A 144,179-nucleotide genomic window follows, 5' to 3' on the forward strand; every position below is an offset into this window, starting at 1 on the left:
TTCTCTTTGCGTTTTAAATATTTTCCAATTTCTAAGTGCCAAATCTCTGTTTCATATAATAGTGTAAGAATTCATCAAAGTGCAATTTTTTCACATAAAATGAAAAAACCTAAATCACTATAATATTTTAAAACCAAAATTATTTTCTCTATTTTGTCCAATGGCAGAAACAATTTTAACTTGTATCTAAATAGACTCATTGAAATCACAACTTTGTTATTAGAAGGTAAACCAAAGAGAATGATTTTTATAACTTCTATTTTATTTCACTTTTTATGCATTTCTACTATGTTAAATGAAATATGTGTGCTAAAAGAAAATAAAAGAATTACCTTTAACCAAACCATGTTAACAATTACCTCTGAAAAAAACCTGGAAATCATATTAGAAGGTACTATAACAGGGTTCCTGAGTGGCTCAGTTGGTTGAGCACCTGACTTTGGCTCAGGTCATGATCTCACTGTTGGTGAGCTCAAGCCCCACCTCAGGCTGTGCTCACTGCTGTCTGCACAGAGCCCGCTTTGGATCCTCTGTCTCCCTCTCTCTCGGTCCCTTTCCCTCTTGTGCTCTCTCAAAAGTAAAATCAAACAAACAAACAAACATTGAAAAAACGAAGGTCCTATAACAACTCAAGAAAATTATCAGCCAGATTCCATTTTGCTCAGTATCCGTGTGTTTCCCTGTTAACAGAAAACCACACAACCCACATATGTTGATCTATATGAAACTGACAATACCTTATCGTGTTTCATCTGCAAAAATGGCAATTTATTATGATCTCATTAAACATTAAGCCAGTTATGTAACAGCAGATAGTCAAGTTAATATTATGGATGTTATAATCATTCTCTGAAGCAGCCTATTCTATCAGTTAGTAATTCAAAAATTGGGTGGGGGGAAATGGGTAGTCAAGCTTTTAGGTTTTAGAGATGATCCAGATATTTTCATTCTTTAAACTTCCTTACTAGTGAAACTGTTTCACTGCGTGAATCATCTTAAAGCAGAATATCTGCCTACATAACATTTCCACGTAAAGGTAGATTTTATTTCACAAATTAAGCCCTAAAGCATGTCAAAATACATGTCTGAATAAGAATAAAAAAATTATAGCCCTTTTCATTCTCTTGCTTCCCACTTTCTTTCTTCCTTCTGTTCTTCAGCTTTTACAAAGTTGATGTTCCCTGGGACACACACTATTATTTCTGTCATTTAATGTTGGTAGCCTGTGGGGGTGAGGGAGAGGGAGATCTTACTGAAGTAAGCCTTATATTTTTCAATTTATCAATCAATAACAAATGTTATTTTAGTAAGTAAGTTTCACTGGCAGCAAGACTAAATTTATGATAGTGACCCGGCCACATAGCCTTAAAACAAAGTGTCTTCACTCGCAAACTACAGAAAAGAAAACAACAACAACAACAACAACAACAACAATCCTTTTTCTCAACTGATACGATCAAGCATCTGTGTTTAGACCCAAGTGTAGAGATGCACCGGGAAACTCTTCAGGTCCGTGGCTTGCTTCCATAGAAGGGATGCTTTGGAAGAAATCCCCTAACTTTTTAAGAGATGATGCTTCTCATTCTGCTCTGTTGTTCATCTTTGTGCTTCACGCTTTAACCAGGGATGCTGCATCAGATGAAACTAAAAGTAACCCCATGCAATACAAATTTTAAGTGATGTCTTCCATTACTAAACATGCATCCTCCCATTTTAGGAAGACTTTCTTAAAGTTTATTTATTTTGAGAAAGAGGGAGAGCATGAGCGATGGAGGGGCAGAGAGAGAGGGAGACAGAGAATCAGCACAGAGCCTGACGCGGGGCTAGATCTCATGGACCATGAGGTTATGACCTGAGCCAAAATCAAGAGTCGGACAGTTAACCAACTGAGCCACCCAGGTGTCCTTAGAAAGATTTCTGGTCATTTAGTTGCCTGAAAATGGATTGTGCCAGAGATACTTGTGATCACCAGAAAGTGTGCTTCGATGACTATTAACCCTAAATAGCATATTTTTTAATCGCAAGATTTAGCAAACTATATTCTTGTTCTATTTTGTGTTGAGAAAGAAATTTTCACTGTTACTTTTTCTTTCTACGTATTTTGATTTTAAATAAATTATAAAAATAGTTCAAAGTTTTGCAAAAATTAAAAAATATGTTAAGGTCTTACGAAATGCAGTGCCCTCCTAGTGATAATACACTGTGGTTATGGTTTAGAGCTGAAGAGTTTCTATTTAATGTAACTCAGTGTTGCTTTTCTAAATGTAGGAAATATTTACCCTTATTATTTTTTTGGTTTATCTAGACACCAATCACAGAGAAGTTGGATTTCAAGTCAAAGTTGTTCTCTCACAGTGATTCCAGTCAAAGTCTTGTTATATTTCTTGCTTGTGTCAAAAATGTTGTATCTAAACTTAAATGGAAGTCACATATGCAGCCTTATGAGATCCCGAGTACCCTTTAAATGTTCCATGGGCCTCAGCCAAATGAATAATTGTCCATCAGCTTATGGTTCATTAGGGACCACAAATCAGTTGAGTGGGAGGTGTTTCATAGGAAACTATTCAAACCTACATTTTGCTAGATTCCTGATGAATAGAACTGCCTAGGATAAGAAACTTTCATCTAGGAGCTCCAAGGTAGTTAGGCTGCTGATAGCTGAGGCCTATAAAGCTAATTGGGCAGATAAGAAAGGGGTAGCATTCTGTTCTGGACATAGAGAGGAGACATTCCTTGGTGTTTATTGGCAAGTAGAAAACTTCGCTAGAATGGTCATCTATAAATGAAATTCACTAAAGAATTAAACTTTCGGAAGCATTCTCCACAGTGAAATACATGGCAATAAGCCTTGCAATTTTGATTTTTGTTTCATTTTAATGGGGAGATTATTTTTAGTGTATATTAATTTTTAATTATTTTATTTTTAGTATATGTTAATTTTGAATTCTTTTAATTTCATTAGCATTAACTTACATCGTAATTGATATTTACTTTTGTAATCTTTTTATAGTTCAGTTTGACTGAATTTATTTTTAAGTAGTATGTTCAATTAGGCTACTATTTTAAAGGAAAGAAAACTGTAGCATGTCTCTAAATAGATGATTCCTCTACTTCTCCACCATTTTTACCCTATGCACATATGCTGAGAATTATTTTATGGCGAGTTTTCTCTTTAGTCCCATGGAAATAGAAATACATATTGCAAGTTTCAGAAATTCATGAAGGAAACAAGGTGCCTCTGTTAAGGTTACAAGATATTAAGAAAAGCTTTGAAAGTACTGAATCTTACTCAAACCAAAGGAAACAAACAAAGCAAAAATAACTTCCTGCAGCAGTCCAGGGAAGATTAGGGAAATAGTCTGCAAAGGTTTTCAGCTCCTAGTGATTTTGCTACTTGAAAAATGAAAAGCAACCTAAGCCCTAATTCAAATGGTAAGCTAGCCTTTCAGAATCTTATGCACATACTATATTGTTAATTAAGACATGCTTTGATTGAGTAGATTAATCAGGTAACTGTAAAGCAAACCATCTAGCCTTGCTTCCTACGTATTAGAGAATTCCATTAACCCAGAGAAATATAATGTCCTCCATTTCCTTTGGAAGAACTCTAAAAGGCACATGTTACCTAGGAAGAAAAAGAGAGCTCTGGGAAATCTGTTAAAACACAGGCTACCTAATGAAAGAAGCTAATTATAATTTTAGAATGTGAAAGGAACAGGTGTCCCTGATGGCAAGAGAAACGGGACAGAACATTTCATGTGTGAAGGATGGGACGGATGGGCCCTTCAACATGCCTTCCCAGTGGCTAGTCTGGGCAGGCAATATCTAGGAACTGGCTGCAAAGACAATGCAGATATTTCACAATTTTCTCTCATGTATCTTCAATTCTAAGTGAAACATACATTATATATTTATATAACTAGGAGTTTTATTTATTACATAAGTTTGGAATTGTTAAATATCTGTGTTTAGCAAATTGATTCATATCTACGTGGTATCTGAACCCAATTTTGTATACATAAGATTGGCATTAGAATTGGAGGCCCCTCATTTATAAGTCATAAAAGCCTGACTGACTTTTAATCCACTGACACTCCATCTCTTATTTTACACATTAATGTACTCCTATGTAAGGGTAATAATAGAGAATTTCGTGCTATATGGAAGCTCAATACATGATTGAGTGCTCTTTCTCTTAAGAAGTGCTACCATTCAACTTTGAAAAAAAATTTCATTGAATCACATGGCGAAATTTTGAGTTATTATTGAGAGTAATTGTTCACCTTGCCATCTTTGGCATCAAAATGCGTAGATCTCAGAATTTCTCCAAGAATTCACACATCTAGGAGGAAAAAAAAAGCAAACTACACAGAACAGTTCTTCCACTGTGAAAAATAGCAAAATTCCACACCTACAACAAATTGCAAATTTTCACATATTTGCTCCAGGCAAACATTTGCAATTTTCACAGCAAATAAGGCTTTGGGCTCCAATACACATTTTTTTGTCTTCTCCCCCCTTGGAAAAAAATCACTCTCCCTATTTTCAGAAAACCAGACAAACACATGAGGCAAAATTTCTGATAATATCATACTTATTCTAGGTATTTAATTTTGATATCTACCCACTTAGATGAAAAATATTCATTCAACATGACTGTACTTGCTTCCAAGAATCCATGAGTTTATACAGGGACCCTGAAAATGGCACTAAACTCTTATTGTGGCCTGTTAATGTTAATGGGATTCCCAATTCCATTCTGATCAGAGGGATTGTTCCTAAAATGATGTTGTCTAGTACTTTAAGGAAATAACATTTTTCCCAGTAGTCAAATAAAAACAGAAGTTGAGTTTCCCTTAAAAGACTTTTTTTTCATTTTAGTACTGTAAGGCAATGATCCGCAGGCAAGGGACATCGGTGTTTCCCAATCAGCTATGAAGTGCAGAGAATATCTTTTTTAATAATATTGACACAAGCATTTGTTTACATTAACAACAAAAACAACACAACATTCTAATATAGTCTATGGAATGGGAATGACAGTTGTACCATTATGACAATAAGTGCATTGAAAAATTGTGCATAACCCACTCAGGAGAGAATCTTTCTTAGGACACCAGTCACAGCCTTTTGCCCTATGGTCAAAACAAAACAAAACAAAAACAAAAACAAAAACACAAAGAAAGGTTGAGCATTGCCTTCATGTTATAGAGAGAAAGCAGGTCATTTAACCATGCTGGTTTGAGTTTTCAAACTTACAAATCCTCTTCTATGTTATTCAGTTGATTTACTGTGAAACACTTTATTTTATCCAGTAATGTAGGTATGTGTTGTGGGGTGTGTGCATGTGTGTGTGCGTGTGTGTGTGTGTGTTTTATGATGGAGAACTTTCCATTGCACATCCATCTGCTTGAATCCTGGCTTCTATACAGGATCTGTAAGCTATTTTGAGGAAAGTCATCTTAAAGTACAGAACAGATTAGGTCCTGTTTTTCTTCAAAAAAAAAAAAAAAACTTTTCTTCAAAAGTCCAATCTCTTTTGCTTGTTTTTTTTTGTTTGTTTGTTTGGGGTTTTTTTTGTTTTGTTTTCAAGATTCTTAATGTTTTTATTTTGGTGTCAGAAGTTGAAAATATCAAACAGAAAGCACTAAACTGCAGCAACCTGTCTGATTTATAGTTACCTTCTTACCTAATGTAGGAATGTCTCACATTTTACAACTTGTTATTCAGTTATGTGTGGATCAATATTTCAGATGTCAAACCCTAAACATACCAAAAGGCTTTCTATGTAAAAAAAAAGTCAATTTTTAAGTAAGAAATCTTCTGTTAATGCAACTTACCATTCCTCTAAGTATTTGGTTGGAACTAAGAATGCCTTACTTGATAGATCAGAGAGAGTTTTTGCCTGTATTGTCTCATTTGGTAGTAGTAGCAGCCAATACTTACTGCACTACTCACCATGTTCCATGCACTGTCCTGAGTGCTTTACTTAGATAATATTATTTAATCCTCATAACACTTCGGTGAAGCGGCTACTGCTATTGCTCCCACTTTGCAAATAAGAGAGGAAAGTCTGCCCAAGTTAGTTAAGCATGAAGCCAGGATTTGAAGCAGTCTGTTTCTAAAAGCTATGCTCCTTTAACATTTGTCTAGAATCTTTAAATTGCTCTACAAAGTGGGCAGAGCAGTAAGTCTTTAGGGAGTAACTGATTACTTTAGGGAGTAATCCAAATACACCCAGCGGGCAAGAATACTAAACCCAGGTGTTCTGATTCAGCTTTTAAATTCAGTATCCTTTCAACTGCATTTTGATCTCTGACTACATTACCAAGTCCATTTTCATATCTCTCTTCCATCTGTTTTTTAGGGTACCAACACCTGAACATTACGACATGTGTAATCCCACATAGGTGTCTTTGCATGTGCTAGTCTGACACGTCCTCTCCTCATGCAGTTTCCCTGCTGGATTCCTCCCCAGTCAAGGCAGCTTATATGCCCCTTCTTCCCTAAAACTTTCACAGTGTCCTTATTTGGAACTCTTTCCTATCTTTGTACCTCTACCCCAAAGACAACTACTTTCCTCAATATCTCATAATCATTTAAAATTTGTCAAATTTCATTGAGTATCTATTATTGCCAACATCTGATAAATAAAAAGGTTATTAAACATAGTTCTTGATTTTTAAGAGTTCACCACGTGGAACATTGTCCCAGTCCAGGTATATAAGCAACTTACAGGGCAGAATATTTCTTTATCATTTCCAAGTGCTTTAAAATGGCAAATCCTTACGATATTTTTTCAGTGAATTGCAATGTGTCACTATGGGAGGAATACACACAGGCAATTTGTTTCAAATTTGACTTATGGAAAAGTGAGGGCATAAAGAACCCAGATTATGAGAATTATTCATACCGATGTAGTTTTTAAAAGCACAATTATCTGCTTCCCAACTGAAAGTACAGTGAATTTACAGAGTAAAAACCTTGCTGGTGTGTTTGGGGAACTTCTCCCTCACCTTGTCAGTGCTTCAGCAATAGTTTCCTATCCCGACTTACTTTGTCGTTTACAGAGGAGATGAAAGGATTTGACCACTTATTTATACATTTTCTACTCCTATTGATTCACAGCACATCTTAAATGTACTGTATAAAGTTTAAATATCTTTTTAAACTCTATTCTTTTTCTTTTTCAAATTTTTACTTAAATTCTAGTTAGTTAACATACAGTGTAACATTGTTTCAGGAGTAAGATTTAGTGATTCATCACTTACATAAAACACCCTGTGCTCATCCCAAGGGCCTCCTCAGTACCCATCATCCATTTAACCCTTCCCCCACCCACCTCCCTCCATCAGCCCTGTTTGTTCTCTATAGTTAAGAGTCTCTCATGGTTTGCTTTCCTCTCTTGTTTTCTTCCCTCCCCCGTTCATCTGTTTTGTTTCTTAAATTCCACATATACACATGAAGTCATAGATATTTATCTTTCTCTGGCTGACTTCTTTTGCTCAGCATTATACTCTCTAGCTCTATCTACATAGCTGCAAATAGCACGATTTCATTCTTTTTTGATTGCTGAATAATATTCCTATGTACATATACCACATCTTCTTCATTCTTCTCTATCCTTTCATCAGTAGATGGACATTTGGCCTCTTCCCTTAATTTGACTATTGTTGATAACGCTGCTATAAATATTTGGGTGCATGTGCCCTTTCGAATCAACCTCTACTTTCTGCACCTCTTAAATCTTAGGCTAATTGCAATAAACATAGTTGTACCAAAGCTTTCAGATGCTAACATACCAATCAATCTCGTGGAGAAAGCAAAAAAATCAAAGTTGATCTTTTTTTTTTTCTTTTTGTCTAGCTATGGGCTAATTGTGTACTTACTTTTATTAAAAAAGAAGCACTTTAATTATATAAGTATGTTATATGATTACCACATATCTAATATTATATCTATATTATGCATTATGTAACATGCATTGAAATCCGATTGTTTGCCTGACCCAAATGCCAGACATTTCTCTCCATCCTTGCACTAATTTAGGCCTTCATCTCTCATATGAACTTGTGGCGTCATCTCCTAAGTGAACTCTTTTGGTTTAAAGACAATATCAATAATAATAGCATTTACTGAGTGCTTACTATGGGATGCTTTAGTATATCAGCTTATTAACTCTTTGCGGGATCCCAGTTAGAGATAGATAATATTAACTATTACTTAGAGTTTCCAAATAATAGAACTAATGCCCCTAGGGATTAACTAAATTGCTTTTCAAATTTCCTGGCTAGAAAGAGTGGGAGTCAGAGTTTGAACTCAGGTGACCAACACAGAAACCACACTTACAGTCATGACAGCCCAATTCTTCACTATAAGCTCTATTCATGTGTGTTCCTCACCAGCTTCTTCAAGGATCTAACCACCACTAGTACCAACAGATTATGCTCTTACTTGCAGAGGACAAAAGGTAAGCTCATAGGGCCTCCGTAGCTTAGTACACTTCCTCTTTTGCATACTTATTTTTGGCTAGTGTCCATTTCTCATTTGTTTTCACATAATAAAGGATTGCTTGTAGATTCACTTACACTCTGTACTTAGCCACACTTCTCTGCCTGTGCTCTTATGCACCTGCTGCCTGGAAAATACTTCCTACTAATCTCCATCATAACTCTATTAGTCAACAATTCAACACAGTTGTCATTTTTAGGAAACTCCTCTAATCATAAGATAAGTGAAATGCGACCCTTCCCTGCTCTACACATCTAACACACTGTGCATCAAACTATTTTTGCCCTTATTTTATTTTGATTAACTTCTCATGTGCCCCTCTTCTACTAGACTATATGCATCCGAAGGAAAACACTGCTTATTATTATTATTATTATTATGCTTGGCATATAAAATGCATTCAACAACTGAATGTGTTGAACTGGGATGAATTTTTGGGTGTAGGAGGAGATAGAGATGGACAAGAGGCCTATAATCTCATTCAATTTTACTTCTGTACTTTGCCATAACAAATATAATATGAGAGATTTTTAATATCTAACAATTCTGAAAGTAACTGCTAAAGATGCACTTTCATCAGACATTTGAGTGGCTCTTTTTGTTTTGCCTGTTCTACACATTATTTCATTTGATCCTCACAATGAAAGTGGGAGGTAGACATTACTATTATCCCCAGATTAGAGAAGAGAAAATTCAGAGTTAGAGAACTTGGATGACTTCCCTAAGATCACACTGCCAGATGGAAGCCAGAGAACTGAAACGAGGCCATCAAACTCTAAAACCCTTTGTCTAATATTAAACATTAAGGTTATTAAAAAATAGCAAAAGAAAAAAAATGCATTCACTGAATCCTCCTGCAGCATCAGTGACACTCCGCTGGTGGTAATTGAGGTATTTCATTGGGGAGGGGACAGTCACAATATGTGTTTGTCCCTTGTGTGAGAGAGGAAAGCCCTAATTTTGGAATTAATATACAGTAGTCCCCCTTATCCACAGTTTTGTTCTCTGTGATTTCGGTTACCCACAGTCAATGTGGTCCAGAAGCAGATGACCCTCCTTCTGACATATGGTCAGAAGGTCAGTAAAGCCTAAGGCTACATCACAGTGCCTGCATCATTCACCTCACTCTATTTCCTCATGTGGGCATTTTATTATCTTGCATCATCTCAAGAAGAACTATGAGTACAGTACAATAAGACACTTAGAGACAGAGAGAGAGAGAGAGAGAGAGAGAGAGAGAGAGAGAGAGATACCACAGTCACATAACTTTTTGTATCATTTATTGTTAAACTGTTCTATTTGTTTATTATTATTGTTTATATAAAACTATACAAATATCAAAATATATACATTTATAAATTAAATTTTATCATAGATATGTATGTATAGGAAAAACATAATACATACAGGGTTTGGTACTATCTGCAGTTTCAGGAATCCACCAGGGTTCTTGGAACATATCACCCACAGTTAAGGGGAGACTACTGCATCTATGAAATTATTTTCTAACAAGATATATATGTTCAATAAAAGGTACTTAATAATTATTCACTAATTTCACTTCTACCATTTAATCAATGGAACATATATTGATATATAGCATATGGAAAATTCAATGGACATCTTCAATGTAACTATAATATTGGGTTTTCTATATACTTTCAGGTATAAATTTTTTAGCAAAAATATATTACTTAAAGCTCAAAATTATATGTTTTCATTCTTATGTTTTCACTTGAATTTTGATGGTTCTGCAATTGAAAAAGGTTGAGGTCATATTTGAAGAAGTTGTGAATTTTGGAAAAGAAGTTCAGAAGTTATTTTGTAGATGGAATAAAGTCAGAAAATGAAATTGGTACTTCTGACTTGTTAAATATTTTTGATATTATTATGAGATTAAGAAAGGTTAATAGTATAAAACTCCCCAATAGGAGGTTATTTTACATATATATATATATGCATATATGTATGATAAAATATATATGTATATAAAATATATTTGTGTATATGCGTGTGTGTGTGTGTGTGTGTGTGTGTGTACATACACAAAAAGGAAAGAAAGCCTTGAAAAGAAATGACTGATGACAGAGACACAGCCATAGTAAAACTGCCATTTGGTCACTCACTCGCTAGATATGGTGAAAATAAACCAGGAAGCTGTACAGAAATATTTAAAAGTTGTCAACTGAAAATATGTTATCTCATCAATACATGCACACCTACATCCACTCACCCATACGTGAAAAATTTCCTGCCCCTGCCCAAGGGTTTATTGTTCCTCTAATGCATACTTCTTATTTCACGAAAAATATCCCACTAGACTTATATCAAAAAGCCCTGATTTTGCTCCATGATAATTACTGTTTCTTACACATGGACTGCTGAAAATACGTGACCTGAATGAAATGTGCATGTCTTTGTAGGATGAAAGATGTAGAAACACTTTAAAAAATAAAATTTTATAATGACAATGCTAAATTAAAAAAAAATTAAGTGCAGAGTTTAAAATAAACACCTAAAAATTCACACTCAAGTACCCAAATTACGATGTGTCTGTGAATAATAGTAATCCATTACACTTGTTTACCATTTTTATTCCCAAAACTCTTTCAACTCTAATTTTTTGAAGGACATGAACTTAATACATATGAAAAGGGTGCTTAGGTTTTACTTAAGCAAAATCTCTAGGTGTCATGGGAAGTTCAAATGCCAGCATACAATTTTGGTGACATTCTGACTTGCATTTCCCCAGACAGGAACTGAAAAATCAATGCAGCATTCCGTTTTAATTATCTTCCTCCGGACACTGATTATAGTACTACTTCATCACCTGTTGGGAAAGTGTTTACTGAGCATTTCCTATGGGCAAAGCACTCAGGTAGGTGTTGATGGCCATATAAAATGAGTATTCTGGCTCCAACATCCCAGAATCACTCTTTTCTCAAATAAACTTAATACTATACTTGCCTGCTACATTCCATATCATTACAATTTCCAGCTTTTTAATGTATTTGTGTTATGTTCACTTTGTTATGAATTAGCTGTTTTTAACAATTTTAAAAACCTTGATGAAGCCACTGTGCTTTAGTATGCTGAGTAACAAAAGCTTTTATGATCTGCTGCTTTGTAAATTTTACAATGATCCAATTCTCCTGAGACGGGTTGAGGCCATATTCGTTACATGGTGGTCAATAAGCAAGTGCTCAAAATCCTTTGAAAATGGTATTAATGTCACCTAATGACAGTTAATCCTGTGAAATAATGCTTCGTAGCCAAGTTTTTGAAGCCATTGAAATAAAGAGCTAAGAAGCCTTGAGATTTTATAAAATCAGTCTTTACGTTGTATCTCTCTAATATTCTTTTTCTCATCAAGGTTTTTGAAAGGACTTGGATATCAAACAATTTGGAGGTCATGCCTTTTAGAATGTAATGGTTTCAAGTTTTCCTACACTGTTAAAAAGGAAAGAGATATATGACGTTAGAGAAACTGGTAATTGAGTGCCTATTCTTTTGTACATTCTGGGAAAGATGATTTTTGTGTACTTGGTCCTCTACCTTTACACTTCAAAGAGATCAGTGAGAATGGTTAGTAGAACATAAAATGGAGGGAACTGTTCAGTGGTGACAAAATAGAAAGGATAATAGTCTCATACCTTCAAGTTCAAAGGACTTTAAATAATTAATGAGGAAATTACTAATTGAGTAAGAATGTCAGTTCCATCCAGACTCTTCGCTCAATAGCTTCATGGTTTAGGAGGAAATATTAAAAATCCCTATCCCTCATTTTCTCATATACAAAATCAGAAGGGATTATATTTACATCTACCTCACAGACTTGTGAGATTGAAATGACAAAGAAATGATCAGCCTGGTCCTTCGTCTATGGTAAGCTATCAAAAAGTGTTACTTAGCAAACTCATCTGCCCCACCTTCCTCACCCTCATTACACATCAGGGAATCGAGGTCAGATTCTGACCCTCTCCCACCAACAAAGTTTTCCCAAAAGAGCAATGCGGCCAGGATCTGAGTGGAGAAAATGCTGAGAGAACTCCGTTCACAGTCTCAGTGAGGGAAAAGGACAGGATGTGGTCTCAATGAACATTTTAGAAACCCAATATGGCAGGATTTCTTCCTTCTCTAGCAGCCAGAACAAACAGAAAGTTTCTAACTGAGTATCAGAGAAAAAATACTACCAGTTCTATAAAAAGACGCATTATGTCAAAACAAGAGGACATTCCTGAATACTTAGAGGAATCGATTCAACGAAATAGATATACTGTAAAAACACAACAAAGCAATCTAAAAACCACACAATAGAATGTTTTAAAAAGCACTATATTAGGAGCTTTCTGATTTATGACCTCATTAAGATTTGAGAGAATATTTTATTTATTTACATGGAGGAGGGAAATGTGAAAGAAACAATTTAAAATAAAAAAACATTGCATGAGAAAGAGAAATATGATAGCTTAATTGAAACTATAATGGGTTTCAAAAGATATGACAGAAAACTGATGTATAGAAGTCAAATTCAAGGAATTTGACCAAGACTCAGAGGAAAACCAAAACAGAAAGAGAAAAAAAATAGAAAAATCAAATACCGATAGAGGTAATAAAATATAAAACAAAAGCCCAAATATGAACAAAAATCAGGAGCAATGACCAAATTATTTTTTAAGAACAAACTTTATTGGAATGATAAAAAATTCAGGGTTACAGACTGATACATCTCAACAAATATTAAGATCAAGAAAATCAAAGAAACTCTGTTTTGAAGAAATGTTTAATCCTAATGGTAAAAAAAATGTATAAGCAGCCAGCAGTAGTTTAGTTATAGCAAATTAAACAAATGCTGGAAATAATAATGTAATAATTGTCACATGGATCAAAAACAGATTTTATCATCAAATATTGGCATCATTTGAGCCAAGAGATGTGGGGGTGGAAATTTATGGTGAATTTCTCTTGTTACTCAAGATGGTTGCATTATTTTTTCATTCAGCCATTATAGGTTGAATGTTGAACATAAATGGCAAGCATTGTGTACTGAGATGGATTTATTAGTAATTTGCTTCTTACAAATTTTACAATATTTCCCAAACCTTCACATAAAAATTTTACAAGAAGAAAATAAAAGTGAAAAGAAAATGCCGAAGAAAGTAAAGGGAGAGAAGGAGAGACAAGACAAGGGCAATTTAAGAACTTCGCTCATATTCCTATGAGTTAAGCTCCTCTCTTCGTGGAGCTAGATCATATGAATTCCAAAGGCAAGACTTTCTCATCTTCACCAGCCATCTCGCAAGGGCATGGAGACCAGGGGAAAGGGCTCACAGCAATGATACCATTCAAAACCTTTGAAACCTCCTCACATAGTCTCTTCCCGCTCTGTACCACTTTTTCACACCACCACCATTCTGAAGAGCGCATGGGTACTCATCAGCTCTTACTTCCTCTCAGAAAAGTCTGCTGTGGTTGTTTACTCTGTATCCTTGGGCAAACCATTTCCTTCCTCTGGGCTCCAATTTTCTCCCCTGAGCAATAGTTGGAACTGGAGAAGGTGTGATAATATTCTCTGTATTTCTTTTTTTTTAATATGAATTTTATTGTCATATTGGTTTCCATACAACACCCAGTGCTCATCCCAACAGCTGCCCTTCTCAATACCCATCACCCACCCTCCCCTCCCTCCCACCCCCCTTCAACCTTCAGTTTGTTCTCAGTTTTTAAGAGTCTCTTATGGTTTGGCTCCCTCCCTCTCTAACTTTTTTTTTCCCCTTACCCTCCCCCATGGTTCTCTGTTAAGTTTCTCAGGATCCACATAAGAGTGAAAACATATGGTATCTGTCTTTCTCTGTATGGCTTATTTCACTTAGCATCACACTCTCCAGTTCCATCCACATTGTTACAGAAGGTCGTATTTCATTCTTTCTCATTGCCACATAGTATTCTCTGTATTTCTAACTTGCAGGTGGTTTATGTAATATAGCAGTGACTCTCAACCTCGACTAATACTGGAGTAATGCGGCAAATTTTAGTTTCGTTGTGTTTTGTTTCGCCCTACTGTGTTTTAACACCAAGGCCTGTTTCTTATCCCCAGATTCTAATATAAATGGTTTTAAAATAAGGCCTGGCCATCAAAATTTTAGAAGCTGCAAGGTAGAGAACCATGGGATGAAATTAATTTATTGGACATAAAGAAAGTATATTTATGTAAAAACATTGTGTATTGGTGCAAAGTTGAATTACAGTAAAACACAAACCTAGTTCATTTGCTATCGGGGCCGGGAGGGGGGAAACATCTGTCAATAAAAAATAGAAGCCTGAAACATTAAGATATTTTACAAAATAGTCTGGTCCTTCAAATGAGTCTTTTGTGTCGAAGAAGACAGCTGTCTTGAGATAATTCCTTCTGTTCATACCAATGACAGGGCCCAACATCTTTTCATACAGTAGATAAGAAAAGATGCTTCATGTGAAGGATGGAGCATTTATTTACTCTGGGAGAAGGGGACAAGAAGAACAGGTGGGATTCTGAAACTAGCAAGCTTTGCAGGAAACTGAAAATTCTGCCGCAACAGGACAAGACCCTTGGCCTTGAGTTCTCTTTGAGATGACCCTTATGTCTTTTTCACTGTTTTTCATCTCTACTAAAAGTATCTCTTACCAGAGAGGCACTCCCTGATCATTTTATCTATATACTTCATCCCTTCTGTCCACTCCCCTGTACTTTGTGTTCTTTTATTTTTCTTCACAGGACCACTTGACTCATTACTCATGTAATTGTGTGTGTGTGTGTGTGCACTGATGTAGCTCCATTCTACGACAGTTTCTGGTTTATAGAATGCAGTCAATTAACACTCATTGACAGTGTTACAAAGCTGGAGTTCTCACAAAGAATAAATTTAAATCTACTCCAAGAACTGATCTACTTTTCCATTGAAAAGCTACTTCTTAGTCTATAGAAAATCTTCATAGCATTTAACCTAAATGTTATTAATAGAGAAGGTGTTAATAAATGATTAGACCATCAGTAATGTTATGAGATGAATGTAATTAACCAAATCTAACAACAACAAAAAATTTAACCACCAATTAGATAGATATAAACTTTTGACAAGCAAGGGCCTAATATTATTATTTTTCATATTTTAGAGTTCTCTCTTCTATTTCTTCTCTCTTCCCTCCCAGCTAGAGTTGTCAGGTTTAGTAAATGCAGGATACTGAGTTAAATGTGAATTTCAGATAGATAATGAATAGTTTTTAGGATAAGTATGTCCTAGGCATTTCAAACCCTCACTAGAGTTTGCTAAACTGGGGGGGGCAGTGGAGGGGTTAAGCACACAAAACAAAAAAGTTTCTTTTTTGAGAGAGAGCGAGCACACTTGTGCTAGTGGGGGAAGGGCAGAGACAGAATGTGAGCAGGGGAGAGGCAAAGAGAGAGGGAGATACAGAATCCAAAACAGGCTTCACACGAGTGGGGGAGGGGCATAGAGAGAGGGGACAGAGGATCAGAAGCGATTCCATGACGACAGCAGAGCCCAATACCGGGCTCAAACCCATGAACCATGAGATCATGACCTGAACCCAAGTCAGACGCTTAACTGACTGAGCCACCCAGGTGCCACGGTAATGTTTCTAAAGAACATTTCCATTTATTTATTACTTTTAAATGTTTTATATCTTTTTGCAAGAGAGAGTGCAAACGGGGAGGGGCAGAGAGAGGGAGACAGAGGATCCAAAGCATCCTCCACGCTGACAGCAGTGAGCCCCATGAGGTGCTCGAACTCAGGAACCATTAGATCATGACCTGAGCCAAAGTCATACACTCAACAGAATGAGCCACCCAGGTGCCCCAAAGAACATTTTCATTTAATGCTTCATCATCTTCTCCTAATAGACTTTCATCTGCTAATAGACTTCCACCCAAACCTCCGGTTGACTTAACTATATTCATAAGAATCTTCGTGGTTAATTTTGTAGCTAATATTTATTAAATATTTAACAATGAACAAATTGGATGAAATAATTTTGTCTCGATCAAATATCTGTTGAAAATTATCTGTCGCCATACAAAACACACTCTGAAGGACAAAGAATGTTATTGCTGGGTTTTGTAATAAGCTCTGCTTCTTTTTATTGGTTAGTAGTTATCAGAACCATTATCTCAAAACTACTCAAAGTTCTTGATAATCAAATGATATGATCATTTATTGATTTTCTTTTGAAGTGAGAGCAAAGTTTACTAAAAGTATAGACAGAGTGCAGGTACAGACAGAATATCTGGGAGACTCAGAAAGAAGAGTGAGTCATTTTTGCTAGGGGTCTGAGATTTTAACTGACCATTGTGTGTGGTGCCGTCACCCTCTCAAGCATGGGGGAACTGGTCAGAACAAGGACAGGGTTCAGGTGTCCTGCACAAGTCACTTATTCCCTGAAGCCAGATGGTCTTGGCATCAAGACGTCTAGCACCAGTGGTAGATCAGGTTTCTGAGCCAATTTAATGTCCTATGGTTCCAGTTATACTGATAAATACACAGTCAAATGTATGTGCCATAGCTTGTGCTGCTAAAGTTGGTTCCTACCCTCCTAAGGAGTCTAAGTAAATCTCTGACTACGGTAAGCTGCAAGTGTCCATTTTATGTAAATGTCATAGAATCATATTCAATAGGAAAACCTCAAATTTACTAGTTTCTTCTGTAAAATATTGAACCCAGAGACCCAAATCTATAACTTATTAAGAACAAATAATGGTTTACACTTCATTGTAATAAAAAAGACTGCAAAGTGATGGGAAATCTTGAGACAGTAAAAAAAAATCTAAAAAAAAAATTGTATAAGCTCTGCTTTGAATCCATACAGAGGGAGCCATCTCTGAGGAAATAGTGTAAGTTAATTTGGCAAAGAATGGGGCTCACCATGAGAAAAAATCTTTAATTTGATCAGTGTATCATATTTACCCATATTTTACATGATATGGATCAAAAAATAGGAAATTTTTTATCAAAGAAAACTGCCAAGTATGTGGATCTTCAGAATTAAGGAAAAATTTCCTAATTATAGAGTTATTGTCAAAAGATATATCCTTATCTACTCAGTCATCTACCACCTTCCCTAAAATTACTGCTATAATAATAATAAGGAGAAGAAGAAGAAGGAGAAGAAGGAGGAGGAGGAAAAGTTGGGGAAGAGGAGGAGGAGGAGGAGGAGAAGGTGGTGGAAGACGAGAGATTTAGTGTTAGAATCAAAATTTGTGGTAGTTTTAAACGATGTCCACAACTTGTTTGACCTCCCATTGAGAGGGAGGTTTTATGCCCCCTTCTCTTTAATAAGGATCCACCTTAGTGACTTACTTGTGGCAAATAAAACACAACAGATGAGATCCTATGTGACTCTGTCTTGAGATGTTTGATCGGGGAAGGCCAGCCTTTATATAAGAAACCTGACCACTCTATCACTGCCATGCTAAAGAAGCCCCATATAAGTGCTCCAAATTATACCTCAGCTGAGCTCCCAGCCGATGTCAGCACCAAATGCCAGCCACATGAGTGAGCCATCTTAGATGTTCCACCCAGCTGAGCCTTCAAATAACTGCATTCCCAATAATTATACAAGTGACCCATGCAAGAACTGTCCCGTGAGTACATCTGAATTGTCTGACCACCATCTATGAAATTATGACCAAAAGTAAAATCATTTTTTAAGCAACTAAGAATTGACATCATTAATTTCACAGGTATATTAACTAGTACAGATTAGAAGCCATATCTCTATATGATCAAAACTATCTGATCAAAAACTATACCATGAACAATTCATTTCCTAAATTGTCTTTTTATTTTTTTTTAATTTTTTTTTCAACGTTTTTTATTTATTTTTGGGACAGAGAGAGACAGAGCATGAACGGGGGAGGGGCAGAGAGAGAGGGAGACACAGAATCGGAAACAGGCTCCAGGCTCCGAGCCATCAGCCCAGAGCCCAACGCAGGGCTCGAACTCACGGACCGCAAGATAGTGACCTGGCTGAAGTCGGACGCTTAACCCACTGTGCCACCCAGGCGCCCCCTAAATTGTCTTTTTATACCCACCAGCAAATATTTGTTGTTCTCAGAGGAACATTTTAACCTGACTTTTTTTTTTAATTTTTAAGCTGCTTGTAATTGCCTTAAAGTTAGGTAAATTCTCATTTTCAGATAAGCTCTTTGATATTCTACTTTATAGGTCAAATATCTGTCATTTTTGCTTTCCCTTCCCCTGTCTTTTTGATAATCTTTGGTACTTGTGGTATCCCAGGGAAAATCTCCCTCAGATTTTATTTAACTAATAATGATTAAATTTATGTCACTAACAAAATTTTCCCATGGGTTTGTCCCTTAAACCACCATCTATGGGTGTTAAATACTGTTATTAAATCTGGTCAACTGGTTTTCTTCATGGATTTAGTCAAATATCCTTGGAAGACTGGAAAAAATACCTTGTCCGTAGTTAAATATATAATTATTATTATACAGTCACAAATAGTTATTCAGGGTGCGGATAGAGTTTTGACAAAGGCATCACCAATTCTTTCCATTAGACATTCAGAACAATTTATGCCAGATATTTGCTGTGTAAATACATGAGGAACAAAAAGCTGGTCAAATTGAATCCAAACATTAAAAAATACAATGTGTATTTATTTTAGCAGCAAACATATAGCAGTATATAGCATACTGAAAGTGGGGGCCTAGGTAGTTCAGTCAATCAAGAACCTGATTCTTGATTTCGGCTGAGGTCATGATCTCATGGGTTTTGTGAATTCAACCCCCACATTAGTTAGTACAGAGCCTACTTGGGATTCTCTCTCCCTCTCTTTCTGCCCCTTCCCCTGCTTATGCTCTCTCTCTCTCAAAAAAAATAAATAAACTTTAAAAAAAAGACATACTAAATACATCTAATTAGAATATGAATTAAGTAGGCATCACACATTCCAGAAAATGTTTGATAGAGTCTTAAGGGTTGGACTCTGGAGTCAGGCTGTCTGGGTTCAAACCTAGCCTCAGCACCCATTGCAGAGAGTGCAAACCACTCACCAAGCACCATGTGCTTTTTTGTTTTTTATCTTGAGCATATTTCTCAGTGTCCTTTGCTATTAGGATGACCACATACCTGAGTTCTTGACATCTACATCTACCCGATACAGGTTTATCCTTTCATTGTCTGGATGTCATCTTTTAAAATCATCATGGAAAACATGTTTAAGTTTAGCAGAACTTTGATCAGCCTCATTTCGTGAAGACAGTTCTCCCATCCTCAACTCACCACTGACCTGGAACTGCGGTGAGATATTTCAAAATTTAAAATACATGTCTTGTATAGAAAGCCTTTCAAAATGTTGCGTTTGTATATTACTGTAGCTACTGAACCCTAATATAAGCACGTACTAGCTATCTGACCTTGAGAAAAACTAAACATTCAGTGCCTCAGCAACCTCGTGTGTAAAATGGCCATATTAACACCTCCTTATGGAGTTGTTGAAAAGATGAAATGCTTATGTTTATGATATGTGGCTAAGAACTGCAGACATAACATTGATTATGGCAGATGCCTTTACAACCCTCACAGAGCATATTGTTTAATGGAGAAAACAAATTATTCCACAATTTCAATACATGGGTTAAGTCTCATATTCGAGGTAGAAAACGATGTAATAGAAGCAAGTAAATGAGGGATCTAACAAAATCTAAAGAAATCTAGATTTTACCTGGGGCTTACCTAATTGAAGGAATGAATTTGGGGATTGGACAGAGAGAAGAGAGTTCCTACCAAAGGAAAAGCATGTGCCAAAGCTAGGAAGTAAGAAAAAGCATGGTAGAATTTTCTCCTTTTCCCACTCCTCCTCGTCCTCCTCCATCTCCTCCCCCTCCTCCTCCCTCTTCTCCTCCTCCTCCTTTCCCTCCTCATCCCTTCTTCTCCTTCTCCCTCCTTCTCCCTGCTTTTCCTTCCTTCTCCTTCCCTTTCTTCTTTTTCTTCTTTTCCTTCTCTTTCTTCTTTTCTTCTTCTTCTTCTGCAGTTTTTTTTTTAAGTTTCATTCAAGTATATTTGACATACTATGTTATATTAGTTCTCCATACATTAGGAATCAATGTGAGCCCAAGAAGGAACAAAGGGGTATGAAGAAGGATAAGCTGAGAGAGAGGAGTGGAAAAAGGTCACAAAGCAACTTTGATGCTGTGCTAAGACCTTTGGGTTTATCTTAAAGACTGTGGGTTTGATGTGGTGGGAGGATGACGTGACAAGATTAGAGTTTTAGAAACGTGACTCTGTCTGCAATGGGAAAATGGATTGACAGAAACAAGTCTCTTCACCCTGAGTGCTGAGAGAACGATTACAAGGCTGGGGACAGATGGTGGTGGCCAGAGCTAGGACAGCCGTAGAAATGATGGGGAGCAGCGAATGTATGAAAGACCTAGTAGGTGGTAAACCTACAGGACTGAGAGATTGTCATTTGTGAGGATAAAGAGGAGGAGTCACAAATAATATTCCAGTTTATAGTTAGGCTACTGAATTGCTGGCAGCTTTTGGAGGGACTCCTAAAGAGAGTTTGGTCGATTTTAACTTTGCAGCATGTAGTGGATTTCAAAATGTGGCTGATGAGTAGACACTTGAGTACTAATGTTCAGAAGTCGAGTCTGCATTTATTATCCACCAATATGCGTGGAAGAATGGTGTAAAAAGGAAAAAGGAGCCTGTTCTTGGTCTAACTCAATAGTCTTGAGTTGACCTGAGGCAAATTTAAAGTCAAGAAATATGACTAATGTAATGTTTATATGTTTATCTAGCTGACAGAGTGATGTGAAGTAACTGAGACTTGAATGAATATTTACTGGGATGATTTAATAAAAGAAATATTCCTGCATTCTAAAATGCATTTTAGTGATAATTCTATATTGGAAAATCTCTCCTTACCTCTCATTTTCACCGCATAGAAATAGGAAGCTCCAAGAGGACTCCTTAATGAAACCCTGCTTTAAAAGAAAGAAAATCAATGTAACTGATCTGAAGATAGATTGAAAAGAGATCCTAGTTACCTTGAAATGGCTTTTGATCACTACTTTATTGAATGAGTCCTTCAACTTTTTTTTATTTAGAAAATATGATAAATTAAAATTTTGTCCTTATTATGCAAGGAATTTTTGATAAAATTTTAAAATAAGGAAAATTTAATAGAAAAAAAATCCCAAATACATAAATGAAGCCATTGTTAGTATATTTTTGTATTTCCTTATAACATTTTTAATACAGATACATATATTTTCTACAAAATTAGCAATACAACTCTGTCCTTGTATCTTGTCCTTATTTATTTGTTATTTTAAAGTACACCCCTAAGTCATTAAATATTCTTTGAAAATTCAAAGTATTAGAGCTGATAATACTTTAAACATTAAAGTATTTAAATGGACATAATATGTGTTCTAAGTTTTTTTCATTACATATAACTCAGATGATCTTTACACAAGATATAGGAATCATGTGTTCTTAGTAGTGGAATTACTTGATTAAAAAGCATGCCTAAGGGATGTTTAAGATCACTTGGTTATTTATTAGGGTCACTATGGGAAATCACATTCCAGAACCTAAGCAAAATGGAACATTTCTACTACCTCCCTCTCTCGTAGTGTCATTTTCTGTTTATTAAGTGTGCCTTATAACCAATGATTGTTTAAGATAGATATAATGGGTTTTTTTTATGTTGGTTAAATGATACATTTCCCCTAAAGTTTGCATTGAGTGCAGTTGTAAAGCATGTTTGTAATTTTCTAAAATGGCACTATTTATTCCTACCCAATGCTCAGATCAACATGGAAACCTTAAAGCCATAGCTTTCTCCATAGCTTTAATGTGCTTTTCTGCATGACATTGAAAGGCAGTGTCAATTATGACGAATTGTGAAGCTCACAACTAATGATACATTTAAAGCCAATTCATTTGTCTCTTTGATCATGTAAATGCACTGGCGTTCACCAAGCCTGCCATGATAGGACATTATAGCTACTTTGGAGTCATTTCATTGTACACTTATATATCACTGCAGCTGCCACTAATGTTTACAAGTCCATGTGCTACACATATCCTCATGGTATTTTTGCAGAGGTTAATGCTCCTGCACAGTAGATATATTTATTACGCAGGCAATAACAGACCCACAGGAGCCATTACAGCTCTTAAGAGATTAGTGTCTATGATCACTCCCATTTTATTCTCTCTTCTTCTTACTTTATTTAGCGGGTGAGCTTGTTTTATTTTTTTTAATTCTCTGCTCATACTGAAACTATTTTGGTAGATTATAATGGTAACATAAGTATTGTACCTGTAGACTTTAGAATATTTTATTGGCATATAAATCAAAACTATTTCTAGAACTGCAAGTGCTTGTTCTTTGACTTTGAAGTTGTGTTCCTATCCTGCCAATCCACCCTTGATAATAATCTAGATAATAGTCTACTATTACATAGGAAATGTTTCACATCTTGCAAAGGTTTTGGTTGTTCTGCAATAGTGATAGCAAGGCATAAAATGTTATTCCCTAGATCCAACACCCTGCAGCATAACTTACAGAAGCTTTCTCTTCAAGAAAAATTCTCACTTGCAATTCATGTTTAGTCTGTTTTTCCTATCTTATCCCTAACAGCTGGGATGTATCTGCTTCCAGGGAAATGTGTTATGTATGTTTAATACCAATAGCTAAAAAGAACTTTGCAAACTGAAAATAGCCTTACATTTAGGTTTAAAGCAATCTGCCAAATAATTTTTAAATTGATCACCAAAGTGGTGATCATGATTTTAATTATTAACAAAGATTATTAATGACTAAGGCCCAGGCTATAGAAATACAGAAAAGATGACCAAAGATAATCATTTTTATTTCAATCATAACTTAACCCATAGCATTCTTTTCTTTGTATCAATAAGAATCTGGCCCAGCACCAACTGGCTATAAGTAGAAATTATATTTAAGGGTGCCTGGGTGGCTCAGTCTCTTAAGCATCTGACTCCTGATTTTGGCTCAGGTCGTGATCTCATGGTTCTTGAGCTCGAGCCCCAAGTTGGGCTCTGAGCTGATGGCACTGAGTCTGCTTGGGATTCTCTTTCTCTCCATCTATCTGCCCCTTCCCCACTGAAGCTGGCATATGCTCGTTCTCTCTCAAAAATAAATAGATAAATCTTAAAAAAAAAAGAAAAAAGAAATTGTATTTAATTCATGGTTTCTGAGGCCAGTGTGTGAGGTCATTCTTCTTATGACGTTGTCAGTTTCAGTCTGCTGGAAGGGCTTTGGATCCCTTCCAGAGGCTGCCAGATCACGTGCTCTGAATTCACATGCTTAGTCAGGAAGGCTGTCGTGATATTAAACCAGTCTCTTTCCCCAGAAGCCACACCATTTTTGCTCAAATTGGGAGGACTATTGGCCAATGGGGACATTACTCACAGATACTTGTCAGGCCAGATGTATTGATGTTCACCCTCTACCTATGAGGCAATGTCTCTGGATACTGAGTCACCGGGAGGAGTAAACGACTCAAGGAATTACAGACCTGCAGATGTTAGCAAGAGAGGTCTCATTCACTCAAAATCATCATAGAGTGTTTTGTTCCGAGGCTGAATATCAATAAGAATAAAAGGATGGGTGAGTCCTGCCTTGTGTAAGTGTATTGAAAGATGGTGTACATAACTATTGCCCTATGCAGTGACCTCAATACTGAGTCAAAGTGTTAATGTGAAAATGGTTTTGTCACCTTGCTTCAGTGTTAACTAACAATGGTGAATGAACAACATTTCCTAACTCCCCCTATTTAAAGAATAATAAAGGTCTTGATGGATTGTTTGGTTTTCCAGGCCAACAGAGAACATTCAGTGATGGCACAGTCTAGCAAAACCCCAGAACTAACTTCATGCTACTTGTTTATATAAAAGATATTTAAAAGGCCATTGTATTAAATGCTTATTTGATCTTTTGCAGTTAAGGATACCTAGACTGAATTCAATCATTAAAACACAAACAAAAAAAAAACTAATAGATTTTTTTAGAGAAGAATCTGCATATAAATAATATCAGTGATTTCTAAGAATTATCCTTATTTATCTCATACTAATTTTGTACTAAAATATGATGGGCCTATCCTTGCGATATATCCAAACCCCACTGTTAATTTAAAACCAACTAAAGTATAAAACACCCTATAAATTCGATTATATTATGCACAAATAATGCACCTATAATTATAAAACTATTTTATCCATAATGAGAATAGTTTCATTTCTAAAGGCCAGCCTGTACTTTCTCTTAGCTCAAAGGAATATTATACAGGTAGCAGCGCACTGAAAGATCAATGGCCCTTTCACATCCTGAGAATTTGGTGCGATATGCCTTCTTTCTGTGAGGGGACATTTTCATAATGCACTGATAGTAATAGAAAGCACTGATTTTAGTTCAGAGTATAGAAAACCTACAAGATAATGATAGGAAGATTTTTAAATAATAGAGTGATCATACACACAAGTTCATTGAGTGACAAAGGTACATTTTTCTCTGAGAAAGTAGTGGGCAGGTCCTCTGCTATTACTAATCTAATTCCTGATGAGACAAGTAAATTAGTCATTTGAAAACTCATGTCATTGCTATTTTTTAAGACATGGCGAAAGGCTGAATTTATGATGCTTGATGCCAGAAATGGTATTTGTTTTCATATAGCATCTACAGTACAGGTGACTAAGGCATAATAACTACCCCCAAAAGAATTCCATTTGAAAAATTGCTTTATTTTTTTTCTTGGTCAGTATGAAGAGGATGAGAGGCAAACAAATTATATTTGTAGCATGAGAATAAACTATTTTATCTCATTTTTAAAAATATACAACTTTCAAACAGCTTCCAAATTGGGATCCTGCATCATTAAGCATTTGACATTTGTCCAGTTAAAACTATTGACTCATGCTTTCATTGCTTCCCCCTCAAATTACTACAGTGCCACAGCTGATCTGACTATATTTTCCATTTCTTATAAATAGCCACAAGAAAAGTATTAATTATCCTTGTACGATTTAATGCACCAACTGCCTTAACCTTTCAGGTTTTCTTAAACGCCAGCATAACAAGGCATATCCATGGCAGCAAATGTGATTTATGACAGGAATCTTTAATTTCTGTTTTTAAATATGTTACCCACCGATCTGCATACATTTAAATTCGCCTGCAACACTTTTCTCTGTCTTGAGGCTGTTGTTTAATATTCAAGGATGATTTTTGTCCACATACATTTTGGTCTATGTCACCTCAGATTAAATTATTACTGTTTGCAGCCTTTTCGGAGCAGGCCTCAGGCCCTTATTTACAAGAATCAATGAAACAGTAATGAAAATCCATTTTTCATACTATCAGCTCTGGCCTGCTTTTATTTAGTTAGCTGTGTCTAAGCAAGCAATTCATTTTGTGCAAATGTCATGTAGAGAAAAAAGGATGAGCCGTGAAAGGGTTAATCATGAAATAAGACCTAAGCTTTCCCCCATATAAAAAGCATCCGTAATGTTAAAATTAAAAAAAAAAAAGCCTTTCTTAATGTATGCAAAGTAATGTATATTGACACATAAGCAAGGCTTTTCATGATGAATATTGAAATATATATGCAAAGCACAGGAAATGTGTAACATGTTATAGATCTTTCAGTGTACATTTAGAGGAAATGAACCATTTATATTCTACAATTTAGTGAATACCTACTGTTTATTGGTACAGAGCACATAGGAGTATATTTGTCTTAGTAATTTATTTAGGTAAATATATTTATTCTTCTAGGGGTTCTTGTGCTTTTCTTGGTTCTATAGTACTAGACATAAATATTTAACAATGCATTGTCTCAAATGTTATTCATGTAATTTATCAGAGAAAACAGTGGAGTTGTAATAACTTTTAAGCCTGCACCTTCTCTTAAACCTGAGATTGATTTACAATGCAGGAGACTGAGCTGGATTTTCTTCATACTGCTGAGGAGAATTATTTACTAGTTCTAATTGAGATAAGCTAAACTAGTCCAGCTACCAAAAGGGGTTCATTTACCCCTTTTTTGAATCAGCTTTCTTAAGCAAATACTTCAGCTGTAAAAGAAAATGGTTAGTGAGAGAAGAGAGCATTTAATTATTATGAATATATTTCCCTGTATTTGCTGACCTACCCATTTTCCTTTATACATATATGTATACACAGAAATATACATATATATTACGTCTTGTGAGTATTCCTCTTGGGAATTTCTTCTAAATTTTAATGCACTTGCCTATAAGGATGTCAGTTCAAATTATAGCTAAAGTCTTGTAAAAGTGACTGTCCACTTTTTAATATTATGAAATAAATGAATAGAGAGTGAGAGCATTTGGAGTCTTCTTCATCTTTGCTATGGACTTTCTTGTATATACATAGTAAATATTAATTCTGGACTTTTCTATCTGTACATTTTTTATATTACAGTTGGTTTTTAAAGATCCGTGTCCTATGTTTGGGGATAGAATTTCTAACACTGGATAATGGGCATATCTGAGAACTAGCTAATTTGATAGTTCTATTATCTTTTAAAAGCTGAGAGTAATTTTCCATAGAGTCAAGATGTCATAGTCCTGAAGCTGCATCTGAATAGTGGATTCAGTACTGCCATTGCTCATACAGATCAAGACAAGGACTGGTAATTGAACAGGCTACTGTAACCGAATCAGACGTGAAACCAAAACATTTGGTCAACCTCAGTTACCCGAGTTGTACTTAACCTTCTCAAATGTTGTATCTGTGACAGTGTTCACACAGAGTAGTTTTCGTTCTGATATCAAAGCCTTACATGTTGAGATATCAAAGTATAGAAAGAGCACAACCATCTGAATTATCAGAGTCTGAATCATCCTGGAAAAATAATCATTAAAAATTTTTATTGTTGAATGAACATCGTTAGCTCCAGTCTGATAAGAAAGAAAATTAATTGGTTGGTAAGTGCTAGGAAATAAGTTGTTCTTTTCTCATATCTTTCCTTGTACGATCCACCCACCATTGGTTTGCCTTCCCACTGGCAATTATAAAAGATGCCGAGGACTAAAAGGTTTTCTGCCAGACATATAAATTTTAAAAAATACAGGTATTGTGCTTTCAAAACAAAACAACAACAAAACCTGCTCTTAGATCTCAAAATGTTCAAGAGGGAAAAAACTCACAAAGCTTAAACTTTTCAAGTTCGAAAGAAATCCAATTGAGTTTCAGTTATTCAAGCCATTTACACTGCCTGTCAGTAACCCCACCACAACTGAGTAAATTTTGTTTAGCTTGAGACATAAACTTTGTCACTTACACATTTTTATACATATAATTGCATTACAAATCCAACTTATGTTCCGTTTGCAAGCTACTCCCTCCATTACCAATTCCTGTGTACAAATGACCAATAGATGTCGGCTTGAGCTCCATGCTCTCCTCTCAGAGTATATGAGGAGTGATGACCCATTCATTCTACATTTTATATTATAGCAACAAAATATGGTCGAGGCTTGGGAAAATACCAATGTTATATGTTATGTTTTAAAAAGAAAGAAATTTGTTATTAACTTCTCAGTTGTGTATCTATTGACTGAATATAGGAGATGAGTGTTGAAAAAATGTACACGAAATTTTTATTTGATTTCTGTTATATAGGATTCAAGATGACTTTTTAAAAAATCGTTTGATGTTTTTTATTTTCTAAATTTCGTGCGATGACTAGATGCTAGATTACATTTCCATAACAAAAAATATTTTTTAAGAGAAATGAGAGAATTCGAGTGAGAAGGAGGAGGGCAGCCAACTGAGTTCAGAACAAATAACACCTCACTCACCCAAAGAGGATGCTGTCTTTTCCTTCACTTTTCTTTTCAGTGGAAATTATTCCCATGAGATATTTATCTAAATTTAGAAATGGTATTTTTTTTAATTCCTCGGAGAAGATTTAGAAGAGACCATGATTATCAAATATGAATATTGCTTCCTTACTAAGTCTTAGCTTAGATCAGTTGTGTGAACAAATAGGAAGTATGATGGTGGGGGGCAAGCACTATGATGGGTAGATCTGGATGTGGGGCCACACTGGGATGGGGTTTGGCATGAAATAGATGTGCTTGGGAGCAGACACTGTCACTTTCTCATCATGCGAAAAATAGTTAAATCCCACTCTACTTGCATATTCTCATCTGTAAAATGGTGGTAAGTTCAGTACCCACCTCACAGAGTTGTGATTACAATGAAATAATACAATATCCATAAAGCATTTTTAACTCTTCTTGGCAAATAGTAAGAGCTTTAAAAATGTTAGCTATGGAAAGTATATTTAAGTGTTTAGGAATAAGTAGATAGGGTTATTTTAAATCAGAGATAGATGCAGAAAGGGAGGTGTAAAGGTATAGTTTTTTAAATTAAATATTCCAGAAAAAGAATCAAGACAGCTTTGAATCCAAGAAAGAAGGGAGGAAGGGGGAGGAATTATCTTCATTATCCTCCTCATTCTCCTCTTCCCTGAAATAGCAGGACCCCTGCTGTCAAGAACTAAGGTTGGTATGATTAGCATTGATTAAATAACATGATTTATACGTGGGCTAGCCTGGGAACCTAACAACTATATTCTATAGAAAAACATGTAGCTAGTGACAAACAGCCAATCTACAAGTGAACATGTGGAATATACTCATTTACAAATTGACTTTCATATTTTATTATATCTTATTTTATATATATTACCTTCATATTTTATATCTTATTTAATTACATCCTTTTGTATTTACTTAACAAATGAATTTTAAAATAGCATTGATATATATTGATCTATAGGCTAGAGAATCAGTAAGAAGTAAGAAAACAGGAACCAGAGAATGTGCTATAACCATAATTTCTCAGATAGATTAATTATTGGTTAACGAATGTTCTCAATGAGCAATGGCCAGAAAAAAGTTTATGTTTTTTGGGGGGAGAGAGACAGCCCTAGCTTAGAATTTAGAAAATTAACTAAATTTATGAATATGTTCTATTGCATTGTTCACATCTCCTATAAACTTGAAGCTGGGAAAATACAGTAAAATGGAATAACCAATAGCTATCTATTAGATACCTGAAACTAAATCAATGTCTCACTAATGTACTTAGGCAAAACACTGGACAAAACATTAGAGTGGACGTATTTAGTAACTAAATAGAGGAGGCAAAATAAAAGAAAAACATTTACATTTTTATTTTTCACGTATACTCTGTCATAGCACAGAATGTTACAATATGGACAAGAAAAGGAGCTATGCGTGTAAGAGAACCAGAGGAGGAATCCGTTTATCTCAAGTATATTCAGATTTCATCAAAGAATTATGACCATTTATGAAGAGAAAGGAAATATCAATTTCTAAATTTATATTTAATATTTACAAATATGTAAATGAGGCTGTCTCAGAAATGTCTCAGAAATGTAGCAGATGTCCCTATCTTCTTGGTGCTGATGGACTGCCTAGGTATTACTTGAAAATGATAGATTGGCAATGAGAATATTATTTTCTACTCTATTTCATCGTATTCATTTGGAAGCATTAGTTCTTTTAAAGAAGATTATACATGCAATCCAATCTTGACAGCCTGGCTCTATGTAATGGGATGTTCTATTTAAATGTGAGGACATATTGATCTCACTCTGAAGTATCTATCTAGTATCTATCAAGAGGATAAAGTTTGAACATTTTCCATAGTGGGTCCTGTTCCAAAATTTTTGAAATTGAATATGCTATAAAGAAAAAAAAATAGTCACTTTTCCCTTCTTGATTTGGAGACTTTTTAAGCAAAGAAAAGAACATTGAAGGAAGTTGTGATATTTCTTTACACAGGATCTTTTAGCAGGAGGATAGAACACTTATCTCAAGGGAAAAGTAAGCCAAAAGGCCTGATTCTCCTCTATTTTGAAAAGTGGATCATTTTGCTCAGGAGCTCTGGGCCACAAACTGTCACAGTCTTCACAACATTCCCATTTATGGCAGTGTCCCTTCACATACACTATTTCTGAGCGATTTGAACTAAATAGCGATTTGAACGAAATAAATCAGTTTACTTTAAGATCTTGCATTTGCCTTGCTTATTTCAGATTTGGGCTGTGGAATTGTTCTCGCTAAATTAGTTTTATTTTTCACATCCATGTGTAGGAGAATGGAAAACATTTCTTCTAACAATATCCATTCAAAGGAGAGTACATTTAATTTGGAAAGAGAGTAGAATATTTTAACAAAATAAAAATTGACCATAGCTAATGGCTACAAGCAAGAACTATCATTTTGGGGTGTGTGTGTGTAATATATTATATATTCGAAGTCAAAAACTAAGAAAAATTTAGACTGCTGCATAAAACATAAATAATACTGAATAATAAATGTTGTTTATTTAAATGTTCTACATCAAAGTGATTTAACTCAGATTAGTTCTCCCAGTAAAGTTTTGATTACATTTTACATATGAATAACCAGTGCAATAATTAGTAATCATACAGTATTATATTTGACTAATTGAAAATATCTTTATTTTAAAACAAAAACTAATATACACACATCTCTCTGTGGCTTAATGTAAGTACATTCAAATAAAATTTTGAGCTTTGAAGATATTTGTAAACTAATATCAAAAAACTATTTAAGAAAATTCCTTAGCAATTTTCTGTTTGAACAGTATGAATGACTATATGAAAGAGTTATGTTTATTCTTAAAATTGTAGTACAATTATATTAGCATGTAGATCCTGTGTTAGTGAAGACTCCTTGATATCTGAGACAAAATCCCATACATTAGAGGACCTATAATATGAATCTGGGACTTTTAATTGCTAATACAATGGATTTGAAAGTGTAAGTATATAGTGTGTGCGTGTGTGCATATGCGTTTGTATAAGATGTTTTCTTAAAGGTACCACTAAAACAGCCAATATAAACAGTTATGATTAAAGCATAAGACCTAGAAATTATCCTATATACCTATGATATAGGGAGAATATATAGCTAATTTTGACTAATAGTAGTAAAAACTTTGAATTAGAATGCAATTACACAGACTACTAGGGCTGCAATGAAATTTAGTGTCAGCATGCACAAAAAAAAGGAAAAGGAAACACTGTCTTAGAAATAAATGTATATCCATTTAATATTCACAGGAAGTCAAAAGATTTTTGTAAAAGATGCTTCCACTCATTTTTATATTATGCCCCATTATATATGAAATAAATTACCTCTTCCTGACAAACTCGTGACTTTCTGTGCATGATATATTTTTCTCAAGAGGTATTTGCTATACTTTTCTTCCAAGAAAAAAGAGTCCGTCTTTTTATTAATTGCTATCTAACTGGAACCAAACAAGTCAGAGGGATGTAATTACTAAATATCAGAAATTAGAAATGGGATGAATTTTCCCTTACCTGGCTTAAAAATGGCAAACAGTTCAAAACATATACCCACACAATAATCATTTCTATTTGTATTTGTAATGCATTATTAAAATCGATTTGTATCACATAGCTAATGGCTGAAGGAGTTGGCCCAAATCCATTCTAAATGATAGTGGGAAATCAGCCTGGGAGTCAATTTGCAGAATATTCCCTCTGATTCAAGTGAATGTTTTTGTAGAAATGTTGAAAGCTGCAAAATGTTCTTGGTGAATGTTTCTTAAGTAATCAAAAGGTCAAAATAAATTTGGAACTTCTTCCTCAAGGATTCATACAAGGCAATCTGGAAATAAGTAAAAGGGGCTATTTTTACTAGCTAGTGATTATAGATACTTTCAAAAGATTTTGTTATAATAAAATATTCATAAAGATTATCCTAAGAGTCATCTTTTCTGTATGTTTTGAAAAAACATGCTGAAGAGGATAGTCTCACCTCCACTTCTGAGTCCACTTATCCTGCACTGCTTCCAACGTTGGCTATTCCTACCTACCATGCCTTAGTCTTAAGTCATCATTGACTTCATGGAAGGTCATCCTCTGGAATTTCAGGATTCATAGTATATTTTGGTTCATGGTTTGCCTGAGCAGAAGCTTCTCATGGTTAGGCCATCCCTTTCATACAGAATTCTTCTTTCAATTTTGGCCAAAGTACTGGACTGGAAATATACTTTAATGAAAAATTAGGAGAAAATAGAGGAAATGACAACATTGAAAACTTGCTGGTAGATTCAAACACTCTTTCTCTGTCTGTCTCACACACACAGAACATACACTCACAAACACAAACACACACACACTCACACTCAAACACAGGCGGTTGCTCTGCTGCATATGTTCTGCCCTCCCAGGTTTTTCTAGGTTTTTGTTGTTCCCTTAGACTCACCCACTACTTAAAAATAACTGTTTTGTTAAACCTGCATCAATTATAAACCAGAAACCTGACTGAGTAGTCTCTTCATTAGCAGATCCTTGTTCCTGACCTTGTTTTCCTTCTGGAGCCTTACCTTCTTTCAATATCTCCTAAAAAGCACCTTTTTCAATTTTCTTTAGGTAAATACAACTCTGTTCTCAAGGATAGTGTACCAAAAGAAACTTGTTCCCTCCTATGCCAGGGTGACATGTAGTACATGGCATTTCTCAGCAATATTTTTTTGAGTGACCGATTTATTTAGTCCAGAGTATGCTCCCTCTTTGTATTTGCTAACTTCTAGACTCTCATGGGTAATTTTTTGAACAGAACACACACATTTCCCAAGGGCAAACAATGATTCTCCCAGATAATAAGATAAAAATCTCTATAACAGATCAACAATTTCCTGAAGGCAAGATATTGACAAGGCTACTTGTCTTTCATAGATATGGCTCTATACTCTTTCCCAGAATGCTGTTAATTTTCCTTTTCTGATCTTCCAGTTTCCAGACTGGGCCCAAGGGCCTTCCACACATAAAACGGGGTTCATAATAATGCTTTCTTAAATAACATAATACCCACCCTTGATTAAATTATTTTTATTTCCTTGAGCAAAAGTAGATTAGAGCAACTGGACATCCATGTGTAAAAAATGAATCTAGACACAGACATTACAACCTTCACAGAATTGCTCAAAAAAAATGCAAAACTATACAACTCCTGGAAGATAATGTAGGAGAAAATCTATATGAACTTGGGTATGAGGATAACTTTTTAGACACAACACCAAAGCACTATCCATGAAAGAAATGATTGATAAGCTGTACTTTACTAAAATTAAAAACACATGCTCTGCAACAGACCTTGGCAAGAGAATGAAAAGAAAAGCCACAGACTGATAGAAAATATTTGCAAAAGATGCATCTGATAAAGGACTATTGTCCAAAATATACAAAGAATTCTTAAAATTCAACAATAAGAAAACAAACAGCCTGATTAAAAGTGAACAAAAGAACCTGGGCAGACGCCCCACCAAAGAGGACAAACAGATGGCAAGTAAGCATATGAAAAAATGCTCAACATCATACGTCATTAGGGAATTGCAGATTAAAATAACAATGAACTACACTACACACCTATTAGACTGCTCCAAATCCAAATCACTGATAACACCAAATGCTGAGAAAAATATGGAACAACAGAAACACATTAATGGCTGGTGGGAACACAAAATGATACAGTCACTTCAGAAGCCTGTTTGGCTGTTTCTTGCGAAGCAGCATACTCTCACTTTGCAATCCAGCAAGTGCTCTCCGTGGTATTTACTCAAATGAGCTGAAAACTTCTACTGACTTAAATACCTGCATACAGATGTTTTATACCTGCTCTACTTATAATTGTCAAAAATTGGAAGCAGCCAAGATGTCGTCCAGTAGGTAAATGGATAATCTGTGGTCCATCCAAACGATGGAATATTATTCAGTGCTAAGAAGTAATGAGCTATTGAACCCTGGAAAGATATGGAAAAGGCTTAAATGCATATTTAAAGGAAAGAAGCCAATCTGAAAAAGCTACATACTGTATGATTCCTACTATATAACATACTACAAAAGGTGAAACTATGAAGACAGTACAAAGATCAGTGATTGCCATGGCTTAGAGGGAAGGGAGGGGTGACTAGGTGGAGTACAAAATCTTTTTAGAGCAGTGGAACTATTTTTATGACACTGCATTTCTGGATACAGATCATTATACAGTTGTCAAAAGCAATAGAATATACAACATAGAATGTGAACCCTAATGTAAATTGTGTATTTGGGGTAATAATGATGTGTCAATGTGGAGTCATTGTGACAAATTTAATTTATCATTGTAAAAAATGATATTGATAGTAGGGGAGGCTATGCATGTGTGTGTGTGTGTGGGCTAGAGGTGTACATATATATATATGTGTGTGTGTGTGTGTGTATATATATGTACACATATATATATGTATATGTGTATATAAATACATACACACACACACACACACACACACACACACATATATATATATACACACACACACACATTCTGGTCAGTTTTGCTCTGAACCTAAAATTGCCATGAAAGGTAAAGTCTATGTAAACAACAAAAATAAGGTATATTTGTAGTCAATATTTTTGGTTCTGTTTGCACCCTTATCCACACCTAAATATAACAAATACATGGAGACACTATAGAGAAAGTATCTTCTGTTTTGCACAGTGAAACCCTGCCCCCCACCACATCACTCCCTTATTCAAGAGTTGAACATCATGGGTTTGTTATTTCTATTAATAATGTAACATAATTAACATTTCATCCAGTAATTCATTAGGCCATAGTCTATAGGAACTTGAAAAATAATTTTACCATTGTTTTACTGTTAAAGAAGCTATGGCAACAAAAAGAAAAAAGAAATTAAGCCTGTAAAGACTAAAGTGGAAAATTAGAGCTGGAAAAAAAAATGAGTCCTTGAAATTCTACCTCTTCCCAAAAATGTGGGAAAAAAAACCTGTTTCACAGAACCAACTCATCCTTCTTTTAATTTTATTAAATGACATGGATGCTGTTTACCGTCCAGTGATACCATCTTTCAAACTATTAAGTTGAGTAATTGGATCAATGTTTGTCTCTTTAGATATGTCTACCATGACTTTCTTCACTGAAAGTGTTTTACTATTTACAAAATATTTTTGTATATAATTTTATTCTGTCTTCACCCTGGTCACGAAGAAACAGCCGTTGATGTTTTCTTATCACCTAGACCTAGTCAGCATGATCAGCTGATTTTTCCTGAGAAGTGAGTCCCAAACATTTTCCTTCTTGTACCCTTTTCTTAATCACTTTTCCTGTCCCTGTCACCTCCTCCACCCTGATACCAAATTTACCTCTGGAATTATAAGCCTGTTGTGTGTGTGTGTGTGTGTGTGTGTGTGTGTGTGTGTATGTGGCGGTGGGCGGGGGGAGGGTGTGTGTATATGTGTGTGGGTGTGTGTGTGGGTGTGATTTCCATGTTGAAAATAGACCAAGAAAAAGCTAGTAACCCATTTTCCACAAGAAAAAAAATCCATTTCCTCAGCATGATTTTCCAGAATCTTCAAAATTTAGTTTTCACTGTCTTTCCAGTCACATTTGCCACTACTACCCCATTCCTTAATCCATAAACTTTATTTTCCAGACCCCAGTCTTAAAAAACCATGTGTTTCATGCTTCCATGTCTTAAATACACTCTTTCTTCTTGCTAAAACATCCCTTCTTCCTCCTGGCTAAAGTATATTCATGATCTAAATTCTAGCTACTATTATTTGATCTGTGAAATGCTATCAACTTTGCCATCCCTGGAGAGCACTAGTAGCTGCAGCTTTCCTAGGCCTTTACACATATCTACCAAATTTAAGTCAGTCTATTTCACCAGACTGAAATTTTCTAGAGGAATTGTTCATTTATGCAAAGCATAGAGTAGTTACATGATAAATCTGGAAGAATGAAGGAACAAATGAATGGTTCTCCATCTTTCACACTGAAGCTTAGAGACTAAATAACATAGTAGAAAATGAATGATGAAGATGGCTGGGAGTTGCAGGATTCCACTATTTTTCTCCTACAGAGATTACCTGGGAAACTTCCAAATTATAGATGCCATTTATTAGACCAGATCCAATGTGTCAAAGTCTCTGGGTTCGGACACCAGGATGTACAGATTTCTAAGGCTGTGCAGGTGAATAGCATCTGCAGGGAAAATTGAGAACGACTCTTAATTGCGCCACATCACACCCACACCCATGTGCAAAGGTAGGGTTGCTGGCTGGCACCACAGACACTAGAAGTCTTGTGCCAATATTCCTACAATTCCAGACTCTGGTTCAGGAAGAGAAGGGCTACTCTGAAACCATGCTTCCTGGGGGAGGCAGTGTGTGGTCACTCACCCTTTGCAGGTAAGTTAGGGATACTGTGAATAGGGCTATTGCAAAGTTGCTAATGTAAGGTATAGAATCACCAAGTCAGGTACAAATTTGCCCGGAAATTACAGAAAAGAGTGGCTATCACTTATTCAAGCTGAGGTAACTTCTCCTACTCTCCTAATTCATCACTGTTTTTGAAAGGGCACACAATGTGAATGGACCAGAGATATAAAATCATCTAAAACTCATCTTTGTTTTGTTTTACCTTTTGCCACACATTCCTTGAAAATGACTTTTTGTGCATTTGGAATTGTGGGAGAATCAGATTTAAAAATAAAGGGGGGGCACTGATCTGTAGTTGGAAATTATATCTCCAAATATACACTTACTTTTCACTGTATGCATTAGCTGGTTTATTTTATTTTAATTTATTTTATTGCTTGTGTGTGTGTGTGTGTGTGTGTGTGTGGTTTTTGTTTATTTGTGTGTTTTAAGCCACCAAAGACTTAATAATAAGACATTCAATAATTTCTTTGTGAATCAACCCAAATCCCCAAATCACTGTTTATTGATCCTTCTTCTGCTGTTATTGATTATATATGAATTCCCTAGTATCCTAAGCCATATACAATTTTATTTTCTTTTTTTTTATTTTCTACCTACGTACTGTTCCCTTTGCCCTGAGCTACAAGGTGCCACATTCTGTGTGGTGTTACCTGCGTGTCATTTATGCAGAGGGGCGGTGCTTTGTCTCCTGCTGGTCTGCAAAAACAATCATCTCTGTGATTTTCTTATTTTGCTCTGGTGCCCAGTTTTCTTTACCCTGGAGGCAACTGATGGTGGTGAGCTAAGACCCCAAAATAGATTCAATAGCAGTGCTGCATGATCTTTTCATTATCTCAGGGTTGTCTTTTCAGATGCTCTGTTTCATTTCTATGTTGTTGAGAAGTTTGAAAGCTCCCAAGTCTAATGAGCATTAAAATCCTCAGGAGTAACTCTTCTCTTCCCATCATCTGTTTCTGTGTGTGTGTGTGTGTGTGTGTGTGCATGCATGCGTGCACGCGCGCATGTGTGTGTGTGTGTTTTGCAGAGTTCACTTCCTCTTTAATCTTGGGGCCTCATTAGTTCCTTTTATACTGGGATAAAGAGTTGAATTTTATAGAATGGAAGCTCACACTCTGAAAACACTGACATTTCCTCTGTCATCATGACTGCATATGGTGGTTGCTGTTACTGACATTTGTCCAAAGATTTAGTATCAAAGATAAACTTATTTTTTTGTAGGTGCACCACGCAAATCTCTTTTGTTCCATAAATATTCATGTTAAAGATTCAAGAGTCAGGAAGAATTTTGGATACTCATATTAGTTCTTATGGGAATAATTAATGGAGGACAGTAAATATGTGTTTCCATGTATGTTTTATACACACACACACACACACACACATACGGTGAAAGAAAGAGAGATAGAGACAGTGACAGAGAGACAAAGAAGGGGAAAGAATGAAGGTCTAGGTTAAGGCAACTCTCAAAGTCTATTTCATTTATCCACTAAAGAAACAGTGCATTAGAATTTCAGCGATATATACAGAGCCTAATGTGAGACCTTTGGGAAGGATGCTTTAGAGGCACTAAAAGATTATCTCTGACATTGAAAATGCCTGGTCTCTTGTCCTTGCCTTTTAGACCCTCTGTCTTCAAAGGCGTCGCCTCTAGAAGGACTGACTGCAGTGATATGCTTATAGCTCCATTTGCAGACTTTCTTATAGGTTCATAAATGGAGACTAGAAGGAGGAGGGAAAGGAATAAAATTTAATAACTGAATAAAAATGTAAATAAAGATTTGCCTAAAATTACTTGTCCAAGAAATAATTCTCCCTCCCCCTTAAGCTAATACTTTGATAAGCTCAGTACAGTGATCCTGATTTGGAGCGTGACCTTTGAAAATGCTCTCCAGCTTGATTAAAGATGTATTAAATTTGTTTAAATAAACCTCGTTGTAATGGCACATCATTTGTAAGAAGCTATTAGGGGGCTGGAAAACTGTGCTGCTGTATTTGCATGAAAATGTGCCCTGCTCGAATTGAGGATCTCTCCTGAATTAACTGCAAAGGGAAAGTGACACTTTCATAATTTTTCCTGACAAAAAAAAAAAAAAAGAAAGAAGGAAGGAAGGAAAGAAGGAAGGAAAGAAGGAAGGAAGGAAGGAAGGAAGGAAGGGAGGAAGGGAGGAAGGGAGGAAGGGAGGAAGGGAGGAAGGGAGGAAGGGAGGGAGAAATAACTTGATGCAGAACTCTGCAAAGCAGGGGAGAACAGCAACATCCACAGAGCCAGGCGTGCAATGCAATCGGTGCTCTCAGTCTGACCAGCACTCTCCATGTTCTCAAGGTACTTGGTGAAATGCAATCAATAATATTTATCTGCCAATTACTTTGCTTCCAGAATGGCTTCATCTTTGAGCCTGTGTGTGTGTGCACATGAATTATTTGAGAGTAACCAGATCCACGAAGATGTTCAAAAGAAAGCTGTATTGTCATATGCCTTGAAATGCCATGACCAGAATCCCCTCCCTGGCTTCAATTTTGGTGCAGTGTCTGCAAAGGTAATGCTCCCTGGGTTTGTGAAGCTTAAGTGCCCGAATGCCCTCACCCACCACTCCCAAATGAAGTATATAGTTGCCAGATGTACTGTAATTCCTGCCAATGGGTCCCAAATGAGCTGCCACTCTGATAAAAAAAAAAGTGGCTGTGGGGAGTCTCTCCTTTAAATCAAATGTTAAATTAAAACCTTTCTCACTCTCCTGTAGGAGTCCTGGTTCCGGGCCGTCTGCCAATCTGCAAGAACTCCGGCCTCTTTGGAGTTACCATTTTCCCATCCAATCAGGTACAAAGCTGCCCATTTTTAACCTGGCTTCTCTCTGATCAGTCCTTCTATTTCACTGTTGAACATTGCAGCTTTATCTGTTTACTGAAAATCGTCACCATCTCTCCAGTGTCTGGAGTCTTTCCACTGAGATGCATGCGACCAGTTCTCTATGCTGCATATGAAGGAGATAAGGAAACACGATGCAGCTCCTTGCCACGCTCCATCAGCCACTGGGTTCCAGCATTATGCTAAGAGTTTTTACTAGTTCCTTTGGAATCTTAAAATAGCCACATGATTAGATAATATTCCCATAATTATAAGTTGACAAACCGAGACTCAGTAACTGGCCTGAAATCACATAATTAGCAAGCAGTGAAGCTATGTTTTCAGCTTAAGTGTGTCTGACTCTAATGCTCATGCCATTTTATTATACTAACTTTAACTGGAATTTACCATCTGGAGATAAATTAAAGGACCCAGCTACGGGAAACTGGGGATATTGATTAACAGTCCCAGGTTCAGAGACACGTGTGTGCATGTCTTCAACAAACTAAAATATTCATGCAGCAGGACAATTCTTTCCTGGCCAGTAATGTTTCAGGAGGAAGAACTGTTTGTCACAAATCATTTAGAGCCTCTCTTTCTCTCTCTCTTTCTCCCCCCCAGCCCTCTTCCTCCACCCTCTTCCTCTTTCCCTTCCCCCTCCACTTCTCTTTCACTCTCTCACACTCTCTCTCTCCCTCCCTTCTTTGTCTCCTCCTCCTCCCCCCTCTCTCCCTCTCTCCCTCTCTTCCTCTCTTTCTCCCCCCTCTTTCTCTCTCTTAATTTTAAGCCTGGGTACTTTCTGTTAAATAGTTTTAGCCCATTTTCAACATTGAAACTTAACTTTTTATTTTTCTAAAAGAACCTAATGTAATTCGAGATTAAATATGACCAAATTGAGTTGTATTTTTGAAACTGACTTGTCACTTCTAAGTAATATTGCTTTTTTCTGCTGTCCAAATTTGCATGAAGGCAATTTAAAAAAGTTTAGAGAAATGGAAACATTGTTCTAATGTTAATAACAGATCTTAGATTTGATGTCTCCCAATCTAAGAAAGTCTTCAGAGAAAAGTGACGTGAACCTTGTAATTTTTTTTTATTCTTTTGGTTTTCATCCAAAATCTACTTTTAAGTTTTTCCTTCAGATTTGACATAGATAAAAAGCGACCAAATTGGGAATACACAGAAAACTCCGGAAGTTAGGGAAGCTATCATTTCTGGACAGGGTTCTAGCTAAATTTCTGTTATCTTTGGTTCAAATGAGCTGGTTGCTCCTGTTAACAATTTCCATCAGCTTGAAGCTCTAAAACGGCATCTCTACATTACTTTTTAAAACTATTTTCCATAAGTGGTACTGTATATTAAGATAGTGGATAAAGGCACTTCTTTATTACTTGTCTAAGTGGGGTCCATATACCATCTGTGCTCTCCTGATGTTGGTGGAGGACCACACAGGGGTACCTGCTCTTGGCCAGAGATCTCTGTATGTGTTTATTTGCTTTGCTAGAGACAAAGCATAAGGGATGTCTCTCTGAGACTTTTGCATAGGGGCCCAGAATTTAACCTACTACTCCTGTCTCCCAGTGCCTTTTCCTCTTCATTTCCTTTTAGTTTTTAATTTACCATTCCCAGCTGAGATACTTGAGCAGATAGAAGCAACCCAGCTCCAGGCTAATTGGTTCATCATGCACTTTATGATAATTTTCATTCTGGATTTTGATTAGGTCAGTATGGTGACTGCTTTGGTCAAAGCTTGTAATGATCTGCCTATTAACTCTGAAATAGGGTCTTTGACTGTACTTATCTTATTAGATATCTCAGCTGCCCTTAACTCTGGTAACCATGAAAGATTACTGAACTATCTTAATGTCTTATGCTGGACTCTAATATTTCCCATGTTAGTTTCAGCCCTCTTCAACTCAATGTGTTACTTTCATTGGAAATTCTAAATGTTGCAGATTGGAAGACGACATACTGTTACTCCTTAAGAATCTTTCTTAGGATCAGCTTTTCACGTGTGTCTAGTGTAGTGAAGTGTGTCGTTGCTGTTGCTCCTGTGAGTCAGCCAGACGTGGTGGCATTGGCTGCTCTGCCACCTACTAAGTTCTCTAACTGGTGACTAAATCACTTGCTCTCTTTTTTGCCTCTGTTTCTCCACTGTGGTCCTGAAAATAGCCAATATGGTACAACTACAATGTTTACCACAGTGTTCTGCACGTAGGAAGAGTTGGATTAATGCTGCTCCCATTGTTTTAGGATTATCGAAGCAGATGTAAAACATGGTCCCTTGAAATGTAGATTCAGACAGAATGTGCCATAAAGGATATTCCGGGTGCAAACTAGAATAATTTGGCTTCAGTTTTCTTGAGTTTTAGACAGCGATATTTGGGGAAGTGGAAATATTTACAGTTGATTCTATTCTCACTTTCATTTTGTGCGTCCAACATTCTATTAGGGTTTGGTTAATTCTATCCTGGCCTTGACTGGTATCGATCTCTATAAAACAACATCACAAAGAGGTGACACTTTTTTTGTTCACATTTTGTTGACTTCAATTCCTTTACAATTTATCGGTTAGCAATTTTGAGTTCATTTTGGATGGTAAATTTTGTACCGTGTCCAACCTCTGCTTCCACTTTAAGTTCTTATTTTCCTTCTCCTTAATATTCAAATAGTTTAACCATTTGGAAACTGGTATTTAATTTTGGTTGTAATGCAATTCGTTATCTTTGATAACGGATCTATGATTTAAGCTTTCAACACGAGTCCATTTTATTCTCAAAAGGCTAAGAACTGCCAACAGACGTACTTTTACACAACCAATGAGAAAATCTGAAATGCCATTTTCTAAAACTAGATGTTCTCAAGGAAAAAAAAATCTACTTATCCAAAATTATCTAATAAATAATATATTTAGAGAAAAAGGCACTGTTTTTCCTATATACAGACAATTCTACCTTAACTCACCTTTCTATAGTATTCTATTATATTGTATTTGTAACTAATTAACCTTTAATTATGTGTGTGTATGCATTTCTGATGCTTCTGCATTGATTCTTTATCTGCGAAAAAGGGATAAAGATTTTCATATTATTTACACAAGTGAAGATTCCTTGTTTTTAACATGTATTTATTGTTTTTTCAATTAAAAGTAAAGTCTCAAGCTCTTGGGTTGGTTCAGTGGATTGAGCATCCGACTCTTGATTACGGCTCAGTCATGATCCCAGAGTTGTGGGACCGAGCCCTGCGTCAGGTTCCATGCTCAGTCTCTCTCGTCTTAAGATTCTCTTCTCTCTTCCTCTGCAGTTCTCCCCCGTTTGTGCTCTCTCTTTTTCTCTCTAAAATGAAATTAGTTAATTAAATCTTCAATCACATTTATTGAGATTTATCAGCTATTTAATGAGCCACAGTTCATAGCTCTTAGGTACTATTTATATAAGAGTTAAGTAGAAAATAATCTGAAAGTGGCTGTTAATCTACAACAGGTTCTGAACCACAAATTGTCAAATTGGGTATTCTTCTTTTCTTCCCAAAGCCATTTTCTTGAGAAAATTTGGCCTTGACTAATTTTGGTAATTCAAAAGAATCACTGTCTACAAATTATGTATCTTTTCTTTCCACATACAGAGAACAATTCTTTTCTGAATTGTGGAGAGTTGTGTTTTAGACTCTTTTTAAGAGGATTTTCTAAAAAATATATTTTTGGTGTTTTATTTAGAAATGACTCAGTTACAAAAGACATTTTTAATTATCTGATTGTAAGAGAAAAAAAGAAAATGGGAAATAGTATAAAAGTGCTGCTGTCTGAGGGCAGCTTAGAATCTTACTTGCTCGACCCTTCTGTGGGTACACTTTGAGGAAGACATTAGGGAGCTATCCAATAACTAGTGCCTCAGTTTGGGGTAAATTCTTAGAGGTAGGATCAACGTGCTTGGTGTGCCAGGCTTAGAAATGATGTAATTCACTTTATTGGGCTGGTTAACTAACCTTATCTAACTAGTATGTAAATCGGTCCCCAAATTTATTCATTTACCACATGAACTAGTTCCCTTCCTGGGGCTAGAACACTGTTGTTTACTTCCAGGAACAGTCCCTTTATGAGCGTAATCACGAAACCAAATTAATTACCAGTAAGTTATTCTTGAGCATGGAAAAAGCAGCATCAGAAGGGCAGGAATCTTGAACTTGGAAGACGTGTCCCAGATCCAAAAACATTCTCTTTTGTGGGACTGAATAAAAGGGACCCACCGAAACTTAGTTTTTATATTCTTATCTCTCTTTATATATGTTTTTAAATTAAACATTAAATGTAGCCTACCACATTAATTTTTTCAAGATTACCAAATCTAACCTATCAATTCTATTTTTTTTCAATATATGAAGTTTATTGTCACATTGGTTTCCATAAAACACCCACTGCTCATCCTAAAAGGTGCCCTCCTCAATACCCATCACCCACCCTCCCCTCCCTCCCACCCCCCATCAACCCTCAGTTTGTTCTCAGTTTTTAAGAGTCTCTTATGCTTTGGCTCTCTTCCACTCTAACCTCTTTTTTTTTTTTTCCTTCCCCTCCCCCATGGGTTTCTGTTAAGTTTCTCAGGATCCACATAAGAGTGAAACCATATGGTATCTGTCTTTCTCTGTATGGCTTATTTCGCTTAGCATCACACTCTCCAGTTCCATCCACGTTGCTACAAAAGGCCATATTTCATTCTTTCTCATTGCCACGTAGTACTCCATTGTGGATATAAACCACAATTTCTTTATCCATTCATCAGTTGATGGACATTTAGGCTCTTTCCATAATTTGGCTATTGTTGAGAGTGCTGCTATAAACATTGGGGTACAAGTGCCCCTATGCATCAGTACTCCTGTATCCCTTGGGTCAATTCCTAGCAGTGCTATTGCTGGGTCATAGGGTAGGTCTATTTTTAATGTTTTGAGGAACCTCCACACTGTTTTCCAGAGTGGCTGCACCAATTTGCATTCCCACCAACAGTGCAAGAGTGTTCCTGTTTCTCCACATCCTCTCCAGCATCTATAGTCTCCTGATTTGTTCATTTTGGCCACTCTGACTGGCGTGAGGTGATATCTGAGTGTGGTTTTGATTTGTATTTCCCTGATGAGGAGCGACGTTGAGCATCTTTTCATGTGCCTGTTGGCCGTCCGGATGTCTTCTTTAGAGAAGTGTCTATTCATGTTTTCTGCCCATTTCTCCACTGGGTTATTTGTTTCTCGGGTGTGGAGTTTGGTGAGCTCTTTATAGATTTTGGATACTAGCCCTTTGTCCGATATGTCATTTGCAGATATCTTTTCCCATTCCGTTTAACCTATCAATTCTAAATAACACCATGACTGTAACCTAGCATTAATTGTAAAAATCTCAATTTCAGACATTCAGAAAATTTGAAGTTATTCTTAGAATTAATAAAATACAGATAATAATATTGATTACTGTCTTCACCCCTTTGGGCTGCTATAGCAGGGTACCATGGCTAATAAACAACAGATATTTCTTTCTAGAGGCTAAGGAACACAAGATAAGGGCTACAGTAGACTGGGTATCTGCTGATAACCAATTCTGTGGCTCACAGACAGCTTCTGGCCGTGTATGCACGTGGTGGAAGGGGAGGGCAAGAAGTTATCTGGGGCCTCTTTTATAAGGACACTAATCCCATTCAGAGGGCTTCACTCTTGAGACCTAATCACATCCCAAAGTCTCCACCTGTAAATACCAACACAGTAGGGATTAGGTTTTAAGATATACATTTTAGGGAAATATAAACATTCAGTCTATAGCAATTAGGTAGCAATATATTTTTTTCATTGTTGATCCCTGAATACACATGGAAGCTTACTTTATTGCTTTTAACTTGAGTGAACAACTTGTCTTTTAATATGTCCTTGGTAAGTATCTGAACTCAGTCATTATATATTAACTTAAAGAGGTTTCTCCACTAGGCTACCACCAGGCTAAAATTTTCTTCCATTATTGCCTTTCATGTTTCTCTTGGTGAAAGCAATATAAAGTAGAAGTTAAACTATTGTTCCTATTTGAACAGTATACTAGTGATTTAGTTCTTTGATAAGCATATCAGAGAACTAGAGGAATAGTCATACAGGATCTAGAGTTTGATTTTTGCTTTTACCATGAGCTATGTTAAATTATTCACTTTCTTTTTCAATACAGATCATAGAGGTACCAGTGAATGTTTTTGTGTAGGCTTAACAAGATCGTACACATACGGTGGCTAGTAAAATACCCGACACATAGCAGGTTATCTACAACTGTTATATCCCTTTTCCAGATCCACTCAAACGTCACCAGATCCACCTCACCTTCTCTTGTGCACTCTCCCTCCCAAACATGCTTTGAAGACAATGCAAGGCAGGATAAATCTGTTTTGAAGATTGCTGTTAAAATCAGGGGTTCCCATTCAAGGTCCAATCTTTGTTGTCTCATGAATGTTATTGAAATCCCCCTCTCTTTCTCCTCTGTAACAAATGTTTGCTGTCTCCTGTTTATAAGAGTACCGTGTGTTCTTCTCTCCATGTTCCTCTTCTTCGTGCTGCCCATTAGCCCTCGAAACAATTCACTTAACAAACTAAGCCACCCAGGGGCCTGTACCTCTAAATAATTCAGATGTCAAAAGTCATAATCAATAAACCTCTATTTTCATTCACAGTTAAGCTTTGTAACAGCAGTTTCTTGTATTCCTCCACTATTTCCCTGTCCTTTCTTTTTAAAATTTTTTCAAAGTTTTGGGGCGCCTGGGTAGCTCAGTCGGTTGAGCGACCGACTTCGACTCAAGTCATGATCTCATGGTTTGTGAGTTCAAGCCCCACGTCAGGTTCTGTGCTGACAGCTCAGAGCCTGGAGCCTACTTCTGATTCTGTGTCTCCCTCTCTCTCTCTGCCCCTCCCGGACTCATGCTCTGTCTCTCTCTGTCTCCAAAATAAATAAACATTAAAAAAACTTTTTTAAATAAAAATGTTTTTAATGTTTTTATTTTTATTTTTGAGAGAGAAAGATGGAAGGCAAGCAGGGAGGCTGCAGAGAGAGAGGGAGACACAGAATCCGAAGCAGGCTCCAGGCTCAGAGCTGTCAGCACAGAGGCTGATGTGGGGCTCGAACTCATGAGATCATGACCTGAGCCAAAGTCAGATGCTCAACCGACTGAGCCACCCAGGCTCCCCTTTCCCTGTCCTTTCTTTCCTCAATCCACTGTCTTATGATTCCATACAAACCACTCCACTACAGTAGGCATCATCAAAGCCAATGTCAAAAAATTCCTTTCTTTATCTTCCTGGACTTTTTGAATACATCAGCCACTGCTGTTATGAAAACACTCACTCTTCATGTTAACATCTCCATTCTCTCCTAAAATACTTTTTTGGCTCCTTTCGTTCTTTGCTCCGACCTCGATTGTCCTTTGTGTTCCACCTGCAGGTCTTTTTCTTTCTATTCTTCACACTCTGTTTAGACAATCTATTCGCATAGTTGCCTTGTATAACTCCAGGGGAAACTTTTCAACTGATCTCAGGAATATGCCCATCTCCCATCTCCTCTTGGAAATCTTAGGAACTGCTCCACCCTCTAGGTATCTAAAGCTGACCCCATCATTTTCCCTTCAAACTCACTACTTCTTTATTTCCTATCTGAAACTGTACTATTACTGAAAAGAGAAATCTGAAGGTCTTGGAGGACTTTCCTTACAATATTAGAAACTATCTGCATTGATTATAATACATTAGATTTACTTAATATTTCTTAAATCTCTCCCCTCACCTCCCCCTTATCAACTTTGCTCTTTCTGTCATAATTGCTTATCAGTCTGTAACCAATGCAATCGGTGGGCAATAATTGCTTGCCTCCCCTGTAGTCCTGTTCCCTTTTGCTAACAGCTGTCCTTTACTTTTATTTAAGGATTTACCACTTCCCACCCTAGTCAGTGTTGCCTGCCTAGTGTTCCAACTGGGTTTCAGAAATGAAGCTAGAAATTTGGTTCTGAGCCAATAGACATATCTTCACTAAGAGAGTCTAATAAGAGAAATGTCTGGACTCATACAGAAACAACCCAAAATGAGTTTTCCTCTTCTTACTGGACTTAGATCTAAGAGGATGATGTAGGACTGGAAGATAGAGGCCACTGTGCCACTAAGAACCTAAGTACAAGACCAACATAGAGAAGGAAAGACTAAAAGAAGAAACTGTGTCTTGATAACTTTAAATTCTTCAGTTAAAAGGACCAATACATTTACATTTTTGATTAGGTACTCTTGGATTATTTATTATGAATTATCATTAGTAGTACTACTGGTACTAAAATGTACTTAATTGAAATATTTCTTAACTACTTCTACTCTTATCAGCTCATGTCTACATTCACAAAGCCTAAGGCAGAAATGTATATGAGGGCTCACAGTGTCTAAATCTTTAAAAGATTTAAGTCAAGCTAAAAGTTGCTAAATAAAATTTGTCTCCATCTTTGTCAAACATGCATTCATCAAGACGAAATTAAAATATTATAAAGTTCTATTTTTTTAATGACTGAAAATAAGTAAAAGATCAAAGATAAAATTTAATTATTGAATTTCTGGTTGTTTCGTGATAGACTGGTAAACTTTATATGGTTAATAAAAGAAAGACATATGAATTAATAAAGTATTCATTCAACATTATTTATTTTTATTTCTTAATTTCAGCTAAATTACTAAGTTATTATAGTCATGATTTTTATATAATTTTAATTCTAATGGCAACATTGATGTAAAAGATAAGAAATAAAATGCCATCAATTCACTGTATACTGAATTTGTATATCATTTTACAAAATTCTTAAAAAGGAAATGCAAAAATAAATAGTTAGATTTCTATTTTTTCAAAAATACTTTTATTCTATTTTTGAAAATGTCGGTTTATTTATTTTGAGAGAGAGAGCACAAGTGGAGCGGGGAAGAGGCAGAGAGAGAGGGAGACAGAGAATCCCAAGCAGTCTGTCAGAGCTGTCAGAGCAAAAGCCCGACATGGGGTTCGAACCCACAAACTGTGAGATCGTGACCTGAGCCAAGATCAAGAGCTGTCCGTTCAACCAACTGAACCACTCAGACATCCCAAGAATATTTTTATTCTTAAACAGTCAAAGTCCTCTATTAAAATTAAAAGTCAAATATAGGTTGTAATTACTAAATATAAGCTCACTTATTTAAATAAAGCAAAAATGGTTTATTTCAATTTTGAAAGTTTAATTACAAAAATTTATAAAAATTAAACTATCACAGTTCTTCCATTCTGTGCTTACCTAACCCCAACCTAAAGAAGTGGTACCATACATCACCATATTACCTCCGGACCTACATATAAAAACGTGAACTTTCATTTGTTTAACATCAAAAAACATTCCTCAGCTATAGAGCTAACTGTCTCAAATACTGTGGTAATTCATGAATCTCTCCAGAACTTCAAATTAAAACATGAAGAAACACACAAAAATGGACATGACATCCCTGGGAAACAATACTTTGTACAAAAAAATTATCACATATATGCTCTCTGAGAGGAAGAATTTGACAAGTTAATTAGTTTGTCTTTCCTCTCTCCAAGTGTCCATTGTTCATGCTTTCTACTCTCTGAAGCACCATCCTCTGGTATCAGCAGGAGTAACCTCCTTGCATTTTTAGGAAATTTAGTTGCAATTGGCTTTGATTTCAAGGACATAAGGCCAAATTATGGAAGAGACCAGAACAGTTGAGCTACACAGTGGACCTTCAGGATATGGGTCTTACTGTGCTACTGCTGAGGATCAGAAGCATTCATCTATAATTTGATGCATCTATTTGTTCTCTGTTTTTGATATATGAGGTCATCTAAAGTGTGGACCTCTTATGTTCAGGTCTAACGATATCACCTGCTCTCGTCTTTATGTACTCCATCCCCCTCAAAAAACCTCTCTCATTGTTGGCTCCCCACTGTCTTCTGAAAAAAAATATTTGGCTAACTTCAAATTGAAGGCCATGACCCAAATATTGCCTAGTTCTCTGGGGCCATTTATTACGACTCCTAGATCCTGCATTAATTTCCCTTGATAATTTTCATCTCTCTATAATGCTCTCTTTTTCTATAAGTGGCGACATCAGAACTTGTACCTGAGGTCTAAATTCAGGTCCTATGTTCCTAACCACTACCTACCATCACCCAGTTGTCCATTCTGCTATTATGCATGTATTGCTTTACTTCCCAAGAGCATTTAGTAATTCCTGCCACCTAAGGAGAAATGTTTATACACAATTCTATGGCACCACCTACTGAACTCTATCTTAAGTGCTTACTAAAGTGAATTTTTTTCCTCTCTTTCCACGATATAGCATATTTATACCTAAATAGATTGCTCAGTCTTCGAAGGCAGAAATTATACCATATACTTCTTGATGTATCACATCTTGCTAAAGACAATGACTATGATACGTAATAGTTACAATCTTGATAAATCCATTTTTATTTGAAATTCTACCTATACTTAAGAGATGCTTTGTGTATAATGACTCATAGTGTTATTTGCTTTCCCTCTCCTGTTAATTTGGGGAAATTTCTAGCTAGAACACCATGTCTCTGTAATTTATCATAGGGCCATTCCTCTTCTCCACTGGGGACACCTTCTCCTTGTTCTACATCTGTGTGTGCTTGGGGTGGACACCTGGTGGAAGGTCTGTTCACAGACATGCAGATGGGCTCTGGGAGCACACCGCCCCCTCGCGAAAACTGGCTTGCTACTGAGAGAAATACCTTATGTCCTCTAATCCAAAGCCATTCTGCGTGTTTTCCTTACCAGAATTTAAAGAACAAACTCTGTTCCCATCCAAATGTGAAAAGTTTAATTTCAAAATAAAATGTGTCACAATAGCAAAGAAACAAAAGGGGAAAGATTTCTTATGTCATCACCAATAGACATGTCTTACTTTTACTGGTTCTATGCACAGTACAAACCCTTCAAAGCTACTCTTAATAAAAAGATCAACACAATTTTTATTCTTGTGAATCTGAATCACTTAGGGAGAATGTCTAAGAAACATTTCACTCACATTGTCCAGTCTAGACATGATAGCTTAAGAACTACTTATCTTTATCTCCCAAACATGTGTAAATTCTCTTTCCTTCCGCCATGAAAATGTTCTTATTATAAACCAACACTGAAGACCCTGTGGATGGGACAGGTACATAACCAGTTATTATGAATCTAAGGGTCTTACAATTTTGTTGCAATTATCTTTATCTGCTAGAGTGCATTGACTAATTCATTAAAAAGCAGACAAACAAACAAAATTGTGTCCTAGCTATGCACTAGGCATTTTGTCCAGTGGTATACAAACAAGCATCAGACTTACCATCCAGCAGAATTGATAGTCCCTGTTAAAATGCAAATGTTATCTAAATAAGCTAACACATCAAACCACTTAACCACAAATGGTTTGTCAAATTACTAGTCAGTCACCCAGAGGACTCTGATTTGATGGAATAAAACTTGATGTAGGTAAGTGCGTGTGAAAAACAACAGGGATCAAGACATCGGCAGGTAGGATGGTGCCTACATGAAAATTTCCGGAGACCATTTGATATATCATGCAAGTTTGTCAAAGAGGTTAAGTCAGTAGAGAAGTAAGTTCAGAAGTTTTAAAGACACAGTTGTTTCAATCTCATGGCTAACCTAGGATAACGAAGACATTTAAATACTTATAGGTGTAATAATTTCCTCCCACTAAGGTAGATTTGGTCTGGAAGATATTTTTTGTAATAAAAAAGTACAATTTTCAAACCCCTTTCACAGCATAAACAAAACAAAACAAAATGGAAAATGGTATCTGTGTGGCAGATTAGGGTAAAAGCGAAGGCTGCCTGCGGCTCAAGACATCTGGCCCTACCCAAGTCCCACACACCTTCCCTAGGGGATGGGGCCCAAACGTCCATATCCCTGCATTCCATTTATGTCACCTGAGTATCTGTAGACACATTCATTAAGAAGTTTTAATAGAAGTTGAAACATTCTTTACAAAGTAACTCAGTATTATTCAATTATGATTATAATTACTTATATTCTTCATCAAAAAAAATAGTGACAATGATCAGCATTTGTAGAATAAGTTCAGCAAAGTCATCTCTACTTTGACAAATAAAGACCTTGCTTCTTCCAGAATCTCTGAATTCACTTTATTTTGAAACAATTATACAATATGGATTTTTTGTTTGTTTTGCTCTACATTCTAAGCAACAAAATATTCAAATTAATACATTGAATAATATTTAGGAAAAGAAAAACCTTCCTCCTGAATTTACAGTAAAAAAAGAATCACCCATGTAAGTTTTATATTATTGGATCACTTTGTGACATTATACATATATTTTTATATATAAATATATTTGGTCTAAGTTCAAGTTTAAAAGAAACAACAAAGTATGCATTATATATATAATAAGACATCAATTCACAGCTTTATAGTCTAGGAAAGGGAAAATAGGTAAGCTTTGAGAAGAAAGTACATGCTATTTTCTATTCCAGAAATTGTTATTTTGATGAGGAAAAAATGCTGACCATTGGGAAGCAGAAGTGTTTTGATGTAGAAATCACATATTTTTTTTAAAAGAGAAGAGATTTAATAATAAAAACCATATTCAAAATTAATAAAAATTAACAAACAGAAGTGAATGTAATTTTCCCCGTCTAGTACTTTTCTTGACTTTCAATATTTGAACACAACTACTTTTACTACCAGACATTACTGTGATTAGAAGATGAGTGAATAATGTATAGTTGGGTGGAATCTGGTCAAGCCTCTCCGGTTTCCCCTGGCAGTGTGCTACTGTGTTCAGGGAACCTGGAATGTGCCATCTGACTGCCCCATGTGATTACAATACTGTGGCAGATCCTTTAAATATAAATTCAATGCATATTTAGAAGCTAAGCACTCTTAATTGAAAGTTGTCTATTTAATGAGCTGTTAACTAAATTGGAAAATATCAGCGGACTGTCCATCCTTTACTTTCAAGCCTTTAAATAACTTGGAGAAAGAGAAGCGGAAGTGGGACTCCAGAAAGAGTTGAGCAATACGAGAGCGGTGCATCATACCTCCTTGCTCAGCAAAGCTTTTCCTGTCATTTCAGTTAGCATTTCTTCTCATATGCTGGATGCCTGTTCTGGTGAGAACAGCATCATTATCCAAGTGTGCCCCCACCTTCTCATTTAGCATGACTTTGTTCAAGAATTTAGTTTCCAGCTCTTTTCTGTTTGTGTTCTAATTTTGTTTTCCTTTTGTTTGTAAAAATTTATAATATTGACTTTATTGATTTTATGATAGGATGCTTTGAGATGGTTCTGGGGTTGTAATTATAAAGCTTTTGTTAGCAAACGTACATGATCATTTTTAAGGATAATATAGGCTCTATTTGCTGCATTATTTTTTTCAACTCCTGTTACCATAAAGAGCTGAGTCTACTTTAAATAATGAATGATTGGTACTTAATTCCTACAAATTATCCTGAACGTTGAAGTCTATCATTATTTTGAAAGTTAAAATCATATGAATAAAATAGTTACATGCAAATTGTCTCTCATATTCTGAAGAGAGCTCAGGCTTTTGCTAACTTTTTCATCAATGCCATAAGTTGATGTGTTATTATTTTCTTAAATTGATAGTAGCTGGAGAAAAAAATCTGAAAAGAGATCATTTCCAACCAAAAACCCAGGAATTATCTGATATATGAGTTTGATATTTGGTTACAAATCGAGAATAAGGCAAGGAGGTATAAGAATGACATTGATTTAATATTTTTCAATATTTAAAAATATATAAGAATGTCATTGGCTGGATATATTTTAAGACATATGAACATCATGAAAATAAACCCTAGACTTAGAGATGGTGGTTAGGAGAAGAGTGATTAGTAAGTAGAGCAAGTAGTAATACCTTTTAATTCAATAAAGGACATATTGCCCCTAGACAGAAGGAAATGGATTTTCCTCTCCACCAGCCTCCTCTCTTCCATGTTAATTCTTAAAATGAAGTTGTAGTCAGTTTGGTTCATATAAGATGGTGTCTTTGTTGGCTCAAGCTATGATAATAAAATACCATAGACTGAGTGGCTTAAACAATAGAAGTTTATTTCTCACGGTTTTGGGAGCAGGGAAGCCCAAGATCAAAGTGCCAGCAAGGTAGGTTTCATTTTGAGGTCTCTTCGCCTGGTTTGTGGGTAGCCACCATCTCCCCGTGTGCTAATTTGGCCTCTTCTCTATGGGCATATGGGGACAGAGAGCAAGCTCTTTGGTATGTCTTCTTAGAAGGACACAAATCCCCTTAAGAGGGCCCACTCTGATGATCTTATCTAGCCCTAATCCTAAAGGACCTATCTTTCAATGCCATGACCTTGGAGGTTAGAGCTTCAGTATATTAATTGGGGGGGGGGGGGAGGAGGACATAAACATTCAATCTATACTAGACAGTAAGATATCTTTTTAAAAAAAACAAAAGTTTTTAAATCTCAAATCTTATAGGAGCAAAGGAGAGCTATGTCCTAAGATTATGCCTATGACTTTTAGTAAGTTCCTTTTTATGTAATGAAGATAACACTGGCCTGAGTGCCAGTGCGAATTGAGTTTAAGTTCTGGTTGTATAATTTCCTAATTGTGCGTGACTTTGAATGTTTAGTCTCTCGAAGGCTAAACATTCAGGTGCAATAATTTTGACCTCTTTGTTGTATTATGAAGTACAATGGAGTATAATAAAGTACATGAATATACTTAAAAATAATAAATGCTCAATAAAATATTTCCAAAATGCTTTTTAATGAACCTGATTCTGTGTATTATTTCACAAAAGAAATAAACCATACAATTAAGAGACCATTAAAAAATAACTACAACTGGCCACAGTTACCGCAGTCAATATACAAGGAAAGGTATATCCTATTTTTTGATCTTCCCATTATTCCATCAAATTCGAAAGCCACTATATTATTTTATGACCAAAAACTTGGCCCAGTAAAAAGTTATCAAAAGGTATTATCATGAATTTAGGTCACATATTAGGTAGTTTTACAACCACTAAGAAGGAACTTTTCCAAAGAAAATTGTCTGCAAATATGACGGGTAGAATCGTGGCACAATCATCTAAAAGAAACCATTTTTCTTGAGATTTCTAGTATGGGTATTTTTGTTTTTGCTGCTGCTATTGATTCATTTCAAGGTCTTGATCCTCCTGAGTCAGAACATTGGTATTTATCTCTCCTTCTGGTGCAAAATTCCTTCCTATTAAATGGGGGAATTAAAAAAAAAAAACATTAAAATACCGGGATACAGAACACGTCCTCATTCTCAGCAAACCTATCATTTGAGCAGACGTGATTCTATGTGTTCATGTCTAGACCTTTGTTCAATATAAAGATAATAACTCTAGCTAATAACATATTTTGCCACATTTATCTTGACTCATTAAAGTAAATTCCCAGAAGAAACCTGCATGAGTGGCTATTGATGAGTCATTTCCAGTCAGTCCATTGACTAGAGTAACCAAGATAAGATTTTGGAAATGAGTACAACCTATAAGGAAGGTACGACAGAAAAACAGTTTTGGTCAAAACTTGAGTCATTTTAGTTGTATCTATGAACTTACCAAATACAACTTAAGAAAGAGTGAATGTTTTAAACTTTAAATGACCTTTCAGAGCCCAAGTGCATAGTGTGATTTTCTGTCTTCTATTTCTCTGCCTCATGTTCACCATACTTTTCTATATTGCTTTCACTAAGTAGTTTCTTCAGGAAAACAAGGCTGTGGAGTCTCAATAAGCTGCGAAGGATGGGGATGACAGATGTGTGTGAGGGTGTTGTATAAACAGAGAAATGGGTACGTCAACCCCGATCATCATGTAGCTGAGAATCTGTGGAGAAATAAGCTAATTAGCCAATTGACAAAAGAGGTTTCGGGCTTTCACACAAGGTCCAGTGACATGTAGGCAATGTGACTTGCCCTGTGCTGTTTTACATTTCCTATTAACATAGGAATCAAAACAGGAAAACTCTTCAAGTGACCAGATACATCATCTTCTACCATGTGTTCCCAAAGAATGGAAATAGCTGCTGGTCAATTTGAATTCGTGTAATTGCTGCCAGACAGTTACAAATAGCAGCAGTAGTATATTCAAATGGTCCTTAGTTATAAACTCAGTAGGACAGAGAGACAGAATCAAAGTTTGCTCTGGCAAAGAAAATTCTGGATTAAGCATTTGAGCAGAGGTCTACCTCGCAGTTGACGCAATGAGATTTAGTGGATTAGGTGGTATCCACAGGCCTGGTGCCTCAATTCATGCCAAATAATTCTGGAAGATTACAAAAGACAAAGAGTCAAGGTGATCATTCTGTCTCTCTACTGTGGGAATAATGTGACTCACAAGTGTACTAGAACCTAAAATTACTGATTTGTTTCACATTTTTTAAACTTTCTCTTATTGAGGGGGTTTTGAAATGAATCCATTTCTCACATAGCGTATCTGTGATGTACCAGCGATCGTACAGTTGAACTAGTGTTTTCAGAAGAGATCAACACAGATAACAAATGACAATTTGAGGACCACAACACTGCACAATTCCAGAGGACTCTATTTACATTGTATTCTTTATTGTAAACATGAAATACATTTATACTGTATTTTATCTAAAAAATAAAACTAACAACTGACTGGTCTAAATTTTTGCAATGTATGCAAACAGTCTATTGTGTAATCATGCCCCGCTGGAGGTTTTTAAACATAGATTGATCACATATTTCTCTTTAGGATGGCTTATTTCAAGCAGGTCCCACTCAAAGTCATAATGTCTTTATAGAGGGAATGGGGCAAATGAAAATTGTCAAGGGAAAGAAAGACAAAAGATATTTTGTAAGCCATCTTATTAGCTATCTTATTTAAATATTTAATCTTTCTTTCCCTAGGACAGAGAAGCCTTTTTCTCTTTCTTTTTTTTTTTTTACTTTTACTTTTTTTTTTTCTTTTACTATTGCTTACAGAACTGGCCACTACACTTTCAATTAAGTATGATGTTGTTATACTCTTCTCTCTCTCTTTTTTTTTTTCTTTTCCTCTTTGTGTTAAGAGTCATAGCAACCTGAGACCTGTGATGAGACTATCACCTCTGAGCTATGCTGTGTAAAAGGAGACTTTCAGAATAGGGGCATGAAGGCTATAATGGGGCTGTGGCCACCTTTTACCAGTGCCTGCACAGACTCCTTGGCAGGAGAAAATCAAGGGGAAACAAAAACAAAAACAAAAATAGCTGGCGAACTACAGATGTTCAATCTTTCAGATTTTTTGTCATAGGTGACTCCGAAGCAGATCTGTGAAACCACTGTATTCCCCACAACCTTGGAGTGAGCCGGCAAAGTTGGGCTCAATATTTCTTGTTATCATTCCAATAATACTATCTTGGGAAGAGAATATTTCCAAGAAAGTATGTTCAATTCTGGAAATGCTAATGGGTTGGCAATGTTCCCCCAAGTCTTTCTAGCTGCAGGGAAGGAATGAGGGCAGAGTGCAGCCAGTTACTGGGAGTACTTGCATTGCCTAAGTCCTCCAAATTGCTTACCTACTAATCCCCAGAGTTTTGCTTTCCTGTGAAACAGGACCCATTCCTGGGAATTTGAAATTGCCTTAATGGATAAAGTGGTGCCGGGGACATGCTATTACCTGTATGTGTACATAAAACTCCTATACATGCTTGCCCCGAATCAAACATTTGTTTTCCAACCAGAAAAGAGGAAGTAGATTCAGATTCAAGTTTCTTTAGGGACGAGATCATGCTGAGAGGCAAATGAATGGCCACTGTGGGGAATTTATTTCTCCTGCTGAAAAAGCAAAGGCTAATAATAATTGAGGTTGATTTGCAAAATGCACAGCTTTACAATAATCATATGATACCTAGTAATTTTGAAATTGAGGTAAAAAAAAAAAGGAAGCACTTCAGAAGCCGGAATTATGAAAATCAAGAAGTTGCTTAAAATATTTGAGAGTGTGCTTAGAGAATCAAATGCCATATGCTTTATTTGCTTCTGAAGAGAAATCGTGTTTTCTGTTGGAACAAATTGCACACAGGTGTTTGATACAGAGTGTATAAGCTATCAAGAGGAGCCAGAATGTTTGGAGTTGGGGTAGGAGGTGTTAATTTGGGAAAGGTGGTATGAGGGGTGGATGGAGAGAACAGAACAAGTAAAGAAAAAAAAAAAAGAAGTAAGCTTCTTAGCCATATTTGCAAACTGGGTGGAGTTGTTAGAATTGGAATTTACCACCTGAGGGTAAACCCACATTAATTTATGCAGTCAAATTAGGATTCTACTTTTCAACTAGTTTGCTTACGAGTTGCCGGTGGAAGAGAAAGAGGATACATAACAGAATTAATATATATAGTTGCTTGTTCTCTCTGCCTATTATATGGGAACTATACATAAAACGAGGTTAATTTCCCTTCCACTCATAGGTCTCAATGGAATTAAGATCACCCATTTTATTGATGAGGAGACTGAGACTGATTTTAGTTCACTGCAGTAGGTGTAGAGTGTGTTAACAAAGAATGCTTCTCATACTGCCAGACCTGGGTATGTAAGGTCATTGATGCCTGACATATAAGCCATCAATATAATAATCTCCCTGGGGAAATATACAATACTGTTTTTGAAATGGAGTCTATAATGAAATATCACTGATGCAAATTGACCCAGGTTCACAAAATAGCGTAGACAATTTGACATTTCATAGTCATGTCCAGGATATCAAAAAACAAAAACAAAAAACAATAACAAAAACAAAACCTGTTAACTAGAGAGAATGAAGCCCACTCCACTCATTTTAAGATACTACATTGACTTTTCTTACTAATATGTAAACTGTCATGATTTGTTTGATCTACAGTGGATGGAAGGAGTAAATTTAGCTGTATTCAATATATACCTTACCTGAGTAGGTTGTTTAAATCATCAAAATGACTTGATGATTTAAGTCAAGACTTTGGAGAAAGACTTTGGAGAAAGTCTCTCATAACTGGCCTGCATATAATAGTGTGTGTCTCCCTTTTATCTCCCTTCAGCCTCTCTTTCCAGTAAGGAAGACTTCAGGAACAAAAAGTATTTAGAAGAAAAAGGATACCTCTTAAAAACTCTGAAAGCATATTTTTAAAAACACAATTAAAAAGGTTGAATATCATAGTCAAGGAATTATCTACAACAGAAAATTAATCATTTTAATTCTCAGAATTACTTTAACTATGATAAATTTCCTTAATTCTAAAACAAATTTATTATCTCTGAACATAGAATTTTTAAATATTATTTCTCTCTAGATAAATATTAAATTATTAAGTTTATTTTTGTTGTGCTTTATTTTTTTTTATTTTTTTTTTTAACGTTTATTTATTTTTGGGACAGAGAGAGACAGAGCATGAACGGGGGAGGGGCAGAGAGAGAGGGAGACACAGAATCGGAAACAGGCTCCAGGCTCTGAGCCATCAGCCCAGAGCCCGACGCGGGGCTCGAACTCACGGACCGCGAGATCGTGGCCTGGCTGAAGTCGGACGCTTAACCGACTGCGCCACCCAGGCGCCCCTGTTGTGCTTTATTTTTGGAAACTAAGTACAAAAACTCAGGTCTTGGGTTTTATTAAAGATAAATTTTTAAAATTTAAGAAACAAACAATCAATCAAGCATTGGGAATTTTTTTGAGTTCCTTGCTGAAATTAAAATAGGGTGTTAAAAGCCTGAGACAATCACTTTTGCTGGTTAATAACTTGCACCAAAGTCAATGTCATAGAAGATCAATATGAAAATATGTCTTCCTTCCCAGTTTAGTAAATAATAAGCTTATTGGTGGTTTTTTAGAAGAAACCCTCATAACTGGCTTGAGTATTCTGAAATTTCCATTTGGCTAACTTAATTTGATTTACATTCTATCCTGTCTTGATAGAACATTGTAATTATAGGAATCAGAAAAATTGAAAAGCATTAAGGGGTATAATATGCTACTTTGGGCCTGGGTTATTAGTGATATTTCAATCTTGAACAAATTCAAAACTCTATTATGTTTGTTTTTTGTTCTGATTGTAACTACTTGCAAATATGTGTGGAGGTAGAGCAAGGGGGTTGAACTGTAGTGATTTGTCACTGGTAAATTCCCAAACTAGATGACTCAGTAGCATATAACCAGCCCAATCTGTACCAATTTTACAAACATAAGGGCTGCTGCTAATTATGGCATATATAACTCGATAATGAAAAGAGATATTTTTAAACAATAATTTTATTTTCCTTGTGTGACTTTTTTATCTTTATTTTGTCCCAAAGTTTTATTTACTCTAGTGCAAATGGATAGAATCTCTTTACCTTTATGCGGATTTGCGACTTTATTTACAGGATCTTAAAACATAGTTAAAAACACAAGGGGAAAATTGCTTAATCTGGATAAGTTGGCAATGTTGTAAAGTAACAAAATAAGCATTTAAAAGATGTGAAAATGTGGGTTTTTTTCTTATAACTAATCTTCTACTTGAGAATAATTGACCTAACATTATAATGGATTACTACTTTGTTCGTGTTATTTTTTACCAAGGATAAGGTCTGAAAGGGACAGAGGTAGGGTGGGGAGTTGGGAAAGATTTTCTCTTTTCAAAATAGTTCTCTCAGATAACCAATAAGTAAGCAGAAATTTCTTCATGAGTATTGGATTGCTAATTTTCATTTTAATTATTACAAATGGAAGTCTTAAATATGCACCTTTAAGGTACCGAATAACTTCTTTTAATTTTAATGTGTGCTATGTACGTTTTAATTTTAATACTGAGTGGGATTATCTCCTGATTTTTGTTAACTTATTACGTGATTTTTAGGAAAATAATTTAGTAAGCCTCAAAGCTAAAGAGTTTGACCATCTTGCTCGAGTTCATGAGATCTTTATTTGCTACTTAAAACTAAGTTCCAAACCTAAGGAATATCATTATAGATGTACTTCAAAGAGGCAAATAGATATCATGAAAAAAATTTTTAAAAACTAAAACACAGCATAAGAATTCAAATTTGGGGTTTTCTTCAACAGCTATGTTCTAGCAAAAACAAATATGTGTGTATAGTTAGAAATTATAACACATTCAATAATTGTATTAATCTTGGTGGGCTCTTTCCTCTAGTTATCTTCAGTGAAGTTTGTGAAATATTCATTGTACATATCCCCACAATCTGGAATGAATTAGTTGGGTTTTTTTTCTTTTATTGGTTAAAATAGCTTGCAAATTAAGAATGATTAATGTCTTTATTTTCTACTTCTGCCTTTAGGGCAATTATATTCTGGCCACAGATTAACTATGGAGAAAAGTATACATATAGATTACTTACTGAAAAAGTTATAACTGAATACTAGCAACGGTATTTGCTTTAAAAAGATAAAATCTACAATGTTCTATTTGAGATCAAGTCATATAATTTTCAGTCAATATCTAGGTAACATTCTCAGAGAGTAACTAAGTAATTAAGAGAAGTATAGCTGAAGACATTAATTATTCAAAAAGACATTTCAAACTGGTATTAGGCCAGAAAAATAGACACCAGACCAATATGGGGCCACAGTCGGCTGACTCAGTATAACAACACTGAGATGTGATGGTGTTGGCATAATGACATCACCACTCTCTTGGGACCGATCATTTGTAATGCAGGTTGCAGAGCCAGACTGATCTCATCAGAACATAGCTGATCCCTACAAACCAACTTTTCAGTGTTCACACTGCATTTCTGTCCATCCACATTACTGGAGTAAAGGATCGATGCAACTGGCATTACAGGGTTAAGTTTAATGTGTTATAGGTAATCTAAGACCAAATCTCCCCGTTGACAATGAAAGCTCTATACAGGTATTAATTAAAACTAGGACAAAGTCTTGTGGAAAAGCCCAATAATCAATATATAGGGATTACCACTATTTTTCTGGCACTTATTCAATAAAACAGTTTCAATCCTTCCTTCCTTCCTTCTCTCCTTCCTTCACCCCTTCCTTCCTACCTTCCTTCCTTCCTATGGACTGTGTAGTCTCAATGTTTAATGATATAAACTGGTAAGATGTGGAAAGAGTTCTGTATATTGAATAATTTTCCATCCACATGACTTCTTTGGGGTAGATATATTAGGATTATAAAGATATGGATGTATGATTTAACTTTAAAAATTCTAAATTTTTGATACTTTTTTTCATGTCTATCCAAAAATAAAAACACAAAAGTTAAAAAAATTTATCTTTTAGACTTCATCTGAGCTTTTGGTTCAGAGCAGTTTGGATGGTGTCAGATTAAAATATGTGACATAAGAGTCATTAAAGATCCAAACCAAATGCCAACCTGATTCAAGCACCCCCAACTGACAGTGTTTTATCCTTTCTAGATATCTGATTCCTTGATGTTTCTGCATTTGCATGTTTCTAAATTCATTAAGACAGAAAACCTTGAAATCTAAAAGGAAGAATAAATTACATAACTGATTAATACTAATTGTTGTTTGTTTAGTAATTATCCCTAAGTTTTCAAAGAAATGTTGCTAGTATTCACACACCCTGACAACACAGATGGACAAGGCTTTGCTGCAACAACATCTATGTTCAGAGGAACTTTATTTTATGAAGTAGAGAGCCAAACATTTTATGGAAAGGGCAATAATCTGTTTACTGAAAGATGTAGATTTTCTTTAGGAAATTGGTTTGTTCTGAGTTGGGTAAGTCATCAAAGGCAGAAAAAAAAGTTGACAATCTATTTGCAGCCATCATTTAAAATTCATACCGTTTCCTTCTCCCTCATTACAAAAAAAACCACTCTGTGCAAGGTTCTACAAGTAAAAGTTCTTCCATTTGGATGGCCTTAAGAGAGCCTTGCAATGACAGATGGTTTGGTTAATTACAAAATTAAACTTTATGCTATTGAGACATAATTTCAGTGAATAATATTTTCCAGACAGAGTTTAATAAGCAGTTTGTGGTTGAGTAGCCTTTTGCCCAAAAAAGGGAACCAGGTCTCTGTGACTACCTTCTACATTCAGAGAGCATGAGGGTAGAGGATGTTAACTTGACTACCCTAGGAACTGAGTTCCAGTAACCTTATCAGAGCCTAACGGAGTGACCCCACCCTAGATGTTGTGAAAGAAGCACTGTTGAAATAGCACCTGGCATTTCACCCTGAACTCCTATAACACTTGCTGATTCACTGACCACAGTCAGGGGAAAGTACACTGGATGTTCAGCTGGCCTTCCTGGGTGAGTCCTTCTGGTAAACATGGACTCATCTGAGAAATCACAGGTTTTAACATTCACATACAGGAACTTTGATTTTTTTTTTTGAAATGTGGTAAAGCGAATCAATTTTTCAATAGTTGAAATTTACAAAGGTTAAAACTTGAAATCTAAATCTTTGTAAAAGGAACACCCTTTACAATCATGCATACGTTTATTGTTGTTTATGTATTTCTTACTGAAAAGCAGTTGGGACTATTAGCATCTGGTATGATCAGAAGTTTGATTTTGGGTGAACACATTTTCTCCAGGTAATTTGGGAAAACGATCTTTGACTTTACTTGACTAACTTGAATGGATTAAAGAGAAGAGATTTTATGCTGAGGCCACTAGTGGTAACATTCCAGTTCTAAAAACTAGTATCTGATATGAGTAGAACCAAACAAGACCTACTTTGATCTGTAAGAAATCAGAAAATTGGTAATATATGCGATGATCTATGTGATTTCAGTTTTACTTTTTTATGTGCATGTTTGGGAAAATAGATATAGATAAACACATAAATACTAAATTTATGATGAGACCAACCTATACTCTATTGTGTTGCTTGTTCTTCATGAAACAAACAAACAAAAAGAGATTAACCTAATTTTTCCCTCCAAAGAATTGTTGACTGTTTTTACTAAGTGAAAAGCATAGAAACATTCAGAAGTAACTGGATGATAAATGAACTGCTACCCAGAAAACATTCAAATAATTATCCTACCATAAAAACTATCCTGTTTGATTCCTTTCATCATATCTTCAGTTGCTTTTTGGAAATGTTAGTTATATGATGGTGTACCCATGTCTTTTTCAACCTTTCACTACAGGAAACTTTACCAGAGGTATAGCAAATATTTAACGGCAAATATTAAAATCAGTAAATGACTAAATTCAAACGTCTTAGAATATGGCTATCAAAATTTGAATCAATTCAACAAATCCTTGCTACCTAGATAAATATTGGTTGGCTGATAGAATCTACTGATTATAAGAATGCTTTCTGAAGTTAAAAAAAAAACATGCTGTTTTTAATGGTGAGAGCAAAGACTGGGGTCTAATGGCCTGATAAATGACTTATAAATCTATTAGACTTATAAATCTATTAGAAAATCATCACAAGAGTATAGAAGCCACAAGTTCCATGGTTAGAATATTTCTATAAGTTAGTGGGGGAGTGAATGAAAAAAGTGAGTCAACATTTATTGGGTTCCCCTTATATGTGTTGTGCATCACTGTATTTCATCTGAATGTAATTGGTAAGATCTTATGACACTTAAGGTCCAGAGCAATTGTTAAATTGTTCAGAACAGACAGAATGATACCAAGTCTCATCAATCTCTAAAGACTTTCTTCATATCAGTGTGTTTAATTTTTAAAATCAACTACATTGAGGTATAATATACATAAAAGAAAAGGAACCCTTTTTAAGCATTGAAAAAATGTGCGCATGTGTAACAACCATTACCACAATAGAGAATATTTTCATCAATTCAGAAAGTTTCTTTGGGTCCCAAGTTAATCAATTCCATTTACCCAGTTCAACCCCAGGAAACAACTGATTTGCTTTCTGTCACCAAAATACTTTGCTTCATCTAAATTTTTGCATCTGTAGTATCATTCAGGATATATTCTTTAGTGTCTGGCTAAATGATTTTGAGATTCATCCATGTTGCATTAAGTATCAGTAGTTGCCCTTTCTTGTGCCTGAGCTGCAATAAATTCCATTGTCTTCCATTGTATGAGTTACCACCGTTTGTTTATCCATTTATCTGCTAATAGACGTCTGGGCTGTGCCCAGTTTTTATTATTATGAACACAGTCTCTTTGCATATTCATTTTCAAGTTTATTTGTGTTGACATATGTTTTGATTTAGGTGAGGTAAATACCCAGAAGTGTAATTGCTAGGTCATATGAAAACTGTTGGTCTAATTTTATAAGAACTTGACAAACTGGTCTCCAAAATGGGTGAACTTCCATCAGAAATGTATGAGATTTCCAGTTCCTCCACATCTTCTCTATTACTTGATTTTAGGATTTAATTTTTTGTTTTATTTGTTTATTTGTCTTCGGTGTTCTTTTGAGTGCATAGACATTTTTCATTTGGTTTTAATTTGTAATTCCTTGGTGACTAATGATGTTGATCATATTTCCACATGCTTATTTGCTGTTTGTATTTCTTCTTTGGTGAAGTGTTATTTCTCATACTTTGCCCTTTTAAAGATTCTTTGTCTTTTTTACATATTCTGGGTATAAAATTTTGTCAGATATATGTACTGTGAATATTTTTCCCTAGGCAATGGCTTTTCTTTTTATTTTCTGAGTAATTTTTTTTGAAGAACAGAATATTTTAAATTTGCTAAGTCCAATTTACCTTTTTTTCTTTAATGATTAATGACTTTTCTTATCAAATACATTTTTACTCACCCTAAGGTTATAAAGACATTTTTTTTCTCTCATGTTTTTTCCAGAGTTTTATGATTTAAGCTTTTGCTTTTAGTTCTATGATCCACTTTGGGTTAATTTCTGTGTATGGATAAAAACAAAAGTTAAGATTTACCTTATTTCCAGTTCAATATCCAGGTTTTCCAGGCCCATTTTTTGAAAACACTCTTTTCTCCATTGAATTACCTCGGCACCATCATCAGAGATCAATTGATCCTAGAGATATTCTGTTAGATTGATGAATATCCATTATCAACATCACACTGTCATAATTAACTTGGCTTTTTAGAAAGTTGCTAAATCAGGTTGTATCTGTCCCCCAAAATTGTTCTTCTTTTCAACTTTCCTTTGGCTATTCTGTATCCTTTACTTTTAGAACCAGCTTTTCAACGTTTTTTTTTTTTATTATTTATTTTTGGGACAGAGAGAGACAGAGCATGAGTGGGGGAGGGGCAGAGAGAGAGGGAGACACAGAATCAGAAACAGCCTCCAAGCTCTGAGCCATCAGCCCAGAGCCCGACGCGGGGCCCGAACCCACGGACTGCGAGATCGTGACCTGGCTGAAGTCGGACGCTTAACCGACTGCGCCACCCAGGCGCCCCTAGAACCAGCTTTTCAATTTACACACACACACACACACACACACACACACACACACATAATACCTGTTGGGATTTTTATGTAGTTTGCATTAAATCAACAGAATAATTTAGAGAATTGGCATTTTAAGATTTATTCTTCCAATACATGGAACATTTATTTGCTTGATAGTTTCGGGATACAAGTTATTCACGTATTTTGTTAAATTTATCCCTAATCATTTCCTTTTGATATTTTAATTATTTTAAAAAATTATTTTCTGATTATTCATTGCTAAATTATAGAAATGCAATTAAGTTTTTTGTACATTGACCTTACAACCCATCATTTTGATATATTATTAGTTCCAGTGGTATGTTGTAGGATTTTGTATAGACAAGATTATGCCTTCTCCAAGTGAATACAGTATTATTTCCTCTGGTCCAGTATAGGTCTTTTATTTCTTTTTCTTGTGTTAATACACAAGCTAAGACTTCCAGTAGAGTAATTAATACAAGTAATAAGATGAGTCATTCTTGGGGCGCCTGGGTGGCGCAGTCGGTTAAGCGTCCGACTTCAGCCAGGTCACGATCTCGCCGTCCGTGGGTTCGAGCCCCACGGTCGGGCTCTGGGCTGATGGCTCAGAGCCTGGAGCCTGTTTCCGATTCTGTGTCTCCCTTTCTCTCTGCTCCTGCCCCGTTCATGCTCTGTCTCTCTCTGTCCCAAAAATAAATAAACGTTGAAAAAAAATTTTTTAAAAAAAAAGATGAGTCATTCTTACCTTCTTTCAGTCTTAGAGGAAAGCATGTAGTCTCTATATTCTTACTCTGTATAACATAAATTCTTTAAATTTATTGTTATGGTCCACCATATAGATTATATTGGTGAATGCTCCGTGTGCACCTGAAAAGAATATGAATTTTGGTTTTAGAGGGTAAAATTGATGGTGTTCTATAAATGTTAATTAAATCAAGTTGGTTTGTTTTTTAAAAGTTTATTTACTACTGGGGCGCCTGGGTGGCTCAGTGGGTTGAGCGTCGGACTTCGGCTCAGGTCATGATCTCACGGTCTGTGAGTTCGAGCCCCGCATCAGGCCCTGTGCTGACAGTTCAGATCCTGGAGCCTGCTTCGGATTCTGTGACTCCCTCTCTCTCTGACCTTTCCCCATTCATGTCTCTCTCTGTCTCAAAAATAAACATTGAAAAAAAATTGTTTTAAGTTTATTTATTATTTATTTATTGGGGCTCCTGGGTGGCTCAGTTGGTTAAGCATCTGACTTCAGCTTGGGTCATGATCTCGTGGTTCTTGAGTTCAAGCCCTGCATCGGGCTCTATGCTGACAGCTGGGAGCCTGGAGCCTGCTTCAGATTCTGTCTCTTCTCTCTGCCCCTCCCCCCGCCTCTCTCTCTCTCTCCCTGTCTCTCCCTCTCTCTCTTTCTCTCTCTCCCAAAAATAAATAAACTTTAAAAAGAAACAGTTTATTTATTTATTTTGAGAGAGAGACTGAGCCTGAGCCAGGGAGAAGGAGAGAGAGAATCCCAAGCAGTCAGCATGGAACCTGAAGCAGGGCTTGATGTGAGATCCTGACCTGAGCCGAAATCAAGAGTCAGATGCTTGACCTACTGAGCTATGTAGGTGCCCCAAGTCAAGTTGATTTTTAATATTATTCACATCTTCTTTATTCTTACTGATTTTTTTTTATCTATTAAAACCAACAATTTCCTTTTTTTTAAGATTTTATTTTTAAGTAATCTCTACACCCAATGTAGGGCTTGAACTCACAATCCTGAGATCAAGAGTTGCATGCTGCACCAACTGAGACAGCCAGGCACCCCAAAACTAGTAATTTCTGAAACAAAAGTGTCAATATCTCCAAATATAATGGTTTCCATTTTTTAAAAAATCATTTCAGGGGCACCTGGGTGGCTGTCGGTTAAGTGTCCAACTTCGGCTCAGGTCATGATCTCACGATCCATGAGTTCGAGCCCCGTGTCGGGCTCTGTGCTGACAGCTCAGAGCCTGGAGCCCGTCTCAGATTCCAGTGTCTCCCTCTCTCTCTGCCCCTCCCCTGTTAATCCTCTGTCTCTCTCTATCTCAAAAATAAATAAACGTTTAAAAAAATATAAAAAATAAAAATCATTTCAGTCATTGCATCATTTATTTTGAAGCTCTGTTAACAGACCCATACAGACATTTATCATTATAATCAATCTTTTTATCTCAGGTACTAGTCCTTGTCCTGCAGTCTTACTGCATGGTATTAATACAGTCACTTCACCTTTCATATAGTCAGGAGATGAACACTAAATCTATTTTTATTCTTTTTTCATTTAATCTACCTGTATTTTATGATTAAAATGCATGTATTATAAAAAAGCATATAATTGGTTCTTCATTTTTCCAGCATTATAATCTCGAACGCGATGCTTAGATCATTACATTGAATGCAATTTTTGGTAAGCTTAGGTTCAAATCTATGCTACTACTATTTGTTTTCTAGTTTACTTGTCTTTACTTTGTTCTTATTTTTTTCAGTTTTCCTTACTTTGAATTGAGTGGGTATTTTGTATGATTTCATTTTATTTACTCTGTTGGGTTACTAGCTTTACTTCTTTGTTTTAGTTTGCTAGTAATTGCTGTAGAGGTATAAAACACATCTTAAACTCCCCATGGTCTGTCTATGTACAATATTATAATGCTCCATGTAGCATAGAATAATATTTTAAGGGTAAATGTCTAACCTTTCCTTGTTGTCTTCTTGTTCTTATACATCTCCTATATATTTCATAAACCTCACAATCTATTTTTATTATTTTTGCTTTAAATATTTTATTATCTTTAATGCGTCTTCAATTTTCAAAAATTCTCTGTGGATTGATGAGGATGTGTCTTTGGTGTAATGTTTGACATGTGATCAATCCATTAAGAGTGGAATGATGTTAAAATTCTTACTGCTTTTTATTGTCTTTTGGATATATCAGAGTGATGTGTATGACAGTGATGTATTTAAATCTTCTAATATGATAGCAAAATTGTTTTTATTTTTCCTTGTAGTTTAGTCCATTTCTGAAGTTTGGTTTTGGGTATGTACCTGTTTAGAATTGTCTTTACTTCCTGATGAATTTAATCTGACACTAATAAAGAAATGACAATTTTCTTATAGTTAATATTGCACAAGTATATCCTTTGCTTTATTTTTACCTTGAGTCTTTTTGTGCTTTTACTTTAACACAAACTGCTTGTAGATTTTTTAAAAAAGAAATCCACCTGATAAAGCTTGTCTTCTAAAATTGATGTAGATGGATTTATATTTTATTTAGCACTGCCTACAATTTTAAATTTTGCCAGGTTTATTGATTTTTTAATCCCTTTTTGGATTAATTGATATTCCTCTCATCATTCTCTCATTATTTTTTCTATTATTTTGTATTCTATTATTCTATTTTTTCTATTATATTTTTTCTATTATTTTGTAAAGTACACTTTTCTTTTTATAGAATTTCTCAACAACATTTGAATTCAACTAAACAAATTTAGAGCTAATATTTTTACCCTCCTCCCAAATAATATAGGTACTTTAAAAGTATTCTTTAATTTAAAAACACCCTTAGTGGCTTCTGTATTATTGTGATCCAACATTTTATCTTTTTGTTGTTGTTGGAAGTAAACAACATTGTTTTGGGTTTTTTTTATGTTTCTTTATTTTTGACAGAGAGAGACAGAGCATGAGCGGGAGAGGGGCAGAGAGAGAGGAAGACAGAATCTGAAACAGGCTCCAGGCTCTGAGCTGTCAGCACAGAGCCCAACGCGGGGCTCAAACCCACAGAACCGCGAGATCACGACCTGAGCCGAAGTCAGACACTCAACTGACTGAGCCACCCAGGAGCCCCAACATTGGTGTTTTTTATATACTCAATGTTTTTCAGAGACATAAAATTTACCAAATTCTTGGCTAATGCCCTACTACTTCTCTCACATTCCTTCAAAAGTAATTTTCTTTCTTGTTTTTTAGGTGTCTGTACACAAATCCCTAAAATGTAATTTATCTTGGTATATTAGTATGCCAAGGTTGCTATAGCAAAGTACCACAAACTTGGTGACTTAAAACAGACGTTGATTGTTTCACAGTTTGGTGTCTAAATATCCGAAAGTGTCAGAAGGGCCATGTTTGCTCTATACCCTATCAAACACAATGTGAGCTGGCTTCTTCCTAGGTTCTGGTGGTTTACCTGAAATTCTTGGCACTCCCTAGCTTGCAGCTATGGGACTTAAGTCTACCTCCACTAGCACATGGCATTCTCTCTGGTGTGTCTTTGTCTCTCTTTTCTAAAGACACCAGTCATATTGAAATAAGGGCCCACTTAACTCCAGTATGACCTCATTTTAACTTAAATACTTACATCTGCAATGACCCTATTTTCAAATAAGATCACATTCTGAAGTACTAGATTTTAAGACTTCAAGATATCTTTTAGGGGACAAAATTCAACCCACAACACTAAGCATAAAATTCTGATAAACAGTTGTGTGTATTTGCCACTTTATCACTTTGAATACAAAATCAGTTGTCTTCCTTCCATTTTTACCCTTAAAAACTCAACTCTTGTTCTTGTCACTTACTTTTTGTCTTCATTTTTTCTTCTGGCTGCATTAATTTTTTATTTCTTTATTGCTATTTTTCAGTTTTCCAATGATTTGTGCAGATACAGATTTCTCCATGTTTTTTCAACTCATGGTTGAATTGGCTTCCTGAGCCCAAGAATGGCTAAGTTGTATTAATTCAAGAAAATTCTCACCAGGTATTGTTTTGAATAGTGCCTCTCTTTGGTTGTCTCAAGTCTTCTGGAGCTTTAGATATATCTTAAAATTTCTCAGTCTCTTTCCATTATTATTTAAACCTATGATCCAGTATTCTTTTGCCCCAAGCCACTAGGAAATATAGTATATTCTCATGGCAAACTGTGGCATCAGTATTTATTTTTGTTAATGGTATGCACATTCTCCATTATTTTGGACTTTTAACAAATAACCTTAATTTTCTACCTATATAAACACACACACACACAAAATTTCTTTTTTTATCTACTGTTTTTAGTGGGACTATATGGAAGGGGCTTTTATAGATATTTCATCTGCCATAGTATAAAATAAGACTCAAAAGCATGTGTTTAATGTTGAGGTCAGTTTAATACAAAAAAATCCATATTTTTTACAACATGGACTAGAATATATCTGTAATCTAAGTGATGATAAAATATAAATTATTTTTCAACAAGGTCTAAAAATGTGATATACAAAATACAATTGACAAGAATGGATTAGATCTATTTTTTCATCAAAATGACAGAACTTTGATATAAGAAATCATCACATATAAAACTTTGAAAAATTCAGAAAATAGACCCGTATTGAAATATTTATTCAAGTTAAACATAAAATTACCAGGTTTACATTCTACTCAATATCTGATATAATAAAATAATTATTTTGTTTTATTTTCTAAAACTAGTCTCCGACTAAGTCATGATATCATTTGCTCCTTTTCCTCTTTGCGAGTATTCTCTTTTTTTTCTTTTTGCAAAATTGTTGGAAACTATATATAGATAGCAAATATGCATCAAATTTACAAATAGAAGAATATTTTATAACTTTGAATGAAATACTGTTAAGTGTAATTGCATTTGGAATCATCTTCTTTGGCTTCTAGGCCAGCAGTTTTCCTGTTCCTTTCCGTTCTGACTTAAAAATAAATTCTATTAAGTGTGGGAAAATGGGACAGCTTTTTCCACAGCATACTTTAAGTGGCAGTGGTACAGGATCCAGATAGTTCTTTCATTTTTCATTGTCAGAAAGATTAGATAAGAAAGACTCTATGAATTGATCAATTGATTGTGTTATAAAATTATTAACTTGTTTTTTATAGTTCAGTATTATCTAGGCTCTGAGGTTTCTAACTGTTAGGGCACAAAATATTTACTGTATTTTTCTTACAAATTGGAATTGTTCTGTGATTCGTTTTAAAGCTATACATTACGAGAAATACATTGCAAAATCCAGAATACATTTTTTAAATAGTAAAAGCCACTTTGAAGATTGTAAGCTGGTGTCAGAAAAAACAAAATATAAATTCTTAAAGTTTGAATTATCCATTTCAGTAGTTATTTATCATGTCAGTTATGGTATAATCTAAAAGTACTTCTGTATTAATTTATTACTGGTCGAGTTTCTTCTACAGAAGTTACAAAGTTCAGAAAAAGCTTAAAAACACATATATCACAATTATTAATAACATAAAAATGGTATTTTTATCTTTACGTTGCATTGCTAACACCAGCATTTGGAAGAATAAGAAACACAATATTTTTCTTAGTGCTTCTAATATATATTCTGATAATTTCAAAGCTAAAAATAATTTATTGGTATTATTGAACATGTTCATTGAACTATATAGATTTAGGGCGGTGTAATCAATTTACTTGAATTGAATAATTCGGCTGCATTCTGGGAACTTTTGAACTGAATTTTTATTGCTGATATCTATAATTTGACTTTTGCGGAAATGGTTTGCTATCATTTTGTTAATATCAGTTGGAGTTGAGTATGAAAGATTAAAATGTCTTCTAAAATTGTTTTTAGAATACAAATAATTGGTGAACGTGGGCTCTATATACACAGAGAATCTGAGGTATTTTCACTTTCTTTATTGGTTGTATCAGGCATAAACAAAGCATGCAAGTCATTTTTTGATGGTTTTCATTTTTCTGTTTGAAAGTAATTTGAGACATTTTGTTTCATTTAACAAATAACTTTGTATTATTACAGAAGTCATAAATATGTATTGTACAAATTCATGGTATTTAGACAAGCAAAAATAAAGCATGAGAAAATATTACATTCTCACTACCCACAAATTATGTCTGCTGATATTTTAGTGTATATTTTTGTATGCATTTACATGTCAACCACACAGATACATGACAAACATATGTAACTCCAATAGTTTTTTGATATGCTTTTATTTTATAATAGTTTTAGGTTACAAAAAAGTTGCAAGGATATAGTGTTCATTTTGTAATCTTTATTTTTCAGTCATTGATCTCAATCTTTTCATTTCAGTAAGTTATCATTTCATCTAATATATAGACAATATTAACATTTCCTGAAGTCGGTACACAGTCCCAGACCAGACACTGCTTCTAATTGTTATTCCCCTAAATAGCATGTAATCTAATAAAGCTCCCTTCTCATGAGGAGCCTAAGCCAGCTTTCCCACAGAATGTTCTACCTTCTGGATCTGTGTGCTTGCTTGTTTTGATTTCTTTTGTTTGATTCCTGTTGATTCATTTTTCTTTCACATTCCATAGTGCAGCATGAATAAGACAACTGTTCTGGAGTCAGAAAAACTGGATATTTCTTCTGAGTTTCTTGATAACAATGTGACATTTAGACAGTCACTTAGTCTTTCTGAACCCCAATCTTTTCACCTGTTTTAAAATAAAAATATCTTATTCGATTTGAGGGTCATTTCCAATTTTTCTGACTTTGAAATTGCATTGCTATATAGAAACAGCTCAACCTGTGCATACATTATGATCAGTTTTAGAGTTACTCAGTCAAGAAAAACACTTTTATCTGGGGCTATTAAATAAAACTGACATTTTGGATACAATAAAAATGGGTGTTGATCTCTATAATTGAATTAATCAGTTAAAAATTTATGATTATTAAAATTATTAACACTACATTATTTCTGGTGACATATTTACATGAATTTATCTTTGCTACTTATTTATTAAAACTTTCTTTAAGTAATTTTTAATTATTTTAAACAAAAATGAAAAAATAACCTACCCAATTAATAAGGGTTTTTTATTAGTGCCAATTTAGAGTAAATTTCAATTGGGATAGTGACACAAGCGACATTTTATATTTTAAAGTTCTCAAATAAGGGTGCCTGGGGGGCTCAATAGGTTAAGTGTCCAGATCTTGGTTTCAGCTCAGGTCATGATCTCATGGTTCATGGGTTCGAGCCCCACATCGGGCCCCTCACTGACAATATATGGTCAGATTTTCTCTCTCCCTCTCTCTCCACCCCTCCTCTGCTCACTTTCTCTGTCTCTCTCTCTCTCAAAATAAATAAACTTAAAAAAATTTTTTTTCATCTTAAATGAAGAAATTGCTTTTAGGTAAATTTACTCCTCAAAGTATAATCTTTCATATTCTTTTATGAAATTCTGTTTGTATGAAACTATATAAACTATAGTTGACATCCTAATAATATTCAGGACAAATTTGCATGCCAGGCTGTTACATAAACAGAACAAGAACATACTGACCAGAGGGGCCTTGTTAAGGACATGGTACAATTAAAAAAAATTTTTTTTAGAAATTGTTACTGAAATAATTTTAAATGTAAAGGAGAGTTGTCAAAATAGTACAGAGAATTGTGATATCTTCCATTCAGTCTTATCTAGTATTAACATGTAACATAAGCAGGGTGCATTTATCAAAACATTGACACTAACATTGGTTTAATACTATTAACTAATCTACAGGCTCCACTCAGATTACTATAGTCTTTCCACAGTGAACTTTTCTGTTCTAATATCCAACCCAAGACACTACGTTGCATTTAGTCATCATGTCTCTTTAGTATTCTCCATTCTGCGAAAGGTTGGTTTTTCTTTGTCCCTCACAATCTTGCCATTTTAAAGAGCAGTGGTCGGGTACTTTGTAGAATATCCGTCTATGTGGGCTTGTCTGATATTTTCTCTTTTAAACCATTGGTTTAATTTTTTTAAGTTAATTTATTTATTTTCTGAGACAGAAACCACAAGCACAGGAGAGAGGCAGAGAGAGAAGGAGAGAGAGAATCCCAAGCAGGCTCTGCACTGCCAGCACAAAGCCCAACGTGGGGCTCAAACACATGAGCCATGATATCATGACCTGAACCAAAACCAAGAGTTGGATTCTTAACCAACCTTAACTTCTGGTTTTTAAAATATGTTCAGCTTTGTTTTATGGTACAGAATATGGCCTTAATAAATGTTTGGTCTTCATTTGAAAACATTTTTCCTCTGTGGTAGGGTAAAATTTGTAGTGAATATCAGTTTACACTGTTTGATGGTGTTATTCTGCTCTACTATACCTTTAGTGAATTTTTTGTACCATAATTTACTACTTGTTATATCAACTGTTGGTAAGAAGTGTTGAGTGCCCAACTAGAATTATATAAATTTGTCTATTTTTCTCCTCAGTTCCATTAGTTTTTGTGTTATATATTTTGAAGCTCTGTTGTTAGGAACATCAAGGTTTAGCTTAGTATGTCTAGAGAATTTTACCTTTTCTCATTATATAATGTTCCTCCTTATACCTGATAACCCCCCTTGTTCTGAAGTTATCTTTGCCTGAAATTAAAATAGTTACCTAAGTGCCTTTTGGTTAATATTTTCAATCTATTTTTTTAATTTTATTTTTAATCTATCTAATATGTATTTCCATTTAAAGCAGTTTTCTTACAGACAGCATATAGTTGGGTCTTGCTTTTTCTCCAAATTAACACCTTCCTTCTGTTAACTTACGTGCTTAAATCATTCATATTTAATGAGATTGTTGATATGGTTGAATTTAAGTATACTACCTTGCTAACTGTTTTCAATTTGTCCACGTGTTCATTGTGTCTTTACTTCATTTTCCACCTTCTTTTCTGTTAAGATGTGTGATTTCATTTAATCTCTTTCATTGACTTACTATTTATGCACTTGTTTTGCATTTTTTCTAGTGGTTTCCCTAAAGGTGTATAGTATACATATTTAATTAATCAAAGTCTACTTTCAAATGATAGTATCCACTGTAGTGTAAAGTTCTCAAAATCACATATTCCTCCTCTCCTGCCTCATCCTTTGTACTATTTTTGTTACACTTTATATATTACTTATATTATACACACCATTACCACTTTTTTTCCTTTACACAGTCAGTTAAGCTTTAGAGAAACTAAAATGAAAAAAAGGAAATGTAATTTGAGCTATCTTTATTCTGTTTTCAGTGCTGTTCGTTTTCTTGTGTAGATCCATGTCATCAGCCTCATAATTTTCCTGTCGAAGGAATATCCTTTAAGAGTTCTTATAGAATAATTTTTCTAACAATGAACTGCTTTGGATTGTTTGCCTGTGAAAGTCTTTATTGTTTCTTCATTTTTGAAAGATAACTTTTCTGAGTGTAGAATTCTGGGTTCATCATTTCTATATCTCTTTAAATTTGTCAATCTATTATCTTCTGGTTTCCATATTTTCCAAAGAGAAGACTATTATTTTTTGCTATTTGGTTTTATTTTGTTTCGTTTTGTTGTATGTATTCCTCCCTCCTCTACTGGCACACCTTCAATATTTTCTCCTTCTCATTTGGATTCAGCAATTTAATTGTGTCATGTTGAAGGCTGGTTATGTTTTGGAATTTATCCAGTTAGGTATTCTCTGGGATTCTTTGATCTGTGGTTTTGTGTCTGTCATTTAATTTGTAAAATTCTAGGCCACTATTTCTTCAAGTATTTCTTTCTATCTTTCTTTCTTTTTTAAGCAGTTTGTGTATTTATTTATTTATTTGTTTGTTTTTACTAAGTGGCCTTTTCTTGTTTTGTTTTGTTTTGTTTTGTTTTAGAGAGAGAGAGAGAGAGAGAGCATGAGTGGGGGAAGGACAGAGGGAGAGGAGAAAAAGAGAATCCCAAGCAGGCTCCATGCCCAGCACAAAGCCTGACATGGTGGGGCTCAATCTCATGACCATGAGATCATGACCTGAGCCCAAATCAAGAGCCATATAATGGACTGAGCCACCCAGGAGCCTGTCTTCAAGTATTTCCTATCTTCTGTTTCCTCTTTCTTCTCCTTCTGGGATCCAATTGTCCATATGTTAAAATATTTTATAAAGCCTCACAAACCATGAATGTTCTATTCTGATGTTCTTGTTGTTTTTCTCCCTTTCTCTTCTTCTTTTCTTTAAACTATTTTTATCTTTATTTTCAGTTTGAATAATTTATACTGACCCATCATCAAATTCATTGATTCTTAATCACAACACCTTTATGATTATATTTACTGCTTACTGAAGACATTCTACATCTGTTACTATGCTCTTCATTTATAGAATTTCTATTAAATTTTCTCTTACAGTTTTTATGCCTTCTGATTTTGCATTTGTCCAAATTTCTCTCAGATTCTTTAACATCTTAATCATAGTTTATTCTAAATAAACTTGACAATACCTTATGATTGATATAATTTGGGGACACAAGTACACTATGATTCACAAACATAATATGTAAATGTTAAAAATTAAATGTATAAATCTGCCTAAGTAAAGCAGTATCCATTGCTATTTAACCTAATTTAAGAACCAATAATGTTCCCCCAAATATCACAATCAATAAAAAGAGATAAAAATGCATAGAATATAATAAGTTATATAACAGAATGGTGTTCCAAAAACAAAAGATGAACATATATTTGTACTCTAATTTAGCTGGCTGAGCAGTAAATTTAATTATAGTATTAACCCTGACTATATCACTAATTCCTTATAGCTTTCTATTGCTTTGAAATGTAAACTAAATTCCAAAGCTATGTGAGGCAAATTGGGCACAACATACTATATATTAAACCTGTCTAATACTTCATGGAGAGGTTCCAGACACTGGCAATCTTAAAATTAATTTCCTTATCTCCTACTATTCCTCAAATACACATTCTGTTTCTCTCCCTATCACTAATTTATTGAAAGGGTAGGCTACATTTCATCCTTCATTCCTATGAAACTTAAGTTCTCTTAATATCTGTTTAGCACATAAAACACACACACACACACACACACACACACACACTTTCTATACGTGGTTGTAGGCACTATATTGATAAGACAAAACACAATCAAGTTGTGTCATCATGTTGTTTATGGTCTGGAAATGGACTAAAACATATCAACAGAATTTAGGGTACTACGGATAAGGGCCACAGTAGATGTAGCTAAGCTGTATACCTCTTCCCTTATTATCTAGCTTTGGCCCAACCACTCTGGAAAGACTGTTTTAGTAGGTCATCAATAATTTCTTTCTTAAAATCCCATTTATTACCCTGAATTCACTATTGAACTAAAAATGTTGAATGATTTTCATCATATTTTCTTTCTTTTGAACTGCTTCTGTAACATCCAAAATTGTATTGGTCTCTGACTAAAATACCTGTAGAACATATAATAAAATTATTCACACAGTATTGTAAGGTATTGATTTGCATGTTGTACACATATATATGCTTTTTATTTGCACAGTTGTACAACTCAGCCACTATACATTTATTGTTCTTTTTTCTCATTTTTTTTCTTTTTGCTGTTACATTAATTAATTTTGCTATCATGTTAATATTGGCAATAAAGGAAGTTCAGAAGGTATAACTCTCTTCCACAACTGCTGTAGTGCTAAGAAATGCCTTCAGGGACATAGCGTGTGGAGTGGCCTTTAAAAACCTTCCTAACCTACAACTACATGGTCAATTAATCTTTGACAGAGCAGGAAAGACTATCCAATGGGGAAAAGACTTTCTCTTCAGAAATTCTGTTTGGAAAACTGGACAGTAACATGCAAAAGAATGAAACTGGACCACTTTCTTACACCAAGCACAAAAATAAATTCAAAATGGATTGAAGACCTAAATGTGAGACCAGAAACCATAAAAATCCTAGAGGAAAACATAGGCAGCAAACTCTTTGACATTGGCTATAGTAACTTCTTTCTATATATGTCTCCTGAGGCAAGGGAAACAAAAGCAAAATAAACTATTAGAATGTCATCAAAATAAAATGAAGGAAAAAAATTAACAAAACTAAAAACCAATCTATGGAATGGGAGAAGTTATTTGTAAATGATTTATCTGATGAAGGGTTAACATCCACAATATATAAAGAACTTGTAAAACTCAACACCCAAAAAAGAATAACCCAATTAAAAAGTGGGCAGAAGGCATGAGTAGATATTTTTCCAAAGAAGATATACAGATAGCTAACTGACACATGAAAAGAGGTTAAACATCACTCATCATTAGAAGATGCAAATCATGGGGCGCCTGGGTGGCGCAGTCGGTTAAGCGTCCGACTTCAGCCAGGTCACGATCTCGCGGTCCGTGAGTTCGAGCCCCGCGTCAGGCTCTGGGCTGATGGCTTGGAGCCTGGAGCCTGTTTCCGATTCTGTGTCTCCCTCTCTCTCTCTGCCCCTCCCCTGTTCATGCTCTGTCTCTCTCTGTCCCAAAAATAAATAAACGTTGGGAAAAAAATTTAAAAAAAAAGAAGATGCAAATCAAAACTACAATGAGATATCACCTCATACCTGTCAGAGTGGCAAAATTCAGTAACACATGCAACAACAGGTGTTGGTAAGGATGTGGAGAAAGGGGAACTTTCTTGAACTGTTGGTGGCATTGCAAGCTGGTATAGCCACTCTGGAAAGCAGTATGGAAGTTTCTCATAAAGTTAAAAATAGAACTATCCTAGGACCCAGAAGTTGCATTAATAATTATTTACCAAAGGAATACAAAAACACTGATTCAAAGTGATACATGCACCCTCTTATAGCAGCATTATCTACAATAGCCAAATCATGGAAACAGCCTAAGTGTCCATCAACTGATAAATGAACAAAGAAGATGTGGGATATATCTATCTATATCTATATCTATATCTATATCTATATCTATATCTATACATATATATTAAGTGGTTGGTACATTTACTTTTTACTAAGTGACTTTTTTTTTTTTTGAGAAAGGGAGAGAGAGAATGAGTAGGGGAGGGGCATAAGAAGAAGGAGAAAGACAGAATCCTAAGCAGGCTCCTTGCCCAGCACAGAGCCTGATGTGGTGGGGCTCAATCTCATGTCCATGGGATCATGACCCGAGCCAAAATTGAAAGTCAGATGGTTAATGGAGTGAGCCACCTAGGTTCCAGTCTTCAAGTATTTCTTATCCCTATTTCTTCTTTTTTCTCTTATCACTGATTCCCTCTTTCTTTTCATCTGAATACAGTGCATTTGGGAAAATTTATTTTTATACATACATACATACATATACACATACATGTATATACATGTATATATATATATATATATACATACACACGTATGTAATGGAATATTACTCCACCATAAAAAAGAATGAAATTTTCCATTTGCAACAACATGGATGGAGCTACATATTATGCTAAGCAAAATAAGTCTGTCAGAGAACAGATACCATATGATTTCACTCACCTGTGGAATTTAAGAAACAAAATGAGCAAATGGAAAAAGAGAGAGAGAGCAACCCAAAAAGCCAACTCTTAACTGTAGAAAACAAACTGATTATTACCAGAAGGGAGGTGGGTGGGTAGAGGGGTTAAATAGGTGATGGGGATCAAGGAGGGCACTTGTGGTGAGCATGATGAGCACACGGTCTTGCATGGAAGTGTTGAATCACTATATTGTAACTTGAAACTAATATCACACTGTATGTTAACTAATTTGAACTTAAATAAAAACAAAATTATTTTTAAATAAAAAAGTAAAAAGACAACCATGAGAAAAAAACTTTATATGCAGGACACTGTATATGTCTATAGTTTAAACACTGCCCATTATGCTTCCTTAGTACTATGTATTAGATCCTTTCATCTCCAAATGTTTAGTATATTTCAGTCTTTAAATGTTTCCTTTGCAAAAAAGTTTGTGCAAGTAAGTTCATGGCTTTGTTGAATATTATTTGATGTTCAATGTATAAGTTTGTCAATTATAATTGTAGATTCATGAAAATAACTTGGAAGATGGATCACAGAACCATCATTTGTCATCACACTGGGAGGAAGAAAGCTTTGACTTGTGTGTAACAGTGTTTCTCAAAGTTTTGTTGTTTTATTTGTTTGTTTGTATTTGTATTACATTTCCCCTGAAGAATCTTCCAAAATATTTTTTTTCCTAATCTCACATCCCATAAAATTGTAACATCATGTTACATAAATTTGTAGCCTTTGGGAGAGCTACACAATAGTGCAATATCTACACGTTTTATACACCAAGACCCATTTTTGCCTCCTTAGGGGTGATATTGCCTCTATCTAAAAAGCATGGTCTATAATATCATCTCATCAAGGTGGCTTTACTATATCTTTTTTTCTATTTCATTTCAATTAAGAAACTTTTATATGGGGGGGGGCACTGGGTGGGGGGGGCTCAGTAGGTTAAGCGTCCAACTTCGGCTCAGGTCATGATCTCATAGTTCGTGAGTTCAAGCCCCACGTAGGGCTCTGTGCTGACAGCTCAGAGCCTGGAGCCTGCTTCGTATTCTGTGTCTCTCAGTCCCTCCCCCACTCATGTTCTGTCTCTGTCTCCTCAAAATAAATAAACATTTAATTTTTTTTTAAACAAACCTTCATATAACAAAGACGTATTTTAAATTCTAAATATCTGTATGCTAAATGTAGTTATCATTCTCTTTATATTTTCACAATGATTCTCTGTGATAAACGTTTTTCTAATTACATAGACTCATGTCATAAATTTGTGGCACTAGAATATAAAGAGAATACAAATGAAATATATATAGTTCACTTCTTCCCTTACAAAGTAGCTTGCGGTTATGTCCATAAATTGTGAAAAAATCAGTTAGTTGACATTCAGGCAGATTATGCAAAGAAGGTAAGCTGCACAGGAATGAAGGTAGAGGGGGGTATTCAGTAAGTTCTAAATGGCACAAAGAAACAAGGCGACAAGGTAACTTCAAGAATAGTTCTGACATTGGCACTCGCTATAAACTCATTTTGCTGAAATGAATACAGTGCATTTGGGAAAAGGTATATTCTTGATGTAATCTTAAGATTGTAATCATATGATCAGTACATCTGGAAAATAACAGTCAAAATTAAACTGAACTTCGTCTGGATACTGCAATTTTTACATGGCTTTGTCAAATGTCAGGCTTCCCTCTCCCTCACCAATTTCAAAAATGTTTCACCATGATTTCAAACAGTGAATCATCCCATCCTGTGCCAACCATCTGTTTTGTCTGCCCCCTCATCGACTCAAATTAGATGATGGAGGGCAGGGCAGGTTCTCAAGAGCAGCCATTAACACCAGAGGAAGGAAGGTTCTGGCAGCAGACTTTCCATTGGAAATTGTGGACCATTAAAACTGGCAAGAAGAAACTTACAGAAAGAACTGAAAAGTAAAATAAAACTATGAATAAGAAAAGTGTGGAAAAATATTAAAAGATAAAAAGGTTAGCTAATCAATAAAAAGAGAAGTTATAAAACAAAGTTTAGGAATTGTCAGATAACAAGAGAAAAAAGGGGGTGAAAACTGTGTCTGAAAAAGTAGCAACATTGGAAACCTATGTGTGACAGAAAATTATATGTATTTACAAAAAATATTGCTATCTTACATATTTAAATGTGTTCTGTTGACTAGGCTTCATATTTATGAAAAGAGGAGTAATAAAAATGATTTATTATCAATCCTTTTTATTGTATTGTGAACATGTTTGAAAAAAGGGAAAACAACCCCTTGAATTTATAGTCATGAGATAATGGACGTAGTTTGGGAAAATTCTTGTAGACACCATGAAAAGAAAATACTTAGCGGATTGTGGTAACACCAATTCATTTTCCTGGTAAGAAATCCACATCCATTTTGTCTGAAGAAATGAATGTCCTTAAATCCAAACAAACAGTGTGAAGCAAGTATAAAAATATAGTGTCCTTTGCTTTTTTTTGCATACAATAATTGTTAATTTAGTTTATTAAAGGTTTCTCAAATGTAGACAAATACAAATAATTTTAGCCATGTATTTTCCAAATAACATAAAATATCTGTTTCAAAAGTAAAACGTTATAATAAAAAATAACATACCTCACTGTATACACAGAATTTTACCATGAAAAAATCAATTAAAGCTTAACAGAATGTTGCGTTCTTTAAGAGGTTTTCATAGATGATTTGTAAAATCACTTTATATTTATTTAATGTGTTAGTACTTTGTTAATTTTTTTAAAAAATAAAAACATACCAGAATTTCAACTTTGCTACATTTTAGTACCCATAAGTTACCCTGGTAAAGATAATTGGAGGCTCTATAATCAATCTCTTATCGTTTCCTTCTAAAAATGAATCCTGAATATGACCACTTCTTAACAATTGCCACGATCATCCAAATCCCCATCACTCCTCTGGCCTGTGGAACGTCCCCTTACCTGGTCCTTCTTGCCTCCTCTCTTAGTCCTCACAAGGTATCCTTTACACAGATGTCAGAGTTATTTTTTAAAATTATAAATTAATTTGTGGGTCTCCAGGAATCACAACTCTCCGAAGATGACCCATCAAACTTAAAGGAAAATCGAAAGCCTTTCCTGTGTCCTGTGAGGTCTACTCGAACTGTCCCTCTTTACTCCTACTTGCAATTCTTAACTTTGCTCTAACACACTGGCCTTTTTGCCTTTCTTACATCAGAACTTTTGCTTTGCTTTTTCCTTCTGCTTAGAAATCTTTTCTCTCAGACCTTTGCAGAGCAACTCTATCACTTTTGTTAGACCCTGTCCAGATGTCCATTTCTCTTAAGATAGATAGAGAGATAGAGAGATAAAAGTTTTCCTTGCATGTCAAAAATAAGTCCATTCTTTTCCAATTAATTTCTTTCATAAAATTCATTAAAACTGGAAGTTGCATTATATGCTTATTTTGCTGGTTTAATTTTAGTTTCCCTTGACAGAATGCAAGTGACTTAAAGATAGGGACATTCACCGTTCTGTTTGTTACTGTATTTCCACATTTCTAATACAGTAATTATAAAAAAAATACTTGTGGAATAAGTGAATGAACAAATAAATGACTAAATATATTTTGGCTATTAGCCTAAATTCTCTAAGTTCATTTTCTCCAAACACAAATTCTCAAAATGTTAACCTAAAGTACCTTCATCTATCATTTCGTCTTTTCATTTTTTAAACATTTTAATAATTTTTGCTTATGACACCGTAATTTTATTCTCTATGACTAACATTTTCTCTTGAGCTTGCTAAATAATACATTTATTTAACAAATTGCACTTATTAAGTTCATGGCACTGTTTTGAGTGCCTTGATAAGAGAGGAGAGGGGACAAATAATGCTGTAAAAAATACTGTCCTTGAGAACCTTATTGTAATCAAGTAGAACGACATATTATATAATTGTAAAAATATAACCACTTCTTAAAACAAGTATGGGACTTTAAAGAAGTGAAGGTCTTTTTCAAATGCGATAATCCAGGGAATTTTCATTAAAAAGTCGCAGTTGATAGTGGCTTTGAAGAATTTTTTGGCTCAGGTTAGGGGAAAGAAAACTGGGGTATTTAAAAAAAAAACACTGTGGGCAAAGGCATCAAGACTCAGGATGTTATTAGTGAATGGTTGCACTTTAATATGGATGGGGCAAACATTCATAAAAAAAAAACGATAAAGCTTGAGAGGTAGTAAAGAGCTATGTTTTGAAAGATGCCTTAAACTATGATAAGGAACATGAATTCCTCAATGATTAAAGATTGAAGTAGGAACACAATATCAACACATTACATTTGATTTTTTATTCCTTAGATCACTATGCAAAATAGATTAGAAACAGATGAGGCTAGAATCAAGGGGAGTTTCAGGAGACTTTTTTTTTTTTAATTTAATGCAAGATAGTATAATGATAACCCTGGTGGTGATAGCAGGAAAGATATGTAAGCCAGAGATGTGATGTTTTGTTTTCAAGGCTGATCCTGGACTCTGCCATTTCTACAGCTCCTTCTTCAAAACCATCCAAACAACAGCTCACTGTTAAGGAAGCAGCCGTAAGTGTCCGTGTGATGTAGAGTTAACCTCACTCTCTCTGACGGGAGCTGATTGGACCAAATAGGCATGTGATGCAACAGCAGACACTCTCTAGGTGTGGCAGTGATCGTGTGAGGGTGTGAGGAGGCTTGACATGAAGGATCAAATGCAGGTGATGGTCATTAATTGTACTAATCAGATTTTCTCTCAGGGAGATGTGTATCTAAGTTACATGTGAAAAGAACATGAAAGGATACAGTCAGAGGCCACAAGAGATCATGAACATTTAGGAAGCCAAAGCTATAAGTAAACAGACATAATAGGTAAGCAGAAGCTAGGGTAGTAAGAAAAAGAAATAACACATAATTGGTGGTGGTAGAAACAGAAGCGGAGGAGACACACTGGTGATTTTTTTTAATTTTTTTTTCAACATTTATTTATTTTTGGGACAGAGAGAGACAGAGCATGAACAGGGGAGGGGCAGAGAGAGAGGGAGACACAGAATCGGAAACAGGCTCCAGGCTCTGAGCCATCAGCCCAGAGCCCGACGCGGGGCTCGAACTCACGGACCGCGAGATCGTGACCTGGCTGAAGTTGGATGCTTAACCGACTGCACCACCCAGGCGCCCCTAATTTTTTTTTTTCAACGTTCATTTTTGGGCCAGAGAGAGACAGAGCATGAACAGGGGAGGGGCAGAGAGAGAGGGAGACACAGAATCGGAACCAGGCTCCAGGCTCTGAGCCATCAGCCCAGAGCCTGACGCGGGGCTCGAACTCACGGACCGCCAGATCGTGACCTGGCTGAAGTCGGACGCTTAACCGACTGCGCCACCCAGGCTCCCCGACACATTGGTGACTTAAATTAATGTCAGAGAATCCAGATGCTCGGGGGGAATGAACTAACACAATTCACGTCCAAACCAACTTCTAGAAAACTGTAAAAACAGTTCTGTAAATTTTATTTGTCTCATCAGATCTCTTCTGCATATTTTTTCAGGTTCTCTTGAGAATTGACTATATGGGTGAGATTCCTGTGTCTTTCTCTTCCTCCCTCCCACTCTTTTTTTCCTACCTTCCTCCCTTTTTGCCTTTATTTCCTTCCCTTCAATTCCTTTTTCTCTTTTGTTCTCCTCTTTCTTTATTTCTTATGTAGCTATTTAAAATAAATTATTTTTTATTGTGTAGTAACATAAAAGAACTTAAAGTGATGGATGCATTAAAGTTTAAGGTAATACATTTAAATATATACATATACATATACATATACATATACATATGCATATACATATGTATACATATGCATATACATATGTATATATATGCACATACATATACACACACATTTAGAAAGCATATAAATAACAAATAAATACATAAAAATAATACACTTTAAATATTGAACTACTATAATTGTGCTATTAAGTGTTTTCATGTATGAGTTTATACCTTACAGTTTACAAAGTGATATTTCCTCAATAAACATTTGTTAAACATTTATTTAGTGATCCTAATGAGCTCTGGGTAACTTGGAAAATATCTCCTCAAAGTGACAGAATGGATGGCATTTTTGGTTTTGTTCCAGTTATCTGTGCTGTGTAATAAGCCTAGTGATGAAAGGAACAATTCTCATTTATTATTCATATTTCTTACATTATTAGAGGTTGGCTATGCCTAGCTAGGCCGCTCTTGCTGAAGGTTTGCATGTTTTCAGTCAGTGGTGACTGGGGCCAAAATCATCCTAGAGTGTTTGAGTGTCGGACATTCATGTGTCTAGAACCTGAGCTGGGGAAGCTGACTCAAAGATTTTGAAATGGAATAGATGTGCCTCTGAAATCCCGCTATTTATACATGGTCTCTGCAGCACAGAAGCTTCAGGAGAGCCAGAATTTTTGCATGGTGTCTCGGGATTCCAATAGCGTATGTCCTACAAGAGAAAGCTGAGTAAAAGTGACATGTATTACCTCTTCTTTTCTAACCTCAGAAGTTATGTAGGAAGGCACTAAAGCCAGCCCACATTCAAGAGAAAGGAACTTAGACTCTGACTCTTGATAGAAGAAGTATCAAGGCATATTAGGCATCAAGCTGGACAAGAGTGACTAACCAGCGCAGGGTGCGTGTACCTCAGCACTTTTCTGGAATGAAGGACTTTCAGTGCTAAAACTGGTAAACTCCCAGATTAACTCAGAAGAGTTCATCCTCCACAACTGTTTTACAACACAGAAGGTGGGAAAGTGAGATACAGAACCATCAAGTAAAATCTTCACTGTGCAAGTCCATGGAGGTACTGAAGTATGTCTCATAGAAAACTACAAAGAAAAAAAAAAAGTTTTATGCAAGAGTGATTCCCAGTCAAATAATATTGACCATCTTTAATAACATTGTCCCCTGCTTAGAAACTTAGATAATTTATCCCAGCATCACGCAAATATTTTTGATCACTGAATACTCCTTTTTCACATAACATTTGTTAGATGGATTGCATTTGAAAACTGATGAAATAACGCACGCCAACCATTCCATATAAAACGTCTATTCTGCATCGATACAAAGATATTACTATGGAGACACCTCCAAGGATCAGAAAGTGTTGGGGTTAAGGAGCACAGTAATGTTCATTGAAAATGCATGCTTTGTGTGCATCCTCCCTTACTAACTTGGTCTTAGGTATATGAAAATTACATTAGTCCAGGTAAAGATTGAAGTATAGTTAAGTCATGGATTTCCAGAAAGACAGCCAATTTTGTTTTAAATAAAATAAAGTAGCAGACACCAAGCTGAAATTATCTGGCTAAATGTCTGTGTGGGGAAGTTCACACATCCTCCACACTTTCTGCTTTACTCTAATCAGAACCATTAGTTTCCTCATTCTTGTGAATATCAAATTCACCTGCAGTGGAAAAACACAAGGACATTCAAGTTTCTATTGTAAAACACAAAATATAGTTGGAAAATCATACTATGGCTATCCTCAAAGTCATTTTATTCATCAAATAAAAACAAAGTCAGGTTTAATAATTTTCCAGACACATTGCCTTTGAAATTAATAAAATTCACAAACTACTCTTAATCAAAATATGATACTAAGTTTTGAGAGGAAGTACCTAAACAAATCTTGTGATTTTCCTTTGTTTTTTAATGGGGTAGAGGGTGGCCTTAGAGTTTTTAAATGAACCAAAATGTAAGAGGAGTTAGCCATTCTGAAATTGGAATGCCATACGTTATCCTAAAAAGCATCTGACGGTGGAGAGTTAGAAACCTGATTCTTGGGTTGCAGTATGAGATAACATGACTCTTAGAACCTCAGATTTCTTACCTAAAAGATAAAGGATGATTCCTTTCATGCAACTCTTAAAGTCGTCATACGGATAAAGTGAGATGGTATGCGTGAAACAATATTTGAAAACTAAAGTCTGATTTATGTTAGTACTATGATCAGAGATCTATTTGTATTAAGAGAGCATATCATTCTTTCTAATGATAACTGTTACCAGTTATGAAGTACTTTGTCATTGAGAGGTATTCCTTTATTTAATTCTAACAGCAATCCCTTGAGAAGGATATTATTTTCATTCTACACATGAGGAAATTGGGGATCAGAGTAGAAAGTCATTTTCCAGGATTATGCATCTAAGTTAGGAAGCAGCAAATGTGTCTGTTCTCTTTCCAGTATGTTACATAGTGCCCCAGGCATGATGGTGATCCTATTTTGCTCTTGATCTTAAAAAGTTCTTGAGGATCTAGTGTAACAGGCCTAAAAAATATCCTTGTACAAAAACTGGTAGCTATTTATATTAGATGAAGTGATATTTATTAAGAAAGGCTTTAAGGCCTTTAATTCAGCAGGCCTCATGTTGAGCACTTCAAACACCATTGCACTGATTTCACTCAACAATTCAACCAAAGAGAAAATGCCCCTTTTTAACACATGAGAAGACAGAGATTCAGACTGGTTAAAAAATTGCCTAGGGGTGCCTGAGTCACTTAGTTGGTTGAGTGTCCAACTTTGGCTCAGGTCATGATCTCACAGTTTGTGAATTCGAGTCCCACGTCGGGCTCTGTGCTGACAGTCAGAGCCTGGAGCCTGCTTTGGATTCTGTGTCTCCCTCTCTCTCTGCCCCTCCGCTGCTTATGTTCTCTCTTTCTCTCTCTCAAATAAATAAACATTATTTTTTTTAAATGGCCTAAAGAGGAGGCAGCAATTTCATGACAGAACTAGATAAATTTAGGACTGTCCACCTTCCAAATTCATGTTCTTAATTGTAAGATACACCACCTTCCACTTTCTACACAACGTTTAAAGTACATATTTCAAATGTATTCTTGGAATTCTAGATAAAACTTCTTTAAGTGCACTAAGCTAAAAATAGAAATCATTGAGCAAATACTGTCAGTATAAAACCTTGGAAAGCTACACATTCCTTTAGTGCTTTCTTAGCAATTCATAATATGCTCATCAGATGCTATCAATCAATAAAGGCCCAATAAAATCAAAAGTGAAAAAAAAAAAGAGTGCATCTCCATCCAAGAGAGCTATTTCAAATTTTTGCCCCTAAAGTTAATGCTAAGATTCATTTTGTCTAATGATTACTATGTTGCAACGTCTTTTTTGTCTTCTACCAATGTAAGTTCTTACTAGGAGCAAAAGGTCCCCTTAATAAAATGGGTGAGATAATAAGTTTTATCCTGCCGTATTTCAGATTTTCCATTTTATTGGCTTTTACGTTTTACTGGCCTTCACTTTTCCTCATTCACATTGTTCTTTTGGTATAGCTTGCCAGACTGATACATTTGATACAAAAACATGAATGAAATGAACTGAAAGGATATTGACATCCGTTTTCACACATTTGTGGGGAGAAGTATAGCTTTGGTTAATATTAAGGTGAGTCAAAAATGGGAAAGATGTTTTCCAAAAGAAAAGAAAGAAGAAAAAAAAGAAAGATAAAAACTTGCCCTTGAGTAACTCAATTCTGATGACTTTAATGATGTCCATTGTAATCATGTGACACCACTAGCCAGTGTGCCTACTATCACATTTTATTCCAGAAGGAAACTATATGACTTGCTTTGGGTAACCAGGGTAGAGCCCTTACAAATAGAACCCATGGAAAATTGGAAAGAAAGATCCACTGAATAGAAATATTGGGGTAGGAGGTAGCAAGGAATTGAAGGTTCCCTTTTTCTAGTTCATGGTTTTATTTTATTATTTTCTTTTACTTTATTTTGTTTTATTTTATTTCTACTATAGATAACATACAATGTTATATTAGCTTCAAGCATACAATATAGTGATTCAAAATTCCATACTCAGTGTTCATCAGGGCATGTGGGCTCCTTAATTCCCATCACCTATCTCACCCACCCACCCCCACTCCCAGCTGATAATCATCAAATTGTTCTCTATGGTTAAGAGTCTATTTCTTGGCTTCTCTCTCTCTCTCTCTCTCTCTCTCCCTCCTCATTTGTTTTGTTTCTTAAATTCCACATGTGAGTGAAATCATATAGTATTTGTCTTTGTCTGACTAGTTCACGTATTTTTGTTCCATTTTTTTTCCCTTCTACTCTACAATAATGGTAAAAGAGATAAGAAAGAATACTACAGTCCAATGAAAGCCTACTGTATTCCAGGGGCTTTTCTTTCTCAGTTAAATTGTTATAACAACTCTGTACGTTGGACATTATTATTTAATCATGCCAATTTTACTAAAGAAAATCTAAAGTTCAGAACAATCAAGGAAGCTACCAATGTCCTACAGCTCATGATATTAATTCTGAGGCTTGAAATTTTATCTGGCATTGATTTTTTCACTAAACGTTTCAAAAGGGAGCCAAACATTGTAAATTAAATTAACAACTGCTCCTAGAATGCCCTAACTGCATATATACATGTGAATAGGAAATGTGTCTCTCTGTGTGTGTATTTCCTATTATTTTTGAATACATTAATAAGAAAAAGTATCTTATGCTCTTCTTCCATGGCCTCATGGTTTCCCAGAAGTGTGGGAGTATGTGCTGCACTTCACGGGCTAGCTTTTGGGAGCTTTGTGGATATGAAAATGGGCCCTAACTGAGGGTAATAAGCTCCCTGCTAATTGATTGTATTCATTAGAATTTCCTACAATTTGAGCATATCAATAAAATGATTCAAAAGATGGGGGGGCCTGGGTCACTCAGTTGGTTGAGTGTCCCACTTCGGCTCAGGTCATGATCTCACAGCTCGTGAGTTCAAGCCCCACATCCGGCTCTGTGCTGACAGCTCGGAGCCTGGAGCCTGCTTCGGATTCTGTGTCTCCCTCTCTCTCTGCCCCTCCCCTGCTCTGTCACTCTCCCAAAAATAGATAAACATTTAAAAAATGTTTTAAAAATAAATAAAATACTTTTTTTAAATGATTCAAAAGATCAAATTTCTATTACAAACTCGTTTACAGAGATAGCTATATTTGTTCCTTGCTCAAAAGAAATTCAATACAATGGTAAATTTCTGGAAATAATTGTCATAGAGTACTAAAATAGAATTCATCCTAGATCAGTTGCAGTTGAGACACTGTGTTGATATAGAACAGAGTCCAGTGTCTCTCTGTATATCAGTTCTTGAAACTTCCTTGATACCAACCCCCACCGCCATCACCAAATGTAGTCAACAAGTGTAAAAAGTGTAATTTCTGATGCAATCAAACCACAGCTTTTATTTATTTATTTTCATCTCCCATTAGTCCTTTAAATATATACTCTGCCATCTTGCCCTTTCTTTTGGTGTAAACCATATAAAGTACAATGTCATCTGCAGATAGTGACAGTTTGACTTCTTCCTTGCCAATTTGGATGACTTTAATTTCTTTTTGTTATCTGATTCCTGAGGCTAGGACTTTCATTGCTATGTAAAATAACAGTGGTGAGAGTGGTTATCCCTGTCTTTTTCCTGACCATAGAGAAAAAGGTCTCAGTTTTTTCCCATTGAGGATGATATTAGCCGTGGGTTTTCCACATATGGTCTTTTTATGTTGAGGTATGTTCACTCTAAACCTACTCTGTTGAGGTAAGTTTATTTATTTATTTTGAGAGAGAGAGAGGGCAGAGGAGGGGCAGAGAGGGAGGGAGAGAGAAACCCAAGCAGGTTCTGCTCTGTCATCATGGAGTCCCATGTGGGGCTCAAACTCATGAACCATGAGATCCTGACCTGAGCTGAAATCAGTAGTCAGACACTTAACTGACTGAGCCAACCAGGGGCCCCAAATTGAGGGGTTTTATCCTGAATGGATTTTGTACTTTGTCAGATGCCTTTTCTTCGTTTATTGAAATGATCATATGGTTCTTATCTTTTATTTTATTAATGTGTTGTATCACGTTGATTGATTTGTGAATATTGAACTACCCTTGCAATCCCAGAAATAATCTTGGCCTAAAACAGGTCCATTTTCCTTTTTCGGTTTGTTTTGAGTTTTTTACATGACTGTCATCTAATAACATTCTTAACTTCTGAAATGAAACTATCATTAAACTTGACTTAGTGGAGAGTGGAGGTGGGAGATTTGGCTTTTTCTCTCCATTCCTGTTTACTTACTCCCTTTCTGACTTCTAGTTGTTATTTTAGACACTTGGGGCGGGGGAGGGTCTAAGCAGCTACCAAGAGCAGAAATAAAAGGAAAAACCAGGAACGATCCTTATTTGGTTGATGATGGATACTGCTGTAATCTAGTTTCATTATGTCAGAGCCTGGAGGATCTGAGGGTGAATCCTTTTTCCTAATGAGCATATTCTTGGCTTCTTCAGAGATTGTCCTACTTCCCAGGGATCATCTCTGTTCATTACTCCAATAATGCTTATTCCCACAGACTTTTGCTCTTAGAGTCCCATGACATGATTTGGCAGAGCTTAAAATGACTCCAGCCAAGCAATCTCTTTGCATGGCACCCCAGAAATACAAATACATCTCTTGCCCCAATAAACTCTGTGATCCAAACAAATCCCAAAGTCTCTCCTGTTGCCAAAGGTTGCTTTTGGTATTTTAGGTGTAAGTCAGTACTCTGTGTCATCCAAAACCAAAGGAAACATTCCCTGGTTTCTCGGGGGAGATGCATCCCACAAAGCCCCTTTCTCTAGGTTTAGGGGAAGGTAAGACTCAACTGCCCCTTTGGGAAGAGTAGAGAAACTCACAGAATGGCTAAGGCTCTTTGACAAAATGTTTTTTCACTTATGTGCTTTTGTATATTCTTTTCCAACAGAAGTGCCTGATAATTTTGGACTCAGATTGTGTTTTTCTTTTCTTTTTTCTTTACAAATTTTTCCTGGGGTAATTTACTCACCTTCACTTTCATATTAATATTAGTATATATATTGTGAGCACCACCCCTGAACCTAAGATTGCAATCATTCAATGTTTACAATTTGCTACATAATAAAATATTTCTAAGTGATCAATACAATTTTTAAGATGTTCATGAAAATTTAGTCCACTTGAATCTTCCCAGTAAATTCAACTCATCTAGTCTCTCACAGGCTTAATAGGCAAACTGTAAGACACCAAAGTCATACCAGGATAACTTTATTTCCTAAAATATTATAGCTGGTCATTTCTAATCTATTTTTATCCACCATTCTATAAGCTCTTTGTGTATAGGGACTATATATATTTTGTTAATTGTTGTATCACATGCTTAGCACCGTACATATCACATAGTAGGTATAACAAATAATTGTTGAACAAATGGAAAACCCCATCAGTTGAGAAATGAGAAGATTCATTTCCTGGATATATGCCAAGTAAGATAAAAACAGGGAGGGAGGCAAACCATAAGAGATTCTTTTTTTTTTATTATTTTTTTTTTCAACGTTTATTTATTTTTGGGACAGAGAGAGACAGAGCATGAACGGGGGAGGGGCAGAGAGAGAGGGAGACACAGAATCGGAAACAGGCTCCAGGCTCTGAGCCATCAGCCCAGAGCCTGACGCAGGGCTCAAACTCACGGACCGCAAGATCGTGACCTGGCTGAAGTCGGACGCTTAACCGACTGCGCCACCCAGGCGCCCCAAGAGATTCTTAATTACAGAGAACAAACTGAGGGTTTCTGGAGAGATATTGGGTGGGGGGATGGGTTAAATGGGTGATGGAGGGCACTCTTGGGAGGAGCACTGGATTATTATATGTAAGTGATGGATCACTAAATTCGACTCCTGAAATCATTATTACACTATATGTTAACTAACTTGAACTTAAATTTTAAAAACTTAAACGAATAAATGTCACACATGAAAAAAAAATATTCTGACATAGCATAGCAGTATGGTATCATATAGTGGTCATGAGTAAGATTATTGGCCTCTAAACCTAAATATGCCATTTACTGGAGCAGAGGACTAACATTTAAAAATTTCTATGCCTTGTTTTATTCTCAATAAATCATGTTTGCACTATAGTTCTTCCACCACCAAGCCTCTCCACACAACTTGGCCTTCTTAGTTTATAGATAGGAAGACACAAGAACACAGGGAAATCTGTCAGATCCTTATTTTAAGTTCTTTCGCAGACATCTGTTAATTTGTAACACAGGGAATAAGACCAATACAAAATCACTTTAGCTTGCAAGAACTAAGCTAAAGATGGCAGGGGAGGGGAGATTTATTTTAGAATTATAAAATTTTAGTTTTGCATTAAAAATGGGAAATATGGGGTGCCTGGGTGGCTCAGTCAGTTAAGCGTCGACTTCAGCTCAGGTCGTGATCTCATGGTTTGTGAGTTCAAGCCCCACATCAGACTCTGTGCTGACAGCTCAGAACCTGGATCCTGCTTCAGATTCTGTGTCTCCAGGCTCTCTCTTCCCCTCCCCCAGTTGTGTGTGTGTGTGCTCTCTCTCTCTCTTCAAAAATAAATAAATAAAAATTGTTAAAAATTGGTAAATAGAGTTTAAAGTACAAACTATGGAGGAAACGGAGAATACAGAAAGATATAAGAGAATATTTCTGGAGGCTGTAGAAGAATATTAAAAATTTGACCAGACAGCGGAGGAATTAATATTGAAAAGAGTATGAGTAGGAATAAACAGAGACTGAATATCTGAGAAGATGTGCAACTCTCACCCCCTGGGCCAAATCTCAGAGATACATACCAAGAAGTCCAAGTGGTTTGGAAGATACTAAAGAAGTAGGAGTTTGAACTAACTTCCCAGATTAAACTGTAGGAAGCTTGATGCCTCATAGAGGTGCAATGATAGGGGGTGGGGAGAGGGCTCTGAGTCTGAGACCCCTGAGGTCAGCCATGTGTGGCAATGTGGTGTTACAAAAGCACAGTTTCTGAGCCCCTGGAGAGTTAAAGAGAAGAGCCAGAGTGGGAGAGGATCTTACAGTGGTGCTCACAGTTCAGTCACTGAGCGCTCTGAAGGACCTGCATGGGTAGTGCAGGGTATAGAGAAACCTCTGTTTACTCACCAACTGCAGTGGGGACAGAAGCTTATGCTCTAGGACTGTAGGGCAGCCAGCACATCAGTGGAGACCTACCAAGGTATCTATTCACAATGTAGAGCACTACTTCAGACTTTCTGGGATTAAGAACACTCTGGGTAGAAAGGAAGAAACACCAGATGGGATATAAGGGGAATCCTCAACTGAGTGGGCATTACTGCGTTTTAAACTGGAAATGACTCAGTTCTCAAGATCAACTTTGCTGTTACTACTAGGTCTAAAGAATTAAGCTAACTGCCATATAGAAAAATAAATAAACAAAGGTAGGAGATTAAAACCTGAATTTTGTAGACTACTAAAAATATGAAATAATCATGCCCATGGCATTAGCTATGACAATATCTGCAAACTCTGGTAATTAGATGTAGATATAATTAGGGGAGCATAGGTGCCTGTGAAATTGTTTCTAACTTTGCCCTTTCACTCTCCAAATTGTCCCCAGTTATGGGCATCTTCTAACAATAATAGAATAGTGTTTACCTATGATAATTCAGGTAAGTTCTTAGCACATTAGCTGATGACTCCTAAGCACCCAATAAACTATTTTTGTTGTTTTCAGTAGCATCTCAAGCTAAATAAAAAGGTTTTGAAAATGGGTAGAATTTCCTCAATCATGGAAAAATGTTGAATCCTCATGTGAACTTTGAGCAGTACTGTTTCCCTCATAGAAATGGTTCTGAACAAACTATCATTAGTCCTTTTCTGTACTAACATTAGAAAATGCCAAAGAAGTAATATAGGACTCCAAAAATTCCAACTTTGCTACTTGAGAATATTTTTCTATAGCTGAATCATGATAGAAGCAATAAATTTACTCTCTAACCCTCCACAGAATGAAATGCAATCATTAATGGATACTTCGAGCTCAAAATATATTTGAACAGCTTTGAAGTGTCATTTTAAAGATGCATCTTAGTTACATAGTAAGGAGTAAGGAGAAGACATCTTTATGCCATCTGGACAAGCTTCTGCATCTAGTTTTCCTTCCTACCAGTGGACCTTGTTCTTTACCAATGGATGACAATGGCTCTAGAGCAAAGGCTCTTTCAATGAAAGGTAAGCCATTATGAATTAGGAAACTATAAAAGAAATGAATACTAACTTCCCAGTAGCCTATATCATTTTAAGAAACAATGACAGATTTTTCCCCCTCTCATATGGCAGGATGGTGTAGGGATATTAGGCAAATAGGTATCTAACCATTGACAAACACCTGTGCCAGCGCACCAGTCACATGAAAAACTCAGGCTCAGTGTCCATCTCCGTCCACTGCACAGAACAGACAGGACTCAATTGCATAGTCTGCACTGGCCTACATATGATGATTTCATTCTTGAAGTCTTCTTCTTTATTCTAGCCCTTGGCAATCTCATCCAGTCCCCGCTTCAATTATCACCTCTGTGGGAGTGACTCCTGCTGCTACCCAATCATTGTTCCTTTGTATTTACTTAAAATCTTGAGTTGTTTTGAAGATGACCCCCTCCAGTCATGCCACTGTCTCCATCTTTTTGTCCTTGTCATCTTCAGGCCTTCTGGTTCTCTTTGAGGAATTATTAGTCAGGTCACAGTTTCTAGCTCTAGCCTGACTCCAAATGACTCTTTCTCTATATGGTCATCTTATGTGTCTTCATTGCCCAAGGTCTCACCCTCTAATACTGTCACCTTTTAGTTAATCCAATCTTTAAAACTAGCCCACCATTTGGAATAATTCCAAACTCTACTCTCAAACTACAACCTTTGAGATTATTGAAAGCTGTGTCGATGCCTAAACTTTCTTTGTAGCCTTCAAAAGATTTACAGGACCTTACATTTAGAAAGAGACATCTCCTTCACCCTTAAACAGCACATTTTTTTTCTTTATTCTTACCTTCTTATGCATATTTTAATACTCCTCTTTCTTATCTCTTGCCCTTGGCATCTTTCAAACTGATTTCCCAACTCTTCCACTATAAGCTTCTCATTCAAACTTCTGTTTCTGTTTCACTTAAGTCTCACTTCCAGGACATATACCAATTCTATAACCTTCGATGTAGTTGTTTCCAGATTATAAGAATTGTACTCACAGAAATAGCAGTGTCCTTGGACATTTTGTAACTGCCTGTGGATTTAGTATTCATTTGGAGAAAGATTCATCCTTGGCACACCCATCTATATCAGAAAGGATATGATGTCTGGTAAAAGCCCACTCTACCCAACACTGCACTGTGCACATTTATGACGCCATTTAGTCCTCATAAAAACCTTCCTAGATCGATAGTACCCCCATTTTAAAGAAGTAGAAACTGAGAAGCTAAGTGTTTTTCCCATAAATCCAGAATTAGTAAGTAGGAGAGTTAGAATTTGAACGATGCCACCTAAGCATTTCTGCCCCCCAAAATGAAATGGTGATCCAGTGCTCCTCTGGGGAAACACGGCCTAGAATAAAGCCCAGTCACAATGGGTGTTTTCCATCCATTTCAGGACACTGTTATTAGAGAAGTATAAAAATAAAGTTTCACATGTTAGGAAACTGAGGCACAGAGAGGCTAAGTCACTTGGCCAACTCATGTAGTCAAGCATAAGTGTCAGTGTGCACTTGTACTCATTTATTCAAGTGAAGCCATTTGAATGAAACATGTTCCATTGCATAAATGAGTAAAACATGGCACGCAAAGTTGCAATGTTTGGTTCCTTGGGCTTTCTGAGTATAATCTCACAGGCACACCAAATTGGCTTCCATGGGCTATTACCTATTGAGAGTGATTTACTCACTGAAATTTCCTGGTGGACTAACACCATGTGAGCAAAAAACAGTGGGCTTCGTGATGCCTCAGATTCATTTTAATATTATTTATTTAGAACATCCAGGACTTTGTTTTCTCCCTTGAGAGGTCTGCCTTCAGATTATAACAGATCCAGCAGCCCTCCTTTGAGGCACAGATGGGAAATCTGTCTGATATTCTGTCAGGAACCATGCACAGGCACATGATTTTAAGTGATCAGATCATCATTCAGTGGTCCCATCAAGGAAGACATCATAGTCATCATAATTTCTTCAAAATTCTGCCTGCAGATAAATACTTTTGTTTCACAGTTATAAGTCATTTTTCAAAAGTAAATGTATCCAGATAAGGCACAACATCTAGGTTATATCTGTGGTGTATAATTTAAGAAAGCGGGAAACATACAGGGATAATGCCTGCTTTAGCTAAGATAGAGAATGACAAGGCACAGGAGAGTGACTGGTACCAAAGATCGCATTTGTCCACTTGACAGTTTCCCTGAAATAGACCCAATTCCCAGATGTTGAAAATAACCTTTGCCAATTACCTTTCCCCTATAAAACTGACTTAGACTGACACCCACTTGTCAAGGCATAACAGACACCATACAGAATAATGTGTAAATTATCTTTTCAGTTTTTACTATTAGTTTTCACTCGACCAGGTTTACAAGGGTGTGTGTGTGTGTGTGTGTGTATGCATGTGTTGGGGGTGAGCTTACATAGCTATAGGAATCTACTTTGGAGAACTTACTCTGACAACAGAGGGGTAACTGAATGAAGGGCAGGCTTCAGAAGAGATGTAAAATCATTTATAAAAGTGGAAAGATCCAATGTTCCGATGATTAAAAGAGATCCTGAACACATTTTTTAAATGATTTTGAGTATCTTACTGATAATAAAAATGAATGAGTGAGAAAGTAAGAAAGACAATGTGGGTGCCTCGCAAAAGAAGGATTCATAGTTTATTCCAGAAAACTTTTAAAGCCAAGTGTATTTACCGCTTTGTTTAAACAGGACAAAGAGTCTTGAGTATGTTTTAAAACACCAAACACTTCAGGGAAATGGAAAATACCATGTCAGACAGGGGGACACAGGTAATTGTTTCCTCTGGTGAGCTGTAGCCCTTGAAAGCTCATTTATGTTATCACTAAGGTGAACCCGGGGTTTTAAAGAATTGTAAATATGTATATATAGAGCACATCCAATCAGAAAAAAAGACCCAAGCCATGTGTGTGAGATGAATTATACTGATGTCTGTTATAAATCCCTAACATAGCTCATGAGATCAATTAAGATGTTCAAGCAGCTACAAAAAGGATGATTGAGGCAAATGGTAACATCAGGATGACCATATGGTAAGGGGAAACTAGAACTGTTTGGACGTAAAATGAGAGCCATCGGAATTCTAGTTACAATCATACACTACACAGTGAGGAGAGCAGAATGAGGCAGCCAAGAAAAATACTAGATGAAGAACAGTTTGGGCAGTGATAAAAACAAACAAGCTTGTGTTTCCAAGTCAATAAACAGGTGGTAGGAATAGAGGGTGACATCATCTGTGTCTGCTCTCCTTCCCTTCCCTAGACCAAGAGCCTACTGGTTTGCTGCAGGGCCAGGTATTTGTCAGAGAAGTAGCTCTTGGATTTTAGCAGTGGTGAAAGGAGCTTTTTGAGGAGTGTTTAGCCAAGGGGAAAACTATTTCTTAAATGAGACCATCAAAGGTTGTATTCCCCCTGCTTTTCTCTGGAATAAGCATGTTAATTGTGTTGCTCTATACATGATCTAGGACAATTTCTCGCAAGGCTGCCCGGTGGGCAATTTAACTACAAGCCATCATCACCACAGGACACAATGGCCTTTGCAAAACTTAGCACACCTAGAAATGCATTATCAGGTGACAACAGCCTTGCCAGTTCATGTCACCCCAGCAGTAATGTCTAAAAGGCTTTCATTTTTCAAGTTTTCTTCAAACTGCTGAACTGTGATAGGCTAACTTTTCTCAGCAGTCTTAAATCTATATTTACTAATGATTCCGTCATGTGTTGAAAGGAAAATCTTCATCAATTAATGATATTGAAACATAAGAGCTTAACCCAGCCCTCTAGATAGAATATGCCTTTTGGAAAATCCACTAATCTTTTTATTCACAAATAATGAAGCAACTCTGAATATATTTGAGCTGTCTGAAGCGAAATGGAAATCTCACACTGCAGAACACTTCATGATCAACAAAGGGGAAAAAAAAAGCAATCTTCAAAAGATGCACAGGCAGGAAAGCATCGTGTTTAAAAACGTGAGTTTTGAAGCCATATCTGGAACTTACTCTGTATGTGACATTAGGCAAATAACTTTAACCTCTCTGTACCTGGATACTCACATCTTTACAATAGATACAATAATTGAATTTATCTCATGGGTGGGTTGTGAGGACTAAATTATATAAAACACATAATGTGCCTAACACAATATTTGGTATACAGGAAAGGTCCACTAAAGATTAGTTACTATTGACATTATTGTAGAAATAACGTAAGTGGTAAGAAAAAGGATAGTCTTGTTTATGTCAAATGGAAAAAAATGAAAAGGTCAGTGGTTCTCAAGTATTAGTATGCATAAGGGTCACTCAAGGAGATTATCAAGAATGCTGATTTCTGGCCCTCAACTCCAGAGACTTTAAGTTATTATTCTTTATATAACACTGTCTGGCAATTCTGATACTCATGGTCCACCAAGTATAGTTTGAGAAATGCTGAAGTAAGACGTGCCCTGTCAAATTGTCAACAAATCTAAGTAACTATAATCACTAATGCCCAAGATGGGAATACCTGGGTCCATCTGACATTCACTTTTTCTTATGCAATTAAGTATAAGCAGCGGCTTGAGTTGATGTCTAAGGTTGTAATTTTCTCTATAGAAAAATCTGTGTACAGTAGAAATTGCTCCATATTCTTTTCTTAAAACTATTTGCTACAATAGTTCTATTTAATTACCAGCCACCTCCTCCAGACACTGCCTTAGTCTCTGTAGTTACCCTGATGAAGGCATATTGTCCTGTCCATAAGGAGCTTATAGTATGGTGAGAAAACTGTTGAGTAAATAGGAACATTTAAATATAGTATTAGAAAGACTATAGCAATGTAAGCAAAAAATCGTGTGAAAAAAAATAGAGACACATGTAATCAATGAACGGTATGGAGGTGAGAAAGTTTATAGAAAGTGAAGAAAATTGAGACCATAAAATTGGGAACATATCAAGCAGTTTGTAGAGGTTCACATTTCAACAAGCATATGCTTAGTTCCTTTTTTTTTCCTCCAAATTATTGTGCTAAGCAATAAGGGAAGTTAGAGGCTGTGACTCAGCCCCTGCTCTAAATGCGCTTATATTTTAGTGAAAGACTTAAGTGTGTCACACATAATTAGAGTTAAAGAAGACTACAACAAGTGATAGAGTAAAGAAATGTTTCTAAACTGCAGTACTACTGACATTTGATTGTCATCCCCGGCCTCTACTTACTAGTTGCTAGACATCTTCTTCTCTCCACTTCCCCCTGAATCGTGACAATTGAAAATGTCTCCAGACATCCCCAAATCTCCTGTGGAGAGCAAAATCATCCCTATTTGAGAATTAGAAATTCAAAGCTAAACATGAAATTAGAAAGGGCAAGATAAACTTCAGTCAAGGTTTATCGGGAGCGAGAGGGAGTTGAGCTGGCATTTGAATGGTATACAGTGTGAAAGAAGATACTGCAAACAGGAAGGTCAACCACTAGGAATTGGCTGCATGAAAGAAATGTGGAAGTAGAGATGAAACATTTAGGATCATGGGAATTCTTATACGTCAAGGTATGAATATTAGACTTCATTTTGAGGACATGAAGGACACTTAAATATTTTGGAGCAAGAATAATATGCTCTGGTCTTAGAAAGGTAACTCTGATGGTAGTGTAAAGAATGCATTAGGAGAGACTGACAGAAGCTAGAAAAACCAGTTTGGATGTTTTTGAGGTAATACAGCTAAATCTGGATAGTCATAACAGAAATTGACAAGAAGAGATGGATCAAAGAAACACTAGGGCAAACTAGGCAACTCTAATGCGAAGCGAGCAGGAGAGATGTATTTCTGGCTGGAAAGACTTGGTAAAAGTTGATGTGACTATTGGTTCTCAAACTTCTTGGGACCTTCCCTGGTGTAATCAGAAACCAGCACTCCACCTCCCCAACAGAGCATATAGGACAGGGAGAGACTGAAGCCATTCCAGGTTGGTGGGTGGCAGTGTATTTATTTTTTTTAATTCATTTTTGTTTATTTAAAATGAAATTAGTTAACATACAGTGTCATCTTGATTTTAGAAGTAGAATCCAGTGATTCATCTCTTACACATGATACCCAGTGCTCATCCCAAGTGCCCTCCTTAATGCCCATCACTCATTTAGCCCATTCCTCCCACTCACCTCCCCTCTAGCAGCCCTCAGTTTGTTCTCTGTATTTAAGAGACTCCTATGGCTTGCCTCTCTCTGTGTTTTTACCTTATTTTTCCTTCCCATCCCTGATGTTCATCTGTATTTCTTAAATTCCATGTATGAGTGAAATTCTGTATCTGTATTTCCCTGACTTATTTGGCTTAACAAAATACAGTCTAGTTCCACCCACATTGTTGTAAATGGCAAGATTTAATTCTTTTTCATAATTGAGTAGGATTCCATTACATATATATATATATATATATATATATATATATATGCATGCCACATCTTCTTTACCCATTCATCACTTGATGGACATTTGGGGTCTTTCCATAATTTGGCTATTGTTGATAGTGCTGCTATAAACTTGGGTGCATGTGCCCCTCTGAATTAGCATTTTGTATCCTTTGGATAAATACCTAATGATGTAATTGCTGGGTCATAAGGTAATTCTATTTTTAATTTTTTGAGGAACCTCCATACTGTTTTCCAGAGTGGCTGCACCAGTTTACATTCCCACCAACAGAGCAAAAGTGTTCCCCTTTCTCCACTTTTTGTCAATATCTGTTGTTTCCTGAGTTAATTTGAGGCATTCTGACAGGTGTGAGGTGATATCGCATTGTAGCTTTGATTTGTATTTCCCTGATGATGAGTGCTGTGGATGACAGTTTTAATAGACAAAGGAGACCAACACATGAGGCAGCAAGATGAATGGATCACCACATTTGCCAGTCACATTTTCAAAGTTTATATATAGACCTTAACTAGGTTGAGTCATGTATGCCATGCAGGTGTTCTCAACACCCCAAACTATTACCTTGGATCAGCCTTCAGGAACAGGAAAAACAAGTGAAACACACATTCAAAAGACAGGGGAGGGGGTGAGGAGCTTTCAGTCATCCAGACCAAGCTCACAAGTCAACTGGTAGCCACAACCTTTAGATGACATTCCCCAACAATAATAAATGCAATGCAAGATACCCAAGGAAGAAGTGTTGTCAGCTTCATTTGGATAGCTTCAAAACTTTTAGCATCAGAGCTATTTACCCAATTCAAGGCCTTCTTCAATTTGGACTATAGGGGTTCCAGTCTGAAAGCTGGCTTACTGCTCACTCAACTCAAAACAAAAGCTGAGAATGTTACTCCATACTTCCCACTAATGGGAGATGATTAGTACAAAATTTATCTACTTGCAAAATAGCACAGGAGAGAAACGGGAACCCTCTTGCACTGTTGGTGGGAATGCAAACTGGTGCAGCCACTCTGGAAAACGGTGTGAAGGTTCCTCAAAAAATTAAAAATATACCTACCCTATGACCCAGCAGTAGCACTGCTAGGAATTTGCCCAAGGGATACAGGAGTACTGATGCATAGAGGCACTTGTACCCCAATGTTTATAGCAGCACTCTCAACAATAGCCAAATTGTGGAAAGAGCCTAAATATCCATCAACTGATGAATGGATAAAGAAATTGTGGTTTATATACACAATGGAGCACTATGTGGCAATGAGAAAGAATGAAATATGGCCCTTTGTAGCAACATGGACAGAACTGGAGAGTGTGATGCTAAGTGAAATAAGCCATACAGAGAAAGACAGATACCATATGTTTTCACTCTTATGTGGATCCTGAGAAACTTAACAAGAACCCATGGGGGAGGGGAAGGAACAACAACAAAAAAAGAGGTTAGAGTGGGAGAGAGCCAAAGCATAAGAGACTCTTAAAAAAATGAGAACAAACTGAAGGCTGATGGGGTGTGGGAGGGAGGGAAGGGTGGGTGATGGGTATTGAAGAGGGCATCTTTTGGGATGAGCACTGGGTGTTGTATGGAAACCAATTTGACAATAAATTTCATATATTTAAAAAAATTAAAAAATCAAAATTAAAAAAATCAAAATAAATTTTTTAAAAAAAATTTTAAAAAATAGCACAGAAAACACACATGACTACCCAACCCTTAAATATTAAATACATATGCAGAGCCAAGAATTTCCATATATATGAAAATATCCAGCAAAATGGAGAATAATTCAAAGATAAATAAGCAAGAAAACTGCAACTTGAAGAATAAAAGTTAATTCTGGAAACTTAAAAATGACAAGTTGAAAAAAAAAACTTTGATGACTATATTAAGAAAGTTTTAAGAAGGTATAATATCCATAGGCCAAAAGAGCACCATAAAAGGATTAAACATTGAACAGACGGAGCTCTTTCCAAGGGCTAAAGGGCACATGTCCAATTCGGAAAGGTTCACAACATGCCTACCAAAACATAAAAGATCCATATTTAGACTTCTCTTATTGAAAAGAGAAGCCTGTAGCTTAGACAAAAATCAGAAACATCACCAACTTTTTGATCACATCTTTCGATTCTAAGATTGTGAAGCAAATTCTACAAAATTTTAAAGGAAAATGAATTTGAACATAGTATTTGATACCCAGCAAAACTATTATATTTTTGTAAGCTAGAAATCAGAACACGTAAAGGCTTTCCTTCCAAGTAATTTTAAAAGTTTGTTGAAGCAATATTTTGTCAAAAGGGGAGATATATGAAGACATAGGAAGATATGTGATCTAAGAAACAGTGGATTCCTAACATGTCAGGTGTATAGGCCTAGAGAAAAAAAAATTGTCCAGATTAAAACAAGTAGAAAAATGAGTAAGAAAATATTCCAGAGTAATAGAAAGTACACAAAATATAAATGAGAAAGTGGAAATTCATAAAAATAAGATGAAATTTAAAAACAAATGTTATTGTGATTCCACTGAGAAAAATGAAAAATACAAAGAAAAATATCTTTAAAAATAAATGAAATCATGGTTCAAATATAAAGCAAAATAATATATGATATGATTTTGAGCCATTAATAATGTGTAAAAATAAGGAATTCATTTGACTTAGTCCTCGGTATACCATGTACTCTATCCTTGGAGGGGAAATGGATCTCCAGACATGGAAATCTGTTTCTCATCCCTTCACCCAACAAAGAACAGAGTAGATAGTGTAAAATAATCTAAGTTCTACTTGGTGGTTTCAATTTTTTGATCAAATTTCATGCAAAGCACAAGTGACCAGGCTGTGTTTTGTGTATCAGAACTTAAACTCTAGAAACACAAAAGATGTGTCTGGTTGACCAAGAAAGTGATATAGGTTAAATATCTGGTCTAATCTTACTGAATATTTGGGAGTTCTGAAATATGTTATTATAATAGAAATATAACTCTTTGGGAAACCCTGTCATTATTAATTATATCAAAAGAAAAAATAAGCCAAATCGAATTATAAGTAACTGACTTCTGGATGTCTCAAAGGTATAAAGATAAAATAAGTAATTAATAAAAGTAATAAATATAGCATATAGCTCATTTTTTAACATGGTTATTGAAAACTTCTATGCAAATCTAGGATGTACTATGTAGTAGATTTATAAGGATTGCAATTATATTATGTATATATTAAACTGGCAATGTTTAGGTTTTTATTTTATTAAATACCTTTGTCACATTTTAATTTCCAATCTCTCCATGTTACAATGCTGGGACAGAACATATTTCACCTGTGAAAATACATGCTTTTCAATATATACACATGTAATATGATATTCATATTACACCTTACAATACTTTATATGGTATAGAGGAAAGCACAGGATGTGACATAATCCACACAGGTTTGGAATGGCATAAAACTAGGTATATATTCTATTTACACTGCTATTTAGCTATATGGACTTAAGCAAATTATTTAGCTTTTTTCAGCTTTAATTTCATCATCTGTAAAATAAGAATAAAAGCACCTAAATTAAAAATCATTGTAAGAATTGAAGAAAATACATGCAAACTGTCTAACATATAACAGTCGTTCTCTAAATGGTGTCTTTTGTTGCTTTTATTAGGAACAATGCATATTTACCTAATCTATTGGCATCATGAAAATATGGTGAAGCATATGTTGTTCATGGTTTTACTTTAATTTTTTTTTAATTTATATTAGTCTGAAATAAACATAAAGTACACGAATAATACATTTAGTAAAATTATCACTCAGGAATTTTAGGTTTGTAAATGGAACATGCCCACAATATACAAAAATCTCAGAATTTTAATATGATTATACAACCAGAGCCCGTTGAGATCACTACAAGTTACTGTCACAAAAAAACTCAGAGATAAAGCCAAAGATTAAGTCCAGATAACAAACTAATGTTGCCTCTGGCTAGCAATAAGGATTTGGGGTCAAGTAAAACCCAAGAATTGTTGTCAACACAAAAGAATAGTTTCCAAGTATATTTTCATTGAAATGTCAGACACCCTACAGATGATCATGTTGATTTCTACTAATGTCTGTACCCTATTTCCCAAAACCAACAAACAAAAAAACCCACAAAATGTCCCTTCCATTGCATTCTAATTTAAACTACAAAGCGGGAAAAATGCAAATGAGTTATTGCAACCCAATTTTTTACAAAACATTTCTAAGCACAAGAGATTGGCAGAGTTGAATGGCCCCTACTTCTCCAGCAGTATGAGGCTCCATTTTCCCACACTCTCCTAGGGAAGACAGCATATGAATCATGCAAGTGGCAGCATCACTGGAGGCTCTCATGATAGGTACATCTGAAAACTGTGAGTCATTAACATCGTCATAAATGTCAGTTGTCAGACTCTCAGTGTCATCTGAGGCTCTATGCCTGCTTTTTTGCTGTATCTGCCATTGCCACAGGGGTTGTAGACATTGCATTGTTTAAGTATTTATCACAGGGGTTGCAATTCTTTGATGGTGTTGGAAAGAGAACATGCCCATTATATCTCAGTGCAAGCCACTTGGTATGTAGAGTGGGTGATGCTGTAGGAACCAAATAGTCCTGGTATATGTGACCCTGACTGGATAAAAATGCAGCAATAATATATTTTTTAGATCTATTTGTTCTGCTTCCTTTGACAGCTTCCTTAATTGTAGACTTTGCTATTAAAAATTAGTCTATACGTTAGTATGTATACATATATGAATCTATCCATCTCAAATTGTATATTTATATGTAATATATTTCATATATATAAAATATAACATATGTTATATCTCTATAATTGTATATAATGTATATGTCAGGTAATTATTTCAAGGTTTTACTATCAATGTCAACCTCTCAAAATAAACGTAATCACAACAATAGCAAAAATGATTTCATTTCAGATAAAGGGAAATTGATAAATCCTTAAAAACTTGAATATAAAAACTCCAACTGTTTAGCCATTTTTCCACTTCAGTCTTTCCTGCAAACATAGTATTGGAAAGACCAAGGTGGCTAAAAGAAGAAGCTGAATGTGAAAATACTGAAATCAAAATGGAGTTGAAGCTCACCTTAAGTAGTTACTGTCATTATAGCACCCTCTTTTCTAATACACCTCTTTTTTCTAACAGTACTGTGTCACTCCTTGAGAGGATATCATATAGAATGAGTTTTCCTACAATTATTTTCAGTTTTGCCTATTCCTGAAATATCAGGAAGGGACACTATATATATATATATGTATGCACTATATATATGTATATGTATATATATATGTATATGTATATACACACAATGGAGTATTACTTGGCCATCAAAAAGAATGAAATCTTGCCATTTGCATCTACATGGATGGAACTAGAGGGTATTATGCTAAGCATAATTAGTTAAAGACAAATATCATATGACTTCAGTCATATGAGGACTTTAAGATACAAAACAGATGAACATAAGGGAAGGGAAGTAAAAATAATATAAAAAAAAGAGAGGGACAAAACATAAGACCCTCTTAAATATGGAGAACAAACAGAAAGTTACTGGAAGGGTGGGGGATTGGCTAAATGGGTAAGAGGCATTAAGGAATCTACTCCTGAAATAATTGTTGCACTATATACTAACTAACTTGGATGTAAATTAAAAAAAAAAATTAAACAAATGAAAAATTAAAAATGTAAAAATTTAAAAAAACAAGAAGGGGCACTGAAACACAATTATAAGCAAAAACAATTATTTCTAACTCTAGACAATCTAGTGGAATATCTCATTTTCTTGAGCACTGTAAACAGATCCATTTCTTTTTTTTTTTTTAAGTTTATTTATTTTGTAAGAGAGAGTACAAGAATGGGGGAATGGCAGAGAAAGAGGGAGAGGAGAGAATCCTAAGCAGGCTCCACACTGTCAGCACATAGCCCAACACAGGGTCTGAACTCGGGAACCGTGAGATCATAACCCAAGCTGAAATCAGGGGTCGGGCACTTAACCAACGGAGCCACCCAGGTGCCCCTAAACTGATCCATTTCTGAACTGGTTTAAACAAAATTACTTTTAACACTCCCTGTCTTAAGCTTTGTTCAGTCTGTTTTATAGGTTTGAATAATTTCTGTCCCCCCAGTAATGCCCTCCTTGCTGTCTTTCATACGCGTATAGTCACCTTTCCCAGAAAGCACTCGTCAGTGAGATTCTTTTTACACAATGGATCAACACCAAGGCTTTGGAGTCAAGCCGCATAGCTCTGCTTTGCTGAGGCTGTAGTAATCACTCAAACTCTCTGAGACTCTGTTTAGAGCTCTATGAAATTATAACTAGTAAGGAGGTTTTAAGATATGTAAAACAAGTGACTCAGTGCCAAACACTCAACGAATGGCAGCATAATCCAGCACTAGTGGGATGCTATCTATATTCCAGAAACACTACAAGAATTTTGTCTGCCCAATAAACCTGAGAGGTAGTAGTATTATGATAAATGTACAGATAAGAAAAGTAAGACTTACAGAGAGTAAAAATTTTCACGGAATTATCCCTAACCAGTCCCTCAAGTTTAAAACTCTATTTTTCTGATTTTATCTTTCCAATAAACTACAACTACCTCTAACCTATTCTAGAATTCATTCTCTGACAGAACTTCATACCTAAACAGGATTGTGTTACAGTGTGACTTAATCTTTCTATTTGGTATAAGTATTTGTCTATATATAATCTGCATCTCAGAAACTGCAAACAACATATGAGAATAATTTTCCATTTGTTTAGCTATTCCAAAAGCTAGCACCTGTAAGTGGTTAAAAAAGAAACTCACTTAAATAATCATTGATTCTGGATAAATTAGGGGAAGATGGTGGCGTGGGAGGACCCTGGGCTCACCGCGCTTCCTGCTGATCCACCTACACCTGCCTAAGTAACCCAGAAAACCACCAGGAGACTAGCAGAATGGAGTCTCCAGAACCAAGCGCAGAAGAGAGGCCCTCAGAAGAGGGTAGGAAGGGCTGCGAGGTGGTGCGCATTCCACGGACTGGCAGGAGGGAGCCGGGGCGGAGGGGTGGCCAGCCAGCCAAGCAGAGCCCCCGAGTCTGGTTTGCAAAAGTGGAGGGGCCGGATGGAGTGTGTTCCAACAGCAAGAGGGACTTAGCATCTGGGAGGTCATAAGTTAACAGCTCTGCTCAGAAAGCGGGAAGGCTGGAGGACAAAGGGAGGGAGAGTTGCTGAGCCCCCAGACGACAGAGCTCAGTTGGGCGGGGAACAAAGGCACTCGCCAGCGCCATCTCCCTCGCCCATCCCCCCGCCAAAATCCCAAAGGCAACCAGTTCCTGCCAGGGAACTTGCTTGATCCCCACAAACACCCAACGCTGTGCTTCTGTGGAGCCACCCCTCCGGGAGCGGCTCTGACTCCCTCCTGCTGGCACAGGGCCCCTCCTGAAGTGGATCACCTAAGGAGAAGTGAGTTAAGCCTGCCCCTCCTGCCCCTGTGCACCTTGCCTACCCACCCCAGCTAATACGCCAGATTCCCAGCGCCACAAGCCTGGCAGTGTGCAAATAGCCCAGACGGGCCATGCCACCCCACATTGAATCCCGCCCCTAGGAGAGGGGAAGAGAAGACACACACCAGTCTGACTGTGGCCCCAGCGGTGGGCGGGGGGCAGATATCAGGTCTGACTGCGGCCCACCCACCAACACAAGTTATTCAAGACAGCACAGGGGAAGTGCCCCGCAGTCCTGCACCACTCCAGGACTATCCACAATGACGAAACGGAACAAATCCCCTCAGAAAAATGTCCAAGAAATAACAACAGCTAACAAACTGATCAAAAATGATTTAAACAATATAACAGAAAGTGAATTTAGAATAATGGTCATAAAATTAACCGCTGGGCTTGAAAACAGTATAAAGGACACCAGAGAATCTCTTGCTACAGAGATCAAGGGACTAAGGAACAGCCAGGTGGAGCTAAAAAATGCTATCAACGAGCTGCAAAATAAAATGGAGACAACTACAGCTCAGATTGAAGAGGCAGAGGAGAGAATAGGTGAACTAGAAGATAAAATTATGGAAAAGAAGAAGCTGAGAAAAAGAGAGATAAAAAAATCCAGGAGAATGAGGGGAAAATTAGAGAACTAAGTGATGCACTAAAGAGAAATAATATACGCATAATTGGTATTCCAGAGGAGGAAGAGAGAGGGAAAGGTGCTGAAGGTGTACTTGAAGAAATCATAGCTGAGAACTTCCCTGATCTGGGGAAGGAAAAAGGCATTGAAATCCAAGAGGCACAGAGAACTCCCTTCAGACGTAACTTGAATCGATCTTCTGCACTACATGTCATCGTGAAACTGGCAAAATTCAAGGATAAAGAGAAAATTCTGAAAGCAGCTAGAGATAAACGTGCTCTAACATATAAAGGGAGACCTATAAGACTCATGACCAATCCCTCTACTGAAACTTGGTAGGCCAGAAAGGACTGGCAGGAGATCTTCAATGTGTTGAACAGAAAAAATATGCAGCCGAGAATCCTTTTATCCAGCAAGTCTGTCATTTAGAATAGAAAGAGAGATAAAGGTCTTCCCAAACAAACAAAAACTGAAGGAATTCGTCACCACTAAACCAGCCCTACAAGAGATCATAAGGGGGATCCTGTGAGACAAAGTACCAGAGACATCGCTACAAGCATGAAACCTACGGACATCACAATGACTCTAAACCCATATCTTTCTATAATAACACTGAATGTAAATAGACTAAATGCGCCAACCCAAAGACATAGTGTATCAGAATGGATAAAAAAACAAGACCCATCTATTTGCTGTCTACAAGAGACTCATTTTAGACCTGAGGACACCTTCAGATTGAGAGTGAGGGGATGGAGAACTATTAATCATGCCACTGGAAGCCAAAAGAAAGCTGGAGTAGCCATACTTATATCAGACAAACTAGACTTTAAATTAAAGGCTGTAACAAGAGATGAAGAAGGGCATTATATAATAATCACACAGTCTATCCTTCAGGAAGAGCTAACAATTATAAATGTCTATGTGCCGAATACAGGAGACCCCAAATATATAAAACAGTTACTCACAAACATAAGCAACCTTATTGATAAGAATGTGGTAATTGCAGGGGACTTTAACACCCCACTTACAGAAATGGATAGATCATCTAGACACATGGTCAATAAAGAAACAAGGGCCCTGAATGATACATTGGATCATATGGACTTGACAGATATATTTAGAACTCTGCATCCCAAAGCAACAGAATATACTTTCTTCTAGAGTGCACAGGGAACATTCTCCAAGATAGATCACATACTGGGTCACAACACAGCCTTCATAAGTATACAAGAATTGAAATCATACCATGCATACTTTCAGACCACAATGCTATGAGGCATCAACCACAGGAAAAAGTCTGGAAAACCTCCAAAAGCATGGAGGTTAAAGAACACCCGACTAAATAATGAGTGGGTCAACCAGGCAATTAGAGAAGAAATTAAAAAATATATGGAAACAAATGAAAATGAAAATACAACAATCCAAACGCTTTGGGATGCAGCGAAGGCAGTCCTGAGAGGAAAATACATTGCAATCCAGGCCTATCTCAAGAAACAGGAAAAATCCCCAATACAAAATCTAACAGCACACCTAAAGGAAATAGAAGCAGAACAGCAAAGGCAACCTAAACCCAGTAGAAGAAGAGAAATAATAAAGATCAGAGCAGAAATAAACCATATAGAATCTAAAAAAACTGTAGAGCAGATCAACGAAACCAAGAGTTGGTTTTTTGAAAAAATAAACAAAATTGATAAACCTCTAGCCAGGCTTCTCAAAAAGAAAAGGGAGATGACCCAAATAGATAAAATCATGAATGAAAATGGAATGATTACAACCAATCCCTCAGAGAGACAAGCAATTATCAGGAATACTATGAAAAATTATATGCCAACAAACTGGACAACCTGGAAGAAATGGACAAATTCCTAAACACCCACACTCTTCCAAAACTCAGTCCGGAGGAAATAGAAAACTTGAACAGACCCATAACCAGTGAAGAAATTGAATCGGTTATCAAAAATCTCCCAACAAATAAGAGTCCAGGACCAGATGGCTTCCCAGGGGAGTTCTACCAGACGTTTAAAGCAGAGATAATACCTATCCTTCTCAAGCTATTCCAAGAAATAGAAAGGGAAGGAAAACTTCCAGACTCATTCTATGAAGCCAGTATTACTTTGATTCCTAAACCAGACAGAGACCCAGTAAAAAAAGAGAACTACAGGCTAATATCCCTGATGAATATAGATGCAAAAATTCTCAAAAAGATACTAGCAAATCGAATTCAACGGCATATAAAAAGAATGATTCACCATGATCAAGTGGGATTCATTCCTGGGATGCAGGGCTGGTTCAACATTTGCAAATCAATCAACGTGATACATCACATTAATAAAAGAAAAGATAAGAACTATATGATCCTGTCAATCGATGCAGAAAAGGCCTTTGACAAAATTCAGCAACCTTTCTTAATAAAAACCCTTGAGAAAGTCGGGATAGAAGGAACATACTTAAAGATCATAAAAGCCATTTATGAAAAGCCCACAGCTAACATCATCCTCAACGGGGAAAAACTGAGAGCTTTTTCCCTGAGATCAGGAACACGACAGGGATGTCCACTCTCACCGCTGTTGTTTAACATAGTGTTGGAAGTGCTAGCATCAGCAATCAGACAACAAAAGGAAATCAAAGGCATCAAAATTGGCAAAGATGAAGTTAAGCTTTCACTTTTTGCAGATGACATGATATTATACATGGAAAATCCGATAGACTCCACCAGAAGTCTGCTAGAACTGATACATGAATTTAGCAACGTTGCAGGATACAAAAATCAATGTACAGAAATCAGTTGCATTCTTATACACTAATAATGAAGCAACAGAAGGACAAATAAAGAAACTGATCCCATTCATAACTGCACCAAGAAGCATAAAATACCTAGGAATAAATCTAACCAAAGATGTAAAAGATCTGTATGCTGAAAACTATAGAAAACTTATGAAGGTAATTGAAGAAGATATAAAGAAATGGAAAAACATTCCGTGCTCATGGATTGGAAGAATAAATATTGTCAAAATGTCAACACTACCCAAAACTATCTACACATTCAATGCAATCCCAATCAAAATTGCACCAGCATTCTTCTCGAAACTAGAACAAACAACCCTAAAATTCATATGGAACCACAAAAGGCCCCGAATAGCCAAAGTAATATTGAAGAAGAAGACCAAAGCAGGAGACATCACAATCCGAGACTTTAGCCTCTACTACAAAGTTGTCATCATCAAGACAGCATGGCATTGGCACAAAAACAGACATGTAGACCAATGGAATAGAATAGAAACCCCAGAACTAGACCCACAAACGTATGGCCAACTCATCTTTGACAAAGCAGGAAAGAACATCCAATGGAAAAAAGACAGCCTCTTTAACAAATGGTGCTGGGAGAACTGGACAGCAACATGCAGAAGATTGAAACTAGACCACCTTCTCACACCATTCACAAAAATAAATTCAAAATGGATAAAGGACCTGAATGTGAGACAGGAAACCATCAAAACCCTAGAGGAGAAAACAGGAAAAGACCTCTCTGACCTCAGCCGTAGCAATTTCTTACTTGACACATCCCCAAAGGCAAGGTAATTAAAAGCAAAAATGAACTACTGGGACCTTATGAAGATCAAAAGCTTCTGCACAGCAAAGGAAACAACCAACAAAACTAAAAGGCAACCAACGGAATGGGAAAAGATATTTGCAAATGACATATCGGACAAAGGGCTAGTATCCAAAATCTATAAAGAGCTCACCAAACTCCACACCCGAGAAACAAATAACCCAGTGAAGAAATGGGCAGAAAACATGAATAGACACTTCTCTAAAGAAGACATCCGGACGGCCAACAGGCACATGAAAAGATGCTCAACGTTGCTCCTCATCAGGGAAATACAAATCAAAACCACACTCAGATATCACCTCACGCCAGTCAGAGTGGCCAAAATGAACAAATCAGGAGACTATAGATGCTGGAGAGGATGTGGAGAAACAGGAACCCTCTTGCACTGTTGGTGGGAATGCAAATTGGTGCAGCCGCTCTGGAAAACAGTGTGGAGGTTCCTCAAAACATTAAAAATAGACCTACCCTATGACCCAGCAATAGCACTGCTAGGAATTGACCCAAGGGATACAGGAGTACTGATGCATAGGGGCACTTGTACCCCAATGTTTATAGCAGCACTCTTAACAATAGCCAAATTGTGGAAAGAGCCTAAATATCCATCAACTGATGAATGGATAAAGAAATTGTGGTTTATATACATAATGGAGTACTATGTAGCAATGAGAAAGAATGAAATATGGCCCTTTGGAGCAACATGGATGGAACTGGAGAGTGTTATGCTAAGTGAAATAAGCCATACAGAGAAAGACAGATACCATATGTTTTCACTCATGTGGATCCTGAGAAACTTAACAGGAACCCATAGGGGAGGGGAAGAAAAAAAAAAAGAGGATAGAGTGGAAGAGAGCCAAAGCATAAGAGACTGTTAAAAACTGAGAACAAACTGAGGGTTGATGGGGGGTGGGAGGGAGGGGAGGGTGGGTGATGGGTATTGAGGAGGGCACCTTTCGGGATGAGCACTGGGTGTTTTATGGAAACCAATTTGACAATAAACTTCATATATTGAAAAAAATAATAATCATTGATTCTGTGCATTACTTTAATAATTTACTTTAACCCAAATATTACTCAATTGGTATTCCTACCTTTGTTAATGCACAATCAAACCCAAAGCTTAATAATCCATTATTTCATCAAACATCACTTTTTATTTTATTTTTTATTTTTTTTTTTTTCAATGTTTTATTTTATTTTTGGGACAGAGAGAGACAGAGCATGAACGGGGGAGGGGCAGAGAGAGAGGGAGACACAGAATCGGAAACAGGCTCCAGGCTCTGAGCCATCAGCCCAGAGCCCGACGTGGGGCTCGAACTCCCGGACTGCGAGATCGTGACCTGGCTGAAGTCGGACGCTCAACCGACTGCGCCACCCAGGCGCCCCAAAACATCACTTTTTAAAATACAGTATGTTGTTGAGGCATGTAAGCTACAATACGTTGCACATATATAAAAGGCACCATTTGATGGATTTTGGCATGTGTATCCAACCACAAAACCATCACAACAATCAGGATAATGAATATTCCCATCACTCCCCAAAACTTCCCCCTTTCCGATCCATCTCTTTCTCCCACTCTGACCTGCTTTCTGTCACTATAGATTCATTTTTATGATCTAAGACTTTCCATAGCTAAAAATACACATTAGATACATTTTTATTTTCATTTGGCTTCTTAAATATAACATAATCAGGGGTGCCTGGGTGGCTCAGTCGGTTGAGCAGCCGACTTTGGCTCAGGATATGATCTCACAGCTTGTGAGTTCGAGCCCCGCGTCAGGCTCTGTATGGACAGCTCGGAGCCTGGAGCCTGCTTCAGATTCTGTGTCTCCCTCTCTCTCTGCCCCAACCCACTCGCATTCTGTCTCTGTCTCTCTCAAAAATAAATAAACATTAAAAACAATCTTTTTAAATGTAACATAATGATTTTGAAGGGGTGATGTATATCAACAGATTTTTTTTTCCCTTTCTATTGCAAAGTAGTATTCACTTGGACAGATATACCAGAATTTGTTCACCCATTAACCAGCTGTTGGATATTAAGGTTGTTCCCAGGTTTGGGCTATTACAAACAAGTCAGCTATGAACATCCAAATACAGAACTTTGTGTGGACATATGTTCTTATCTCTGGTGCTCTGGGACAAATGGTGAGAAGTGCAGAGTGCATGGTAAACTTTTTTTATGAAACAGCCAAAGTGTTTTCCAAAGGAGTTGTGACATGTTATATTCCCACCAAGAGAGTACAAAAATTCTGTTTGCCTCCTTTTCCCACCAATAATAAGCACCGTGAGGATATTTAACTTTAGCTTCCTAGTGGGTGTCTACTAGTATCTCATTGTGATTGATATTTGCATTTCCTTGATGATTATCGATGCAGAACATCTTTTCATGTGCTTATTGCCTATTCATAATTTTGTTGTTGTTGTTCAGTATCAAAATGTTGCCCATTTTCTCTTGCAATTGCTTGTCTTCTTAAAATTAGACTGTAAGTATTCTTTATACATAGAGAAACACAGGCCCTTTCTTTCATAAATGTGTTGTAAATATTTCCTCTGAATCTATAACTTTTCATTTTATTTTCCTAATAGGGTCTTTGTAAGGCAAACTTTTATTAATTTTAGTGAAATCAATGGCAGAAAATAGGAAAGATGTCGTTGAAATAAATTACCCGATTTTCAGGCTTCTTGTGATTAGTTGATGAAAGATGGGTTGTAATGGCCACCCACAGAGGTAGATGGGCCTCTCCCCCAACCAAAATTTGCTTTGGATATGGTGACTGATGGTGCCACACATACACTAAACATGTATAAACAGTTTATTAATTACATAATTGAGGTCTCTGACAGGGTCAGGATAGGTGTCTCAAACAAATCCACATGTTTCGAGAGACCATGAAAAAGAGAGTGGTTTGGGTGTTTCATGTGTTTAGGGCCTGGGACCTGAGGTGGGAGTTTCTACAGGTGAGCAGGGCCTTCTGTGAGTTGAGTCTCCCACGGGGGCAAAAGGAGGGAATATCCAAGCTGTCTTATAAGCTTGCCCAAGTGTGGTGCACAAGGGGAAAAGAAAGGGGTGAGGCTTAATAAAAATGGTGTCAGAATCCTCATTACATAAGTGCTAATATTCTTTGCCATGATTGTGCGATTGACTGTTTCTCCATTTTTCCTCTAATTTTTTGTTATATTTTGAGCCTCTATTTTCAGATGCATAACCACTGATAATTTTTCTGTCTTCTTGATTATGAAATGTCCTTTTAACCTCTCTCAGTACTCTTTGAAGTCTATTTTGTCTGATCTTAAAATACTGAGTTTTCTTATGCTTGCCATTTGTCTGCATGATATACAATTTTCTGTCCATTTAATTTCAACCTGTCATTGTCTTTATATTTACAATATGTCTCTTTTGGACAGCATATACTAAAGTCCTGCTTTGTCCTTACAACCTGTTCATCCTTGTTTTGTAATCGAAGTATTGGGACCATAAAATTTAGTGTAATTAAGGAGATGTTTGAAATATGTTTACAATTTATTTGTTTTGTTTTGTTTTGTTTTTTCATCTGTTTTTGTTCCTGGGTTCTCTCCTCTTTATTTTGAATTATTTCAATTTTTAAAAAAAATATTTGTTTAATTTAAATATTGGCTTTTGTACTGTATCTCCTTCTAGTGTGTGTGTGTGTGTGTGTGTGTGTGTGTGTGTGTGTATGACAGAGAGAGATGCTTCGAGGATTAAAATATGCATGCATAGTACCTTTTATAGTCTTATACAGTCAATATTGTACAAACTCACATAAATTGTAGACACTCTGAAATCTGGGAACCCCTACCTTCCTTCACATTGACCTTTATGTTATTGTTGCCAAATAGGCCACATTTACACAAACTGAAAATCTAACCTGGAAATGTTGTAATTTTCACTTTGTGGTTTACATATACAATGGAATACTATTTGGCAATGAGAAAGAATGAAATCTGACCATTTGTACCAATGTGGATGGAACTGGAGGGTATTATGCTAAATGAAATAAGTCACTCAGAGAAAGACACCATATGTTTTCAGTCATATGTGGATCTTGAGAAACTTCACAGAAGACCATGGGGGAGGGGATGGGGGAAAAAGTTACAAACACAGAGGGAGGGAGGCAAACCATAAGAGACTCTTAAATACAGAGAACAAGCTGAGGGTGGATGAGGGGTGGGAAAAGGGGAAAATGGGTGATGGGCATAGAGGAGGGCACTTGTTGGGATGAGCACTGGGTGTCGTATGGAAGCCAATTTGACAAAAAATTATATTTTAAAAACTAAAATATAGTCATTCGTATGTTCTTTAATGAACCTAGGAGGTTAAAAATTAATATTTTGTATTTACCCACCCTCTATATCATTTTTGTTGTTCCTCTTGATTCCTGAAGATTCAAGTTTCCCTCTAGTATTATGTCACTTCAGCCTGAAGAACTTCCTTTGGCATCTCTTATGGAACACATCTAGTGGCCATTCATTTTGACTTTTCTACTAATTTAATTTTCTACTATCTCAGAATGTTTTCATTTTGCTTTTTTCCTAAAGTATATTTTTAATGGGAACAAACTATGGATTGACTATCCTTTTGTTTGCAATTTATTTATTTATTTTTTTTTGCTGTCATCTTACCTCTGATGGCAAATCCAAGATCATTGGAATTGTTTCCCCCTGTATTTAATATGCTATTTTTTTCTAGCTGTTTTAACAGTTTTCCATTGTCTTTGATTTTCAGTAGCTTGATTACATACATGTAGTCACGGTTTTCTCTGAGTTTATGATGTTGAAAATTATTTAAGCTTTTTCAATTTGTAAATTTACACCTTTCACAAAATTTAGGACATTTTCAACTGTTGTCTCTTCAAATACATTTTATGCCTCAATCTTTTTCTTCTCAGAGCTACTTCAGGGCGTCCATGAATATATTTATTCGACATTTTGATATTGCCTCACAGGTCTTTGAGTCTATGTTCGGTTAAAATTTTCTTTCTCTGCTCTTCAGATAGGATCATTTTTACCAATGTACCTTCAGTTTCCTCATTTCTCTGCCATTCTGCATTGAGTATATCCTGTGAGTTTTTTATTTCTGATATTTTATTTTTCAGTTCTAAAATTTCCATTTCACTTATTTTTATAGTTTGTACTTTTGTGTTAAACATGTCTATCTTTTCACTCATTTTAAGGGTGTTTTTCCTTTTACCTCATGAAGTATACTTATTATAGCTGCTGTGAAATTCTGTCTGATAATTCTAGATTTTGAGTCATCTTTGGGTGTTTTTATTTTTTCCTCTTTGGGATTTGGACACATTTTTCTTTCTTATTCTTTGCATGCCAGGTAATGTTGGAATGCATTCTGGACCTTGCAAATGTTATGTTGTGCAGACTCTTGAGTCTTGTTATAATCCTCAAGAGATTGTAGATATTTTTATTTTAGTCACTAATCAGTCTGATTATGTTCAGACTGTAATTTCTGTCCCTTCTCTTCTGAACTATATTAGTTCAAATCTCAATTCCATTCTCTGAGTCTTCACTATGTTAATTTGGGCCTATCCGTGCACTCACAGATCAGGTTCATTCCAAGTCATGTGTGGGTGGCTCAAATCTCAGCTTATTTCTCAAAGCTTTTATGACACAAGGTTTAGGACTGCCTCACACATGCCCGGTTCATGGGGTAAATTGTGTTCTCAGTACAGAATCAGTATATCCCCATTGCAGGATCTCAGACCTCAGGGATCCACCTCTATCTTCTGGTTCTCAGGGTTCTGAGTCCCCTTTCCTTCTTCTTTTGTGCAAAAGGACATGATTTCTTTAGAGCTTTAGTCATGGGTAAAAAGAAAAATTGAGGGAAACTCAACCCCACATTGACTGCTTCAAATTTGTCATCTATCCAAAAGCCTCATATTTATTTTTGTTTAGTTATTGGTATCCTCAGGTAGTTGTTTGTTTTTAAATAGTGTGTCTAGAGATTTCTGTTGTTATTGATGGAATAGGTCTGAATGGACTTATTCCATCAAGCCAAAAATGGTTCTTTCTAATGTTACTTTTGATATAAAAAATCGGCACATAGAACATTTGCCTCTGATTATACATGCTATATCATGATTTTGAATTTTATATGTCTTTGTAAATGTTAGGGGATAAAAGAATTCTATTCATCATCTCCTTTAGCTAAACATATCAGCATCTTCAAATCATCTATTCTATCCGAATTGTTTCTTCTGAATAGCTATATTGTTTTAATTTTTTTTCTTTTAATAACAAAGGAACCATTCCAGGCAAAATGAAATGATGAGGGGCCCAAAGTGTCTTTCACTGTAAGTAACAGTGAGTTTATCCTATACATTTCAGTGATTGCGTATTCTTAAAAAAGTCTTACTGGGACACCTGAGTGGCTCAGTTGGTTGAATGTCTGGCTTCAGCTTAGGTCATGATCTTATGGTTCGTGGGTTTGTGCCCTACGCTGGGCTCTGTGCTGACAGCTCAGAGCCTGGAGCCTGCTTCGGATTCTGTGTCTCCCTCTCTCTCCGTCCCTCCCCTGTTCATGCTCTCTCTCTCTCTCTCTCTCTCAAAAATAAATAAACATTAAATTTTTTTTAAAAAGTCTTACTAATCTAAATGTGACCTTCTTTCTTACTTTCACTTAGACATTGGCTCTACCTAGATAAACCAAATGGGAATTCATTCCTAAATATCTGGGATTATGGAGACATTCAATTGAAATACTGCAAAACAGAAAACGTGCATGAGAAAAATGGCCATTCTGAGATACCAGTAGAGTAATGATCCTGAATAATCTTAAATAGATATCAAATTTCTTTCTTTTTAAAAAAAATGTTTACTTTACGTATGTATACGTAACTAACGGTGATGCTTGAGGCCATCAAAATCTCAGCCTCTTGTTCGAAGGTTAATTTTAATAAGGCCCTGTGGGTACCTGGCCCCATGTCAATTTGCATGGCTGACTAAATCTTCCTATAACACATCTCTTGATAAACAATTTCAAGGTTTCTCAGTCTGCATAACCACAATAATTAACCTAAAATTTTTGTTGTCACCTAACTGCATATTAGCTAAGGGGACAGGGAAACATCTGGGCCCCATCATCTATAAAATAACTCTTCATATGATGAAATTTCTATTGTTTTCCTCAAACCATTTCTTCTCTAGATTAAGAAATGCCAGTTTCTTTCTTCATGCTCCCAATTTTTTTCAATACATTTCTTGTGTTCATTTTTTCCACCACTAGATCCCTCTTATTGATTATTGAAGCACCTTATTGTTCTGGATTTGTGTGATTCTGACATAATTTCTATCCTTTAAATCAGCCCCAGCTAATGCTTCACATATTCTGAATTTTGTGTATCTCTAGTTTTTACAAGTTATGTTCCTGTTTCTATATCTACTAAAATTTCCCTCTCCCTTCCTTTTCTCAACAGAACCACATTCCTGTTTAAAATATTATTACAGTATCAAAATCAACTCGTGCCTACTAACAGGAAAGAAGGGAAAGATTAGTCATTATAGAAAATAATGCCCCTCAGTAGTTTGGTTACATGTGTGCCACGCTGACTGAAATGCATGATTTAAGAATCTATGCTTTGAATTCCCTTCTCTCTCTGGTAAGGAAACTTTTGTATTTGGCAGGAATTCTCCATATAGAGGTCTTCGACTATAAGGAGGGAACGAGAATTGAACTGTTTATAAATAGTTAGTGAATAGATGCTGCTTAAGCACAGCTATTCACACTAAATAGAAAAAAATTCTGAATAGCTACACATTCTGGCTCATGACAGTGCTGAAACATAGGCAAGGGGTAAGGAGAATGGAGTCTGTTAGCTCAGCAATGCGGGCCAAAAGAATACTTTTTGCCTGAGACATAGACATAATTGTGGCAAAGGGTTTTATACAAACATCTGGCTTGGAATTCTATTCCACTTTAATTTGAGGGCACAGCCGGCAATGAGATTCGGTGTCAACAGGGTTATTACATCCATGAAGGCCCAATATTAATATTTGAATCATTACAGCCTCCAGGATGCCACAATCAGGAAAACAGAAGTGCTTCAAGAACCTAAGATTCTTTAAAGCTACGAAAACCTGAGCTGACACCTGCCATCGTAATTGACCTCCTCCAAGAATTGAGGCAGACAGAAAACAGCCTAAGTATGAGTCAAGTCAGAATGTCAGCCCAGACTTAGTTTTAACCATTTAGTTGTTAATTTTAATTATACAGAGACAATTTCATTACTTCATCTCGTCCGTGTTATTTTTCTTCACAATTATATTTTGTACCTTCATTGAACAAATCAGTGCAATGCGATACACTATGAAAAAATCCATTCCGAAGGACAGTAACTTGAGGAATAATCCCACAGTTGGAAAAGTTTTGGGTTTCTTCCTTTCAGAAATAGTAATTGCTAGAGATAATTTTGTAGGTTTTCAATTTATTAATTTATCACAATAATGACTTCAGTTGAATATTAATTATTCAATTGGAAGCTAATTTTATATTTTTATTTAGATTCAAAATTGGAAATAAATATATGTAAAAAATAACTAAGTCCTTATTGTTCAGAATCAGACAGTGGGATCTTTGAGGGCAAGGGCTACATATTTTTCACTTCTGCATTTTCAGTGTTCACCACGGTGCCTGGGACAATGTAGGAGATGCCACCTAAGTGACTAAATGTGTCATAATGATATTTTCTCCTGTGAAAAGTAATGATACTTTGAATTTAGTTTGATCTAAAAGCACTAATTAAGCATAGAAGAAAAAAGCTGTGTATGTATTCAAAGCCCCTTCCAAAATAATTTATTTTTTTCTTATAGTACAATGCTTAGTTATTTTTTATAGTCCAGTTTGAACTCAGCCTGATGATTGCAGCTCTCACTGTTTTAACCCATTGTGATTAATTTCTAATGTAGCATAACGTTGACATGAATGTAATGAGGATAAATGACAATAAGGACCCAAAGAATCCAACTGAATGGAGAAGTTATTCCCATGAGAAGCACTTTCTTTCAGTTCCTCCTCATTTCCTTCCTCACTCCTGCCTCTGTACTTCCTTAGAGGCTACCTTTCATGTATTTGACAAACTCAAACTGTTCAGCCAAAAAATCATTTACTCCAACTATTTGCCTTCTCAAAATACCATAAAAAGTCTCCTAGAAAAGACTTCTACAGCAGTTCTACTTGGCAATGAACATTCTGAGAATGAAAGAGTAAGGGAAATCCTAGGTAGTAAAGAGTTATGAAGTTGAAAACTACCTTTCTTCTTTCTTTAGAAGAATTCAAACCTCACTGGCTATTATATGTGAGTGATGAATCACTAAATTCTACTCCTGAAACCATTGTTACATTATATGTTAACTTTTTGGATTTAAATTAGAAGGAGGAGGAGGAGGATTATTCAACCCTGTGGAAGAACATCAATGACATCTTCAAACAGTATGCTTCTAGTGCAACAGAAGACACTAGAAATTACCAAAGTCTTGTAGTTGGTGTTGATATTCCATTATTAACCTGATTCAAACTCAAAAATCAGTTTTCACTGGACCACTTGCCTTATGGATATTTCTTGATACTTATAAGATGTAGATATCACCATGCCTGATCTAGTACTGGAGACAGAGGGTTGTATATAAATTAGCATTGAATAAAAAGACATAGATTTAACTTTAAGGAAGTTCGTGGAAGGAAAAGAGAACCAAGAATATTTGTAATTCTGGTACTCTTTAGAGACATGAAGAAAAAGAAAGTGTGTCAGCCAAGAGGAATCAGTGTAATACAGGTCTTTCTCACAGTTTCCTCTCTGCCATCTGAAGATTTCTGCTTTAGTAACCTGTTTAGAACCACTATTGACAGAATAATGTGAGGATTTTCATGTTAGAGATGAGATATGATAAAGATTCCTCTGAGCCTACTCTTTCATGCCACTTATTTGGAAAGTCTCTGTATTGCTGAGTTAGTCAATATTTGCTTTTCTTCTTAGTGATTGCTGTAGTTGTGATGATGTGCTCTCGAATTATGCTTTATAATGTAGACTATTGATACCATAATTGATAACCTTAAATCTGTCTGAGCATGCCAAATATCATTTTGGGAGGTTCACTTATGTGTTTAGCTAGTGCTTCTAAAAAGAGAATCCTATGAAACTCCAAAACATCACAAGTCTACATCCTAGCATCATCCCCATCTTACTCATGAAGACACTGAGGCTGAGAGAGGGTAAGTGATATTGTTTGTGGTCACAGGGCTGGTATCTATGAGAGTCAGTGTCAAACACAGGTCTGTGTGATTCCAGAGCCCAAATTTCTAAATCCTGCACCTACTGTCTTCCCTTTCTCCCTTCACCTTGCAACTTCATCCAGGCATCTGAACTTTAATGTTTCTTAACTATTGCAATAGTCTCTTAAACTTGTTCCTCTTTTCTCATGGTCTCTACTCTTTTATAGACCCACACCATCCTTCCTATTGCATGATCTTCCTATTATACAACACAAACAATTCACTCTCCTTCTTAAAATCCCTTTATGAATCCTTATCACCCACAGAAGAAATGCCAAACCCTTAGCATATTATTTATTCAATGATTTTCTGAATCCATCAATGGCCAGCATTTTTGAGAAACACTGTTGCTGGCAGTCCCTGAACTGTAGCTTCTCACAACTGTGCTTTGGCTGTGTGATAAAAACAGTTGTCTACTGACAGGTCCGTGACTTGATCTGAGATGGCCTCAGATCTCTGCTCCATAGGAGCACTTGGGGTTGCAATCAGAGTCCTAACCAATCCCAGTACATTCCCTCTCCTGATGAGTTTTAACATGGGAGATACGCAGAGACATGCAGATAAGTGAGTGGCATTGAACCCCAAAGACCTAAAGAGAAGCCATTTAGCAGAAGCCAAGATATAAACGAGCATAACACAAGCAAAGGGAAGCTATAAGCAGGAAGGAGAACACAGTCAGAAGTTGCTTGCTACGAGGCAAATTGCAAAGGCAAAGAGAAGGTGAATTCTCAGAAAGTAGGGGACTATAGGGGTACCTGGGTGGCTCAGGTCAGTTAACTTTTGTGTTTGTGTCAGTTAAGTGTCTGACTTCAGCTCAGATCATGATCTCACAGTCAGTGATTTTGATCCCTGCATAGGTCTCTGTGCTGATACCTCAGAGCCTGCTTCGGATTTTGTGTCTCCCTCTCTCTCTGCCCCTCCCCCACTCATACTCTGTCTCTCTCTGTCTCTCAGAAATGAATCAGTGTTAAAAAAAATAAATTTAAAAAAAAAAGAAAGTAGTGGACCATTAAGTTGGCTCTCATATCTTGAATGTAACTTCTAAAGAGTCCTGCCGTGCATCTGGTTGAGATGGTTTCCCGTGCTCTCTGACTTCCCCTCGTATCCATTTTTATTCCTTAATGTATAGTTAACCCTAATTGCCTAATACTTTAGTATAGATATTCGCATTTATTCTTACTAATTAAACCTACGCCCACCTGTCCAGACACAACTACTGCTACTTTTCTCAGTCACCAGTGCTCCACTCATATCTTGAGAATTCTCCTAAGCACACTGTACTCTCCTGTGATGTTCTTTTGTTAGGCTGTCCATTCCATAGCCTGTATTCATCTTCAAAATACTGTTTCAACCTTTCCTTCTCCTCTTGTCATCTCCTGATACGCTCAGGTGCTCTTGCTATAGTGCTCCAGATACTTTTGACATTACCTTTAGATGGTGAGCACTTTGAAGACTGGAAGTATGTCTTCTTCATATGTATATTTTTAAAAACTCAACACAATCCTTATAGAGTAGGTGCTTTATCAATACTTAATGAGGGAAGAAAAAAGAGAAGGAAGGAAGGGGGGAAGAAGAGAGGAAGGGAATGTTACACAGTTACTCATTCAAAATTTTTGATACACAAAAATGCTTGAATCTTGGTTTTCCTCTCCCTTTTTACGAAGCTGAAGTAGGTGAAGTAGAGCCTTAAGTATGCCGGAGTATAAACGGAGTGTGTCCAAGAAGTGAAGTAAACTTCTCAAAGGAAAGAGTAAGTGTTAGAATTAGAAGTCAGGTGCATGTCATTACAGGATCTGAGTCCACTGATTCCAGTGATTTAAGTTTCATTTCTGGGCTCTTAAATAAAAATTTCAGTCAAGTGTCCTCTTACACTCTTCTTAGGTCAGAGGATATAGACTTGCAGTAAATATGTTTTCTTACTCAAACAGCCATACATTATTAGACCAGGCTCACATAAGCAAATTTAGTCCCACATTTAGGCATGGCTGAAAGTTACCTTGCTGGTTTTAGGCCTCTGCCCAGCGGACTGAGACTGGTTTCCAAGATTATCTAGCCCTGTGTCTTTTTTGAAATCCAAAAAGGACGTGTGATGTACACGCTATAATATGTACAAAAACGTCAGCTCTTGCTCTGAAATGACTTAGGAAATAAACTTGGAAATAAACTATTCCCACCCCTTTTGATTTTACTACAGGTCATAAGGAAAATCATAGACTCATCTTTGGCACTGAGAATATAGAAATAGACATTTTCTCATGTGCAGACAATATGGCGATATTGTGGTCTTCTCACAAACTGGAAGTTTTCTAGTCAAAATGAACATTGATTGCAACTTGTCCTCAAAAACAAGAGCTACAATAGACCTTTAAAGTTAAAATTATATCGGGGCACCTGGGTGGCTCAGTCGGTTGAGCGACCAACTTTGGTTCAGGTCCCGATCTCATGGTTTGTGGGTTTGTGAGTTCGAGTTCCACCCTGGGCTCTGTGCTGACAGCTCAGAGCCCGGAGCCTGCTTTGGATTGTGTGTCTCCCCCTCTCTCTGCCCCTCCCCTACTCATGATCTGTCTCTGTCTCAGAAATAAATAAACATTAAAAAATTTTAAAAAATAAATTAACTAAATTAAAATTATAATTATATTTTTAAAATAGTCAGTGGTAAGCAGAATTTCGGCCCAGTGATCATCACCCCCTGGTGTTTTACGTGTGGATATGTTAAATATAACATATATGACAAAATAGACGATGCACATAAAATTGAATTTACAAAAATTAAGATAAGGAAATTTTCCTGTATTAGCTGAGTGAGAATTCCACAAACCTCTAAAAGTGGAGATCTATGTATTCACTCAACTTTTCTCTCCTTAAAAAAAATAAAATAAAAATGAAAGCAGAGAATCATATTCTGTTGAGGTAAAAAGAGGTCAAGAAGATGTAGTTCAAGAGGAGATTAGGAGAGGTTTGAAACACTTAAGAGACTCAACTGACAACTGTTGACTTTAAAATTACTGGGGATGCAGACCAAGGAATATAGATAGGCTCCAGAAACTGGGAAGAAACCCTGGATATCCAGGGAGGAAACAAGAGCCTCAGGCATACAATGGCATGCAACTGAATTCTGCTGATAATCTGAAAGAGCCCCAAGAGCCACCAGAAAGGAATGCAATGTTGCTGACACCTTGATTTTGGATTTGTGAGACTGGAAGCAGTGTCTAGTAGAGTTCAATGAACTTCCAACAATAGTTTCTGTTTTAAGGTGTTAAGTTTGTAGTCATTTAATGTGGAATCAGTTGAAAATGCATACATGACCATATGTATTTTGGTGAGTTATAGTCAGTGATCCTTCACCACAACGTAACTACAAAATGCCAAATGTGCCTCTCTTCCAATCACTTTAGCTTGGAGGGCAAATGGCTTATGTTCATTTACAGAAGTTTTATTCTTAAAATGTTGTTATTTTTATGTGTTGCTGTTAAATGTCTAAGGTAAGCATTTGGTTATGTGTGTTTTAAAATTTTTTGAGTTGAAATCATAATGTTCATGCTCTGTGACTTGACTTTTAGTGATGTAAATGCTCATTCTACTTCTTTGAAAAAAATTTCTTTAACGTCTATTCATTTTTTGGTAAAGAGAGACAGAGCGTGAGTGGGGGAGGGGCAGAGAGAGAGGGAGACACAGAATCTGGAGCAGGCTCCAGGCTCTGAACTGACAGCACAGAGTCCGACGTGGGGCCCCTGAACTCATGGACCGTGAAATCATGACCTGAGCTGAAGTCGGTGTGCAATATGAAAGAAAGAGGAATAAAGAAAAACTTTAAGATTATTGGCCATAACAGGTGGAATAATGGAGTTACTTTTTCCTGAGTAGGTGACCTTAGGGAAGAAGCAGATATTGGAGGTAAAATCATTTGAAAGGGGCCAGGTTAAATTTGAGATGCTTATTGGGCATGAAATGTTGAGTCAGGAGCTCAAGAGAGAAGCCTGTGATAGATACATTTATGGTTGTCCTTATAAAGATTACATTTAAAGTCATCAGATTGGACGAGATCACCAAAAGAATGACAATCAATAGAGAAAAAGGAGAGTTTCAATGGTTGAGTCCTTTAAGGAAGATTCAACAAAGCAGTCAGACAAAGAGTGGCTACATCTCGAAGTATGTTGATATTATGTGGAGGTATTCTCTGTGAGTTGAGCTTTAGTATTATGCTATTGGTGGGCATCGGTTGAATGTCCTGTACTCTTTATAAGGCCCCATGAAATAAAGTTCTTTGTGGTCCTAGAATCATGCATAGTTGTGTTTCTCCTAAGAAAATATCTTATCATATCATGGACACTGAATCACAAAATAGTTTGAAACTCCCCTTTGACATTTGCTTCCGAAAACAATCTCCTTCAGTAGACACCCCTAGCAAATGTAAAGCACCTTGAAGAACACATTTTTATGTACCAGCTTCACTTCTGCCTTTATCTTATCTTTCTGTTATTTTACCTTTGTTCTATTCCCTAAACCAGGTAATCTTTCATTTCACTTTATTGCATTGAAATTTTACATATTTATATAAATTGTGTTGCGTCCTTTCTGGAATGAATAAAAACAATGATAGATTTATAAATAGTAGAGGTCAGATTAGATAGATAGATAGATGATAATTAGAAAGATACATTTAAGCGTATTAAGAGTCACATGTTTTCAGTGACATTTTGCAGCAACTGTACTATTGGGCTCTGCCTTGCGACAGAATGCCAGCAGGTCTGAATCTCTGACTGATGAAGGCCAGTAGGTCTATTCTGTGCATCATACATAGCAAGACAAATGCAAGTAACAGGCCCTTTGCCTATATAATTATCCACTTGCCTTTATTTTCTCTACACATACTAAAATCTGGAAACTAGTCTGAAATAAACATTAGGGAAGTTTCTATAGTGAGTTTAGCTTCCCCTGAGCCATGTGCAAATGAGCTTATTTTACACATATATTTATATAAAATCTGCTGTCATAATAGACATTGGTCAAAATGCTTTTGTCTGTTTAAAAAAAAAAAAAATCAGATGCGCACTCTACCAAAAAGTTCTCACAGCTATTTTTCACTGTATATTCAAACAAACAAAAGAGACAAAAAGAGAAACTAAAGATTATGTTTAATGATAACAGGCCGAAACTTCACCTCAGAAATATGCATGTACACTGAATTGTGTACATGTCAGGGGGAGGCTCTGTGCCACTTGAAATCAAATTATCTTTCAAACGAATGCCATCAAGACTTAAGCTGGGACAATTCTACGTCTGGCCTTGTTTGTATTATGGTAAAGTAGGCCTGGGAAGTTAGGGTTTTTACAAACCTATCTTTGATTTCCACTAAGTTTCTTGCATCACCCACTGAAATAATGCCTCAGCCGGGCATCCCTTAAACCTTCCCAATTTTAAGGTACACATTTCTTGTAAAGGATAAGATGGGAGGAGAAGGGTAGGGATCCTATTTGACTCCTCCCCCTGGGGAAATTTCTGAATGCCACTTAACCCATGGATATTCAAAGACACCAACCGATCAAATCAGGTAGCTAACACGTGGGGAAGAGTTCAGAATGGCATAAACTTCGAGTTATCTTTTTAGAAAAATCTGAGGAGGAGCACTTTTACTTCTTGACCAGGTAGTTTGGGTCATTTTATTGATATGGTTTAGGCCATGGCCCTCGTTAAGCAGGAATACTTTATCTTTTAAAGCATCTGCCACACTGCCCAAATCCTTGCGATAAACAAGCAGCTTGGGGGAAGTATTTCCTGAGGTCTGACATGGATACATTTGTTGGCAGAGAGAACCAGCCTCAACAAACCAACTTCTTGCCAGGAGTACTGAGCACACACCTACCACCTCGAGCCTTATTTCCACGCCTGATGATGATAATAATTTTAAGAACTGGGAATTATAAAGCTTGCTTGGCAGCTTTCTCATATTGTGAGTGATAAATCAAACTTGGGGTGCTTGCCAGCAGAAAGTTCTTTCTTATCTGAGTAAATATATGAGGGTGGATATGACACAGGCAAAGCAATTTGGTTCAAATATCATGATGGGTGCAATGGGCGGGCTTTTGTATGGCTTTATTGCCTTCCTCATTTGGGGATTTTGGCTCACAGTCATTTGTTCTCAAGCAGTGTCCGTCGGCTTTTCCCTTTTGGGGCAGATTCTCTCTCTCTTCTTTTCTTCTTTTATCATGACCCATGACCAATAAAAGTAAGAGAAGTTTTTCGAAGCATATCTCTAATCAGCCATTCCTCTGGATGCTGTAGATCCCAAACACGAAGCAATGTCTTTCAGCCCCGATTTCACAAGTGTGTAAATCCCCGCATCTCTTCCCCTTTACAATGAACTCTCATTTGGGTGCCAATGGTTTGCATTCTTAAATGCCACCTGTTGAAAATAAAAGTCTCATGACTTTTGCAAATTTTGGTTCACCCTGGTTTAGCCTTACGCAGCAGTCTAATTTCACGGCGCTTAGCAATTACTTTTATTACTTTTATGACTTACTCCACTGAGCAGGCTTCCCGTGGCAAGGACTTTATCTCTTCCTCTGCCTGGATTTGTCCCTCTCATTCTTTGTCCCTCCCTGGCTCTCTGGTTTTAACCCATACAAACACACATGCGCTCATTCGTTACCACTTGGATTCATTTAGTGAGTCTCTACATGTGTCCCCAAATAGTCCAAATAACTCAAAATAGCAGGTATTTGAAAAGAGTTATTTTCTGTGTCAATGGGAGCAGCTGAGGAACAGAGAAATAAAATGATTTCCCCAATTAGAGATTTGTTGTTTAAGCAAACAACTTACACCAAAAGTCAAGATGCTTCCAGTCCTAGCTGTGCGACTTTGAGCAACCCCTGTGTGTTCTCTGCCAGCCTCAGTTTCCTCCTGCTGAAAATGAGGCAAGTGGATGAATTCCACAGTGGTTCCCAAGCATATGCTTGTATAGTTAGGTTTTCAAGAGGCACATGCGAAGTAAGTGGGGGATTTGTTTGGAGACTCAATTTGCCAGCCTCCAGACGCAGTGTTCTTCCTGCAAATCACACGCTCTCTGATAACAAAGAGGAAGAGAAGAGGGAAAGATCTGGATGTTTCCCCCAAACCTGCTTTGCGTACTTGAGACACACACTTTACTGAAAAGTTAACTTTGCTAAAAAAAAAATTTTTTTGTGAGTTCTTCAAGATTGATTGCTTCCTGTTATTGTTGAAGATCTGCTTTCTGTGGTCATTTGGTAAATAAATAGCTTTAAAAGGGAAACAAACAGCAGTGTTTTGTTTTTCCACTGCAGAGTTTATATGTTCAGTTTCAGCCACATCATGTACGAATAGCTTAGTGCTTCACATAGTTCTGGGGAACCCAGAATTCTTTGAAGGGGCCTGGCAGGATGTCCTTTGCTATCGCTCACTGAGTCACAGAGCGCAAACGCCTTTTCAAGAGTTCAGGAGTTGTGATTTCAGTCAAGTTCCAGTGGCTCTCGACCACTTCTGCAAATCTGAATGAAGAAGCAGCTACGGGGGCTGTGTGAATTATGATAAAAATGCCTTCTGATGAAGTGCTGAAAGTGGCATTCACGGTGAGCTGAAAAAACTTTACGGTGTCCCTCAAACTTGCAGTCTACAGGGAGCAGTGTATCCTAAGAGACAGGACCGAACCCCGCCCCCCCAAACACGCACCCTCCCCCTGCCCAGGTAGCAGTGGAACATATTTGTGTTCAATTACAATCTCTGTTCTTTGAGCATCCCTGCCTCCCGGGGAGCCACCTCTGTGTCTCTGGGAAGGCAGGCCTTCCCCAGAGCACGCTCCTTTCACAAGCACTGTGACAAGATTGTGTGTCGGTTCCAAAGGGTTAATCCCAAAGTGAATTCTTTGCATGTGTAATTTAATACTTCATAACTGCTGAAAATTGGAGTCCACATAATTTATTTTCTTTGGTCGGGCACATTTGCCTCATGCTTGGCCGGGGCTGACTTCAGACAGACACACCTAAAGCTCTCAAGTGTCCCAAGTGGCCCGTGTCAGTTGTACAGAAGGATTGTGGTACTTGGCCGGAGCCCAAGGATTAGGTGTTCCTGAGAAGGTTTTTTTGGCTCTACAAAGCCCTAGGATGTCATGGGAATAGACTGCACTCCCTTTTCCCCCTTGAAGGCCACATATCAACAGGGTATCTAACCACTCAGAGACAGGCTTTACACAAAGGTATACATTAAAATAAATAGAACATGCAACCAGAAAGAACCGAAAGAGAGGGAGGAATTGCTAAGCGGAGACAGGAAACAATTGCTTCATTGTGGAGGCCCCGATCTTAGAAGTGCAGAGTGCGGCTCCATCTACAGGACGATTTGTAAAGCTGGCGCTTGGGGCTTAAAAGACGAAACTTTACATGCCATTTAGAGCCGGCTCGCTCTGCACGGCGGGCTTCACCCAACTCACAAAAATCCCACTTTTGATTGAAAACTAATTGTCCCTCTTTGACGAGAGGGATTGCGAGAGAGCGACACAGAGATAATAAGTAAGAGGGGGGAGCTGTTCAAGGGCGCTTTCACTTAGCTTTCTCTTACTTTGGCAGTAAATATTCTTCTCATCCCCGCAACACTCATTTAATCTCTTTCTCTCCTTTTCAACAACTTCCTCTCATTTGGTTTCCTCTCATTATTCCTCGGCTGGGGAGGGGGCATGTGTGTTTTCCCCATTCAGACGAAATAGAAGGCTGTGTTTGTTTGAACACCATTCTTGTACTTCCTGGCAAGCTCTCCCCTTTAAAGAAGGTTCAGGTTTTTTAGGTTTAAAGGAGCTGAACAACTTTAAAGTAATAATTAAAGCCAACTCTGTATGTGCACATTTTCCTCTTTTTGTCCCCCCTCTATTTAAAAACCTTGCCTGCCAACGCAGCGGCTGCTGTCTAATGCTATTTCAACAGGAGACCTGGGTTTCAGGACAAGATCCAGGCCATAGGGGAGACTTGATGGCTCGGGGAATTAGTAATGGGATTTGGAGCCCTTCATTTCTAGGTCACTGGTTTGAATAGAGCCCAGGTCAGTAATGACTGAAAGTTGTTACCACCCGATGCCTGCTCTTCCCGCACTGATCTGAGGTTGCCCGCCGCTCTGTCCCTGAGTGCCTGTGGCACATCTGTGCTAATGGCATTCATTGACAAGTTGGCTGTTAGAACTTAGGCCTAAATGTGAGGCAGACCACCTCTGCCATGTGCAGAAACAGTGTCCGCGTTCTGTCTGGGCTGCCTCTTCAGGGGATAATACAGAGAGACAGACAGAGAGACAGAGAGAGAGAGAGAGACAAAGGGAGTTATAAAGCTGTCTTGCTTTTCTGTGATTTGGGGATCTGGTTCCTCTCTCCGCATGCACCCTAAATCTCCTAGGCATTGTATCCTTAGCCACTCAAAGGTCAAGTCCACAGAGCAGGACTGACAGGCCACAGAGGGCCAAGTCGTTAAATACTCCGAATGTGTGTGTTCTGAGAAGACTGATTTCAAAAACCTGAATTGGGAGCTACTTTTTTTTTTTTTGTCTTCTTTCTTCAATTTCTAGCACCACATAATGATGGCCCTTTTAAAATAATGTTTGCTGGAACCCCAAATCTGTGCTTACTGAAGTCTAGGGGAAAGGGGAGTGTTTGCTAGGCTCATATTAGTAGAGGGTGTGAAAAAGTAATTGCAGCTTTATTTCTTTTCTGTTTTATAAGAGGAGAAATGCTTGCTGCAAGAGAATCAAGACAGGAGTGGAGACTAAAAATTCAAGCACGATATGCTGGTTTGCAGTCCGGCAGGTTCAGCAGAGCCCCTCTCCGGGTTCAGACTGACCTGCCAGGGCAGCTCACTGTGCTTGAAGAGAGGGGAGGAGCCGGTCTCCCTGTGGGGACAGGGCTGCTATGCGGAGAGTGGCAGCACCTCTCCCAGCCTGTGCCCACCCAGGGCCCGGGGCACAGCCCACAGGGGCCTGGCTCCCCACATCCCTCAGTTTCCCTGCCCTACGTGGAGGTGAGGCCCATCCCCAAGAACCGATCGCATATAACCAATGAAGAAATTTCCATCGCATAAAGACCCATTTATATCAAGCTTATATTTCGATTTCCTTTTCAGACAAGTGGGTTTTAACAGCATTGATTTTTAGTGATAAACCAATTACAGGTGCTTGCCACATTGCAAAGATACCAGATGAGACATTTTAACTCAAGAGTTCAGAAAACACAGCAGGCTGCTCCTAGTTGCTGGTTTACAACTTCCCTCTCTATTTTTATTCCTCCTGGATAGCACTGTTTTTTCTTTGCTTGCTTTTCATTTTTATGTTATTTGTTTGTTTTGCGTTTTGCTTCCAAGACTATTTGCCTGTTTTTACTCGTTCATTTTTGTTTTCTTTAAGAAACATGGTCTTCTACATTTTTGCTGGGAAAACGCAAAAACACTGTGGCCAATATAAGGACCTTTATGTTATTTATGCATTTCTCCGCTCCCATCAGGCCACCAAGCTCCACTCCTGACTTTGGGGCAGTATGGCAGTAACAGTGATTTCCCAGAGGGTCCCAATCCTTGGCACAGTCCTCACCACCCACACCACCTGCAGGACCTGAGCCAGTGGTTCTTTTTGGGCCACCCACTTTCTGCCTTTTCTTTGAGGACTCCAAGCAGTAACTGATTCTCTTATCCTGAGAATCATGGAATCGTGGGGTTGGATGGAACCGTAAAGGTCAGCATCTTCACCAATTTCCCTCAGGCTGGAGGTATGAGTTCTGCTTGAATATGGAGGCCCTTGAAATGGGCCCTTGAAATGGAGGCCCACCTATTCCAGGCAGCCTATTCCTTATTTATTTAACATCGCATGCCAGTCAGGAAATGGGGCTACGTCAGTGAAAAAAAATCACCTTTATGAACTTTGGAATCAAGTGAAGGGTGGCGGAATATGCAACCCCAAAGTATGCACCCTGGCATGTTGAAGATTTTGAGCCATAGGCACTTGAAAAAGCAAATACAGAAAGATACTGTCCCTGAACTCCCTTATCTGCTTAAAGACATCTCCTCCAGAAAGAACTCAATGGTCATAAATCCCTCCCCAGGAACGTCCTCAACCAGGGAAGATTGACATTTGTCACAGGAGAGGAAACTAGAAGTCAACACAACACCCATGGACTCTATCACAAACCATCATCTCTTTTCATCTGTTCTTCTAGGTCCCATTCATTTTTCCTAAAAATCATTTGCTCTCCCCTAAGAGGCATACATCCCCCCTTACTTTTCCCTATGAAGATGTGATTAAAGCCTGAATTCTAAGCCACTTCAGAAAGTTACTTTTCCCCTGGAGTCTCCCATGCATACCTGAGATATTCATTAATACACTGGTATGTTTTTCTCTTGTCAAACTGTCTCTCGTTACAGGGATCTCAGCTGAGAACTGAGAAGGGTGGATAGAAAGTTATCTTTCCTCACCAACACAACAGTAGAAGAAGAATCAACAAATAACTGCAAAGGTGCTCAGTGTTGATCGGCCTTGACCAGTAACATCTTTCCTAGATTGAACCAAAATTTACATGTTGTTAACACCAACTCATTTGTTTACTGCTGAAATTTCACATACTATTCTTTTTTTATATGATGGCTCTTGGGACCCCTTACTGCACATTTTAGGGATTCTATTTCATTAACCTTTACTGTCCTAAGACTTTGATAGGAGTTGGCTGTTCCACGAATGCCTGGATCCATCAGAAATGTCAGTTTTGTTCATGGTGGCGTGACATTGGACGTAGAAGAAGACGTTTTTGTATCTGAAGTTGCAGTGAGTATTAGCACCCAAACTATCACTCCTATATTTGGAAAAATAAGTGAGTTCAACTTTGCAAGATTTCAAGGAAGAGAAAATGGTATGGGATACCTGCAGCTATGGCTTGGATTTCCTCCACTCATGTTTTTTTTTTTTTCTTTCCTTTTCTTTTCTTTTTTTTTTCTTTTACCTTTGCTTGTTTAAAATGGTGTGAAATCCCTGATTTTGCAATATTTCCTTATGGAAAAATCTGGTAAGGAACTGGAGAATTTAAAAAGTTATAATGGCTATAGTGATTAGTTTTACATATAATTTTAGTAATATTGGAAAGGTACAATAACCCCATAAAAGTGACTGAGTGATGATCTGTAGGGGATAGAGGGACCTTGGGAGGAAAAAAGAACTTTTCAATGTGTACATTTATAATCATTTGATCCTGAGACACTGAATGTATTAACTACTTAGAAATGACATAACGTTGGGGTGCCTGGGTAGCTCAGTCGGTTAAGTGTCTGCCTCTTGATTTTGGCTCAGGTCATGATCTTGCAGTCGTTGAGACTGAGTCTTGCATCAGGCTCCATGCTGAACATGGAACCTTCTTGGGATTCTCTCATTCTCTCCCTCTCTCTCTGTCCCCTCCCTTGCTGGTGCTCTCTCCCCTTTCTTGCAAAAAAAAAAAAAATAATGTTTAAAAAAAAGAACTGGCATAAGCTTTAAAATTGATTTTAAAATATTGCCAGTATTTCATTAATGATAAAAACTAAAAATAATAACAAAATAAAGAGATTTTTCCCCCACAGCTTTGAATTTCAAAAGGTATAATGATATCTTCTTAAGAGTTTAGCAGAACTTTTCAACGTTTTATTTATTTTTTTTGGGACAGAGAGAGACAGAGCATGAACGGGGGAGGGGCAGAGAGAGAGGGAGACACAGAATTGGAAACAGGCTCCAGGCTCTGAGCCATCAGCCCAGAGCCCGACGCGGGGCTTGAACTCCCGGACCGCGAGATCATGACCTGGCTGCCGCGAGATCGTGACCTGGCTGAAGTCGGACGCTTAACCGACTACGCCACCCAGGCGCCCCAAGAGTTTAGCAGAACTTTTAAACCTTGCTTATTCAACCAACATTCAACCCAAAGTGCTCTCTGGGCAAATAAAATTAATTATACAATTTATTATATAGTTTTAACTCAAAACCATGAAGAAAAGAAATCATAATGAAAAGACAGAAAACCAACTTCTGATCTGCAAGGTAGGATTCCAAGCTTCTACATACTCAGACCGACTTTTTTGGATTTAAGATGTACACCTCCCAGAAGGCCAGATTCAAAGAGGAAAAGGTCCTTGTACACATCTTCCCACTCATGTTCTCCTTTGACTTGCTATGGGATTCCGGACAGAGAAGCATAATTCTGCAAGACTTTTGTGAGATGTTTTATTCATAATGTCAATGTTTAGGGCTAAATGTGTGAGAAATGAAATTTCCCATGTGTATTGTAGGGGCTAGTAATGTGACACTGGGTTCACACTGCCCTGAGTTCTACTCCTGCTTTGACGCTTATAAAGCAAGTTGCTTAAATTCTTTAAGCCTTACTTTATTCATTTATAATATGAAGTTGATGACAGTATCTATACATCAGAGTTGTTAGGTAAATGAAATGATACATTTTAGGCCTTTGACAAAATGGATGTCACATGCTAATTGCTCAAAAAATGCTAGCTATTATTTTTATGTTACTGCTCAAAATTATAATCCTAATAATAATAATTATTATTATTATTATCCTAATAATAATAATAATTATTATTATTATTATTATTATTATTATATTATTATTATTTTTATTTTTATTATTATATTATCATATATTACTATAATAGTTTTTTACCATCTCAAGTTATAATTCTCCTGTGAAGCATTACATAGTCAGGCTGTGTTCTATTGCTTGCCCCACACCCATCCTTTGTCTTTACATAGTAGCATAACCATGCTATATGTTTCTGTGGTATTGACCCCACAGTTCTGGAGTACTGACTCCAGATGTGCTCTCAGAACCACCACTGGCTAATCTGCATAGTCCAATTTTTTGGCAATAATTATTGTGTCAAGTATGAGCATGAGACCCAAGTCTTACCAATAGGATTCAATTCTGGGGTGTTTTAAGACTTTGTGTTTGTTTGTTTGTTTTCATTATCTCTTGCCTGGACTTTATATAAAGTAGTTGTAAGTCTGAGGTTACTGTGCCACCAGGTATCATTTGTAGAGGTGGGGACCTGGGGCTCCTATGCAGAAGCTGTTCCTCTCTCCTTCTGGGCCCTTCTTGGAGAAGCCAAGGAGATGTGCCTCTTGAAGCCCACCTCTTACCTTCTATACCATGCTCTTGGTACCAAAACCCTGGAATTTCCTGCCAAGCAGCCTTCTGTCAATTTCCAGGGCCTGTAGCAACCTCTATCCTAAGCTCCATCTTTGTGGAAAGGGGAAGGGACTTCAGGTCAGGGGCCCCCATTTTACACAAGCTGGTAGTGTGTATGTAGCCCTTGCAAGTGTTTGGAACTTGCTTAGGGACACTACTTGATGAAGGTGTCCCTGACGGTGAAGTGAACAAAGAGAAAAGTAGAGTCAAAGAACAAAGAGTTCTGATGAGCTCCTTTTGGTCCTAGATCCAGTTGTGTGTGAAACAAGACTGACCCTTGGACTATTAAGTTTCTGAATCAATAGGTGAGTTTGGCTGAGTTTTCTGTAACTTAGAGAGTTCTATCTTGAGACACTTTTCCTTGCTACTCCATCCTGAATTGACATTCCTTTATCTGTAATCATGTATCACTTATGACATTCAGAAATTTATTATATTCTTTATTATTGAATTTATTGAAGGTAGGAGAGCTTTTCTTCCTCACCTAAATTTCTAAGAACATTTGCCAACTATGAAAAAGGATGGATTTGAGTTCACTTTGAGGTTGCCAACTGCGTGGCCATGGATAAGACAGTTAACCTCTCTGATTTGTCTCTTCAGCTATGAAAAAGAAATAAGGCTATTTAAAGTTTTAGGATTGCTAAAGGGATTACATGAGATAATGATTGTAAACAGCCTAGTGCACACTAGGCAGTCAATAAATTCCTTTATCATTTATTTGAGGGTAGTGGGTGTAGGAATTAAACCCCAACCACTGCTACAACTAACAGAAACCCAACTGAGCTAACTTAAACAGTACAAGTCTCTCCATAATTTTAGTTGCATTGCAGTATCTCATGGAGAGGGATACAGCTAGGCTTGGGTAAGCTGGTAGCAGGGACTCACAAACCATCTCTTTATACTTTGCTGATCTCCAATCCTTATGCCACTCATTTTGGGGCAGCCTGGCTTTTACTTTTTACTTATTTATTTTTTTAAATTGACTTATTTTTTAGTAATCTCTATACCGAACGTGGAGCTCAAACTCATGGCTCTGAGATCAAGAGTCAAGGATCAGATGCTCTTCCAACTGAGCCAGCCAGGGGCCCCAGGCTTCTTCTCATTCTCAAGTCTACAGTGAGGTACAAGGCCATTAACAGGCCCATTGTTTGCATGTCTTCCTTTCAAGAGAGCATCCAAACTGAGCTGGGATTTCTTATTCTTGTCTCAAATTCCTAGGAGAGATTCTGATTTCCTGAACTTGGACCAATCAAATGTGGCAAGGTAAAAAATTATATTAACTTGGCACCTTGCACAGTAATGTAAGGTTGAAATGAAGGGAGGAAAAACTCTGAAAAAGATAAGGGGAGAGGATTCCATTGAAGAAGAGATAGCAAAGCAACTGACATTGAGCTCCAGGGATAGTTTTGTCAAAATTATTCTGAATTCTCTCCATGTGAACAAAATGTTGAATGCATGTTAGCATACCTTCCATAAATGTCTGATTAATTATTTCCTCCATGTACTTCTAGAATAGAACTACAAACAGAGGGTCTGAGTGGTTTTCTATTATTACACAGCAGAGGAAAACAATCAACCATGAGACCTGACTTCTTAGTTCCTTAACCTGATCCCAAGAATCTTTAACCCAAATATTTATCAAGGCTCCTTCTTTAAAAGTGACCATGTCAATCTTTGGTATATGGCTGTTATAATGTTGATATGGACACATTATGTATGAAAAATGGTTAGCTCAACATTTGCAGTGTCTGATTTTCACGCATTAATAATCTGACCATTTAATTAAAATATAATGCCAGAGGGTCCCAATCCACAACGCAGAATGACCTAGAGAATGTCCTGTCATTGAGAGGTAGAGAGAGAATAGGAAGAAATAGCTCAGGGACGGGTTGGCTACTTTTATGTCTGTGTGTGACTTAATATAACCAAAATCTAAGTGTATCCAAACCCAGGACTCCCACCTGGTAGGATTTTTAGCTTTGCATATGCTGTTTATTTTTTATGTGTTCCTTTGGGATCCATGGGCGGTGAGTGTGCGGCAACGGGATGGAAATACGCAAACTTTAGGTGGAAGTAATTGGCACGTCTTCACCTTCTGAAAAGACGCCATCATCTCAATGCCCCAGACAGACCTGCCCTCTGAAGGCTGATGTCTAGGCCAGTGAAACCCAGAGAGCGTACCTCACAAGAGGGACATGCTAGCTCAGAAACTTAAAATGAAAAGTTTTCATGTTCAGCTCCCTCCTTACTTTACAAAGACCCTTATCAGAAAAGCATACTAAATTGGAATTAGTGAGTGAGTGATGCAGGTCTCTAAAGCCCAGGGACTGGAAGAGAAGATTTCTTAATTACACCAGCAGGGGCTTGGTTTCTATTCTTAGTGCAGATGGGTAATGTGCTTATGTTTGTGATGTGTCCTGTTTCTGCATCAGCAGGGCCAGACTTCAATTTACTGTGAGATAGAGGGAGTAAGTGGAGGGTCTCTCAAGTTTGGTCTTTTTCCTAAATGAATTAATGCAGCCTTTTCATAAACAACATACCCATGTAAGTCTTAACTGTGCTATGTCATAGGCCAATCAGATTGAAGTATACTAATAACGTGCAATTATTAAAAGAAAGGGTACCTTAATAGGAATTTGAAAATCTCTTTATTTCCTATACATTGAATCTCACTACACATCCCTCATTGAAAGTAATTCAGGTTGGAGCTTTCAGACTACCTGGAGGGAGAAGCAAGAGTCACTTGTAGAATATCCATACCACAGAAAGTTTCTGGCAGAAGTCCATCTCTGAAAATGGGAAATCTCAGTGTGTCCTCCTTTGCCAACATGAGCACCAACTATGTGATTATTTTTCAGAGAGGAAGGGCTATGTTAACAGCCAGTTTCTACCAATCTCTCTTTCTGCCTAAAAGTTGAGTTATTTGTTCTGAACTACTGTGAATCCTTGTATGAGCCCATGTCCTTGTGATATTGTTTGATTTATAACTTTTGGCTACCTCTAAGGTTCTAAAAAGCACAACAAAGCATAGTTTAGTGAGAAAATACAGATTTCCTTCGAATAGAAATAGTTGGTTTATTTTAAAAATAAAAGTGCCCAAATCTTTTAACTTGTTAAGTTATTCAGTCTAGGGTGCCTGGGTAGCTCAGCTGGTTAAGCGTCCGACTTTGACTCAGGTCATGATCTCACGGTTCATGAGTTCAAACCCCACGTCGGGTTCTGTGCTGTCAGCATAGAGCCCTCTTTGGATCCTCTGTCCCCTTCTCTCTCTCTGTCCCTCCTCTGCTGGCTTTCTCTTTCTGTCTCTCTCAAACATAAACACTTAAAACATATTCAGTTTAAAAGTAATGAAATGACCTATAATGAGGCAAAAATAAACAGCTTAGCTTCATGAAGTTGATGAACACTATTCAAAAACTTCATTCCAATCCCAAGCTATTTATTTCCAATCATTAAAATATCTAACTCATGTGGCAATATTCTTCGGTAAAAAAAAAAAAAAAAAGGAAAAAAAACATTCAGACTCTTACCCATTTTCTGATCATCCTACTAAGGTAAGGAAGAAGAAGCCATGAATCCTTACAACAAAACAAAGCAAAATCTCATCTTTTTGGTAATCCTGATGAATTTTGCCAAAGTGGGATTAAGGCAAGAAGGTTGTTTCTTGGCACGAGAATCCTGGAAAGAAAACGAGGCTGAAACTTAGCATCGTTGCATTCATATCTGGTCAAGCTGCCTTATCACAATTCAAACTTTCATCCTGGGAAACTGTTCTTTCTTTGGTACCTTTTCTGCCAGAATTCAACTCTAACAACAAAAGTTTATAAACAATGAAAATTCCAGCTGGTTGACATCAGCGTCACGAAGCTTTCTCTTCACACTGATACAAATATTTACCCTGAGCTCTGGCAAAGCTTTCCTTGCCCATGTCACCCTTAATCATACATTTTTCCTTGATTGAGTTATGCTTTCCAGTACGTGATTTGCTCTGGTTTACTTTTTAACACATCCCAGAGGCTTCATCAAAATCAACTCTGGGCAGGCCATGTCATTTGGTAGCTGCCAAACATGTTATTGAGAAGGAACTTGGCAAATATCAAAACAGCCTTTTCTAACAGCTCTAATAAATGTGTTTGTTCTTTTGACCGCCATTTACTTTTTGGGTCCCTCATATCCATGCACAGATGCGCCAAGAAAGTAAGCAGAGATGCACTTCATTCCCTCTAATCCATTCCCTGGAGACAACGTGCTGATGGCTCTTCCAGGCACCTTATTGCAAAGAAGTTGAAAACCTAAAAGGTTTCATCAATGGCTCTTTATTTCCTTCAAGAAGACACAGGGTTATTTTCTAAAGGTTAAAACAACAGATTGATGCACTCTGTAACTGTAGTAAAGTCGGCTTGAACAAATATTTGCCACACCAAAGTGACTTGTGGAGGGATTAGCACAAAATATTGCAAATATTTCTATAAAGCTTCCCTTGCCAAAATAAAATGTTTGGGTTCTCTGCGCTGAATGCTTGCAAAATCCTCGCAGAGTGCATTAACAGGGCAGAATTCAGGGGCACTTTTTCTCAAAACAGGTGATGCTGTTACCTGGAAGACACGTAAATAATTACTTTAATTTCATCAGTTTACACTTACCTTGCATATATGTTTCAGAAAAACCTGGTCGTTATACAAAAACTTTATATGCACCAGGCGTCACCACACTACCTTCTTTGGAAATAACATGAAGTCAGCTGTGCAAGCAAGCACTCCTTTCTTCTGCCTGGACCAGTTTAAAAAAAAGAAATCTCAAAAATGAGATGGAAGTCCCACCTCTGGGCATTCAGAGTCATTATTTCTGTTATTGTTGTTTTTCTTGCACACCTCAGGGGATATGCGTGCACGCACACAACACACGCACATTCACTTATACACACGATAATCTATACTTTACCTAGCGAGTTTTACCCTTGCCATTTGCCAGCCTTCAGATTTATCTGACCAGCTGGAGATGTGTATTTGCTTGAACATATTGAAAATGCAGTGATTTGTAACAAAATCTACC

Source organism: Prionailurus bengalensis, chromosome C1, assembly GCF_016509475.1.
Source record: "Prionailurus bengalensis isolate Pbe53 chromosome C1, Fcat_Pben_1.1_paternal_pri, whole genome shotgun sequence".
Classification (NCBI taxonomy): domain Eukaryota; kingdom Metazoa; phylum Chordata; class Mammalia; order Carnivora; family Felidae; genus Prionailurus; species Prionailurus bengalensis.